We start from the raw sequence: 144179 nt of genomic DNA, 5'->3' as shown, positions 1-144179 counted from the left end.
AAAATCACTGCAAAAGTCCTTTGCTTGTCCCTTAATTCTCTTGCATGTATTACTATACATGCATTATTATAATTATTGTTCAGCTGAGAAGGCATGGCAGTTGTTTCCTCATAGCAAAGATTACAATAATCTTTTGACGTACACAATTTGCCTTAGGCAGTATACACTGTTGTCAGGTCTGGTGTTTGATATTGATATTTTACCTAGAACTTTAAAGATCATAGAACTAGAGGTCTACCTTCTTTAAAAATGTATCATAATTACTTAGAAACAAACTATGCATATGCCCAATATGGCAAAAAGTTTATGGAATCCTGACCATCACACTTGTATGATTTTTAACCATCCCATTTATCCCAAACATCCAGATTCATTCAATTCATTTTTTTTTTATAGCAATTTTAACAATTGACATTCTGTCAAAGCAGCTTTACAAAGATAAAAAGGTTATAAAGTTGTATAGAAGAGTCTATATGTTTAGTTCCTATAAGTTTGTTCCTTATCATTTCAAGTTTATACCTAATGAGAAAGCCAGTTGCAACTGTGGCAATAAAAAAAACTCAATGAGATGGCATGAGGTAGAAATCTTGACAGGAAACAGACTCAAAAGGAAACCAATCCTTATATGAGTTGCACCAAATGTCCATTCATTGCAGTTGAGCTGTGCACTGTTGAGGCTTGGGGTGCAGCTGGCATCCTAACTCATGCTAAAGGTGTTCATTTGGGTTGGGGTCCAGGTTTTAGCAGGCCACCCCAAGCTTAGCAAACTATGTCTTCAGTGAACTCTCATTTCTAAACAGGGGCACTGTGTTATTAGTTCAGAGATCTGGTTTCTCCAGCCAGACTGAGGGGAGACTGAGACAATCAGAGGAGAAGGGTCTTAGTGAGAGAGGTACTAAGAACCCGATGGTCACTCTGACAACCATCACTGCAGTCCTCCACCGATCTAGGCATGGATCTGATTCTTTTAATGTCAGAGTGGCTAGACAGAAGTCTCTCCTCAGAACTAAACTATCCCAAAAGTGAAGCATAATGTCCTAGAGTGGCCCAACTAGAGCAATGACTTGACCCCATTTCTGGAGAGATCTGAAAGTGGCTGCCTACTGACAGTTCCCATCCAACCTGACCCAAAATTCCAAACGGGCAATGATTGTTGCATCATACTCAAGGCTGTTATTGCTGCCAAAGGTATTGAGAAAAGCGTCTGATTACTTATGTAAATATTGTGCCATCTATTAATATATAAACCTATTTGGAACATAACAAATAAAAATATAGCCCCTTTAGAATACCAGAAATGTTATCCATTCAAACAACCCTTGAGCAGTCTATTTCCATTTGAATATGTTAGGTGTTAATTTTAACGATTATGTCAACTGCATTGGCAGTAAATGACAGCTGAGTGTACATGTAATGGTTCTTTTGTGTAAAGTGTTTTCTTAATAAGCAATGGTTGTTTGCCTCGTGAAGAGGATTGTCTTGTATCTTCTGGTTTTAAAACATTTATTATGAGTTCAAATAGAACCTTTAATACTCTCTAAAAACATTTAGACAAGAACTCTTAAGACTATTTTGGTGGCTCCACAGGGGAAATTATTAAAAGATAAAGATAATTAAAAGTCTATTTAGGAAAATATAATGCAGTTGCCATTAATAAAAAAAAATTCTGGAATTTAGAACTACTCAAATATTATTGATGATATATTTCAACTGTTCAGTAGATGTTTTTTGACTTTATAAACAACATATTCAATTTTAATCACCACATTATCTGTGTAAAGCTGCTTTGAGAGAATGTTCATTGTTAAAAGCACTATACAAATAAAAATGAATTGAATTGAATTGAATTGAATTGAATTGAATTGAATTGAATTGAGAAAGGCATTTCACATATTAAGGGTGAATACCATTTTTACTAAAGCAAGAAACCCAGTTTTCCACAACCAAGACAACTACAAACCTCTACACTTCCATAGCAACTGTGCCACGTACATCATCTGGAGCAGTTCAGAATCAATATTTGTCTAATAAGATGACAAAAACATAAAAAATACTAAATGAAATATATCATACTCACCAGAGATGCATATTCATAATGCATACTCACATAATTTGCACCGCTCCTCATAGGCTGTAAGCCAGTGGAACCACTCGTGTTCACTGGTCTGGAGGTGGCAAAAAAAAACCTTTTCCGGGCTGAAACAAGCTAGCTAGCATCGGAGTTGGCCGAACTCTCCTCACAATGTCTAGCTTTTCTGGAAAAGTCTGCCTTGAAAATGGATTTAACCAAATCAATTTCTCTTCCTCCATCAGCCATGGTGGGTGTAAAAAAAGTTTAACTCAGATGTATTAATGTGTGCAGAGCTCTACAGACATGTTTTGCTAATCAAACTTGGTTGTAACAGTTTTGCACTGACCAACTAATCAGAGGATGGAAAAATGCTGAGGCTATTCTGGGACAGCTAGCTGGCCCTATGAGGCGAATTTGAAATCTGATTGGTCAAAGAAACAAACACATTGCTGATATAGTTTAAGGTACATCGGCCAGCAGTAGCATCTGATTGGACAAAAATATTTAACATACAGGGAGGCAGTGCAGCCAATTGAAACGCTATGAAATGAAGAGAATAAACTGTTGGGAAAAATTTATACAATTTCATGGAACAAATATTAGAATTTAGGTTGTAAACGTAGGTCAGTGCTTCTGATAGTGTTTAGGCCAGCAGAGAAGGCCTTGCTGGCCCTGATGGCCCACCACTGTTTGGATGATGTTTACACTGAATATCAGCATTTTCTCACAAACACATTAACACCTAACATATTTTAATTTAAATATTAGTTTTTGCAGGGCACAATCTGGAACAAAATAAGCACATCTTAAATATTTCCTATGCTATTTGAATAAATACTATGAAATAAATACTGTAGAATCCCAGTGTGCATGTATGATTGTGTGGAGGACAACAAGCTACATTTTTTATTGAGCTCTTGGCTAGTGTTTTTTCAGTCCATACTTTTTGCACTTTTACATTTCAAAACAAAACACTGAAAAAAAAACAGCCAGTTTGACCTGCCTCCTGATGTGGTGGAAATAAAGAAAGGAGAAAAGAAAATGGAAGAGTAAACAGGGTGTGCACCTCTTCTCATTATTGTTGGTGATTTGACCTAACACGTAGTATCATCTACAAGTTTGACAATGACAATAGACCTTTATGTTCTACACAGTAATAGGTGTATAGGAAGTACAAAAATGGCTCAGAACACAGACATGTGGGACTCCAGTGATAAAATTCAGAGCAAACCTTATCAATGGAGCATTTGTCTCCATAAGCAAACTCCAGTGGGTAAAGTGAGGCAGACAGCATAGAGCAGATGTAGCTTCTGATAAACCTTAAATGCATTTGCTGGCATTGGGTGTCACAGCAAAAGGAAATCAGATCTTCAGGCATATTTCAAAAGATTTAATTGAAAGCATACAGTTTTCTATAAGGCAGATAATACAGCTTTCCCTCGTATCCCAATTAAAGAAGGTCTGCACTCTCAGCTTGAATGTTTGCCAGTAAAATGCGGGTAGTGGAGAGTATTTTACATGGTGTCTTAGTCTGACAAGAATGCCAGCTTGCCTTCCCCTTTACCAACTGCATTTCAGAGGTTGCGTCTGAGCAGCCTAGATAAATTAGTTGAATTTTAGACTAGAATTTTGTTGTGGTGTGCATTTGAAGAACCAACATCTTAAAGCATCTATAATGTCTGAATGTATCTACTACTACTTTCAACATGAACATGAGACAAGAAGAAAAAAACTGCTAAAATGGTCAGACCTCACAGCATGGCAACTATACTCAGTATCATTTTGGAGTCACATTTAAGACTGACGGTCCAAACACCAAAGTGTCATCTACATGCTAGCATCATTCATGCAGTACTGGGATGATCTTAAAAGCAATGTAAATAGTTTTGCTATAGAAAGGTCCTTAATTCCAATTTTGCTTAAAGATGATTAATATGCCACAAGACTGACGCAGCTACAATAAATTAATGAGGAAAATCCAGTGGAATCCATATAAGACCTAAAACTGCAAACAACAGGGTCTTAACCCACTTCCAATTGCTCAATTTTGTGAATCATTGTGAATGAACATGCAAATTATTTTTTTAAGGATTTAATTAAAGAATTTCACCAACTCACCATTATTCCCCAGTAATTATGTAAGTTTGTAAAATAACATTTACAAACTGTTCCAATGAAAACCTAATTTGTCCCAAGAATTATTGAACTTATTAGGGGATGACTAATCGACCACCCCCACTTCCCTTTTCCCCTAGAGCAAGAGTATGTTAGAGAGAGAGAGAGAGAGAGAGAGAGAGAGAGAGAGAGAAAGAAATAAAGAAAGGATCCAATGGTAGAATCTAAGAAACATTAACTAAGCCCTGCACTTATTCAGGCATAAAAAATATTTGTCAGAAGGTTTTCAAGTTAAGACTGTCTGTTTGTCGCACAAACTCTGCCCCTCTTTTGTCAGTTACAGGAGTTGCTAAAAGTATAAACAGACCTAAATAAGCAGACTGTAAGTAAATTAAGTAAAGACACAGGTGAAAATCATCACACATTACCTGCCAGTTTAACCCGCCTCCCTTCGTTCACAGTTGATGCTAAACACACCCGTGCTACACAAACACATCAAAGGATCATGAAAACAGCTTAAGTTGTCCTTTTGCAGGCTGTGTTTAAAGCTATTCAGGCTTAATCTAGTCACATGGCAATCATGTACATAAGACGTTTATTTTTCTTCAAATTTTTGTTGCTTTTTCATCTACACCTAACCGTGCAGCTTGACATACTTTCTGGTGTTGTTCCTAATTTCCACTGCAATCTACACAGAAATAGCACTGCAATCAATGCAATGGTTGCCATACAACTGACAGATAAAGTTACACACTAAATGTTGGAAGTAATTTTTTTTATATTTACTCTGTTTAGATGGACAGTGTGTTTATTTTGTTTTAGATTCAGGCAGAAACTTTACAAGGCTTTCGTCTAGAGTCTAAGCCAAGTTCAAGGTCAAATTTCAAGCTAACTTGTGAGGCAGTCATTAGGCAACATTGGTTAGGTGACACTAAGTTCCATTTCTGATTTAGAGACTACACAGATATACTGTATCATACATTTGCTATTACAAGAAATTACTTTGAACTGGCAGTTTTTAGGGATGGGGATGTAAAATGTCACATTTGTTCAAAATAAAAAAAAAAAAAACATTGATAACCCAAACCTATAATGTGACTGTAGAATCTTCAATAAATTGAAGAAGAATGAATTCTGCTGAGAAAATTACTATGAAGCACAAGTTCAGTCACCAGTGTGTGAAGCTCAAATCTAGTTATCTATCCATGATCCAATGCTCTAGCAAAATTGAGTTATGCAGCAAAATCATGCAGTTATTATGCTGCTTATGCTTCTGAAAGGATCCCAGATACACTCAGAGTGCTGAAAGTTCACACTACTTATAGACAGAGGTGGAAAGAGTAACAAAATATTCTACTTAAGTAAAAGTAATGTAACTTCAATAAAATTTTACTTAAGCACAAGTCAAGTTACGGGTATAAAAATCTACTGTTTCCTGTTTGGAAGAGCATAGAGATACACTGAGCAAATATACAGCAACAAAAACATTTTATCTCCCTTAAAGAAGTTTTTTTGCTGTGTTGCTGTCCCTATGCTTGGCACTGTCGCTCTCCGTACCTCCATACAACCCTGCTTCAAAACAACTAAATTATCATCTACATTTAATGTAACAGTATATGACCTCATATCCATACTTACATTCAAACAGGTGGTCATTTTATTGGGATTATTGGCATTATAAACTGGGTAAAAAAAAAAAATCATATTTTGGCTACAGACAAAACAAACATAGAACCATTTACAGTATGAATTTGTTTACTGGTTTTTACAGATTAGAAATTAAGAACTTTTAATAGCAAAGAAAGTAAGCAAAAAAAAACACTACAGTCCATAACTTGTGTCTAATGTAAGTTATGCAATTTGGCAGCGATATAAAAATGTTGTTTATGATAATAAGAGAAATTGCAAATGCAGATTCAGAATTCAGAAAACAACATTAGCAATGTCATGCAGTGATGCAATGCTACAGTACAACAATTATGTAATCTAAATATATAAGTATTATTAGCTTATCTCAGCATGCTTGCGCTGGTTTGATGGTTTGAATTTTTACAAGCTGCCAATTCAGTTGCCTTCAGCAAACACAGCTTACACTCCATAATAAAGCAGTTTCCTTTTTTTGCACACTTCAAAGTGGTCGATTAAATATGGCTAGGTGTTTGTTTAATAAGAATTCAACAGCATTTTGCTTTCAGCTGGGTCTGCATCACTGGTGTCCAAGGACACAGCATGGCTTTCTGGACCCCCTGGCTAAATGGTACTCTGGACCCAAAGGCCCCATCCCACAATTATCTGATCTTTTTGCTACATGTAACAACAAGCATTATCAATAAGCATAACGATTATTGTGTATACAGTAAGAGACAATAAAGAACTAAATTTGAACAGTTTGTCAAATAACTGAAATTATGCATACTGTATACAGTAAAGCAAATGACACCATTGTATGGTCTCTCACATGCACAGATAACTGACACACTGTCATCATTATTATAATCAGACTGATAATACGAGTTAATAATAAGTTTTACATAACAGCAGCTTCAGAAAGAAATGCGGATGCTTAAAGTGCAACAGGATTATTGAATCAGGCTTTGCAAACCTTTATACAGCACTAGTTTTATTGTCATTTGGTGATTTACCATCTTTTCTAAAGCTCAGTGCTGTTCCATTACTGTTGCTTAATTGCATTGAAAAGAGAGAGATTTTCGGAAATACTGAAAGTGGATAAACATTGAGGTGAGTAACTGATAGAATTTCTATTTTAAGTGTTTTAAATATCTATTTTAAAGTAAATGTAATTTGTTACTTTCCACTGCACTTATAGTTTGTCCAGTGAACTCTACCTGCTAAGTTGCAATAATATACAGTACTAGAAATCCTATTTTAATATACTAGGAATTTTTGTTGCTGTTTTGTAAAAAGTGCCCAAAATACAAAAATAAATTTAAATCAAAGATGACAGTGATGATGATTGTAATTATTGTTATTATTGTGGCTGTTTTATTTTAAAATCTAAATAATGTTGATTAAAAATGTTCACCCTCTCAGATTTGCTAATCTAATGGATAATAGTGCACCTTCCTTTTGCAGCAATTTGGGTTGCTTTGTCGCTGAAGTGTATGTATATGCCTCACACATATTGATTTTTGCATTATGCAAAAATATCTCTAATTCTTCCAAATTAGAATAATACATTTTTTAGACAACAATTTTAGATTCAGCTAAGCACAATTTTTTTTTTCTTCAAGCCATTCCTTTGTAGTTTCTGCCCTGTACTTTGGCTCATTTTCTTGTGTGGACATATCTTTTGCTTTAATTTAGGTCCATCTATGTTGCCCTTGATGGCAACAAGGTTTTCATTTTCTCCTGCAGAGAAACAACTGCAGACCATGATGCTATTGCCACTGTTCTTGATGATAGAAATGGTTTAATGTGGTTTGGGCTGTATTTGACCTATTACAAAACATAATGCTTTGCTTTTAGACCAAACTTTAGCCTCATCAGACCAGAAAATCTTTTTCCAATTCAGCTTTTTGTCACAAACTCCAGGTGTGTTTTATTATAGTCTTTCTCTGGAATGGCTCCCTTTTTTCCATTCTCCCAAAGAACCCAGATCTATGAAGAGCTGAACTTGTTATCTGCACAAGTTCACCTATTTCAGTCAGTGAGGTGTGTAACACCTTCAGTGTTGTAGCTAGAGTTTTGAAAGTATTGCCTGGTATTGGTATTGTCTAAGTTATGCCTTTCCCCCCAATTTGTCATAATGGATTTCACTTTGCACCTAGGAAGGTTTAAGGCTTTGTGGATCTTTCTATAACCTTGGAGCTTCACTTGCGGCTTCCTGGTTTTTATGTCAGCAATACTGATCTTATCTGCTGTTTTGACTCTGAGTCAATTATTTATTGGGCAACCATACACTTGGACAGAGATGCATTTAAAATTGATTCAGGAAGTCACAAAAATGCCTCAGGAGCTTAAGCCATTAGAAAGAGACTGGAAAAAAAAATTTTCTAGTCTATGCTAACATGCTAACATTTGCTTTTATGTATATGCAGTTGATGAACAATCAGAGGGAAGTGAGTGTTAGAAAGTCAGAAAGACATGAGAGAGGGAAAGAGAGAGATCTGTCCGACACATTATTTAGTACAGTAGTGTGTGGTTTTTAAAGCAGCCGATGAGATTGGCCCACACACTGTAACAAATACAACAATGATATACAGATATAAACAGCAGTGATTCACCCTGAATCGGACAGAGTTGAGCAAGATGATTGCTTGCATAATAAGCAGCAAGGTTCTGAAACTGTAACACACACACAGAGAGAGAGAGAGAGAGAGAGAGAGAGAGAGAGAGAGAGAGATGTTTATTTCTTTGCTTTCATCTTAGAGCTGAATTATCAAAGGTGCCAATTGGCTAAGCTGTTCAGCCAGTATGTGGTGACATAGATCTTGACATTTTCATCGAAAAAGAATATGCTTTATATTTGTCACATGTACATTACAACACAGTAAAATATTTTCTTTGCATATCCCAGTGATGTTAGAAAGCTGGGGTCAGAGCACAGGGTCAACCATAATGCAGCACCCCTGGAGCACAGAGGGTTAAAGGCCTTGCTCAAGGGCTTCAAATGTGGGAGCTTGGAAATACAAGGGCTTGAACCTCCAACCTTCTGATCAGTAGCCCAGAGCCTTAACCAAAAAACTACCACCTACCATGAAGAACAACTCAAGGTTTTAGGATTATTTTGGTGTGAACCTAAAGAATAGCATGTATAGCATATGCATAACATGTATGTTGTATCCAGAGGATAGTAGGGGAACTTCTTCTCATGTTAAAATGCAAACTAGGCAATGGACATTAAATAATAAATAAGCAATTGGGACTTTTACTATGCACAGTTACAGTTTATAGCATTTTTTTTCACATCTTACAGTTGTACAATTACTATTAATTTAACTGTACCCAGACACTGTGAGGAGGAGGCCTCACAGAGCCTAAAATGAATCAACTTTCTGTTTTTAGCTGATAACGCCAAAGAGTTGTCCAAATTCTTGTTGATAATGAATGCTCCATTTTAACATTGACAGTCTTGTTTACAAAGGCAGAGGCTTCTCAACATATCTTAAAGTTAACTGCACTCAGGCCCTATGCTATTAAAAGACACAAAGTGTGTATGGTCATGTCAGCCATGCAGGAACCATCACTTGGGGCTGCTTTCTTGCATAAGGCCCCAGACAGCCTGCAATTAATGAGATAACAATGCATTACTTCAAGCCTAATGAAAGTTGAGTGATGCAATAAGAAAGTGACCCTAAACATACTCCATCCTTTAAACATACAGCACATACATATAGTTTATTATGTGCACCTGCTTGTTAAGACACATAACATACCCTCTAAACATTTGAAGTTTAGTTTTTTTGGCACAAACATGACAGACAAGATGTGTGATCTAACCATGATTCGTGGTGCCAGTTTGATGGATTTTGAAGCATAAACAGCTGCTTGCCTGGGAATTTTATGTATCTATAGTCGCTAAAGTTCACAGAGAGTGGTGCAAGAAAAAGAAAAACATAAAGACACTGGAGGTTCTGTGGTCAAAGCATTTTGTTAATGAGAAAGGTCAGGGCAGAATGACCAGATGAATTCAGACTAACAGATATACTCATATAATAACAAAGTGGTGTATTTAAGCTGCAATGCACTGAATACTGAAGTAAATTGGCTGCAGTAATAAAATAGTAGGCCAGGTTCCACTCTTGTAAACTAAGAGGAGGATGAGTTGGCAACGACTATGTATTCATTAAAACTGGAAAGTCAATACAATTAATTAGATTTTTAATAACATTATAGAACTCTGTACACCTGATGAACATCCCTTCATGGCCACAATCTACATTTTTCAAAGGATACTTCAAGTAATGTGTCTGATCACAAGCCACTTCAATTAGCATGACAATAAATCAAAGTTACTTGTGAACTAAACTAAAGAAGCAAAAAAAATTAAGCCAAGACTTCAGATAAATAACTTGGTATAAACAGGATAAAATTTTGTTTGCTGAAGTATAGCAGAAATGTCTTCACATAACCTGATTATACTTTTGTGGAAGTATAATATATAAACCATACTGGTTTATAGCGGTTGCATTCTTTTTCCTGAGCCTCTCCTGTGAACATTGTTTGTGGTACATGCTCTGAATCGTCGAATGCAGCGTACCATGCACATGCACACACACACACACACACACACACACACACACACACACACACACACACACACACACACACATCTAGCCTTAAATCTAGGGGCAATTTAGTCTGCTTACTGGCAAGTTTTTAGATAGTGAGAAGAAGCAATAAAGAAAACTACCATAAATGCTGAGAGAACATGGAAAACTCCACATGGACTGTTACCTGAGCTCAGCATTTAAATTAGAGAGCTACCTGTTGCAAATATGATATAGGTTTTAGGTTAATGGGTTTTGCACATTGCCTTGTATAATTGTCTGCATCTGTCTCTCTATCAGTACTCTCTAGTGGATTTTTGGCGGTAGGGAGATGTATTTTCTGCTACTTACAACAGTGACATAATGATACTATTGTTTGTAACACTAATGCGCAATGGAGGGGTTGAAACATTCTCAGTGTCAAGTCTAATTTATAAGGCTCATCCAACTGAGCTGAACTGTGCAAGCAGCAGGCACTGGCAGACACCACAGAGTGTCTGCTCCAAAAGGTCAACAAATAATTGCTATGAAATAGAAAGATATGTGCTTTCCCTGCATGGGAATTACAAGACACAGAGTGACGGATTATCTAACTGCAGGGCTTTTTTATGAATCTATTAAATATGCATTGAAAAAGAATCAACACCTTGTTGATATTGCATCATGTTTACACAAATTGGAAAGTCTATATTGTCCCAAGGGGTATGTAACAAAAGTATAATTCTGGTGCATTTTGGCTCAACAAAGAACGTACAAGGGATAGGTGCAACACTACTCAATATGTAACACTTATTTACTTGAAAACACCTCTCTTAAACAGGATTCATTTTGGATATTATTTTAAACAAAGTGCCAATATGGAACATCAGTATTTTATTAAATAAAAGATCTGGAGGGTTTGGTTTAAAGTGTTCATTTTAACCAAATGGTTATTTTATCATTCACTATATTTCAACTGATCCTTTTTTGATGAGGCTGCTAGATCTTCACTGGACAAGCTTGTTTGCAGTGTAGCGAACAACAAATAAATCAGTCTTGACATTCTTTCTATGGTTCTAGCTATAAGATGACAGGGTTCAAGCTTCTATCCTCAATATTAACTACAGCATATCACTCTACTGTTTCATCTGCTAAGCAGCAGTAGCAAAACTTTTACCATGTTCATGTGTTTAGGACATGAAGTACTGGATGTATCTTGTCAGGAACTGCAGTGAAAGGCTCAAGTATTGGTCATAAATATCAGTTATTAAAGAGAGTTAAAGGCCTGGTTGCTAAGTCTATGAGATCATTATTTTTAGTTAAAAATAATTGAAGGACAACATATATTAAACATTTTGGTTAGACATATACCTGACCCTTTTTTGAAAAATAATGCTCATCTAGCACCCTATATGGTTCTACAGTTGTCTTTTGGGAAATCCCTTGAAGGTTATTTGTAGACCCCAATAACAAAGTGGTTCATTTTCACCAAAGGACACAAGAAACTATTTAGGAAGCTAGAACCCATAATCATCTAATGCCCCATGTTGGCAATGTCACAAGAGAATATTTTAATTTAATACGGTGGAAAGAGGTTTCATGAAGAAGTTCTTGAAGCGGGTACATGAAGAGGTTTGGGTAACTGTCTGTGCAATGTTTCTGTGTATATTCTCTCTGTGTCTATGCAGATTACCCCCAGGCTCAAGTTTACATACAACTTTGACGACTATAACAAGGTCAGGTATATGAGTGACTGAGTACATAAACTAGCAGTGTTAGGATTAAATAATTGCAAACTTGAAGTGTCAGTTATTAAGGATAAATTAATGAATGCTGTTGCATGTTAATGAACATGGTCTTTCTAGGTAGTATTTTCTTTATTTGAATGGAACACCATTGGGACATAGATTTTCAGAGACCCTTTTTAGAGACTACTTTTTATAATAGCATGTGTACAAACAACTGTATTTCACAAAATATATTATTTGGCCAAAGGTTTTCATACACCTGAATAGCACACCCTTGAATGTGGGCCTTCTAAAAAGTGTTACCGCGGTCAATTAAATTTGCAGTGGGGTGTTCAAAAGTATATATGTAAATAAAATAAATAGAATTGCAGTGAAAGTTATCCATAGAATTTAAAGCACTTATTAATGGCATTCAAGCCCACATTCAGTATAACAAAAGTAACAGAGACCTGTAATAGCATTCTGTGTCTGGCAACATTAGAAAGATTTAGGGAAGGGGAAAGAAAGAAAACTGACACTCACATTTCTGAAAACAAGTTTAACCAGGTCTCTGTTCAAATTATTTAGCAAACATAAGCACTGCTAAAGTGCCACATAAAATCTGAAAGGATGCACAGTTATTTTTAGTGCAAAATATTTTGAGAAACCATAACAGAATGAGACAGAAATGTGTCTGTAATGGAAAAATTTTGCTTTGGCTATACAGTGTTGTACATCCCAGGATTTAATTTACATCATCCTCAATTGGCCAACGTGCAGATAAATATGTATGTGAAATAAACTAGATCTTCAGAGGGACTAGTTGCTTTAGGGTCTTTGGCAAATCTTTGAGTCTTGGGCAAAGTTTCAAAGTTAGTTTTGAGTTGTATTAAGTGTACGTTATGTAGCGCTCTTTTTTTGTTTGTTTGTTTTCTAAACTCCAACTAAAGAATCAGTTGCACAGTTTTAAGTTTTATTAGCATTTGATGCAAAGCATGCACGTCAGTGCTTAAAATTAGCACACTTAATTTTTTTTGCACAAAATGCTCAGTGAGACATATACTTTGTTATCATAGCAGTATATTATTAAACGTTCTAGCTGTAGCAGCAGATATGGCTTTTGTTCCCTGGTGTTTTGTATTGCTTTAAGATTTATAATAATTCTCTTGATATCACCTAAATAAGGATGGGTTCCCCTTTTCAGTCTGGTTCCTCTCAAGGTTTCTTTTTCATAACATCTAAGGGAGTTTTTCCTTGTCTCATTCGCCCCACAGGCTGCTTATCAGGGATAAATACACATCATTCTTAATTCTTAAATCTTAATTCATAAATTCTGTAAAGCTGCTTTGAGACAATGTCCATTGTGAAAAGCACTATAGAAATAAACTTGACTTGACTTGCTAGTTTTTCCCATAGAAGGTAATGATATTTGGATTTTTCAGCACAAGGTTATTAAGCGTTACAATGTAGAAATGTGTAAATTAGTGAAAGTGATGCAGTAATATGCTAAGGCCCCTTACAGCGGTTTATGGTTGTTAAACTGCTGGATGTCTTGGTAATGCTCTGAAAACAGTGCTTTATAGATCATTGGAGTATATTTGAGGTCAGGACTGACCTCTTCAAGCCAGACAGTATCCATCCCACTTGGAAAGGTGCTATTCTCATATCTTGCAGCATAGCCTACATTCTCAAAACTGAACAAGTTTTAACTTGTTCTGAACTTGACTTTAACTTACTTTCCAACCAGGTTAGACTTCCTCTCTTTCCTTAAAGGTGTCCATGTTACAATGTAACTTTAGAACAACTTTTATTCTAAAGACTTTTAAGAATCTCCCTTGCTACCAAATTATACAGAATTATATTGAATATAGAGTAACTAGGACATAAAAATATGTTGTAAAAACTAGAATGATGTGTGTATCATGGAGGGTTTTCATACCTTTTCCACTTAAGCCTGCTTAAGGCTGACAGGTCCAAAGACTATTATGTAATTCATTAAAAAAAATAGCCATAACCTTTTCACTCAAGCAGAAAAAAGACATAATTCAAACAGAAGCTCTATGTTTTCTTTAACACTTTGAAAGTGCAGAATGACTCTTTAAGGTTAATTATATGTTCATCCTCTTCAAAGCAGTAATCAAGCAGTAACCTCATAGGCTGGAACTGCTTAAGCTGCTGGTGCATTTGGGTGTACGTTGTGGTTTTTTCAATGTGGGAGGTGTTTTTGCCAGTTTGCAGTTTAGGCACTCTAACTGATATACATTTTGGGAACTTTTTGCTAATAAGTAAACACAAAGTTCCTGCAGTACACAGTACAAATGTACAGTTAAATGTAAGTGTTGCAAAAAAAAAAAAAAAAAAAAGACTGTATTAATCTAGGTTTTGCTGATGTCTATTTTTTTTATCAGGTGACAAGAGACAAAGTAGTTATAACTGCCTCTAACTTCTTTGCATATTTTTTGTTCTTATTATACCAGATCAGTTTTTTATTCTTTGTTTATTTTTCTTGGCATATCTGATAAAAAATAGTTTTCAGGGTTGACTTTTAATTTATTGCCTTTATGCCCACACAACTTGAAATTTCTAATTATCTACTTTGGATAGTCTTTTAGCTTACCAGTTCCTTTCTTGTTCATTAGAGCAAATCAGCAAAACAGTAGAACAGTATCAGTAAAATTGCTGTAATGTACCTTCTTTAACTTGAAATGAAATTATTTTACCTTGTAAAATACCACTTATAAGACACCTTAAATCAGCTTAAAATGGTAAGTAATAATCAACAATAATGCCAAAACTCTGAAAAGGAAGGAAAGGGTTAACCAGAGCAAAAGTGTGTGCTGATTGGCTTTCCAGACATAAACAAGAGTCTTACTTGCTGGTGACCCTCAGTCCTGACCCCAGAGATAGAGAGTGGGGCTAATGGGTGTCTCTTTCAAACACAGAGAAGCCCAGAAACAGAGGGTCTATTGTTTGTCAGCCAGAGGCTGCCAAGTCTCTCGCTTCTCTGAGAAAAGTGCTGAGCCAAGCAAGGTTGTGGAGCTAGGACTGGCTCTGAGTTCCAGCTCTTCCCCCTCCTTCCCATGCTCTCCCTTGCCTGGATTCAGCTAGAGCACCACATCAGCATTGCCCCAGGGATTTAACCGTGATCATCTCAGCTTTTTATTGCTTGACTTGGTTGCGAGTATGCTCTTATTTCCTAGAGTTCTCTAAACCTCCAGCTGGTGTGCTTGAGTTTATGTGATACACTAACTTTGTACATTGATTTACATTTCTCAACTGTAGTTTTATTAATCGCTCCTATTATACAGTATGTTTTGAACACCTTAATTTTACATTACATTTGCCTGCACATGCAAAAAATGTATTAAGAAATGTGCAGTCTCAAACTAACGGGCATTACACATCACTATGGGAACTAAAAACAACATGAAACTAGCCCAGGCTTTCTAACTTACTTCTTTAACGATATATCCTTCAGGTAAGCATGGCCTTATTTAAACATTTACTAAACCACCCTGCAATACTGAGAATTATTCTTCCAACATGAAAAATGAGCTAAGCTATTTAAAGACCTGTTTACTTAAGCTAAACCATTTATACTTGAGACTAACAAAGTTAAATAAATATTTTCACAACAGGATTCAATCTGTAATTTGATTAATATAATTTATCTTGTAAACAATATAGATGCTAGTGATGTTGGATATTTTAAATGAAGTATATTACCAGGATCATGGCACATGAATTGCTTAGCAGAAAAGGTAAATAATATCCATACAGCAGTAATGGTAGCGGGGGAAGGGAGCCTGTTGAAACATCTGAAAGTGATTTCTGTTCTTATAAATAGCTAAAAAAAAGCCAAGTTCACTGTCCTACAACACAGGGCTTTGTGTTTATAGCTTGAACTGGGTGTACATCTAATGCTTCAGGCTAAAGAAGTTCTCAGCCTAAAAGTGGCAAAACAGGTCAGTCAGGGAAAATGGAGGAGGGAAAGCGTAGCTGACAGCAGGGATAAGATGCCTGCTGTGCACACGTGTTTCTGTGTGGGATAGATATAGGATGTGTCACAGAACACAATGGGAAAGATATATTATGTCCTTCATAACAAAAAAAAAAAAAAAAAACATCCCTGAAATCCCAGAAGAGAGCTTGCTTAATTTCCAGGCTTGCTTGAACATGTACTTTTGATCATGCCTTGGCTGTTATTTTGCCTGTTGCCTATACCTTGTACATGCTACTCAACCAGGCCCATTACAGCCAATGTGCAAAATTATCAAAATATTTTGGATGTAATAATATATATTTTTGTAATATATTAGTTGGAAACATTGACAGCACATAGCAGACACCCTTATCTAAAGTGCCCTAAAGTTATCAATATACAACTGAGCATTTGAGGATTTAGAGCCTTGCTCAAGGACCCAACAATGGTAGTTTGGTGGGGCTGGGATATGAACTTGCAACCTTGTGATCAGAAGTTTAGCGCCTTAATAGATGAGCTACTCCTTTTTATTGAACAATATCCAGAATATTAAAATAAATCCAAAGTTCTTTGAAACATTATTGTTAAATAATTGTTAAATTATTAATTAATATTAATTAATAATTGTTAAATACTGGGAAAAACAGTTAAAAGTCATAACCTTAACATTCCTGTCAACAGAATTGGCTAGATATTATGCAGGTGAAAAGTTCATGTAACCGCAACTATTTGCCCCCAGACTGGTGTGTCATTTAAGATTTCACCTCACACTCTCAGAATAAGAATAAGGAAAGTAACATAGTAGCCAATATTGAAAGGAGTTGCAGGACAACCTGGATGCAGCTGGAACAACTTTTAAACTGAGCACAATAAGAAATAAACTGCAGCAATATCAACTCTTAACATCTGGTCATTGAGCTGTTCAATGTTGCTGCATTTAAGTACTAATGTTAATTTGTGATGTCTGAACTTGATGTCTATTTTATTTGTTGTTTTTTTTGTACATATTTATGACATTATGTCTGAAATTTTAAGTGCATATACAGAGTAATAATCTTTTTTTAAAGTACTGAATACTCTTTTTGCCTAACTGTGGGTGAATATGTGAAGCGCATCCAGGGTATATTCTAGGCTCCTTATTCATGACAACCCGAACTTGGATGTAGGAAATGACTAAATTAAGTGACTGAGTGAGTGTATACTATTAAAGGTAACTCAGTGTTCATAACATAAAGCTAGGGTTTTCTCTGCATTTCTGTTTCTCTGTCTATTAACAAAAAGCATTATTTTGATTCTAGTCAAACTTTTCCTGCATGGTCTATACTGGTGCATTAGCCGAGAACATTTATAGTTGTGTGTGTGTGGATAGGCAGTCATTAGGGAGAGCAGGAAGTATAGCATGGCCCACTGAATTAATGACCTCACAGTAGGAGAGCAAAGCAGCTGGATGGACCTTGACTCGTCGATTCAAGTGGATATGAGAGAGAGAGAGAGAGAGAGAGAGAGAGAGAGAGAGAGATTAGGAACAATACATTCTGCTTGAGCACAGCTTGACTCCAATAAACACCCTCAAGTTATTTTACTCAAAAGTTTAACCAGTGTGCATTTAATAATAAACACATCCCAGAGCATTCCAGGCTTTAATACAATTTTAATGAAAAAATGTACCAATGAAAAAAAGAGTCAGAAATAATTTTTTGTAGAGCCAAGCTCTTATATACAGCATATTGCACTATATAACATTGTCTAAAACCTCTACACTGTAACAAAACATAAGAAAAGAACAATTTCCAGAGTGCACAGTACAGTCTCGAAGACACACAGTTCAATGTTTACAACAAATGCTACATTTTCGCTGGGTCTTATTTCTTGGTATACAGAGAATTGTGGGCCTCAAGACTTTTTTCATTTTTTTTTTTTTTTTTTTTTGAACTAAAAGGCTTTTAGGCATCTCCATAATTGTAAAACATTACAATAACTGCATTTAATAACAGGTTTCTGACAATAAAAAACCCATACAAAAAAAATGTGTAGTTCATTACAATTGCCAATTGATAAAACTCATTTATTTTGTGGTTTCCTTGCAAATGATCAAAATAAAACTGGATTTGTCCAAACACATAAGCAAAGTATTATACCTTCAGTACACCTACTTTTGGAAATTGGAAACTACTTTTAGAGACCAAAATACTTTTTATTATACTGTTGGTGTCTAACAATGACGGGCCTGCTCAAGATCTTTCTTAAACCTTGAAAGTCTTTGAACATCTGAAATTGGTAGGGAGACCTCAGCTCCTCATTTCTGCTCTGTACAAACCACTTCATCAAGCTAATACTGGATACCATGATGTGCTTTTGAATAAAAAGTAAAAACTAATGTGCCTGTCACCTGAAGTAGATTATGAGAATTTCAGGAGCGACTGCTTAGCAAAACACTGGAACAGTTATTAAAAAAAAAAAAAAAAGAAAAGAAAGAAAAACAAACAACCCCAACAAATCAAGGATTAGATTGGACGAAAATATTAAATATTTTCCAGTGCATGTAAATCAAGAAAATAGTGAATACAGTGGAGATGGAGAGCTAACTCATTAACATGGCCCAGTGTCTTGATCAATCTTTCCTACCCTGTTTTCGTCATTGAGAAATATTTACAGATGTACTATTATATTATATAAACTTTGAGCAAGACCTGGTAGGAGACAGTGAGCATCATGAAAATGAGGTCATTGAGAATGGTGGCCAAATATTTTCATTCACTGTTCAATCATGGGCAAAGACTTTCCTCTGGGACTTTTTTGTCCAATAATCCTGTTAATATATATGTACACTGTTTCAATGGCATTTGAAAAAGAAAAAAAAGTTTAATATAAAAAGGTAGACAGGTGACAAATTAAATGGTTAGCAAAATCCCCCAGAATGTATAACAGCCTCTATTTCCTTTACCTTTAATTTGTCGCCCATCTGAAAGTGGTTGTCCTTCACTGATTTTGGATTCCTTCAGTCTGGAAAATAGATTCAGTACTGTTACCTTTTTTCCCATTTTTTCCATGATCATTCATGTTCTTCAGAGAAAACCAAGGACAACGGACCTTCGAAACAATGACTCCCTCTCCCTTCATAGTTCATAACATAATACAGTCCTGTGGGACTACAATGATTATAGTTGGCCATATTTAAAAAGTAATGTTAAAAAAAATTCAGAAAATGACCATCATGAAACAAGCTCCAAAAAAGGCTAACCTTTCACCTCCTTAATCCACAGGGTGAGGAAGAAGACAAAACATAGACACATCCAGGATTAAAACAAAAGTGGCAAGAAACACAAAAGAAATTGCACACAACCTATACAGTAGCAATGAATCAATATACAAAGAAATAAATAAAAAGGACAAAAAACCCCCCAACAATTTAAATTACAAATAAAAGAAGCAAACGCAAAAGGTTAAGGAGTGAATGTATATATGGATGGAGACTAGATGAAGTGAGAAAGGTAGCTACAGAGTTGTGAGGGCTACAGTCACTGGCTCAGCGTTCACGATCTGCAGGAAACAACGGTTAGCATTTCTTTGGACATTCACCATGCTTGAAGTAGCCTGTGCCCCACACTTACTCATTTGCTCACTTCCACAGCTGGCAAAACTGTTGATGAGAACTAGAGGTGTTTTTTGTACTGTGTACCATTTCTGTGTACCTGTGTAATCGTAGGACTACTGTTAATATAATTAAAGCCATTTCTTGTGAAACTAGCACACTCTAACATGCTATCAGTTCTAAATTATCCTAGGTCCTTCATATCACATTTAATGATATTCTGCATCTGATGTTAATGTATCCATATGTAACTACAGTTTTATATGTAACAACAAAAAAAAGCTACTTTACAGTTGGAAATTAAAAACCAAATTTCACAAAATATACAATCACTCCTTTAAAATAAAATTAAAATAAAATAACATGTAAAAAGAAAAGCTCTACAAGCAAAAAACAGCATTAAAAATCCATCAGTGTCTTCAAACAAGGCAATTACAGTTTTACGAACAATTTACAGAGGAGCATCCTTATCTAAAACAAGCAAAAAGTAGTGGTTATAAAAAAAATAAACAAAAAACCCCATTTAACCCATTTAAACTGAACGGTATAAAAAGCACAATCACAACTTGAAATTCTGTAAGATAAAAACACCAGAGTATCCTGAGAGGAAAAATGCAGTCACTTCACACAGACACAGTATTGCTCTGTGGCTGAGAAAAACAAGTGGCTACAAGGATGTTCAACAGCCAACCACGAGGACCAGTGGTAAATAAAACGTTCAGTAGAAATTCAGTGAATTTTTTTTTCTTTTATATCAACCTGAATGCATGTGGTGAGAATCAGAACTGAGGTTTTTTTTGGTGTTAAACTTGTGTACTAATACCCACAGTGAATTTCCTTGTAAAACACCAGGAGGGAAAAAACAGGCCTCTAAGCAATCATGGTTACTGAAACCTTCACTCAAGATTTGTGGAAGGTGGTTTGAGTAAAAAAAAAAAAACAACAACAACAAAATTTTTTTTACAATTCTAGGCACTGTAATCTTGTTCTTCAGTCTTAAATGGAGATGACACATTGCCTCCATGCATCAAATTATTTGGTGATCTCCCTTGCTGATTATTGACAATCAATGAGAAAAACTAACTTCAAGTATTAGAGGCCTGTCTACTTCCTATTAATAGCTATGGGGAAAAATAGCAAAAACAAAGTTAAAAAAATGATAATTATAATGAATCTCTACAGAGATATACTGAGGTGCAAAACTCTTTGAAGATAAGTCGGGCTGATTGATGTCCTGGAAGAAATTTAGGGAAGAAAAAAAACAAAACAAAACAAAACAAAACACCCTTCCAAACCACCGCCTTCTCTTCTATAGTCCACATTCAGTATTCAGTTTTTATGCAGTGGCTGGAGATGATAAGGCATTCCCAGGGCGGAAGTTGTTCAAAATGTAGACATGAGGAAGTGCAAGCGAAATTCGAAAAGACAGAAAATATTGTACAAAACATCTCAACAAGTCTTATATGAAAATAATCTTATGAACACCATGGCATCTTATTGAGGTGGGAAAAAGGAGGTCCCCGTCCCGCAGAGATTGCCCTCCTTCTCATTTTCTCCCCTAAAAACCCGTGTTGAAAGTCGAACAGTGCCATTAAGCGGAGGTGGCGGATCTTGTCACGGCATCCTTCTCACCTGCGATCCTCCGGTCTCCTCCTGTGCACCGCTGGCTCGCCTTCAAAAAGTATAGCGTACAGCGCTGAGGCTAAACGCAACCAAAATGGCCACTGGTTCCTTTGGTTTCGGTGTTGCTGAAAATAAACAAAAAGAGACAGGAAGTCAGGGCTGGATCCAATCTGGATTACACACGTTACATTATTTGGGTCATATCATGCAGGCAGGGTGAGATGGGGGCAGCAGGCAAAGCGTGTGAGTACAAAACCAGACGCCGGAACCCTACTGATGTTTCCACAACAGAGGCAGTCTGTCTGACTGTCTATATGACACAAAAACGTGGCATGATCCAGACACGCGTGACTATCAGAAGTGAACACATCTTAAGTGGTGGCACAAGATTTTTCTTCAAAAATAACTATTCGGCATATTATAATGATACAGGATTATAATAATCCTGTACTGTAAACATAATATTTATTCCGTATCAGAAACTCCTTTCGTCTTCTTTGCTAAAGCGTAAATTACAGTAATTTACACAGATAACACTTGATCAGGGTCTTAACACAGTATACGTGATACTGCAGTCACCTGAAACGGTGGCATAGTTAAATATCACAGTTAAGCTGTAAATCATGCATGGCTTAATCTCACTCAAGACTCTCTGTGGAACTGAGTCCAGTCGATCTGAAGAGATTTAGAGGATAACACAATCAGGGTTTAGGCACAATACAAAAATTGCAGTGAATGGGATTAAAGTGCTCTGGACATACGCATATTTAGATACACACAAACACTTTGCTCCACTCAGCATGACAGGCCTGGCTGCTTGTGAAATGTGTGCAATATTAAGCCACAGTTCTGGCAAAACAGAAAGACCAGCAACAGTTAATTTGATCCTATATAAAAGAGGTACCTAAAATTAATCCCTACTCAACCACATTTATTAAAAAAAAGACATGGCCATGTAAGTACAATATAAAATTTTACACAAAGCTAATACTTTAAAATGCAGTAACGTGTATATATTTTACAATGAAGTGTACGTACGCTCATATAGAGAAAAACACAGACAGTACACACCCACAAGTGACAGCAATAGCGGTTGCTATAGAAGACCACAAACAACATGGGCAAATTATCAGTGCTGGTGTGAATGCAGGGTTAGACGGAGTTTAAAAAGTCAAGTTCTAGTTATCAAATGTTTTATACATATAGAAGCCATGTGACATTTCAATTGCAGTTAAACTACATGTAATAAATTATGAGAATCCTGGTTTGGGGGTTTCACTGAAAATAGAGGTGGATACCATGGAATCCCTATTTTGTGTATAATAATTTTGTACAAATTTTTTTGTGTATATTCACAACATGGATTTGCTTTACATTGACATTTAAATCCAATAATTATAAATACTTTATCATGGACATTGAAGGATTTGACTAGAACAAATAAACACAGACTTCAGCCTGTGTAGGAGAACTCTTATCGGCCTTTTTGTTATGAGATAACGACTAGCAGTGACTCACACAGATCGCAGCAGGAATTGCATTATGTTGTGCAAGTGCCACTCTTCCTTTGTCCTTGTAGATCAGTTTACATGCTCGAACCGTAACAGGAAGTAACATCAGGCTCTGTTCAGCTTCATAACATGCTTCAAATCACCTCAAGCAGTATCTGCTTTGACCAAGATTCAGATTTTACTCATTTATGGAGCTCCAAGGTCCAGGATTAAAATCCCTAAATTCAAGTTATTTTCTGTCCATGTTTTCCCTGCATCTGCCTGGTGTCTCCTCTGGGTTTCCCGGTTTCCTCATACATCCCAAAAAACATACTTGTAGGTGTATTGTCTGTATGAATCACCCCAAGACCTGAATAAATGTTATCCAATGACCTGGCAGTCAATTTGTTGATTTTGAATCCACAGTGACCCTGACCAGGATAAAGCTGCTATTATGAATAAAGAAATACATTTTCATTCACGTAGTAAATCCCCTAACTTCGGTCACTAACAGCTAAGCCCCCCCAAACATTATAAAATAAAAGAAAAAACATGATCTCAGTCTGCACTTTTACAAAAGATTTTGGTTTAGAAGCACTCAACTGTGACCAAAAAAAACCTTTCACTGACAACTGAATGGGGAAAATAAGTGTGAAAGCACCCTTACACCTAGTCATCGTGCAATCATAAGCACAACACACCCTGACTTCATCCAAGTCTTAGAATGATTTTAGAGAACAGCTTTGCAAGTAAAAGTGTTTAACAGGCTACATCAGCCAAAACTGCATTACAGCAGACTCATGCTTTATGCCTCAGAACTGACAACACAATGTTACTGAGAAAGCAAAAAGTCTTTAAGAATGACCTTTCAAAGCAGACACACAATTTCCCACCCAAAACATAGTGGCACGCAATGTCTGTGTGTGTGGGTGTGTTTGTGTGTGTGTGTGTGTGTGTGTGTGTGTGTGTGTGTGTGTGTGTGTGTGTGTGTGTGTGTGTGAGTGTAAGAGACTCTGTACCACATGACTAACTGTCAAAATGAGTCAAAGGCTAAATTTAACCAGAGATAAGCAATAGAGTTGAGGCAGACGTCACCCGTCACTTCTGCGGGCTTCCTATCAGCCGTGCGTGCAGGCTCACCATCAGCTGCAGAGCTCCCAAGAGTCTCTGCTTATCAAAACAGCAGCAATAAACACATACATGTACATTACACACAGTAAATGTCACCAGACCCACTGGAGACCTTGTCTGCACTTTATAAATCACGGAGCTATCCATAACAGAATCTGACAGTTGGACACCTGGTGCTGAAAAAAATACAAAATAAAAATAATAATAATATTGATGTGCAGATCCCCTACAACTATCTACAGCTCACCCCAAACACTACACATACACAATATGGACAAAACTACTAGGACACAGTAATTTTACTGTGTAAAATAGTAATTTTTTTAATGTGGTAGCATTCAATTTTCCCTTCACTTGAAGTAGGAGACTCAAACCTGTTCCAGCATGACAATGCCCCTGTGCACAATGTCGACTCCAGAAAGATGTGCTTTACATGGGTTGGACTTGATGACCGTAAGTGGCCTGCTACAGAGCTCTGAACTTAACCCTAGAGAACACCTTTTTAGGATGAACTGAAATGCTGACTGCACCCCAGGCCACTTCACCCTACATCAATACCTGTCTGGCTGGCAAATGAATGGCTGGCAAATTACATTTCTCTTTACATTTTTGGTAAACTGGTTGCAGCAGCCTTGTTATTGTTTTTTCCCCCCAAACTGTTTTCCCCCAACTGTTGCTTTTGGTCCCTTCAGAAGTGCTGCACAGCTTTTAAACAAACTGGCAGACAGGAAGCCTGTCTCTTAAAAAACATCCCCTTTTCTCTGGAGTGCTAGTAAACAGAAGTACCTGCTTTCTCTCTCTCTCTCTCTCTCTCTCTCTCTCTCTCTCTCTCTCACACACACACACACACACACACACACACACACACACACACACACACACACACACACACACACACACACACACACACAGGAAGTAGTTTCTGAAACCTAACGCACATGCACGTATCTTCTCTATGGAACTCTAGGTATTAAAATCCTGACAAAGAGCCCTCGAAAAAATAACACAAATAATAATGGAAAAAACATAATAACGGCCCACAAGGAAAGCTCCTGGAAACATTGCCCTGCACAGATAATCCCTCCAACTGCCTCGGGGTTCCATCGCAAACCTGTCAAGAGCAGCAATTTATCTGTCAGCAGCGACCGTTCCTATCTGACTCTCTACAGCCGCTTCGTTTTAGGCTGAGCAGCCCGCCGGCGCTGCACTAACTGCTCATCAGGGGGCTCGTGGGAATAACAGACTACTCTTTGTCATGTCTGACTCATTAGAAACTGAAGTGTCACTGCTGGCGTCAAATCTCAAGACGAGGGGCTGATAAGCGAACGCTCCTGGTGATAAATGAGCACGGTCGAGACTTTAGGGTATGAAATGTAAAGTCTCTGTCCCCTATGGATTCCCATCATGCCATATGGCAGTACAGAGAAGTCCATTTGCACTTATTTTCTTTTCTCTCTCTGCAGGTCGACCAAAGGGAATACTTGAGAAGAAAAATATCAAGTTTGGTCTATTTGTAAAAAAAAAAAAAAAAAAGTTTCCAGAACCTTCAAGTGGAAAAAGTTAAGAAGGAACTCTTAACAAAGGTCACAAAGCAGGTTTCCCGAAATCTGAATGAAGATTGAGACCCTTAATGAACAATCCAGAACTGGCAACTAGGGCTGCAACAACTAATCGATAATAATCGATAATGAAATTCGTTGTCAACGAATGCCGTTATCGATTTATTGGACTGCTCAAGCTACGGGTTAGCGTGGCGGTAAGATAACACAGCCACCCGTGAAAAGTACAGCAGGACCAAGTGTGCATTCCGAGTCATCCAAGGCATGGGAGCATTTAAAATTAACAGCAACAAGGAAAACTGTACCTGGAAGTTATGCAAAGCGAGTGAATAGAAAACACACTTGTGTCACGATGAAGGCGAAGCATGGTAAGCAAAAACTGTATAATCCTTATCATGTGAAAATATAGTATATATAAATATAGTTTAAATAAGGTGCTATTGTATCGTGTTCTTCCAATTAATCGTTTATCAAAATAATCATTAGTTGCAACCCTACTGACAACAGAGTGAAAAAAATGCTCCGAGAGGACAAAAGGAAGAAACCTTGACTAAAAAAAAAAAAAGACAAACTGAATCTTTTAACCATGTAAGGAATGGCACATGACCAACAGAATCTGTGGTTATAAAAAATAATAACACACTCAGATAAGGGGGGTGTTATGCTGCATAACCGACCGAGTTCTCATTGCTAGAAAGAATCTTAAAATGATCAAATAGCAGGTACTCAAAAGAAAACATACAGCTCCTGACTGTTGCACAGTGAACATGAAGCAGAAGGCATAAGAAATAATAACAAAGTTAAAAATATACTAATAAATATTTGAAGTTAGCCCTGGGGATGTTTTAAAAGACCAATATATCAACATGAATTGAAAACTGAAAAACTTCGATTGTGTCAAAATGTTATGTCTGCATTTTATATATTTACTTGACAGCTTAAGAGATGACGTGTAGACGAGGCACAAATAAGGTCAGCGGTGCAGAACGGAAAAGCAAACAAGAAAGAAAAAATAGATAAAGACTACAACCTGAGGCAGTCTCCGTACTTTCACATTAAGGAGTAAATTACACAATTGAGTATAAGAGTAGGAAGTGGAGGGGGGGAGAAAAGCATGCGCACATGTGCGCACACACACACACACACACACATTTACTCACTCACTAAATGCAGGCTAATAGATTTGGGTTCAGGTTTCTTTGGGATCAGTCATCAACTTGGTGTAAAGCGGTGTAAAGTGGCCCGAGAGAGCGCGGCTCATAATCTCTGGGCTCCTGCATGGCCTCTCAAGTCAATTAGGTGAGCCGAGGCTCAGTTACAACTACATTTTAACTCTCTACTTCATGCCCTCTATATATTTACCCTCATATGGGCTTGTACACATCTACTGTTCCCGTACAAAAAAAAATTTTGGCAATACAACCCCAAAAAAGTGCTTGTCCCAGTTTTAGATATAAATGCAAGCGTAAAATCATCGCTCTTTGGAGAGATGAGACCGAGCACAGTGTCTTCTACACAACAGAGAGCAGAGCATCCTGAAAAACAGGCTTAAAACATCAACATCAAGCAACGTGGTGAGCTGAAGTTAAAATAGTAGCTTATCATCACTAAGAACACACACTTGGCACCAAGCCGCAGTATCACTGACTCATGGCTCCTCATTTCTAAAAAGGTGTGTGTTAGTATGTACGCAAGTGTGAGCGTGGCACATTTAGCTAACTCGTGAGCTTTCAATGCCAAGCAAGACTCTGCTGGAGTCTCAGCAATCACATATTCTCAAACCAGGCCCTGGCACACCATTCTGTCTACCTCACATTCTCACCTCTTCCCTATTCATTTGTGTGTGTGTGTGTGTGTGTGTGTGTGTGTGTGTGTGTGTGTGTGTGAAAGAGAGAGAGAGACAGAGAGTGAGTGACTGAGGAAAGAGAGAGAGAGAGAGAGAGAGAGAGAGAGAGAGAGAGAGAGAGAGAGAGAGAGAGAGAGAAAGAAAGAAAGAAAGAAAGAAAAAGTGAGAGAGTGGGAGGTTTATGAAGTTTAAGACCTTAATCATGTAATAGAATGGGCGTAATAGAAAACAAATTAAAAACTGCCAGCTGACGGTTTCGTGATATTCTGCACATTTCCTAACATACTTCCACACCGCCAGTGAGTGTAAACACACTCTTTATGTAGTATGCGGGACACTGATCCAACAATGTAGCATTAATCTGAACAAAGAGACATTATTCATGGCCAGATTGTGCACATCCACAGTTACACAAACCGACCAGAGTTGACTGATTCAGCTTCGCTGTCACAAAGAATGGTTTAGAAAATCATTCCTACTGTATACCATTGCACTGTACAATGACTCACCTTTATGTAATAGATGTTAATTGGAACTTATCAACTTTATATGTTTTTTCTGTCTTTCTTTTCAAATTGATTGTTGCACTCTGTTTTTTATGTAGCAACATCTGTCAATATTGTATTTATTTATATAAGTTACAGTTATTTAATTACATCCCACGACCCCCACCAACTCCCACGACTGTTTGTGTAACCTGCTGCTGCTGTAACACAATAATTTCCCTCACAGGATCAATAAAGTATGTCTAAGTCTAAGAGTCTGAGCTGATCCTAACAAACCCACCACACAATGACTGACAGACACGCACACAGTGAGTTACAGGCATACACACAGAAATGAAGACACACACACACACACACATACATACACACACACACACACACACACACACACGCAAGGAAAAGAGAACTATAAACAGGAAGCTAGAAGGATAGTGTGAGCTGAGCTTTACCATGGTAAGAAATATTAATAAATAAGAGACAAAGAGAGATAGCTCCTGAGAGAGAGAGAATGCTTGACAGGATATTCCACTGTGCAAACTGCACTGAAGCTTTAGTGTTAGACTTTAGTCACGACTGAACTGTCATGAATCTACACAATATAACCTGTAATACAAGTACTCATCCCCATCTTATTACTGTTAAACCCCTGAATTTGTTCTGGTGTAAACAGTAACCAGCAGAAGTAACATAATTAGCTGGAAGGAATTCACCTGGAAGGAAGACACATACAATATTAAAGTCTCCTGAAAAGTAAGAAGTCCATGACAAAGTTTAGGAAAAGTATCAATCAGGATTTAATTCTGAAAAATATATCAAACATTAAAGATAAAAAGTTACTTAGTCGTGCAACGAACTCTTTATATAAAAGGTTATGACATTCTGATTATCCACTACACTGTGAGTGTGTGTGTGTGTGTGTGTGTGTGTGTGTGACATGACATTAAGTGGTTTTAGCTGTTCAAAGCTACTGATATCATCACCACTAACCTTTTGAGCTGGAATAAAGATAAGATGTGTGATGCTCTGCTTATCTATGCACATGTAGGAATGATCATTATCACTAACATGATATTTTATGATCCTAAAAGGGGTCAGGAGGTGGGTGCTTTACTATAACCATTCAACTAGTTAGCTGCAGTATTTGATATAGCAATAATATAGCAGTATTTTTATTTTGAAAATATTATCCACATGCACTGAGAACAGTTGTGATGTATTGCTATGCCATAAACAGGGAGTGTGATGTTAACTCACCAGCATGTGCTCTTGATAGAATTGATCGCCAATCATCTGGAGTTTCTGGCCAATCTGAACCTCCACGCTGTGCGCTTGCCGTCGGCGAGGTTGATTCTCAGGAAGCATGGCGTTCTCGATGTGGTCAGAACGGGCAGACGACGTCAGCAATAGTAATCCTGCACTACCTAGTGAGAGGGCAAAACCACAAGGGTTAAATTCACACCAAAAGCTGCACCCCTCACCTAAGAGCAGACCACATAATACTGACAAACAGACCTGCTACTGCTATAACAGCATCACAAGAGATCTGACATCTAGTGTCTATCTAACCTCAGAAACTAAACAACTAGGCCTATGTACAAGAAAGTTGCAAGAATTAAAAAAACTGCACTGACCAGATTGTTATCTTTGCAGTAGTGTGTGCTTAAGGCACCAATAAATCAGACTCCAGAAATCAAATTTCCTGTTTGTTGTGGTTTCTACTCTTCAGGCTCTTCGGTTTTAAAGATAAACTATAAAATGACAAATTGTGAAAATGAAACATTTTTACATACACATAAAAGAACAGGAAATACAACACAAGAAAACATGAGTCATAATCGATTTGACGCTGACATCCAGAGAAGTCAAATAGAAGATGCTGTGGAAGCCAAAGCTGATTTATCAGTTCTGCATTTTAAATGGGAGACAGCTCAAGCTGTAATCTGATACATGAAGCTAGAAGAAATAATAAAGATAACAATAACAACAACAACAACAACAATAATAATAATAGTAAGAATGCAAATATAAATAAATGAAACAGTGCAGTGAGGTTGTAGCTCCCTTGGTGTCCACTACTGGGCCCACAGCCAGCAGAACAATCCTTGCGTGCACTCATTTGAATTGCAAAGCGACTAAGTACACACACACAAGTAATAAAAGCTGAAGAGGCCAAGACAATCAGACGCCACAGGGAAGGGAGCTGAGAGGACAAGAGACACATAGATTGCTCTCACAGGTGCTGGAATCTTTAGTTTAGTTTCGGCATACTTTATTTAGCATAAGAGAAACTGGTACATGACCAATCGCCTCAAGGCTAAAATAGGGAATTTAATAGTTACCTGTAATGTTAAATAAACTATAAATGTTTTGTCAGTGTGAGGACAAACTGTAATAAACCACTTTTTTCAAAGTTCGTTTAATAAAACAATTTTTAATTCTTGCCAGACAGTTCTAGATTTTGCCCTTCTCCCTTTGTCTCTACCATCATCTCTTACTTTGCCTCCATCTAATTTTTATGAGCCTATGGTTTTACCGTAGAAGAGGCGTCTGGGCTCCTCATCCACACCACAGGGCAGCATGCCATTTATACGTGCCACTTGGCTCCCTGGGGTCTGCGTGCTTTGGTCCTCCTGCTTTATCCCTGTGCTGGAGGAAGGCCAGCAGTGTGAGACAGCCCCAAACACATCATCATCATCTTCATCCATGAGCAGGGTTTTGCACACTCTCCACCTGCAATCCAGAAAAATTATTATAGAGAAAATCTGAATTATTATAGTGTCAGTGTAAAGACGTGTATATTTGCATTTAGCCTCAATGAAGAATAGCAGCAAGTGACTTAAATATAAAGAAGTACATGTACAGTCCTACTTTAATCAGTAATACCCTGTGAGGAATGAACTTCTGCACGTTTTCTTCAGTATTAAATACACTACAGGAGGCCCTTGCTACAGGTTGCACCAGCCCACAACCAAACCAAACCAAGTACAAAAAGTGTTCAAATTGCAAAACCATTAAACTGACAACATTAAAACAAACTTGCTGCCAGGGATCTTAAGTAAGCTGCTGAGCTCCTAGCACTCGTATTTCTATATACATCATATGGTCATGTGACTTCTGCAGCTAATCAGGCAAAAATGTTACAAGCCACTACAACAATCATTATGATAAACTTCGAAACAATCCTAGGTAAACCATGCGAACATGTTGAAGACAAGACTGTCTCTTTGATTCATACTGATCATAATGACATTATTATTCATCATTATCCAGTGCACATCATTAGCAAACACTGCACACTTTATCTGTCGATTTGGTATGAAGCTAATTAATTATTGGACTTATCTCCTAAACAGTAATTCGGCAGGTCAGAATGGCATTATTTTGACCTTGTGCATTTGACATGGAAGACAAGTGGAAAGCAAACAGGGTCATCAATTGAGAAGCTACACCCAATGAACTAGTAGGAATTTCAAGGTGAGAGTGTGGTTTCAGTGTGGCAACACAGAGCATATGACTTAAGGCCTGCTGATGACAGAACCTGATGGCATTGCCTCTGTTGTTTATATTGGCATTCCACCATACATTTCATAGTCATTCTAAAGATCCTAATATTTACAAGATATTATGATCTTCAATAACTTTATTTAATAATAATTAATAATTTAATAACATTAAATGTTAGCATTCATAACCTAATGATCATTTAGTTAACCTAATAACCTAATGATCATTATTCATTTATTATCAATTGCATATGAGCAATGGATTTTGGATGGCCCAGGCTTATTTCAAGGTTGGCGTCTCTGCCACCCTGTACCATATTTTTGGCCACACCCCTGGACAGGGAACCTACTATAAAATGTGCAACCACATTTTAAAGCCTGTGTTTGTAATGCACACATGACAATAACAAATCAGTGCCTCTGTTTCTAACAGCAGGTCTGGAGAGAAACTACATGCAGTCCAGATCCTGAGCAACAGTTATAGCAGTAATGACAGTAAAGATTAGCTTAGCTTGCGGTACTCATTTAGATAAATAGTGGCCATGAAACCACAATACGAGGCTGAGGTTAGACAACTGGCTTGCTATATATAACCTTACAGGGACTTTGACTTCTCCATGTTCTGTGGCAGAGCCCATGTGGGTTTTTGTGGATCATAACAATTCTGGGTGATTATTTGTTCATGAAAGGCTTCAATGTCAACGACTGGATTATGCAGGCTGCAGCTTAATAGGCATGTATAAATTCAGAAACTGTTAAGTCTGTGAGAAAAAAATCAAGACATCCGCTGTCTCTCCACACACATAACTGCAATAATAAAAAATAATAATGATGTCATGAAGAATGGAGACAAAAGCAACTCCACACTGCAACAGAAAAGAATACAAAAAGCATGTGCTGCTTTTATAAAAATGAGTCAATGCATTCCCACAACCAGTTTCTAAACTGAAAGTAAAGGTTGGTGTGTTTTGTGTGAAAGCTGAAAGCATATACACACTTTCACAAGTGCAAAATGTGCCTTGTGTACATGTGCAGCATGAATAGTGAGTGTATCTAAGTGAAGCACCAGTTCTCTTTGTTCAGATCCCATAACAAATGTGAAGGACTCCACACTGTAGCAAGCGATATAGAGCTCCCTCTGCTGCCCTGCACTCTGTGGGTGTGGGTCTGTGTGTGTGCGCACACTCAGAAGGCAAAAATACTGCAAAAACTGATGATGCACATTTTATACAGGTGTAATCATGTATCTTATGCTGCAAATCACTTGGCAACAGAAGTTTAAAAGAATTAGCATGCTTACCGTGACATTCTTAGTATTGTATTGGAAATGAAAAATGTCACATAGGGTCACTGTATTCACTTAAATGATGCAGAGTATTTGTCGTTTTGTCATCACTAATTTTACAAGTCAAAAATAAAGACTAAAACCTCTGGATAAAAAAACAACAAAAAACAAAAGAGAAATGATGTGAAGTCTTCAAATGTGCACACTGATACCTAGAAGTTTCATTGCTGTTGTGACTAATAAACGACACGACCAGTGTTTCAGATTCTGCATTAAACCCCACATGGGCCATAATCAACCAATGATTAGATTACTTTTCTAAACTTCACTATATTATTTTTGTTACCTGTATGGTCTCCGTTATGCCAAGTATTAAATTATTTAACAACTTTGACAAGCCTGGTGACAAAATCTTCTGACTTTTTAATCCCACACTGTTGTCAGTCCTGCACTGACAACGATGCTCCAGCTCTCAACACAGCTGCTTGTTACACCAGTTGTATGAGAGAGTAGGTTCAGTCAATTCATCGCCAGTGTAGTCAGTCAGTTGTCCTTGTACCAGCCTTTGTTCCCAATGACCAATCACTAAACACCACTGTTCCCAATCACTCATTTGTTATTTTTACCTGACAACACTATCCTATTCAGTATATCTCTAACTTCTTCATGTGAAAGTTTTTGACATGCAGTTGATTCGAATTATATGCAGTTTATCTAACACATCATCTGCCAATTATTGCAGCACCTTTCCCATTAAAATATTTGGTGACACTGGAATTGATAGGAGAACGTCACACTATTCCAAAACCACTAACTGAGGTCACAAACGCACAACACACACATACCTATATATACACAATCAAACTCACAAAACACCCCTCAGACATGCATCTGGGTCACAGCACAGTGTTCGGGTTAGACGGAGAAAATGCTAAACTAACATTGCGAAAAGCTGCATGTCTCTCGTTTGTGTAAGTGCTTTGTTGTGGCACCTCAGGCCACAGCTTAGCATGTTACCTATCAATCATTATTATCAATGGCTTGTTAAAGTTAAAAGCACAGGTGGTTAACATTATACACACACAGCACACATTATACAGGAAATGGCAATGATTTGTGCTGTTAACTGCTCTAAGGTTGATGCTCATCCAAAGGTCTACAGGGTCATGATGTCATCCAAATATACTTAACAACTTTAAATGTCAAATGATCGCGTTCCTCGTGTGGTGTCATCGCATTTTATTGGCTACTAGTGGTTATACTGAGAAACGGGATTAACCAATCAGAATCAAGCACTTTCCCTCTTTATTTCCTGTATGAATGCTAGTAACCAGCAACTGCTGTTTTAATGTAGGAGGCGAAAACGTTTGAGTGGATATGATTTTATGACATTGTGCCAAGTTTGTCGTATTGTTAACACGTTATACTAATAAAAAACTTTCTTTCGGCTTCTCCCGTTAGGGGTCGCCACAGCGGATCCTCCGCACATGATTTGGCACGTTTTATTATTTTTTTTTTACGCTGGATGCCCTTCCTAACGCAACCCTCCCCAATTTATCCGGGCTTGGGACCGGCACTGTGTCTGGGGTTGGTTCCTGCAGCGGTGAGCGCGCCGCATCCTAACCACACGTTATACTAATAATATATTAATAATACTAATAAATGTTGATTTTTTTTTTACGGCAGCGTTATTGCATCATAAATCCGCGCCGTCGCCGCTGCTGCCTGCCATCCAACCCAACACAGGAGTGTATATAGGAACACACCGGCATTACAGTCAGTCCATTTCCTCAACTCTGCCTCTAATTCATTCCTGACCAGGCCACTGAGGAGATTGTATCCCCGCTCTTGATAGAGAGAGAAAAAAACTATTGGGGTTCAAACGCGTTGAGAATGTTATTGGGTTTATACTGCGCTTTAATATTACCTTAGTTCACCCGGAGACACTGCTCAATTAAGCACTGTGTTAAACCACCGAAATAGTATATTTGCCATTTTTTCACTATGTAGGCTCCTGAGAACTCATGTGCGGTCCTAAAAATGTGCGATTTTTCAAGAAATCAATGGAAGTACAATTAGAAGCCGTTTCTAAAAGCCCAAACATGGCATTTCGTGCATCTCGTGTATCGATTCACGTGTTCAAATAATTTTTTTTTTTGCGTTTCTACTTATCACTAGTAACAGAGATGAAGCTAATCTTCTGTGAAGTGTGGGGAAAAAAAAACAGACGTACAATGTCTTTGAGCTGTGATTTCGCGACATCGCACCACTTTCAGGCAGTTAGTCATGTGTTTACAGTGCGTACACATCTATTTACCTCGTAACCTAACAGCATGTCGGGACTCTGCCATGACAGCCGACATAACCGCGACCCAGATCAGTTTTTTAGTACAGAGCTGAAATCCATGATCCAAATCCAGCTGAAATCAGGAGGCTGTTAAAGAGATTGGTTAGATCATTTACTAAGAAGGCCGGTTAGCTCTACTTTCCTACCGAGTGTTCAACTACATCCGTGTTCTTTTCAGACCACATCTATCATACCACAGTCAAATAAGACGTACACCAACACAACTACTAATTACAGAACATCAGCTATCTCTAACTGTCTATCCAGTCCACTTGAATGGTTACAGAAAAATCAGACAAACTATATCCCTGCAGCCCAACCTGTCTACAGAACCTGCCTTTGTAGTGAGTGAGACTGACCTCTGCTCTGTGGTCTGTATTCAGATCCGTGCTGTTTCTGTGTCTGAAAGAGTCGTAAATTCGCCGATGGGCTCGGTTGAGAGTAAAGTCTGATCAGTATGCTCCTCTTTCCTTCTCGACAACTTTCATTCTGCAGTCCAGCCTCCAGCACGCTCGTTTCTTTACGATCAACGTCATCACTCCGCCCCAAACACGTCACGCCACACAAGACAACAATCCACCATTAAAGCAACACGACAGTTTTGTTCTGCAAACAAAAAGTGCGATCTTTTGATACTCTGACCCAGTACACCAATAGTAGTATTTATACTGTCGTGAAACTGTATTTGTCTTGAGCCTACTTTCCAAGCAATAATACTTTGATAAACCCGTTTCAGCTCCACTACCAGCATTTATTCAATGTTAGCGCTATTTGGGGCATTGCAATAAGTGTCCAGCTGTAGCACCAGGGTGTTTTTGTCTACAGCTTTAGGGAGTGCTATTGCACATACTGGCAATAACCTGGCTTTGTTTTTGTATTAAATTTGTACTGGTTTCTTTTAGTACCTGCTTAATCTTGATCAGGATATTGCAGATCTGGTGTTAATCAAGAACACTGTGCTTGAGATTGGAATACGCCTTGTATAGGACATTAAAACACTACACCACACAATTCACCACACAATTCACCCACCGGTGATTTAGAAAATTTAGACATGGAAGTTTAGACACACACACACACACACACACACACACAATATTTTTATATATATATATATATATATATATATATATATATATATATATATATATATATATATATAAACAATACAATAGGAACATTGTATATCAGTCGATCACATGATTATAGAGTCTGATTTCTCGAGTCAATTTATTTGACTATACCTTTAAGACACGTTGGTCAGTAACCAATCAGGTTGTTTGTTTTGATCCCGCCTCCTCTTTTTTTTTTTAGCGAGCAGGCACGTGGTAGGGAAATTCCCACAGTGCCAGTTCTGCTAGATGGTAGTGAGTTCTCATACATCACAGAATACATGAACATGCTATGCATTACATGTACATTTTGTCACGAATACCATTCATATGTATAATTAGCTGTGGAAAGCTTTCATTTGCATTGCGAATGTACTGTCATTTAGTTTTACTTAATTTATAAGAATATCCAGGGATGGTGGCCAAGATCGGTTGACACAAGACAGAAACACATCCAGGAAAGGATGCTAGTCTGTCACTCACAAAAAACACACATTTACACCTAGGGAACCTAGCGAGAACCTAGAGCATACTTTGCTGCAGCTCTATTCATGCCTCTATGAAGTTCTGTAACGAACTTCTGTAACAACCACTGCTCCACCAGAGAAGCAGGGCAGGTGTTGGATGTTAAGGTCTGGCCCTCTCCACCCACTGGGACTATGACAGATCAATAAACACTTGGACAGCTGGGGCTGAGTGTGACTCAAGATTTTCTCATAAACACTTAAGCATGTCCCTCCCCCACCCATTACTGCAACACAAGGGACTTCCTTAGAAATAAAGAAATATTTCAAGTTGACAAATTCATTTGATTGCTAAAGATTATACGCAGGCTATACTCAGCATGAACATTTTAAATATTTGTAACTACACATTGTCCATCATAACTGACACATTTGTACATCCAATCCAATAGTTCATTTGTAAACTGCACACTTGTAAATAACATCTGTACATTTATTTTACAACTGTTTTTACTCTGTATATATTGCATTATTTAACTGTCTGGTTTACTATTCTGTTACATTATGTCTGTACTACTCCTACACTGGAAGCTCCTAATGCCAAGTCAAATTCCTTGTGTGTGTAAGCATTACAAATGCAATAAAGTTATATCTGATTCTGATTCTGAATATCAACACATGACATAACTATAAGACAGTACAATTACAATAAACTATACCTTACCACAGATTACGAATTCAATACACAATGCACAAAAAAACACTGCTAATTGGGGAAAAAAGTGTGCAAATTATGCCATGGCTAATTGGTAAGTAAATAACAATTGAAAGAATTGAAAATAGTTTTTTTGTTATAGTATTGGTTTAATAATAATAACTTTCTTTCGGCTTCTCCCGTTAGGGGTCGCCACAGCGGATCCTCCGCACGTTTTGATTTGGCACATGTTTTACGCTGGATGCCCTTCCTAACGCAACCCTCCCCAATTTATCCGGGCTTGGGACCGGCACTGAGAGTGGCTGGGGATGGTTCCCTGACCGGGAATCGAACCCGGGTCGCAGCGGTGAGAGCGCTGCAGCTTAACCACTAAACCACCAGGGGACATAATAATAATAATAATAATAAGTGTTCTTTAGGCAGACTATTATCCTTAAAGTGTGAAACTGTGTTCCTTTGTCGATTGGCCATGCAGGTTACCGCCCCATTCACTCCTAACCCACAAATGGGACAGCAGCAGGGTTCACATGGAGTTTGCTGGAGCTTTGCCAATGTTTTGAACAAGTTCAGACGAAGGCCACTGACATATATCCAACCAGTCTCGGAAGTGTAAAGGTTTGACATGGGAAATAAGTCAAATATAGTGGCATAGAAATAATGCTGAGAAAGATCAGCAATTAAAATGAAATTGGAGCATTATATCTTTATTGGAGCATTTCTCTCAAAATGTCAATTCATTTTTATTTGCACAGCACTCACTACAATAGATCTTGTCACAGAGCAACTTTACAGAAAATTAGATGTAAATTTGTTTCTGAAATCATCAAGCCAATGGTGAAAATGGCAAAAAAATAAAAAAAAAATAAAAATAAACTGTTATGAAGGAGAAGCATGAGAGAAACCAGACCAAAAAGGGACCCCATTTATTTTTCTGGAGGACACCCAGTAGTGTGATGCTATGTACATGTACAGAGATATTGTGGGGATTGTTTAATGCAAGTTAGGCCTGTCATGAGATTAATGTGGTCAATTAGCTAAACTTGTTAACATCCATCCATCAAACTGGCATCTGATTTTTCAAATATTGTGTTCGTAGTAAATAGTCACCACTTGTATCCATGCAATGATGCCACCACTGGTAGAGAGGCAGTAAAATAAAGATGAATGATTGGTATGATTGGTGACGGCACACTTTCATGGGCTAGTGTGTTTCTATTGAAACGGGGTGGAGAAAAATACAAGGTGACCCAAGTATGTCCTGACGCTTGGTCCTGTTCAGATGGCAACAGTCACCACTGGCAACAGAGTAAGTTTGGCATTACTGTGTTTTTCCAGGTATAGAGAAGCTGAAATAAAGGCTGTGGCCTTATCTTTTAGTGTCAAAATAAAACGCATGATCAAATGCAAGAGCACATGCACAGAAACACGCACATAAGCACATGACTGAAAAATCACATGCTCTGTTTCCTGCAGTCAGAAGATCCCCCCTCCACCCACTCCCACATCACAGTATCTGTTCACCTTCCTCTATCTTAATATCATTTTTTCATACACATTCATCCCACATTTATGAACCTCCCATCAAAACATCCTTGAGTGCACGAATCCTGCCTGGAGACTCACAAAAAAAGGGTCTCACCGGTTCTGGCTGCGCAAGCTTCGTAGCAACCACAAGAGCTCACCCAGCCAGTCAGGTTGAAAGGAAGAGGCACTGACCCAATGGCAGTGAATGAAAAGGGACTGAAGCAGGCACACTAACCCAGTAACAGCCTGTTGGCCTTCCCTGCCCACCTTCTATTGGATAAGCGTTAATGATCCTTTTACACATTAATGCCTTGTGTAAAACTGCTGCATACTATGACATAAATGTGAGCTATTTCTTTAATAACAACTCAAACCTTGCTTCGTATTGTAGAACACATTTAATTTACATTTATTATCATTGCACACATTTCTCATCCATTCACAAGCAACACAGGATGACTAGTGGTCAGTCATGTAGTATTCCTCTCACATTTGAACAAAAATTGAACACAATGTAATTTGTAATTATTATATGATGATCAATGGTTTCTGCACTCCTAGCATATTACCTCACTCTCTTACACCAATATTGTATGATTTTCTATTTTTATTATACAGCAGTTTAACCCTTGCTACAGTGTAAATAAATAAGTCTGTTTACACGTTTCTTTACTAATAACATTCTTTGGTGAATAATTTCTTTCTCAAAACTATTTCACAGGAACTCTGGGTATAAATTGGCAGCAGTAACCTGGATGGAATGATAGTAAATAAATAAATAAACTAATTTGTTAAATGCTAATCAGTACCTGCTTTCTTTTGTTTGGAATCACAGTAAATCTGAAATCCTTACACACAGTAATAAACAAATAAATACTCATGCTTCTTCTACTACTACTAGTAATAATAATAAACAATAAATAAATAATGATCTACAATTAAAACAATTATTTGTTTTAAAATAGATATATAATTACTTTTATTATTTTATTATAATTATTATTTACACAATTATAAAAAAGAAGTGGTCTGCTCTTGCTAATTCTCTCTTTCTATCACACACACACACACACACACACACACACACACACACACACACACACACTTACAAAAGTTTTTTAGCATGTATATAAAGGTTTATTTTATCTTATCTTATCCTATCTTATTGTATCTTATCTTATCTTATCTTATCTTATCTTTTGTAATATTTAGGAAATTATATGTTGATATTTAAAGCCATGAATGTAAATTGAATTTGAATGCTAATGTTAACATGTAAATAGATGAAATATAATACAATAAAATAAACTAAGAAATATGACTAGAAATGTGACTATAGCCTCTGGACATTATATTGTCTTATAAATATCTGTTATTATTTCCTCACCTCATTTGTACTTTGAGTTTGCTCAATTGACTACGTGTTGATGTAATGGACATGTTAGTTTGTTAATTTATTTGGCATTCTTGCCCCATTTTCTTTTTTTTATTTAGATGAGATATGCATTTTGAGTTTCTACATGCACAAATTGCATGAGTGTCATACACTGCAGCACACCTCGTTACAGACCAAGAGAGAGCCTAACACACAGGTTGTCAGTCATCTCAGGTGAAGGAGGTGTGAATAATTGATCACGGCAAGTGGGGAGGGTCATTTAGGCCTGACCCTCCCTCTGACAGACTGAGAGATAGCTGAACTGGGTTGCCTCTGAGGAGGGGAGATGCCCTTGCTTATTAAACAAAGACACCCGATCCACACTGGTAAACAGAGAGTGCCAGACAGCAGCTCAGCTATAGTCTGGAAAATAGAAAGGGCTAGCATGAACAGTTGTTTTGGAGAATCTCACTTGAAAGATAAAGAGATTAAGGCTGTTTAAGGCCAAGTTGATGTTCATCAGTTCTTTGTAAACGTAGAGCTGTTTAAATCTGCACAATGTACCTATTGTGATTTAATGCAATTCTTTTTCAAATTTAACATGATTATAATCATTAGTTTTGTTTTGTTTAAGTAATCAAATATAAAAATGATTATGTAATAAGACAGAAAGTTATATTAAAAGTCTTGTGTAACAGCTATTCTTTTTTTTTATATCTAGGTCTTGCAAAATACTTGATTTTGTTAAATCAGAAGGTGTTGATTACTTTATATTATATAAAACAGCGCAACACTGACTAAATTACCAGCTCTGAGACGTGCATGGTGGGCGCTTTACATGAATATCCCCATTTTATAACACCAGGAAATTTTAAATAAGTGTCGTTTTTAACTATAAAAAAACATGTAGATGTTAATTTGGTCCTGTTACTTTTGGAGCTGTCTATTTAAGATATACATATGGTATAATATACAGTATATAAAGTGCAATCAAGTCCAGTGTGTCAATCCACATCACATATTCTATTAGTGAACATTTTCTTATAACACTGCATGTTTCATTAATTACTTGCATATGTGTGTTTTTGTGTGTATCCAAATATTTAGGTGCTTGACTATGGCTCTTGGAAACTGACAAATCTATTTAAATATGAATTTCACATATGCCTTATATAAGAATGTAAATATTTAATTAGTTTGTAACTATTTCATCAATAAATATTTATCCACTCTTAGATCTTGGCATGAAAGATATTCAGATGTTCTTCGGGGTGGGTGGGAGGGGTTCAGAGGGTTAACCTAGTTCATTTTGAGGAAGCAGTTGAATACAATTGTATATGGCCCTTCTATGTGAAAGCAATAATTAATATATAATAAATATATAAAAAATGTATCCCAAAAAAAGAAGATGATTGTTGAAAGCTGAATTTATTGTAACACATTCACTGATAATCCCAGATGCCTCACTTTTGCTTTAAAATGTGTATTTCATTTAGTTTAGTGGTCAAATTAATCAGAAAATAGTAATCCATAATTTATGGCAAAATAATACTCTTCAAGTTTAGAAATTAAAAGAAAACATTGGCCAAAATGGACATAGACACAAGAGGTGGAAAAACATTTTTTTGCTTTATATCTTCATTTTAATATAGTAGGCTGTCTATTTTTGCAAATTTTACACTAGGTCATTTCAATTCAATTTAGTTTATTTGTATAGCACTTTTAATAATGGACATTATCTCACAACAGCTTTACAAAGAAAAAGAGGTTATGAAGTTGGAATGAATAACTTTAGTGCCTATATTATCCAATTCCTAAAGAGCTAAAGGCAGTGGCAACTGTGGCAAGGAAAAACTCCCTGAGACGTTAACTCAAATGAGAATTCTTCACAGTTCAGCATTTTGAGGTGTGCTGTTCGTGATGGGTGCGTAAATGAAAAACTGTTAATGCAAACTGCAGGCCTAAGACATTGTAGCAAACTATTGATATTAATTACAGACCAAATCCATCCTCAGTTGATCAGTAACTCAGTCAGGGTGTAATAAATTGTTCTGATTTAAACCAGAATTAGGTGTGGTCTGTACCAGAAGTGGTTTTATATAATAACCTGTCCACTATGCCGTAGAGAAAACATAGAAAAACAGCGCTTCTGATGGGGAAAAGATTTTATGTAGATTTTCATAATGTAATTTTATTAAACTGCAATTAAATGTACCTTACCAGAAAGATGGCTAGACATGCTGTCAGATTATTTTATAAAGCTAAGACACACTGAATTTGAGCAGCCTGTGTCCTTTACACAGCATTTAATACTAATAGCTATATAATTCTTTTTTATTATTTTGCAGAACAGAACACATACAAACACACACAAACACAACAAAAGTACAAGTTTTTAAATACTTTATAATATTAATCGAATTATAATTTAACAGAGATATGCAGTTCAGTATTTTTGAGCTTGATGTGACAACTTTATAAAGTATAAAACTATACAGTATTTCATTTATTTGTACAATAAAAAGGAAGATGTATTGCAGATATACAGTAGTTTACTGTGAATCAGAAATGCATGACAATGTTGCCTTGTTTTCCCAAAAAATATATGAATACATTTATTTAAGTATTATTGTCTGTGATTGAATATTTTTAGATTTCAGTTTTTAGATAAGAAATGTTTCTGTATTTCGGGGTGGGATTTTTTTTTAAAGAAACCTGCCAACCTCTCCACTAAATTCTGCAGGCTGTGCTTTAAAAGTTCAAGATTACAGTACCCTTCCCCCTTAAGCTTTGCTGTCAAATGTTCAGCTTTCTAAAAAAATCTACTACTTTTTATTTCTTTAAATGTATTTATTCACAATGTATTATATTTTCAGTCTGACTAGTTTTCCTATATTTGGCTACAGAATGGTAATAGGAAAAGTATTTTAGATTGCCCAACTGTATTTAAGTGTATTAGTATTAGCACTGAAGCACACTGCTCATGTATCTTATCATGGTAAATAATTCCAGCTGCTTTGACTGAGAACAGAGTGAGGATTTATGCAGCCAACAAAGTGCCCTGAATGAAAGTCTATACATTTATGGGTGAAAGTTCAGAACATTGTCACTGCACCACATACATTATCTCACAGTCTCTTCCAATCACTCAGCTCAGCCACAAATCCCCAGCAGCTGGAAACACTTAATGCATTTGACTGTGCACCAGCTACAAGCTCTTTCTAAATGACTCTGTACTTTATCCATCTGCCATGCTGCTGACCAGACTTTCTTGTATATCCCGACTGACTTGTTTTGTAAAGGCTGGTCATTTTGTGTTTGAAAGAGATCTTGCATTGCTACCTGCTGTGCATTTGGCAGAAGCATGCAATGTCTTTGATCTATTTATGACCTTTGACCTTGTGCTGGACCTGGCAGGATAGGATTTGGAGGTTTCTGATGTTTTCAGCCACATTTGCATCTGAATAAATAAAACCTTAAGACTAAACTATGTAATGTTAGAGACAAATATTTTAGAAAAAAACATTTCTAAACTGCTGTTGCATGATGCAAATAAAACACTTGTTTAATAAACATAAGCAAATCAAAGATTCTTTTTAATTCATGTAGAATTATGCATCATACATACACACATTTCAGTCCAGTTTTACTGTAAATGATGTACATGTGAAGGTGAATATTCATATATATATATATATATATATATATATATATATATATATATATATATATATATATCATGACGCATTAAATATTTAGTGAAAGAAGATTATATGTGCATAAAAAAAGAATTAGACTGTGTTTATAGTAACCACGATCAATGTTCTTGGATTCCATATGATATACTGTATGTCAGAAAAATAATATCCCAGACAAGCACCCACTGGTATATCTGGTTATGTAAAAAAAAATCTTAAACATTCATAACTTAGTTCTGTTGGATTGTGAATGACCAAACATTTTTATTGTTTATTACTAGATGTATTATTTAAAAGTAGTGAAGCATTTCTCTTCCAAAGCCAAATGTAAATGTCCATGCTATTTAGTTCTCAACAGCATACACATTAAAGAAAGTCTGCTTTTACAATACTATATTTAAAATATTCAAATTTACACAATATTTATTTATATATTTAATTTATTTATATTTACATGCTTGAATCCTGCATACTGCTGACACTCCAGTATAAATATACCCTACAAAAGTAAAATATTTGATTTAAACAATATTAGTTATTTAAATAATTATACTGCTATACTGCTATAATAGCACTATGCACACACAGCTGGTATTAACAGTTAAGTGCATCTTCATGGTGCAGACTGAAAACAGTGAAAACTATCATTATAATAGTTAAACATGAGTAGTTTACAGATATTAAATATATCTGTTTAGCTGCTACAATGTATTATACTTTTTATTTCCATCTGCATCAGTATAAGCCACTCTTAAGTCAAATGAATTGCTTAGACATTAAAACTCACTTTATGTTGATTGGCCAATAAGAACAACAAACCTGTAAAAATGTTACGACACTCCGGTGAACATTAACCACTGAGCCACTACTGTACAGCATTCAATTGTAGCTGTGTTTATTTTAAACAGCATCATTGTCACATATTACAGTTGCCTGGCTAAGTTGTCTTTGAGTAAGCATAGCTGCTAAGGTTTATTCAGTAGATGTTGCTGAATGACTGGCGTAAACTGGGACTACATGAAAGAGGTGAGGGGCCTGGGTGAGTGAAGAGAGGCCCTGCTGAGCTCTGTCTCTCAACAGCTGCTAATTATTCTGAGCCAGTGTTGGCCTGCACTCTACCTACTAAACATTTATCTGCTGTCATCCATATTTTATGAAGCACCATTATCAGCCAACAATGAAGGAAGGAGCCAGACCCTTACCTGATACCAAACACAATGCAAACACTGGAGAATACAACAGCCACAAGCTCTCTTTCTCTTTCTCTCTCTCTCTCTCTCTCTCTCTCTCTCTCTCTCTCTCTCTCTCTATCTCACACACACACACACACACACACACACACACACACACACACACACACACACTCACTGATTGCATATTCAAAGCAATTCATCCATATTCATAGCAAACTGGATAACAATCTTACACTGACATTAGTAAATGCAATGTGTAATGGTGTCTGCACTCGCGCCTAAAACACACAGTTCAGTTCTTTGTGGACACTTAGATCATACCAAGATATTATCACAAATACACACAGCAGAAAAAGAGACACACACACACACACACACACAGAGAGAGAGAGAGAGAGAGAGAGAGAGAGAGAAGAGAGAGAGATAAACACACAATTAAAAAATCCAAGATCCAAGACTAGTGGGCTAGTGGTGCAGTAAACACAACAGACCAGCTGCATAGAGAGCTATGAAAACCAAATATATTCACTGCAGACTATGAAACAACATTTTCTTTGCCATTCAGCACTTTCTACTTTGGAATTATTCTTCAATAAAGCTACAAAAACTCTGGTGGGGGATGACAGCTAAAAACTGTTTTACCACCCAGATGAAAAATGTTCCTCATATAAATATAGACATTTTATGTTTGTATGCGCTCACCTGTCTCCTAAAGTTATGCTAGTTTTATACGTTTTTTGTTACGCAATGCTTATTTTCCCTAAATCATTATTTCTAAAAATTGTTCTGGTAAAAAAATGTATGGGTTATATAAAACCTGACGATCTGATATTAAATTAATTTTTTTTTTAATACAGTTGTACACACTGATTAAAATGTATTGTAAAGAACACTTTCTATGCCTATTTCTTTAGCATTCTATTCACTATCTAGGTTTTTTATTTACTACAGTAATGGATATTGACATTTTTATGATATAATACGATGAAACCATGTCAGGTTATATCTAATAAAAATTATATAATAAATAAATAAATAAATAAACATGAAGTATTTCAATATTTAGAAAATTCTTAATTCTTAATGTTTAAAAATATAAAAATTCACAGACAAACAACATAAAAATTATTTATATTTATTTATATATATATATATATATATATATATATATATATATATATATATATATATATATATATACACATTCACAGAATTTTCCCAATTTTGTTTTTTGCATTTTTCCTATACACACCCACCAGCTAGATGTGGTCTTTTGAAGTCAACACTGTTCATGCAATATCCCAAACAAGCTGCCCTCATCTGCATGCATTAGAACATGAATAAACTCTAACAGTAACAGTGCTTTTTGCTTGGGAGCCCTGACAATATAGCTGTGTGATCTGACTGGACTGTGGGATCAATGTCTTTATTACTTATTGCCTGGCTGTACTGTACACTAATCACACTGTAATAATTAAAGCATGCTGCTGGCTCTGGAGGCTGCAGTTGAGCAACAGAGCTTTAGTGCCATGCTTCAGCAGCCTCTTTCAGGAGCAGCTCTCGCCAATTTGTACTTACAGCCACGAGAATAATTATCCAGTGCTGTTTGCGCCAGACAGTTCAGGCCCTCCGCCAGCAGTAATCTACACCATCCTCCTGAAAAATTCAAGAGCTATTAAACACAAAAAAAACAGGCATACTCTAATATCCTCTTTCTACTTGTGAATCAACAAGTCTGCCTGTCTCAGAGGTGTTGAAATTGGAGGAATAAGTAACAACAAATTCACACTCAATAAAAAAACTTGTGTTTCATTCTTGAGACTATTATTAAAGTAGCTGTTAAATCATGAAACAAGCTGTGTTTAATGATTAATTAAGGCAGTTCTTAAATTTCCAGATTTGTGTAATTAACCGATATTAGCTGGCCAAATCTTTTGTAACAGGCAACCTGGTGTTATTTTCACACACACACACACACACACACACACACACACACACACACACACACACACACACACACACACTCTTTTGGCTCAGAAACACTTATTCACAAAAGTCATGACTAAATAAATATGTTTATAAATATATATAATATATATTATATACATATATATTATAAATATCCCAAAAGAAACCCCAGCCCACCTGCCTCAACGACTACCGCCCTGTAGCCCTGACCTCAATAGTGATGAAGTGCTTTGAAAGCCTGGTCAGAGATTTCCTCACTGCGACACTACCAGACATACTAGATCCACTACAGTTCGCCGTACCACCGAACCGCTCTACTGAGGATGCCATTACACATCTTCTCAACACAATGATGAGTCACCTGGACTGCATGAAAGGGACTTATGTGAAAATGCTGTTTATGGACCTGTGACAATGGTTCTCCAACTTCCTGACAGAGAGACCACAAGCCGTATGGGTGGGCAAACACACCTCATCCACCCTCATCCTCAGCATTGGTGCTTCTCATGGTTGTGTTTTGAGCCCCCAGCTGTACTAACTGTACACACATGACTGTGTGGCCACTTCCAACTCCACCACCATTATTAAAATTGCTGATAACACTGTTGTGGTGGGCTTTGACGAGACAATGACGAAAGGGGCCTACCTACAGGAGATTTAAAACATGGAGAGATGGTGACAGAAGGACAATCTTCTCCTAAATGTCAGCAAGACTAAGGAGTTGATAGTGGACTTTAGCACGAAGCAGGCGTGGTCATTCCAACCGCTAAACATCAACGGGACCCCAGTGGCAAGAAGGGACAGTTTTGATAGCTAGGTGTTCACATTACACAGGACCTGTGTTGGTCTTGTCACATTAACACCCTGGTGAAGAAGGTCCGGCAGCGTCTGTACCATCTATGACGCTTAAGGGACTTTGAACTACCCTCTCAGGTGATAAGGACTTTGTACACCTGCACCACTGAGAGCAGCTTGACGGGTAGCATCACTTCCTGGTTCAAGAACAGCACGATGCAGGACAGATGAGCCCTCCAGAGGGTGGTGCGTTCAGCGAAACGTACCATCCGCACCGAGAAAATAAGTTAAAACCAGGAAACAGCTAGCACTTAGTACTGGGACTGGGACTTTTTTCTCTCTCTTTCTGTCTCACTTTCCTTCGCTGCACAATCATTTATTTGCATTATTTGCACTGAAATGTCACTTTAACTCTGGACTGGCACAGCACAGTGTCACTTTACACTTTATTAATCTGTACTAATGTCAATATCTGTCATAGACATATCCATCCCTTTCTCTTAATTAATTTATGTCTGTGTGTGTGTGTGTGTGTGTGTGTGTGTGTGTGTGTGTGTGTGTGTGTGTGTATTATATTATATTATATTATATTATATTATATTATATTATATTACAATTATCCTTTTTTATACCTTACACTATACGTGTAATATATGTTTATATTTATTATATTTATTTTATATTGTTTATTTATTTATTTGTATTAATTTATTTTATGTTGTACTACTAGTTTTTTATGTTTGCTTGTTGAGCAGTCATGAAAAAGCATTTCACTACATGTCATACTCTGTGTGAATGTGTATGTGACAAATAAAATTTGAATTTGGATTTGAATTTGAATTTGTTTTCAACCTAAATACTGAGACTATTCCATAACTCTGGGACTATTTGAGATAACAATAGCCTGCACCTTCTGATTGAAATCAGCATAGCAGATCATAATAGACCAAAAATGAATAATATGACTAACATGATTTTCTAATAAAGTGGGCAGTTTCACTTAAAATAACATTTCTCTTTACATATATATAGAAGTCCTATGAAGCATGTTTATTAAAAAATTATAAATATTTTTTTAGAAAGATTTAAATATTAGAAAGATTTAGTGTATTATTACTGTAAAGGCAATCAAGTTTATTAAAAATCGCATTAAGGAAAATGTATTGATTACTATTTATACTAATTAATTTACTGATAATTAACTGATTTATTTAAGTCCACAACATGCAGTAGGTTTTTGGAATGGAATGTGTATTAAAAACAGATTTGCACTAAAGTCAGTTCCATGCTTTTTTCTTGCTTTTGCTCTCACTATCAATCAAAAGCTGAAAGTGTTTATTTTGGAAATACCAGTGAGGTGAACAATTTGCAGGGAACCAGATGCACTGGCTCATACATGTGGTTGAGATGATGTCACAAGTTTAACATCAATGATGTTGGAACCCAAGCTCATTATGTTTGCTAAGAAGTTGTAAATAGTTAAGTAGGATGAAAAACAGCTAACCAAGAAATTTCATATGAGGCATTCTGTTGATTTTTGTCATGGATTTTGCACATTATAGTATACATTTATTTTTATTTTTTAAATAAATAAATCAAGAATTTATTTACTTACTAAAAGTTTACAGAATTTGATGCCATTAACATTGTGTAATTGAGCAAAATATCAGCAGTATTTTGAGAGATCCTGTGCTGGACCTCACTGTGTATCTCTGTATGTGTATCTATTGTTTTTTCTCTTTGTATTATATGTTATAGCCATTCAGGACTCTTTGATATAATTTAATATATTTTATGAATGCTAAGTAATGGTGCAGTGCGAGGTGTGAGGTCTTAGGTAAGAGTGTGCTGGTCCATTTTTGGCCTTGTTGGCAAGCATCAGTGTTTTAAATCTGATACGTGCAGCTACTGGAAGCCAGTGAAGGGAGCAGCAGTGGGGTGGTGTTGGAGATCTTGGGTAGGTTGAACACAAGTCGTGCAGCTGCATATTAAATCATTTGCAGTGGACGAATAGTGTTCAGAGGAAGACCTGCCAGCAGAGGGTTGCAGTAGTCCAGTCTCAAAATGACAAGAGACTGAACAAACACCTGGGCAGAGAAGGTGTTGTAGAGAAGGAACCAACAAGAACAAGCCACATTAGCAACATGTGAGGAGAAGGACAGTTGATTGTCCATAGTTACCCCAAGGTGAAGAGCAGTGAGTGTAATGGTGAGCATAGAGTTATGAAGAGTTATTCTGAGATCCTGACTTGGAGATGTATCACCTATTTCTGTTGCAGGATTCTTCTATATATTATACATATTGTACACACATAGGTATTGTCAATGACATCAACAAAAACAACATTATTTTTGTTACAGTGTAGCTCTCTAAATGCTCTGCTGTATTTACAAACAAGTAGGTATAAATCAAATCATTTTGATTGCTACATTTGTTTTGTTGAAGAACTAAATACTGAAAGCCTCAACATCTATTCTAGCATTTTCTGACATCCAACAAAAACACTGACAGTGTGTTTGTGTTTAAGGCAGTGTGTACAACTTTATCTGTCAGCCTTTTGTCTTTTTGCGGTGGTGCTTCTTGATGAAAGAAGAGATATCTAAGGTCATTCTCTGATTATCCTTTCCCACCCAGAGTCAAGTAATTCTTAAATATGTTGCTTACACTTCTGTAGCCATCTCACCTTGGACCAAATATTCTTCATGACAATCACATGTTCTTAATTTTGCTCATTTTAAAAGGGTTGTATTTTATTTTTTTATTTTAGCTACACTAGTGTGTTTAGGTACTTTAAAAAAGCACTAATTGGCAAAACCAAGTAGGCAGCCATTTGTAGATTGAATTATACCTGTGTAATATGCAGCCTGCTTGTAACATCATGCAGAATGTTATATTCTGAATATATTCTTCAATGACAATATGCGAAATTAGAAATGTTGTTTATATGGGAATCTATTGGAACATAGATCAGTATACAGTATTGCATACAGATGGCTGTTGTCATATTAAAATGATTACATTTAAGCCTACAATAAAATGTAACTTAACTGCTAAATCTGGCCAAATGTATAAATCTAAGATATATTTACCATGTGGAAGTTCGCAGCAACATTGTGTCTTCAATTTACAAAACTCTAAAAGTATATAAAGAATAAAGAGTAAGTGATTAAAAAAGAATAACATTGCTGGGTAACACTTCTGACTCTTTCAATCAAATAAATAATGATATGAAATATTCCTAAATCAAGCAAAAAATTTTGTTTAAAGAATGTTTTTAACAGTCTGTCAGCCTGACTGAAGACTGAAACCAATATTTCCTTAATTTAAATATTGTATATTATGATTATATATTATATTCAAAGCTTTATTATGTTATATTATATTATATTATATTATATTATATTATATTATATTATATTATATTATATTCAAAGATTTATTGGAAAAGAAATCTAAAGAAAAAAGTAAAAAGATGGAGGGGGACCATATACCACATGTATATCTTTTTTTTATTTTATCAAAGAGTATTTAAGAATTATCTTTCCATACAACAGATGCAAAGAAAGAAAATGCAATATCCTTTCATTTCTGATGATCATATCATCAGGGGCTTCATGAAAGAATAACCTACTTTTATGAAACCCATCGGATATTGCTGTAGCTGAATTCTGCAAAACAGCCAAAAAAAAAAAAAAAAAAACAGTTGGACTGTGGAAATGGTTTTGCTTACTTTATAAACTTGCTCAGGTTATGTGCAAAGATAATGCTAAGTAGGTTGAACAAATGCAGAAGAGAAGCAGCCTATAGAGTAAGTCTAATAATTTCTGTTTGTAATCAGACATTATATGTCCTGCAATGCTCCTGCACCATCATATTGTGATCAAAACACAGAGGAAAAGTTGTAAAATTATTAAATGATCTTATAAAATGAAAACAATTTGGCCAACTGATTACCAGAAGTGTAAAGAAACAGCAAACATTTAATGTTTAAAAAGCATTTTCCAGTTCATATAGTATACAACATCGACATTTTACCAAATGAGGGGTTTTCTCAATGTCTATTATAAAACAATGTATAATGTAAAAACTGTTTTATCCTTAGACATATTGGTGCTGCATATGTTTTTGCATATAAACTTCATATAAGATATGTGAGGAAAAAAACAAACATGGCTGAACCTAATCGCACAAGGACAAAAAAATATAAATAGATTGTTGTTAGTCCAAGTTTGACACACAATACCCTGGATGCTACTGCAGCACTGAGCACATCTGACTGTAGAGGTAATCTGTTACGTGTCACTTTGGACAGTTTCAAACAATGGTTTTATTATCATGTGACAGTAATCAAATGTGACAACATGGTTCAGTTACAATAATGAATATGACAGCGGTATTGCGAGGTATCATTCAATTATTCATCGCTAAAATGGTCAACCAAAAAGAAAAGAAAAAGAAAGAAACAGCCTGCAGTCAATTTGTTTTGTTTTACTCATCCAGACTTAGTTGCAACTTTAGCTGCCTTGAGAACAGTGTATATCAACTCAGGAACTCTTCTTAATGTATATTTCATTAATTATTTACTGTGCATGCCAAGAAAGGAAGACAGCCCAAGGTCCCCAGACTGACTTGTGATATTGTATATACTGTCCCGTATATGTGTGTCTGGGTTTGATGAGTTAAAGTGGTTATTGAGGGAGAAAGTGGCAGGCAATTCTCTGCAAGCCAGCACACACCACAATGATGTGAAGTGTGGGTTCATTGCCGTGTTGGTTACATGAAGCCTTGTTGTGGCTGCAGAGGTGAAGTCAGATTGCCTAATATATGGGAAACAAAAGTGCTGTCAATCAGCTGGGGTCAGACAACTCATCAGCAACTCAGCAGGATGCCATTTAGCCTCTCCTTAGTTTATTCCCTTTAGTTCATATGATATTGATGAGTGAAATACATCATTATAGGGGGGTTTAACGCTTTAATAGCAGTTACAGCAGGATGTGCAGAGTTTTATGGCCAGATGTTTGTGATTGTTATTGACTGTACAGTTTATAATGGTCTCATAATTATAGTGTGTTACTGTTGAACTTGTAGGGGCACATCTGCTTCTAAGATGTAGGCATCTGCAAATAAGATTATACATTAATTTATATTATAGAAATCATTTTTAAAATCTGTTTGTTCTTAAATCAAAAGTACTAACACCCTGCTTAAATATTATGCTGGTAAAAGTATTCCTTATACACTTGTTCATGAATGAAAGTACAAAGATTATTGTTTCTGAATGAACTTAAAATAATCTAAAGTGAAAGTACAGATCTATAAGAAATATATTTCATTACCTGGGGCAAATCCATTCTCCTGCGCATCACACCTTTTTCAGGAGATTAATATTGTTGCATTTTTGCCACTTAGTGAGAGAAGACTTACTATACACATACCCTCACAACAACCGTGTGGTTATCTTCATATTTTTCTGAAATGTAGGGAAGTAAAAATATGATGTAATGCATTAAAATATAGTGAAGTAAAAGTTTCCCAAAATAAAAAGTATGAGAAAGTACAGATTGAGTTTGTGAATCTGTGTGTACAGTGTCAGATGCCCTGTAATGAACTGGCATTTAACCTCATGCTTAGTGTTCTTGTCATAGGCAGTAGATCTCCTGAGAACCTGAGTGAAAAAGTGAGGAAATTTTATAAGATAATAAGGAGAGAAACAAGCTCTGTGTGTGTGTGTGTGTGTGTGTGTGTGTGTGTGTGTGTGTGTGTGTGTGTGTGTGTGTGTGTGTGTGTGTTACGTGGAGGGTTTTAGGGCATTAAAGATTTGAATGCACCGCCATGTCTTAGGTCATCAGGTGGAGGAGTTAAACAAGCCTCATTGAAGTTAAAATGGCTTTGAAGTGGGGTATATTATCAGTCGACTGATCGATAGAACTGTAGTTGAAAAACAAATCTGTCATCAAAGGCACTTGTGTGTGAGCATTGCCTTCACTGCCTTCATATACTTCTTTCATTTTAAGTGAAAGAGGTTGTAAAAGGTGAAATATTTGATAATGACAAAAATAAAAGATATTCCAATAAATTATTTGAAAAATTTCTTTACATTCTTTAAAGCATTTAGGTTCTTCACATTTTTTTAACAATTTTAGCTGCAACTGTATGACAAGTATAATTTATTTTTGTTAAAAATATAGAGCAATAATGTTTTCCTTGATTTTCACCTGCTATATAAATAATCTTAATTAATACAATTAATGTACTGTGTATATATAAATACACAAATCTTTTTAGATCTTATACCACAATTCCACTATTGAAATCATTTGTTAAGGTTCCCATTAATGTATTGGCATAGCATAACATGTCAGCTATTTCAGACACCATTATCACAGTGTACTGTCATACTGAAATTTCACATTAACACCCAGCTATTAATCATGGTTGAAACTGCCAAACCAAATGTCATGCATTAACTGCATTGTTCCTCTCTTTATGTTTATGTGAACTGACATTTTTTTTCTTCAGCACAGCTTCACAATAGTTGGTTGTTCTAATGGATGAAACAGAATACACAGCTCCACACATGTGCATCTCCCTGTCTTTTCCAAAAAAGAAAAGAAAAACATGTGTGTGTCATCTCTGATCATTGCAGCTCCATGAGTCCTGAGGCTTTCGTCTATCTCGGCATGTGTTCCCTGCTGCAAATCCACCCAGCTGTCCTGCGCTCTTGGTCCCAATCGATAATGCACTCTCACAGTTGGATGGCACCTTTTTGTTTGATGTTTTTGTATCTGAACTGGGTTCTAGTGTTTGATTCCAGCATTGTAATGGCTTGCTCAGCTTCAAGAGAAATCAACGGCCCTTTTCTGCCCTTTTATTGTAAAAACTTTATGCAGCGCAATCAGGCAGGGAGCTCAGTAGCAACATCAGGATGCCTGGCTGCTTTAATATTAATAGGTAGAAACTAACGAATACATATCAATACTGTAGGTAGGGGGATGTAGATAATGGCCATAGTCTCCCAACAGATTGGCAGCATTCTCAGATTTCAGAACACAACTCTTGCTATGCACTTTGGCCGCAGGCTACACCTCATGCCTCCATCCACTGCACTAATGAATGTATGTGTGTGAAAGAGGGAAAGCATTCCAAGGAGGGACATGAAAGCGAAAGTATTGATTGAAGAACAGACAAATATGTTCTGAAAAATACAGCAATGGTGAAGCTTCACTTCAGAGTACACAAACACATCCCTTCCCCAGCACCTCTTTAAACACTTAATTCTTTCAAGTATTGTTCATGGCTTCGATACATTAAAGTGGTGGAAGTCCTGTGAATCAAAGACAGACTTTTCACATTTTTTTGCCCATCTCTTTGAACTATGCACTGTTTCTTTCTATAAACTAGTCGAGTGTGTGTATTTGTGGCCCACAAGGCCTGAGCCTTAATGAGTAGTGTCAACAACACAACATGAAAGGACTCTGACAAGTGTTAATGTCAACACTGATAGAGATTGTCTTAGTAACATAACAATCTTCTTGTCACTGCTGCCTTGAGGTGGTGGGTGGAGTGTTTCTAAAATGGCTCAAATATAAACACAGTAACTATGATAGAGATGGAGACGTATGGACAAAGGTAATAGAACTCAAAATTTTTATCTGGGTTGAAAAATCTTACAGCATATATGTCCAGTATTTACATTATTATCTGCTCTGACTAATGTTCACAGTCCATTAGTCAGATCTGATTTAGCATGTCATGTTAATACCACTTTTCTAGCCAAACAACGTGACCTTGGTAGTGCTGTGATTTAAAATCATGACCTTCTGATCAGAAGTAAAATGCCTTAAGCAATAAGTTACCAAATATGTTGAGGGTTGTTTCAGTTGTTGAATTTTTTTATCTGTTAAACATAATTGAATTTTCACTGTTCTAACATTATCCCAATCTTATATCAGTACGAATAGACAACTGCAAACTTTTCACTAGAATTACAAAGATATCACACATTTTCCACAGAAACAGTTTTATGTATCTAACTTTGAATAAGAATGACTACCTGTTCATCTTATTATAGGGAAGTTTAAGTCATGATGACTCCAAAGGCCACCCATGACCAAAGGTCTAATAGAATATAACCAGCCTTGCTCGTTTCCTCTGTAAATTAATGCAAATTTACCTAAACAAAAGAAAACAGTTAGGGCATGTTTTGATTACATCAGGAGGCAAAAGAAAAAATTACTTGGAAAAATTACTTTGGCTGTGGTCTTAATTCAATAACTCTTTTGTCATGCATAAAAACAACAAAACTGCAATACAAAAACAATTTCTTGCTCCATATCTGTCATCTGAAAAAATACATTACAAGCAGAGTGGAGACTATGAAATTAAAGCAATGTTAGCTAATATTTTCGGAACACTTTTATAGAGGAAATAATGTTCCCGAATGTGCTACAGCAAAATATACATATAAAGTGTTAGTTCTGAGATGATCTTTTACTTTCCACATCTGCATTAAATGTTGGTCCAGGAGTCTTTGAATCATAGCATGGGGGTCCATAATTTATTTAATATTTTTACAATCAACTATTTAATTAAAATAATTGTATAAATCGTATGTTATTATGCATAGTAATTTATTTGACTTGTCCCTTGAACTAAACATCATAAATTGAAATCTTAATAACTAAAAAAACTTCCATTTTAAATGGTCAACTTGGACATCATGTTCCAAAGAATTCTGGAAAAAATCCACTATCAAGTTTCCACAAAGTGCATAATTTTATAAAGGCCATTAATGCCATTATAACTTTCCATTTGGTGTCCATACCAAACACAAAAACAGAACTCAAAGCAAAGTATCAAACAAACGGAATATAAAAATAGAAATGCACACATGAGAACAAAGGCTTGGAATCATCAGTAAAACAGTGCAGGAGTAAAACTGCAGAAAAGAATACTTGGATGTCTGAGTCATTTATAGAGTAAAGGTGGTTGGTGGGTAACTTCAACATGTGATTGACGTATATGTGTCATGCTTTGTAGTGCATGATTCTGACAGGAAATTGAGTTGACTGTTCTGCTGTCAAGATTTATTCGCATTATTTAAGGTGAATTTCAAGTCAGAGGTTATGCTGGTCAAAGTGGTGATGTGTCTCAATTTGACACCTGTGCTTAAGCAAACACAGAGAAGAAGCTCAGGGTCTCTCACCTCTTGCGTCCCTTCTTAATCAGGTCTATTCAGACGCTAATGGTAACACACTGTCACTGGTCGGCTCGAGAGCCGGTGGCCACCTGCAGCTGGGCCCTGACCGCCTCAATGACATCATCTTCCTGGAATGCAGCGCCCCTTCATCCATTGTCGTTTTCCCCTCTTGATTTATTGCACCCTTCCACTCCTTTGTGGTTGTCAGCTGCAATTCGAACTATTGTCATGAAGATCTAAACAAAGTGACTAACCTAAATGAAAGGGTTTATTTAATGTAAATATCACTTGTGGTTTGATTTAATATTTGGCATGACTTCATTAAATGACAAAAAACTCTTACAGGTAAATTGCAATAATGAGACAGTAACTGAAAAATTTAAAATCAATTGATAAGTAGCAATGCAGCTAAACAATATAAAAATGAGTTGACTGATGAAAAGTCACAAGCTTCAAATATATTTTGTAAATGTGATTTCCACATGATATAATTATTTGTACCTGTGAATTATTGCATTTAGGTCAAATTTGATTTATTTCCCTTTAAGTTTCCTTATCATGTAAGGTTTACTTAAATTTGAAGAATATAGCATGGTGAGATGCGTCTTTACATGTTTACATAATACTCATATAATCACTTATAATAAAATGTGTTACTGTACTGTATTACTCGTTCTCTCTCAGGCTGTAGCATGGCTTTAATGAGTCCTTCTCATAGGATTTGAAGCTCTTAATCCTCTTTGAATTTGGGGGAATTAGGTCATTTGCTTTGCAGTGAATTAAAGAATATCTTTTTGTCTTAAAATGTTTTTAAACAGAGGCAAAGGTCTACCCCTGCCAATTAGGATTGTTTTAATTGCAAATGTAATGGATAAGCTGTTGTCCTTGAGTCTGTGCCAACATGTCATGTTTTTTGTTTTTTGTTTTTTTTTTTTTTTTGGGGGGTGTGAGTACAATTGCACTGCAATTATGGCTGCATTAATATAAACAGACAACTATGTGAAGTAAGGAATAAAACAGAAAACATTTGGCAGTTTTAGAAAAATTCTTTCACACTGATATTGTGTGATATATAAAACAGAGACATTTTCACCCCAAGCTGTAAACAATTAAATATACTTTTAATCACATTTTCTGTTTGTAGCCTTTTACAGCTACATTTATAGTAATAAATGTCTGTGTAAAAAATTAATTTCTGTTATAATGTATGCTACAGTATAACGACCCAGCCAATAGTGTTGCACAAGCCAGTGCACTCTTAGTGCCGGTCCCAAGCCCGGATAAATGGGGAGGGTTGCATTAGGAAGGGCATCCAGCATAAAGCATGCTCCAAATCAAATATGCGGATCACAAACCAGAATTTCATACCGGATCAGTCGAGGCCCTGGTTACCAATGACCGTCACAGGTATCGTTAGCCAACAGGGTACTGGTGGAATTTGGCTACTGTTGGCCAAAGGAGGAGAAGGAGAGGGAGAAAACGTCTACAGAGACAGAAGGTAAAGGAGAAGCAGAGAAGAGTGTAGGTTAGGTTGGGTACTTTAAACTTTGGCACTATGACTGGTAAAGGGAGAGAGGTAGCTGATATGATGGAGCGGAAAAGGGTAGATATGCTGTGTGTTCAGGAGATCAGGTGGAAAGGGAGTAAGGCCAGGAACACTGGAGGTGGGTTTAAACTGTTCTACCATGATGTTGATGGAAAGAGAAATGGTGTAGAGGTGATCCTGTAGGAAGAGTTTAGTAAGAGTGTAGTGGAGGTGAAGAGAGTTTCTGATAGAGTGATGAACATGAAGCTGGAAGTTGAACGATAAATGTCATCAGTGCCTATGCTCCTTAAGTTGTGAGATGGAGAAGAAAAAATTCTGGAGTGAGGGCAGATTGGGGCAAACTTTAATGGGCATGTTGGTGAAGGGAACAGAGGTGATGAGGAGGTGATGGGTAGGTATGGCCTGAAGGAGAGGAATGTGGAAGGGCAGATGGTGATAGATTTTGCTAAAAGGATGGAAATGGCAGTGGTAAATTCTTATTTTAAGAAGAAGGAGGATCATAGGGTGACAGAGAAAATGACAGAGAGAGAAGAGTTGATGATGTGGAGATGGTAAACTAGGAAGTGGACAGAAAAGAGGAAATTAAAGCAATGATTAAGAGGATGAAGAGTGGTAAGTCGATTGGACCAGATGACATACCAGTAGAAGCATAGAGATGTTTGAGGATAGAACCGGCAGAAAGGAGGAAAAGAGGAAGACCAAGGAGGAGGTTTATGGGTGTGCTGAGACATGCAGGTAGTTGGTTTGAATGAGGCACATGTAGAGGACCAAGTAGTATGGAGACAGATGGTCTGCTGTGGCAACCCCTAATGGGAGCAGCTGAAAGAAAAAAAAGATTTATGCTATAACAGCTTTCCATTTCCATGTCTCTTGAAATTATCAAGAAAAATAAATGCAGTTTATGCTACTGAGAAAGCATAAAGATCTGTCCACTCTCTTGATGACTCATGGTGGGAATATTTCAACAAAGCATGCATAGCTAAAATTACTTCATAAATGTTAAATGAACATGTCTTTACATTACAACTTCACCATATCAGTGATTACATGTTTTGTTTTTCTATCAACCCATTACAACAACAACAGTGTGATGTGGTGCATCTGATATACAAAAATGTATTAACACGAGAGCCTATTAGAAAGAATGCATTAACATAAACCTGTGATTTGGGCTAATGCCTGAACTGCTCTCATGGCTGTGTTGTTACAGAGAACTAATTGACACCTTCAGATCAATACAGTTTAGAATTCAACAGCTGTGAATTAAAAAAAAATTCATTTATTATTGTTCTAATGAATACAATACAATTGTTTGCTTGTTTGATGTAAAAATGAAAGCAACACATTTTATTTAAGAGAATAATCCAAAAATACATGAAGTCTACTATTTTCACTGTGGTTCATTTGAAAATGATGCTCATGGACCCATTACTCAAACAACTCATTGTATTACAGTGAGGTCAGAGAATAGAGAATTAATCTTGCGTGCAATCCCCCCTCTGTCATCAACAGAATATATCATGCATGGGGGGGGTCTAAAACAAGGAGCTCCTCCCTCTATGACTCATTAAGCATGCTGATGTGACCTTGCTTCTATTTTAATCCCATTACCAGAACGGATCATTCACACAGGATACACATAATTCCAGCACTGGTCATGATGTCATGGCAAAGTGTATTTCCAATCTCCATTCTTACCTGGTAAAGTCTATATCATATTTATTCCAGTCAGATAATGATTCATCGCTTCAAAGGGTGTAATTTTTACCAACATTCTTGCGGATCATTTTTCCACAGTAATGGAGCTGTACCATAAAGCTCAGAATAAAAGGCCTGACTGATCGAATGTGTGTTTAAAAAAACAGCCTATTTGTTTGCCGAGGCTATTACTTGATGAAGTCAGTAGAAATGATATACTTTGATTAAATGCAGGGAAAATTAATTCTTATTGGTTAATTCCTATTGGTTTCTATTGGTTTAATGGTTCCCTATTAATTCCTATTAAGAAATATAGGCTTTAAAGTATATCCCGAATTCCTGTAGTCTTTTGATAAAATCTTAATTTTATAAGAAATATTGTTTGTTATGTATTTTTATAGTTTTATAGTGAGAACGTTCTTTGCATGTATTTTGCATATAATAGAATACTTTTGATTTGAAGTGTAAAAAAGAGAAATAACTATTTTGCATTTTTACAATGTATTAGCACAACAATTATTATTATTATTATTATTATTATTATTGTTTTTATTATTATTAATAATAATATTGCTATTATAGTGAACTAATTAACTTTTACAACTGAAAAGGCATAAATAAGATTATAGCAAAACAAATTGTTATTTTCTTATAACCTTCAAATTTGCATTTAAACACGTGCATTCTTTGTCACAACTGTGGCTTCATAAACTCATTAAAGCAACTCTGAAACCCAATAAAGTCATTATTCTAAGTTCCCCCTGCTCATTATGTGGTTTCTTCACCACAATCATCCCTCTTTTCACACTCAGCTGCTCTCTCATTCCCATGTGTGTGTTCCCTTCTTCCCAGCCCTCTGCTTTTGTCTTTCTGTTTTCACAGCTTGCCCACTGTGCTTCTGTCCTCACTCACACCTCTATTGTAATGCAGGACAGCTCTTGGGGAACTGTAATCTTGGACTGCAGTGGAGCTCTTCACACCTGGGTGCAACCTCCCAAACACACACATGCGCACACATACACACATACTGCTGGACCCCCTGTGGATTCTGGAGCTGTCAGTGCTTCACTCAGATATCTGCAGTGACCTACTGTGGCGCCTTCCTGGGAGAACAAGAGAACTAGAAGGATGAGATGATTTCTTTAGGTGAACAGACACACACACACACACACACACACACACACACACACACACACACACACACTTACTCAGGGTGATGTCATTAGATGCAATGATAGCATGTCTGAGGAAATGGAGAGGTCTGTCTGTCCCCTGAAATCTGGTTACAGAACCGCACAAGGCAAATCATAGTCAAATTAAGAGGTTAATGTCTTATTTATATTTTAGCAAACACCCTTTATCCAGCCCATTGACTTATAGAAGCACTTTATATCCTCTTTCAAAATCATGCTCGTGCTGGCACAAATACTGAAAGTTAGGGTCTAAAAGATATAGGTACACAGCAACGAAATGTAGTTAATCATCACCCAGAAGGGCAAATAGTAGCAATTGTGCAAACTTACAAGAGATACATATGTAAATATATGTACAGCATATAATGTATATTTGTAAATATATGTTCAGCAAATAAATATAAAGGCTATGGCAGTGAAAATGTGCAGAAGCTGTTGAGTGATCATAGTGATAAGAGTAATTAGTACTTGTTTAACAATTACTGGAAAGATAAAGTCTATGAAGAGAAGTGACAGCTAAACACACAGAAAATACCCAGTGCCTGTTTTCCTTGTATCTTACAGGATCAAGGTCAACATGAGACTCAAAGAGAAGATCTTTTAAAACAAAGTTCGATGTAAAGTGACTTCAGCGGGAAAACCGATCAGTTTGATTCTGGCTTTGTTACCATGTATCAGTGTTTTAAATCTTATTGTCAGAAGTGCTGCTGTTTACTGAATGAAGAAATCAATGGTGCTGTGTGTAATACTTATTTAAACTTACTTTACAGTTGCATTTTTTTAATCTAATTTAAGAAGCTGGGGATTCCTTAAATGAAATATATATAATAAAAACATAAAACATAAAACATATATAATTGCATATACACTCTGATAGGTTCTGTAATATAAACAACCAGATTATAACAACGAATACAAATGAACAATGCACTGGTTTATTTTAAAAAATGTGTTGGTGTTTTACAAAGAACTTTTTATTGTGTGTGTTATTTCATACTGTGTGTGATATTGAAACATTTCTATATCTATCTATCTATTTATTTTTCTAATTTTTAGTACCTGAATCCTAAAATAAAGTGCACCCTGAGTTTTCAGTCATACTAAAAATATACAAGGTTTTTAAACCTTGTTATAAGGTCATAGTATTATAATTATAGTACAAGTGCAGCAACATTAGCTTACTACTACTTTTACAACTACTTGTTTTGTTAATAGTTATTTATTGAATAATCTTAAGCAGAACATTATACTGGGCTTTCCAGTGACAACACATCAATCACAAACTCTTCAAACATGAAACACTGTCATGGAGATATCTGTGCAACCTCGGATAACCATCAGTAAAGGCTATACACAGTCGTTCAGATCATGTGGAACGTGTCACTGTGTGCGGACGTGAAGAAGAGGAGGTTTAAACTCATGTGCCCTCAGGCCTCAAAAACCCTGTGTTTTTTTCCACTGGTCACTTAAGGCCATGTGTAAAGAAAAAACAATTGATTTATGCTCATGAGAGTTTAGTGGCTATGAACACACAACCTAAGAGCCATTTTCAGGACTTCTGTTGTAGACAAAGGTGTAGATGCTGTCTTTGTTATTTTTTTTTGTTCATTTGTTTATTTGTTTTTTTTTTTGTAGGGATGGACGGATAAGGCCTGTGTCCAGTGTAGGGTGCCACCCTGTGACCTTGTAAAAGAAAACCCATGCAAAATTAATGTGAGAAACATGAGCGTACTGTTTTGTTTTGGCCATTTGAAAGCTCTTGGGGTCATAAATTATGTTCACTCAATCCTCTCCTCCTCCTCCTCCTCCTCCTCCTCCTCCTCCTCCTTCTCCTCTTCCTCCATGAAGGCATGCGCTCAATTAAAGTTTAGTGCCATAGGCTCAGGTGACTGCATTCTGATTTATAACAGAGCATATTGTAAGATATGGAAGGTATGGAAGATATGGAAGGTAAGAACATTGCCAAGTAAGTTTTATACTGGGCACATAAGAATTCCATGACCTCATCACTCAACTACATCTATCACAACCACAGAGATCACCAGATGCAACAAAATAAGCTGAGGGGAGTTATCTAGAGGCATAAACTTCCATCTTTATTACTGGGAAAAAAAATTCTGAAAACATTTCTGCATTTGCTTCCAACAAGAGAGAATAATCTATTAGATGTTGACAAAAAAAATGCAAGACTTTAAAAAAAATTATATGTGTTTATAGAAAATACTTATTAATTAACAAATAAAGACAGAGACATGAGAGAGCCCTTTAAATCAAATAAAGCAACAAAAACCTGGAACCTACCCAAGAGGTAATTAATCATTTATTTATTGATTTATTGTGAGATTACATTTCACACAGATTTACATGGATGAAAATAGTATCAATCAATAAAGCAGTCAGTTAAATCCAAAATAAGAGCGCAGCTGAGGTAATATATTCCCAGAAACACTGAGGGTGAGGTAGGAATAAACTCTGAATGGAACACCATACACACACACATTCATAGTTAGGGGCAATCTGCTGAGCCAAGCCACCTACTAGCATGTCTTTGCAACATTGAGGGGAAGAAAAAGAAACAGACAGCTGTGATCGTTGAGATGGCTACTGTTCTACCATGCCCCTTAAATTGCCAACTTTAAATATACAGTGCATTCAGAAAGTATTCATAAGCCCTTCACATTTTTCAGTTTTTTTATGTTATGTTTTCCTCATTAATCAACACTCAGTACCCCATAGAAAATTATAGAAATGTCTGTTATTTTTCTTAATTAAAAAAAACTCAAATATCACATGTATATAAATATTCAGACCCTTGTAAATTACCTCTTTCTCTTGATCACTGCTGAGATGTTTCTACACCTTGATTAGAGTCCATCTGTTGAAAAGTGAAATTGCTTGGACATGGAAATTGCTTGGACATGATTTAGGAAGGCACACACCTCTCTGTAGAGAGCCTCACAGCTGACAATGCACATCAGAGCAAAAACCAAACCGGGTCAAAGAAAATGCCTGCAGAGCTCAGAGACTTAATAAAAAGCACAGATTTGGGGAAGGCTGCAAACAATTGCTGCTGCACTGATGATTCTGGGCTTTATGCCAGAGTGGCTAGATGGAAGCCTCTCCTCTGTGAATAATCAATGGAAGCCTGCTTGGAGTTTGCAAAAAGGCACCTGGAGGACTCTCAGACGGTGTGGAATAAGATTATCTCACACTTGCTACCAATTCAGCACTACTTTATAGTGGACAAACCGGCTACCCAAACACATCTCCACACGCATGCACTCACTAAGCTTTCCCCCGAGTTCACCAGTCACTGGGAGATAGCACACTGATCAGTCCCATCAGCCACACATGTGCTTCTCACTTGTTACTTCCAACTTCGCCCTCATTTCACTCTTGTCCAGCCGTCGCTGCTAGAGTTATGTCTAGAGAAAACCATTCACTGCTCATAACCTGCCCAAAACCATCCCAAAAGAGAAGCCTGGTGGTGGCAGCATCTTGGAAGGTGTGTTTTTCTACATCATAGACTTGGCAACTGGTCTGGTTAAGGGAATGCTGAATGAAGCAAAGATTTTGTTTATGATTATAATTTTTTAAATGACAGACATTTCTAGAATTCTGTGTTCAAATCTGTCATTATGGGGTGCTCAGTGTAGACTGATGAGAAAAAAAATTGAAGGATTGTAGTATCAGGCAGCAACATAACAAAATTAAAAAATAGGGTCATAATCCATTCTGAATGCATTGTAATATAGTGTGTGTGTGTGTGTGTGTGTGTGTGTGTGTGTGTGTGTGTGTGTGTGTGTGTGTGTGTGTGTGTGAATTTAAATTATTTTGGAAATGAACCATGCTTATTCAATGCCTGTAAAACATGGAAAACAATCGTTCCCACACAAGTCTCTGTTTTCCTGTCTCTTGAAGTTATTAAGACAAAACAATACAGTGTGTCACAGAGAAACCGCAAAACACCCCCTGTCCTGAACACATTCTTGTATTGAAAAACAGCTTTGACTTTAACTTTGAGAAATCATGACACTGGAGAGTCTTACCATAATCATCAGAAACATATGAACTTTTTTTTTATTGTTGAGAGCATCTGCCATTCAAACCCCTAATTCACTTCATGTTGCTGCTGAGAAATATAATATAATATAATATAATATAATATAATATAATATATATATATATATATATATATATATATATATATATATATATATATATATATATATATATATATACGTGTAATGGTTAACATATTCATAAAAGGAGAAATATTGAATACTGCATATTAAGGGATTGAGTAAATAAATGATGGAAGGAATGAAGACATTTGTTAAATTATGCTGAAATAAGTAAAACAGTTAAGTAGATTGTGGAAGAGCGAGTGGGAGGGAGGAAAAAGGACAGCCACAACAGTTCGGTTCACCGGCGTCACCGCCGTTCTTTATTGAATGCATTTAACTATATCACACTGGTGTCTGGTCGCTCAGTGCTCGTACGGCACTACTGGCGCGCGCACGCACACACACACACACGCCTCCGCTCCCTCGGCTTTTATGCACCTCCTGATCACTGAAAAGAAAGCACAGACATCAGGTTTTATTAGTTGCAGGTGAGGCAAATCCCCGCTTACCTGCGTCCTGCCTCGCCCCCCATTCACAAACCGACGCTCGGCCACGCCCCCGCTGCCACATAGATTATACTAAATTAAATATTAAATGGGAAACACACACACACACACACACACACACACACACACAATTATGAACACATATCTGTATATCAGCACAGATCTAACAATTATTTAATGTTGTGTAATCAATTTCATTTGTGCCTATTTAATCAATTGTGCAATTTAATCAATTTAGTGTATCGCATTACATCTATTTTATTTTTATATATTTTATTTTATGAAATATTATATAATATTATTTTATATATTATTTAACCTAGTTGGCATTTTAATTAAAATTGTTTTTTTAAATGTGAATTGTTGTTCACAAATGTTATAATAATAATAATAATAATTAAAATAGTTATTAATAATTCATTTTATTTAAACCAACATATATTAATATCAATAATGATAATATTAATAATAATGATTTAAAAACTGAGGTACGTGTATGTATAGATAGATAGATGATTTCATTTACTTAACAAAAGGTGCAGTAGAAGCAGCAATTACACAAGACCTGTTTTTTTTTAGCATTTTAAAAGGATCTGCTTGCACTGACAATGTGTGTATGTAAAGCAAAAAAAGCTAATACTGAATTTACCACAACTAAAAAAAATATTTATGGTTGTCATTAGCATTAGCATATTTTTCAATTATATTTTTGTCAATTAAAACTTGATGATTTGATGATTTCATACTTTAAATAACTATAGATGTAAAGTCAGGACACTTTCTGAATGTTTATAAATGTTCCTACAACATAGTTATCTGTGGGAACTATTAACACTACACTACCCATAAACGTTTTCTGTCAACCTAATAGTGACATTGTGCTTATTAATGTCTGATATATGTTAACGCCTTATTTCCTGAATGATTTATTCTTATTTTTGTGAGCCTTTGCCAAATTGTTAACCTGTATATTGTGCAAGAAGAGCCCAGTGCTTCTCTTTGATCTGAGCTTGCAATTTTAATGCATGTTGTTTAATTAATGTGTAATTAATGTTCTTATTAAGCGTAAGCTCATCCTGTCTGTGATAATGCGAGGTTGTTCACTGTGCCTTCTGCCTCTTTGTTCATTTGTGTTATAACTAAATTATTAGGTATCGATAATTAATCACTAGGAACGTTTACACAATATGAAACCATTGTTTGATTTATTAGCACATGATTGGCCCAAAATTAACCTCTTAACAAATTATATTAACCTGCTGATCTTTTGAGCTACCAGTCCAGGCCTGCATGGTTGGGCAAGCAGGGACTGGGATTAGGAGTAATGTAATTGAGCAGTGGTAAGGAATTTTGCTGTGTGTGTGTGTGTGTGTGTGTGTGTGTGTGTGTGTGTGTGTGTGTGTGTGTGTGTTTGTGAGGTAGGAAGCACCAGTTATCTGTGGCACTGGGTTATTTATTTATTTTTTTCTAGCAAAAGCAGCTTATTTTTGCCATTGTGTTACAAGCATTAAACATGCTGAACATTTTTTGATTTTTGTGCAATAACTATATGACCAAGCATGATTGCAATACCTGGTAATTGAAAAACTCAAGTGAAGTTAAAGATTCATTTCAAAAGTACGTTTTTCTCTAGGGTTTATTTCCTGTCAAGGTTTTATAAAGTGTCTGTGTAGAATTTAAATATAATTTAGCTGAATTGAAAACCGTCTTTTTGGCTCATTACATTCTGTCTAAGTGATTAATATCCGATAACTGACAGCAGTGTCATTAATATCAGCGAATGACATCACCCTTGTTTTGCCAGGATCAATTTGTCTTGCTTTGTGTGTAATTGGTCTTTGTCAATAAAAAGCTAAATCAATTCATGTTAGCATGCATGGCCACTCTTCCCATGAAACCCTTTTTAATGTTATACTGCACTGTCACCTTCTCAACCTTAAATGTGTTTACAAATACTAAATAGCAAGTGGATTTCCAGACCACATGTTTCATCAGTCATTCAATGCTTTATGGTATTGTGTAGATTTGATTTATTTGATGATCACATGGCCACACTATTACAGAGATTAAATAGGTTTATAGTGATGATTATTTTTAGCACTTTGAGGTTGGGAAGCGGGTGAAGGTTGACATTAAATCTTATATTTGTTTTAGGAGTGTGCAGCCTGGTCCTAACAACCACCATTTTTTATTTTATAACTGACAGCAATGCCCCCACTGTCCATTCAATACTTTCTTGTTACTAATTTGTATCCCTCCCCCTTTTTTAAATGCACTTCATACAGGAAGGAAATTAATGAAGAATATAAAAACAGTATTACATGTTTGTACTTGCTGAATGTTTGATCCTGTTTGAATCAGTTCTAAAGTGGAAACAGGGAATTTTTCTGATTATAATGATAATTCTGTAAATCCTACACAGCATTCATACACTTAAGAAAGAGAATAAGAGTGAGAAGTGTATTCTCACTAACACAAATCTTAAGCAGTCATAAGGATAAACCTCGAAACATAATACCATCAACACCTAGTGGCAGACACATTAAAACCCTCAAATTCTTGGGGATGTTGTGACAGATAATCCTCTGTTGCATACTTTCAATCTCAGACATCATATTATCTTATATTCATTAAAATATTCATATTTGTTTAAACATATCTTGTTGTTTTTTAACTAATAATATTTATTATTATATGAAAAAAATTTGTTTTCTTCCAATCTATCTTATATAAATGTGTTTTATGTTTTATAATTGGAACACAAGATTATTAAATCTAAGTAATATTTCTGACAATGAAAATTTTATTTACCGTTCATGAGCACTGATTCACATTTAGGGGTTATTTAGCTGTGTATTTAGGAGTTTGGAACCTGGAAACCAGAAAACCCAGACGAAATCCAGGTAATTTATAATTTAATTGTGAAGATGGTGGCACTTATTTTGAATCCTGCACTATACACCAAGTATCACACTTTACTTGAACTGAGGATATATACTTCGTGGAGCACAAATTATGTAAATGCAACTTAAAAAAAAGGTTTTCATGCATATAGAATGTTTCAAATGCATTTTAGATTAGATTAGATTAGATTAGATTAGATTAGATTAGATTAGATTAGATTAGATTAGAATTAGAATTAGGTACAAAGCCAATGAAACAGTTATAGTGACAGAATACAACATTTGATGCAATGTTAATATGCATTGTATTTAATTTATACTTCAATTGTTAAATGCTCTTAGGATAGATAGATAGATAGATAGATAGATAGATAGATAGATAGATAGATAGATAGATAGATAGATAGATAGATAGATAGATAGACAGACAGACAGACAGACAGACAGACAGACAGACAGACAGACAGACAGATAGATAGATAGATAGATAGACGTTAATGAACAGTTGCAATTAGTGATTAGTCATTAGAAACAGTTGCAATTATATGTTATTATGAATATTAATTAGTGTCATTAGAAATGGTGATTAGGGATTATTAATTAGGAACAGCAGTGATGGGGTCAGTCATTTGGAAGATGGGTAATCAGGGATTAGTTAATATGCATCATGTTTATTAGGGATATAGGAATTGGTTGTGGGAAATATAGACGTGTGCTATATATATATATATATATATATATATATATATGAGCAACACGATTTCGTGTGATTTTACTGCCCCCTATTGTGCAAAAGATTGTATTATACAACCTGAGTATGTAAAGAAGGATGTATTATGTATGTTGTTAACCTGGTTGTACTTCTTACATAATTTTTTTTTTTTGGAAACGTGTCTAAACATTTATTAAATGTAAAGCTTAGAGGAGTTACATGTGTATGTTTGGAATGTGTATGTTCATGTATGAGGAGTATCTTCTTCTTTCGGCTTCTCCCATTAGAAGTCGCCACAGCGGATTATCCGTCTCCATACCCCTCTGTCCTCTACATCTGCCTCTTTCAAACCAACCACCTGCATATCTTCCCTTACCACATCCATAAACCCCCTTCTTGGTCTTCCTCTTTTCCTCTTTCCTATTGGCTCCATCCTCAGCATTCTCCTACCGATATAACCCATGTCTATCATGTCCACCCCCCTATTCTCACCACAAATCACAATATCATCCACAAAAATCATAGTCCATGGGGACTCCTGTCTGACCTCGTCCGTCAACCTGTCCATCACCACTGCAAATAGGAAAGGGCCCAGAGCTGATCCTTGATGCAGACCAACCTCCACCTTAAACCAGTCTGTCATTCATACTGCACACTTTACTGCTGTCACACTGTCCTCATACATGTCCTGCACCACCCTCACATACGTCTCTGACACACCTGACTTTCTTATACAATACCACAACTCCTCTCTCGGTTGTACGCTTTCTCTAAATCTACAAACAATGTATGAGGAGTATAAGTTTTTTGAAAACAGGGTATGCTTTATATTCTGCTTAAATAGTTGTAAAACCAGACTTGATTCTGAGCCGAGTGTGAAACGACATTATTTTGCACTCTAAGTAGTGCATCAATGGATGCAGTAAAAAACTATTTGTACATCAGCCATACCACCTCTAGGTTATGTATAACCTAGTTCCCTGAGGGAACGAGACGCTGCGTCTGAACATTTCAGGAACGCAACATATTAAGCCGAAACCTCAGCTTCTTCATGTGAGCGGGAACGATAAACCAATCATCGATATAATTAAGGACACGGATGCCCTGAAGTCTCAGGGGAGCCAGAGCCACATCGACACTTTGTGAAGGTGCGGGGTGACAGGGCAAGGCCAAATAGAAGAACCCGATATTGGAATGCTTTGACCCCAAAAGCAAAACTCAGGAACTTCCTGTGAGAAGGGAGGATGGGTATGTGTATGCATCCTTCAGATCTATTGTGACAAACCAATCCTCAGATCTGATCTGAAACACGACCTGCTTAAGGGTGAGCCCCCTGAACCGGAGCCTCATTAAAGAGCGGTTCAGCTGATGTAGATCTCGGATAGGTCTAACCCACTGTCCTTTTTGGGAACTATGAAGTACAGGCTGTGGAACCTGGACTCTTTGTCTGACGGAGGGACCACCTCCATGGCCTCCTTCTTCAGGAGAATATCTTCTTCTTGTTCCAGGACCAGAGCCTGCTTGCTTCTCACCAGAGTGAGAGAGAGCCTGTTGAACCGTAGCGTAGCCTCACTCTACAGTAGGCAGGACCCACAGGAACACATCTGGCAAGGCCCTCCAGGCTGCCAGGTTCTCCCTTAAGGGTATCAGTCTCTCAATGACTGACCTTCGGGGTGTGCAGAGCCGGGGCAGTGCCCAAATGCCGCTCTGGAAACGAGACCTCCTGGTCCACAATGATGCCGGGCGGAACAGAAGGAGGGAGCTCGGTGGAGCTGGCCCTGCCCTGAAGCACATTTCGTGGCAGGGTTAACAAACAAGGGTCCCTGAAGGGGCTGGGAGGAAACGGGCATCGAGAAAAGCGATGCTACATGCCCCCCCCGGTCATCCCTCCACAGGTCAGGTCAGGACCTTTTTGGTCACGACGCTCTGTCTTTGCACTTGGCCATACGGTGGGTCTCAGAAAACTGTCCACCCAAAGAATGCAAACACCCAGCGGCCTGACCTGCTGAAGGCGTAAGCCTTACCCACCAGTGCCGAGGTAGTGCACAGGGGCTTGGTGGGTAATGTCGGGGGTTTTAGGTGAAGATGCCACACCCGGTAAGGGATAGCGTGTTAGCGTCTCTTCAGCCCATGGCATGACAGAGAGAAGCACACAGCCGAAACGTGTGCTTGGTTTTCTTAAATGCCTTTTTTTTGACAAACAGACAAACATTAAATTCACACAGAGCGCTTCATGAACAAAACAGAAGCTGATGCAGTCTTCTCTCCAGGTGCACTTTATACTCCCTGGTTGTGACAGCCTGTCTGCACATTTTGACTGATTAGACTCATTACTCAGAGCATGGACAACGCAGTCACGTTCCCAAATCGTTCCGACGCATCTCGAATTCTGAAAGGGACCGATGTTGAGGCTCGGCTGTAACTCCTTGACGGTAGGTGGCGATCTTGTTTTAATTTGCCTTTATTGAGTGAGGCAGGATAGAAGAAGTCGTTTGGCAACATCAACAAGAGGAGACATGTCTGTGATTTGTTCATGCCGTATGTCAAAACATTGCTGGCAGACTGAGAATTTAACCCCGATATTATCTGTAAATGTGGCGTGATTGTATCTCGGGTCAGACTCAGTGTAAGTAGTGTGTGGTTAAGGACAGATGCGGTGTGTAAGCGGTGGGCACTGACAGGCTAGTTTACTGACTCCAGCGCACAAACGCAGTGCTGTGAAAACGTTTGGCATTTAATCCGATTTTATTTTCTGATGTAATGATCGTGTGGACAAGCACAATTCTTCTTTCAGTGTGGAGGCTTTAAAAGTGTAACCAGTGTGACATGCTAGATATTAGTGGAACTAAATGGCCAAGGGATTGCTGCTGAACATTTTTAGCTAACTGTGAACATGAAATGATCTGACAGGTGGGAAATGAGATCGCTGTAACCGTGTTTGAAGGTTATAAAGATAATGCATTATCACAAAGTCTCTAGATGAAATTATGGACTTGAATTGCTCATTTATTTAATCCTCATGACCTTTTTCCCCCCTATATCCGTTCCATGAAGAAGGAGATACATGGAATCTCATGGCATACATGGCCTTTCTGAAAGAGGAATAGACAGAAAGCAGCGAGAAGAAATGAGCTGTGGGGAATATAGACATGTGCTGAGCAGCTCTGATTCTGTGCATGGGCCTTACACACTAATTGTTAGGTGAACAAACCCAAAACTCATGAGTGAGAGAACCACACTGAGTGCAGGATGTTTGCTCACATCTGCTAATGGTTTGTTTGATTCACCAGTAGTGATTAAAGCTCTACTGAGTTGTATTGCATACGCCTCTGACTACAGTGTCGCAATACCAGTTTGTCAACAGTTGTGTGGAATGTTTTTTTTTGTAATGAATGTAATGTAATGCATTATGTTTTGCAGTAGTTTATTACTGAAGAGAAGTTTTACACACACCCCTATTTACTGTAAATCACTGAATATAAGGGTACAACAAACAATTCCATTGATTTCAGCAAAGCACATTCGAGCAAAGCACATAGGGACTGTTGTAGCAGCAGTGTGCAGAAAATTTGTAAGAGGATGTAAGAAGTAATAAGATGCACGATGCTATAGTCTGAGCTTAAATCAGCTGTACTCATTTCTTATTGTCATTTTTGGTGCTCTTCTATGTGGTTCCACAAAAGTGCAAGGAAAGCTTAAAGTAGAACATTTGTTACAAGATGTTACCTTACTTACAATAAAATGAATTGTCACTGTTGTCATTTTTCAGTATGCAGAAGGATCTAATAACCATGGCATCTCAACCACCCTGTCCGCCTCTGAGGGAATTCTGCCCTCTTTACTACCTGCTCAACTCCATCCCTGCAAAAGTTCAGAAAGGCTTCCGCTCCATCCTCGTCTATCTCACAGCTCTGGACAGTAACAGTGACTACATCGCGGTGGGCAGCAGCATCGGCATGCTCTACCTTTACTGCAGGAGAGTAAACCAGATGAATAAGTACAACTTGGAGGTACGACCATTCGCTTATTCACACATTCATGTGTTACTGCTTTGGTTTCATGTTTTGAGTAAGCTTGTTTCTGTGTGTCTGACTTGAACAGGGGAAACGTGAGGCGATTACAGTAGTGAAGCTGCTGAGCTGCTTTGATGACCTAGTGGCTGTCGGTACGGCTTCAGGCCGAGTTGCTCTCTTTCAGCTGGTTTCGCAGCTTCCAGGCAGAAATAAACAGGTATTCAGGGTCTGCTGGAACATTTTGTAATTACTGAGTAATTAATAAATTTTTAATAATGCTTATAGTTGTGGTAATTCAGTAATGTACATTACTCTAGTATATAGTATATAAATAAGACTAGTTTATCAGACTATCAATTCCAAACCAGACCAAGTTTGCTATATCGATCCACACTGTGTTGGTGTGATGAGGATAACTCTGCCAAGTGAAATATTTCCATCAACAGCATGTCCAGAAGTATTTTCTTCCTTTTGCACAATGGCAATTGGACAACACTAAATGTATTTTGTATTAAATAGAAAACTGAATACTTTATTTGTATACAAGTGCAAAAAAAGTCATGAAGCATCCGTGAAACAATTTCAGTCACCACTGCTAGAACAATTTTCTTATACCAGTCTCTTTTCTCGTATGTCTTGTTGTAAAGTTGTAAAACGCAAATAATAATGCAGCTTGTCATGTTTAGTTTAGGACTTGATCAGAAGCTTGTAAATTTAAATCCCAAATCTATTAAGGTGCCACTGCTGGGCCCTTGAAACAAGGCCCTTAACCCTGAACTGCTCAGTTCTATAAAAGTCACACTGAGTAAGTGCGTCTGCCAAATGCCGTGAAGGTAAATTATAAAACGCTGATACTGGAGACTCCTGAAAAATATTACATAAACGTCTACTCAAAGTCAAATTTGATCTGTTCATACCGAGCATCTTCAAATATTTTACAATTATTATTTTTTTCTTTTCCATTTACTCATGTATTTATTTATTTATTTATTTATTATTTTTAACTCCCTTAAATATAGCATTTATAGCTTATATGGCATTAAAGAATAAAACACCATACATTCACCTGTGTGAGTATTTAATATAAAAACGACAACATGAAAATCTGAGCATTAACATTAACCTGTCCTAATTCTGCTACAAATAAGAGCTCAACAATCAGTTTTCTGTTTTTATAATTATTGTTAGGTTTCATGAATTTAATGGTTATAGTGTGTAAATCTTTTTTTTTTTTTTTTTTGCAGTTGAGACGCTTTGACGTAGTCGGCCTACACAAGAGCACAGTGACGACGTTAGCATGGAGTGCTAATGGCATGAAACTCTTCTCTGGTGATGATAAAGGGAAAGTGGTTTATTCTGCTGTGGATCTGGACCAGGTGAGAATCTGTCATTTTCTGGAAAAAGCCCAGGATTTCTCATAGATAGTAATATTTTACAAATAAATTACTGCATATAAATCATATTAATTTGCGAATATGTTTAGCAGGATGCAGTGATTTACAGACTATAATGATTTTTGCCAAAATTTTGTTTAATCTTTCAGTATTGATTATCTGAATTACACCATTCAATTTTGCTTTGTATCATATTGATGTTTGCTCATCTATTTTGGCAACACCATCATGCACGAGTGTACGGGAAAGAATAGTATACCAAAAAGAAATCTTCCCACAAACATTCCTTCAGAATGGTTCAGAAACATTACTGATTGATCGTAATCACTTTAACAGGATACAACTGATCAAATGAAATAATAACAGCATTTTTTCTGTTCTAAACAATTCATTAGTGAAATGACATCATAAAGCAAATTTACATTTATAATCTGTCAGTGTTGGAGGAAGTACAAAAAGCATGTAGTTGAGTAAAAGATACAGTAAAATATTATTACATTAAAAGTAAAAGTGCTCTCTTTAACTTTCACTTGAGTAAAAGTACAAAAGTATTTGCCTTCAAATGTACTCAAGTATCCAAAGTACTATGATTTATTATGGCTATAATGTTCTTTTTATCATTTTTGTCACAAGACTCTTCCTCAATCTTCCTCAACTGAAAAGGCTTTTGTTACTCTCAGCACATCATTCATTAATATAATCATATGAATGAGTCAAACTGATTGATATCTTATAATTTATCATGAACCCAAAACTTTGATTTCAGGGTGTTGTTAGAGGCAGGGGTTTGTCTCATCATCGTCTGAATTGCACTGTAGTGTTTGTTTAAATGCACTGATGCTTGAGCGTCTTCCATGTAGGTCTAAAAGAACTCCTAGGCTTATTCAAGTAATTTAAATGCAAAAAAAGCATTAAGGCAAATTAATATGTTTCCCCCACGGACCATTATTACTGAGACACCACCTGCTTAACCACTGCTTAAAATGGACCGCACTGGGTCTCATTTAAACACATGGTACCCACAAAAGGGGGCTGGAAAGGTGTGTACCTATTATTATTATTATTATTATTATTATTATTATTATTATTATTATTAAAGTAATTTTAAGTTTATTTTTATATATTTATTTATGCTTCTTTTGTTATATATTTGCTTTTTGATGTAATATGCCAATTAAATGCACTAAATCGGTTTAGTTTTCACAGATATTCTTGTTTGTAATTTCAGCAATAAAATGTAATTTAAAAAAAAAAAAGGAAACAAATCACTTGTTCATTTTAAGAGACCCATCTTATTTTCTCTTGCATATTTAGTATTGCTCTCCAATTTAAAGTAAAGTACTTCTTATCTAATTACTCGCTTAATCAGTGGACTAATAGGTAGAATACTTGATTACTAAAATAATCGATAACAGCAGCCCTGTCCCATGTGTTGAAGACCATGTGGGCAAAAAAGAATCAACACAGAATTTTTATTGATCACTGAGGGTTATGACAACTGATCAGTTATGTGAATATTTACACAAGAAATTTAATGGAAATGGAAAAAGGAACAACAGTGGCATTGTCAGGTTTGTGATATTAGACTTGAGCACCCAACTTATCAAGTTCAGCATTTCTTTTGCCTTTTAAGTAGAAAGATAATATTACGGAATGTGATCATTAAAAGACTTCTCTCTGCTCCACTTAAACAATAACACTAATCTCATTCCCACTCTGTCATGATGAAAATTGTTAGCATTTTTATTTTTATACTGTTTGAATTTTTTGCTAACCAAAAGTATAATTTCTGACTGTAATGTCTACTTATTAATCCCTAACTGTAACGCATGTGTCCCAGGGTGTGTGCAACCCAGTGGTGCTGTTAGAAGAGCCGTCAGCTATAGTTCAGCTGGAATACAATCAGAAAGTGCTTCTTATTTCTACCTGTCAGCGCTCTCTCGTGTTTAACACCCAAGAACAATCTCTCCAGCAGCTGGGCACCAAACCCAGAAAAAGGTAAGACTAGCTAAGTCTACCATGCTTCTTCATGTAGATGTTATTGCATAGTAAGGGGCCAATGCTTTATAGCATTAAAGGAACGTTGCTGTTTTGAAAGTATTTCTTTCAAACATATTTGCTCAGAATGTATTTAAACTTCTGAGCTTTGTAACACTTTATTGCCTTATAATTACATTGCACACACAAACACATACACGCGTCATTTTAATCTATTTGATTTATAACCTAATATATATATGAAAATCTGAAGTGTTCTGAATAATTTTAACATTAGTTCAATGCACTAGCTGTACAGTGGGGGAAATAATGATTTGATCCCCTGCTCATTTTGTGAGTTTACCCCTGAACAGTCTAACATTATATTGGTAGGTTTATTTTAACAGAGAGAGAAAGAATATTAAATAAATACAGAAAAAGAAACATTAAAAAAATAAATGTGTATTTGATCAAGTGAAATAAGTATTTGATCCCGTACCAAATTAGCAAGAATTCTGACTCCCACAGACTTAAATGAGTCCTGTACCTTTAAGAAAGAACTCCTAATATCAACTCATGACGTGTATAAAAGACAACAGTCGCAGAATCAACCTCTTCCATTCAAACCTCCTCACAATCATGGGAAAGACCAAAGAGCAGTCAGCAGATGTCAGGGACAAGATTGAGACCTGCACAAGGCTGGAATGGGCGACAAGACCGTCAGATTGTTGTCATGGTTGTATGTTTTGGGTTATTGTCATGCTGAAAGACCCATCCACCACCCATCTTTAGTGTTCTGGCTGAAACCAGGAGGTTCTCATCCAAAATTCTACAGTGCATGGCCCTGTTCATGTGGTGAAGTTTTCCTGTACCCTTAGCAAAGAAACAGCCCCAAAGCAGAATGTTTCCTTCTCCATGTTTGACAGCGGGGATGGTGTTCTTGGGGTCATATTCAGCATTTCTCTGCCTCCAAGCACGGCGAGTCGAGTTGACGCCAAAGAGCTCAATTTTAGTCTCATCTGGCCACATCACATTCTCCCAAGCCTTCTCTAAATCATTCAGGTGTTCATCAGCAAACTTCAGACGGGCATGTTCATGTGAATTCTTCAGCAGAGGGTCCTCAGTGTGTTACCAATGGTTTTCTTGGTGACTGTGGTCCCAGCTTCCCTGAGATCATTAACAAGCTTCTCCTGTGTAATTCTGGACTGATCCCTCATCTTTCTCAGAATCATCTTTACCTCGTGAGCTGAGATTTTGCATGGCGCTCCAGAGCAAGGGCGACTGACGTCTTGTATTTCTTCCATTTTTAAATCATTTCTCATAAATGTCTCTTTCTCTGCAAGCTTCTTGCTGATGGTCTTGTAGCCCATTCTAGTCTTGTGCAGGTCTACATTCTGGTCCCTGACATCCTTTGACGACCCTTTGAACTTGCCAATGGTGGTGGAGAGGTCTGAATGGAAGAGGTTGATTCTGTGACGGTTGATTTTTATACACATAATGAGTTGATATTAGGAGTTCTTTCTTAAAGGTACAGGAGTAATTTGGGTGTGTGGTGGTTAGGATTCTTGCTGGTTGGTAGGGGATCAAATACTTATTTCACTCAATCAAATACAAATTATTTTATTTATAATATAGATTTCATTTAATTTTTTATGTTTTTTTCTCTCTGTTAAAATAAACTTACCATAACAATTCTAGACTGTTTATTTCTTGGTAAGGGGGTACGTTTACAAAATTAGCAGGGGATCAAATAATTATTTCCCCCACTGTATATGACCTTGTATACTCCACGGGAATGTAATAAGGCTTGTGAAGCCAAAGAAGAAAACTGATCATGTTGCTGCACTGCTCTTTAAATAACAATCCATAACATTGAAAATGAAATTCTGTTTACAACTCAGTCATGGGATTTAAATATTGTCTTAATCTCCAACCAGATCCCTGGCACTGTATTCCTCATGAATAAGTTTGAATGCAATGAGAACACATTTGCACTTTAGTGGATTGCGCTTAGTGGATTACACTTTAAATTATTTTTATGTCAACCACCACCATCAGCGTTTCTCACTATAGCAGCTTGTAACAAATAATGTGGTTGGTGTGTGTGTGTGTGTGTGTGTGTGTGTGTGTATAAATATATATATATATATATATATATATTTATATATATATATTTATATTTATATATATATATATATATATATATATATATATATATATATATATATATATATATATATATATATATATATATATATATATATATATATATATATACACACACACACAGTGGAACCCACTTATCTCGACCTCGGTTAACTCGACAACCCTATTAAGTCGACGTTGTTGAAGTAGAACCGCCAAGTTCTCGCTTTGTCTAAGCATTTTTTAACGGTTATGTTGACTTTTCACCGAACCCTAATATCTCGAGCACAAGGGGGAAAAATTTGCCATTTAACGTCAGTTATCTCGATCGGCACTGTGCAGCCGCAGAAGAACTTCATGACGTGGCGGAAAAATCAAGCCTACGGATGCTACAGGTGTTGTATTGTATACTGGTGAATCTCTGCTGTTAGTTAGTGCACATATGCCTTTTGTTGTTAAATGTTATCTCGATGCTTTTTGGCGACCCCCTAGGACATCGACATAACGGGTTCCACTGTGTATATATATATATATATATATATATATATATATATATATATATATATATATATATATATATAATACATACATACGTACTTCTTACTCACTGACTTCCATGGCGGTGATGCTGCAAGTGACACCAACACAATAAAGTATGTAATTATTACTTGAAATTTTAAATCTCTAATGACTGCTACTTTTGATATTATTAATATATAATCTGATTATAGATCTGATTATAATATAGAGCAATTTCTTTGGTCAAATTACTTAAATGGTTAGTGTTTATTTATTTTATTAAATAATTCCTAAATTTTTTCCCTCATAGCAATGGCAAGTTTGGTGCCTGTTTTCAACCTGCTCTGTGCAAGCAGAGTGATCTTCTGGTGTACGCGGCACGGCCGGGCCTTCGTCTCTGGAGAACAGATGTGCGTGGACGCGTACAAGAGACGCATGTACTCAAGCCGCTTTTCAACCAGGATGTGCCTCAGTTCGAGCTCTTCCCTCGCTCAAGCCCCACCAGCGCATTCCGGCCCACTGACAGGCAGCTTGGGCTCGTCACCTGCTTCCTCAAAGAGGGCTGGGTGCTCAGCTGGAACGAGTACAGCGTGTATATAGTGGACTGTACAAACCAGGTACGCTGTCTTTTGTAGTTCACAAAATTAAAGTAAACTTTTGCAATAGCATTTCATTCATGGCCCAAATGTTATAGTCCAGTCATGTAACAATTGTAGATGCTCATTGTCCAGCTCAAAAAGCAGATCACCTCAAATTCCAACATCAACCAACCTAGAGTGCACACATGATCTCACCCTAAACAAAGACTAGCTTTATTATTTGTAGTAACAAGTTAATTAATTATTGTTTTTATTCATTTATTAAAATTAATTAATAACAAATATTACCTGTGGTAACGATGCCAAGGAAAAACCTCCTAAGATGGTAGAAGTAATGTTGAAAAGAACCAGATCTAACACTCTTTTGTGTACAGCATTATACAAATTTTAGTTGTGTGCAATTGTAATTATTATTTTTTACATTTTTGGAATGTAACAAATGCACAAACCAATAAATCTCATCAAATGTTATTAAATGGCTACTATATAGTTTTTATAGAAAGCAAGTTAGTTAATCTTGTATTCATTTGTAAAAGACTTGCACTAGACTGTGTTTAAGAAGAAAAAAAGTTATGGCAATGTGGGTTTAATGTTGTTTGTGCAGAGAATATTAGATGTGTATGGGTTCTTAACTAGAAAGCATTTATTTGTTCACTTTAAGGTCATTGTTGGTGGAATGGAAAGCTGTGGAGACATAGTGTCTGTGTCTTGCACAGAAAATGAGATCTTCATTTTGAAAGGAGACAGAGACATTATGCGGATCTCCAACTGCCCAGAGGGATTGGTCTCCAATAGTAAGACTTTTTCCTTATGTTACTGTATATGATTAAATCCATTATTCAAATTCAGCAGAAAGGTGATTTCCCCATGGCAGACTGGAACATTTCATTTGTAGCTCATAGCAAGTCTAATCTGAAGAACTGTCAGGACTTTTCTATACAGTGATTCTATACTATATCTATGACAGATGTGGACAAAATTGTTGGTACCTTCCATTAAAGAAAGAAAAACCCACATAGGTCGCTAAAATAAAATAAAACTGACAAAAGTAATAATAAATAAAAATGCTATGAAAATGAATTAATGAAAACGTTTGTATTTTGTTGTATTTCATTCCGTTTTCTTTATTATTTTTTTTTTCTAGTGTCAGATCTGTCCTATCGCCTAACCTCCCCTCTCTCCACCCCGACCGTTTTGCTCCCTGCAAATGGAGCAGTGGAAACAGCTCAGCCGATCAGGACCGTAGCTATCATTGCAGAACCAGAAGATCAGCCCAAAGCAGAAGAGTCTGAGGAAGCACAGGAGGAGTGCAAAGAGGCACAGGAAGAATTCAGCCAGGCGATGGAAGCGCTAGAGGTGGCAGAGGAGGTCGAGGGCCAGAAAAAGGCATCAGCAGACACACAAAGCCGCAGTAGCTCCATCACTTCATGGGAGAGCACACAAGGAACTTCAGAGATGTCGTCCAGCCGCTACAGCACTATTACACAAGAGGACTTTCAGCAGGAGCTAGTTGTCAAACCTGTCAAATTGAAGAGGAAAGGCAAGAGGATAAGAAATGGTGAGTGCAGGCTGTGTCTTTATTAGTATTAGCATTCAGATCTGGAATGGAATGTAAAAAATGCGTGTGTGTGTGTGTGTGTGTGTGTGTGTGTGTGTGTGTGTGTGTGTGTGTGTGGTCAGGTGACTACAACATATTTAATAAAGCATAAGTGTCTTAATACTGGCGCATTGTAAAGAATCTGAGCAGTTGTTGCTTAGCTAACTAATGATTAATCACATGATTGCAAAGAGTTAACTCACGGGTACTTTTTAAGTGTTTAATACTCTAATCAACATGGCCATAGACAAATATGGATGCTTTATGCAATTGTATGTTTATTATTAGTGAAACCTTTACTCAACATAGAGCATGAAAACAAAATATAATTGTGAATGTTTTAATGTAATTATGGTGTTTTAAATTACACAAATTATCAGGACATCAGGGCTGCAACTAACTATTATTTTAATAATTGATTAATTGGACGATTGTTTTTTTTTTTAATTGGTTAATTAATCGGATTAAACAAAATAGGTTTTGCTTATTATAACTATATTAAACCCTAATTCAGAGTATAATTTAAAAGCTAGATACTGAAATTAAATATTTTTAATTTAGACATTTTACAGCTTAAAGTGGCTGCTTGTTGAGGAGGGCATGGGGAATTTCTCCTTAAATATCTTTAAAAAAAAAAAAAAGAAAAATAATAATACTAACAGCTTTTGAGTGCGCAAGGTGGAGCAATTTGTGTAAATCAACAGTTGTATTGTTTTTAATGATAATTGCAGATGGAAAGTTAACAACCATGCTTAAAACATCTATGTTATATATAATACAGCATTGTTTTTACAATAAAAAAAGTTACAAACAAAAAGTTTACACAGTAGCATTTAATTAAACTGTACCATTTTCACATGATGAGGATTATACAGTTTATGCTCACTGTGCTGATTTCACCTTCATCCGTGAATTGGGATGCAAACATTTTCCTGCTACTGGTTGACTCTGTACTCGCCGCCATTTTCGCAGGCGGCTGTGTTATCTTGCCTTCACGCTAAACCGTAACTTGGTTAGAGCGAAATGCTTGCTGCATTAATCTGGCGTTAATAAAAAAAAATGTGTGCTGTTAAAATTAATTTGCATTAACACATTATTAATGCCTTACTTTTGACAGCACACATATATTTTATATACAGTGGAACCCGGTTATGTTGATGTCCTAGGGGATCGCCAAAAAGCATCGAGGTAACCGATGATCGAGATAAACAAAAATCAAAATGGCGGCAATATATTAACGTGCTTGAAATTTCTTTATGTACATGATGTGCGTTAATAAATGAGAATGTGCATGCACGTGTTTTTGGAGGTTTTTTTACACAACAGCGTTGCTGCGATTTGTTTGATGAAGGCATGCTATAAAAATGTACATACGTTTGTTAACAACAAAAGGCATAAGTGCACCTACTAACAGCAGAGATTTACCAGTATACAATACAAACCACCGTCCATTCTCCATACAAACCTTTATTATATTCTCCAACATTATAAACACACAGATCGCTCAAAAAAAAAAAAAAAACAGCGGCTGCACAGTGCCGTCTCACATTTAGTCCACATGTGGAAAAAAGAAAAATAAACAGTAACTAAGTTTCTGAAAACTTATGACCATCAGGCTGAAGTAATCCGCACAAACACACAAAGCAAAGTGTCCGAAAAAATTTACGAGAGAGAGAGAGAGAGAGAGAGAGAGAGAGAGAGAGAGTTTGTGAATGGAAAAATATGGAAATTAAAAAATACCGCGACCGGTGGCACGGCGCGAAGCCGGAAAAAAACCCCGGAAGATCCAAAACCGAACCCGAAACCAAAACGAGGGACAGAAAAGTCTCAAACATGAACGTGAAGGGGCGTGGCAGGTGCTTTCGGCCGCTTTCTCTGAAGCTCCGGCTTCAACTCCTTACCGAGAGCCGTGCTCCTTACCGAGAGCCGTGCTCCTTACCGAGAGCCGTGCTCCTTACCCTGCTCGCGCCGGTAAGGAGCACGGCTCTCGGTAAGGAGCGACGCCGTAAGGAGTTGAAGGCGGAGTGCCGCGCCCCGCTCATCGCATAACATTTAACAAAAAAATGCATATGTGCACTTACTAACAGCAGAGATTCACCAGTATACAATACAAACACCTGTAGTATCTGTAAGGTTTGATTTTTCCGCCACTTTCGCGAGTTCTTCTGCGGCTGCACAGTGCCGATCGACATAACTGACGTTCAAATTTCTAATTTTTCCCCCCTTGTGCTCGAGATATCAGGGTTCCGCGACATAAAAAAGTCGACATAACCGATAAAAAATGCTTAGAAAAAGCGAGAATTTGGCGGTTCCACTTCAAAAACGTCGACTTAATAGGGTTGTCGAGTTAACCGAGGGCGAGATAACCGGGTTCCACTGTATTAGTTCTCAATCTCAGCAGGTTATTCACAGAGAAACAACTAAGTTTAAAGGTCGAATTACACCCAGTGTTTGCTCAAGTGTTAGAAATACAAAAATCTTGATTATGATTGAAATACAATTCAGTATGCAGCTCTACGAATGCAATATTGCCATTAGACAGGAAACACGTTCATAGTGTAGAGAAAGAATTGCTACTTCTAATTCATATGCTTTTACAGAGAGTGGGAACTGTGTGAACGAGCACAGCAGCTGGTCAGAGAGCATGTACAGTCAGGATGGCCTAAACAGTGATGGCCTCCCAACGCCTGCCAGCGAACCCCCTTCAGATCACACAAGCCTCATGTGCAGCAGCCTGGACCTTCAGAGCAACGACTCGCCAGAACACGAGGGCTCTGTTTATATAGAGTCACTCAACACTGAAACATTTTTAATGCAGAACATTTCAGATAAACCCCAGATTCAGGATCAGGAGAGCAGTGTGTCTTTTCTGACCAAAGAAGCTCAGCTCTCATGTCCCACATCCCTCTGTCTTCAAGACACAAACTGCCAGGTTTACAGTGATGCTGCCAAAACTGGAGAACGCAAGGAGCAAACAACAAGCACGCCAGATGTAGACATGCTGTTGGAGTGCACTTTCTCCTACATGCATGCAGCTAATGAGAAGCCAGACATGGAGGAGCCATGTGAAATCCATGATCCAGAGCTTCAGTCCAAAGATGATTCAGAAAGGACCTTTGATTCGGATTTACCATACTATTCCATCAGGCCACTTCCCTATTCGCCAGAGCCGGAGCCGGAGCTGTCACCCTCCAGTGACGAGGAGGACATATATGCACATGGAATACTGTCAAGTGCCAGTCAGGGGGATGGCCTCGGTAATGCCGGCCTGCAGGTATCTACACTGAATCAGACAGAGCAGGAAGATATGCGACACAAGACAGACCAGGTAAAGTGCACCCAAATCGCATGTGCAATAAAGAAATTCCACCCAATGATTATGATTCCACTGGTTTCTTAGAAAACCATGTCACAAACCATAGTCACAAACTTGAGATTAGCGTGAGCACTTGTGTAAAAATGTAAAAAATGTCAAATGTAACTTTAAATCTGTCATATCAAACTCAAATTATTAACTGTTCAATAACTGACACGAGGATCACGAGGCGTCCACATCAGCAGTGTTATTTTTTGGTGACTGGGCCGCCATGCCAGTATGGGGAACAGAAAGGATCAGGCAAATCAGTAGGGCAGAAGGAGTGAGGGCCTCTGAGGAAACGTTTAATAAGAGAGAGTGAGAGAGAGAGAGAGAGAGAGAGATATTGGGCAGGAGAGAATGAAAACTTAAGAGAATGTATGTACACTGCTAAGAGTGTAATCAGGACAAGAATTGCTGTGTTTGCATAACTATATAAAAGAGCCAAAAGGCTGGCAAGGATATAAAGTTGCCAGCCACTAAACCATCATTTTTTTAAATAAGGCACAGTTGTCAGAGAATCTCTGCCCTTTCATTTTCTCGAAAGAGTTTGGAGAAAAATTTGGCCAATACAGACAATTCAGCATATCACATGTAAAATAAGAAATGAAGCTCAATGCCTACAATGGGCATGTGAGCACCAGAACTGGAAATGGTGCAATAGAAGGGTGTTTGGTCTTCCCAACAGGATGTGCTAATGATATGTAATTTTTATCAGAAAGCTAACTGAGGAGTTTTACAGAGAGTGTGAATAGTATATGATCACGTTTATGTCATTATTTATTCTTTCTTTTTTTTTTATTTGGTCTTTACTATTGCACATTTTAGTATTATTGGGTTTTTTTTTGTTTTTTTTAGTTACAATAAACAATGCATAATCATAAATTATATCCATTTTAGTTCAGGTTGTAACATTTGCAATAGAAGATATACATCTGGTCATCGAGAGACATTTTGCGGTCTTTAAAGCGCTGTCGGTTGTTTCATGTGGTTTCATCGTGTTGTTTATGTTTCATTGAGTGATACAGCTGAGGTCTTCTTGATGTTCTTGTTCTGTGCTGTGGGTGCAGTTTGCCGAGAGCTGGATGGGTTACAGTGGGCCAGGCTGTGGCATCCTCGGCCTGGTAGTGACTGAGCGACATATCTGGTGCCTGGACTTTAAAGGAGTCCTGTACTGCAGCAGCCTCACCAACGGCAGCCTGAACTGGCAGAAATATGAAGAGAATGTCCAGCAGGTGGCATTGTCTCCTTCCGGTAAGTAGGGATTCTCAGCTTTTCCTTTATGGCAGGGCTTTTATGTTACAAATTGTGTAGTCTTTTGAAAGACTGGAGTTTAAATGAGCTGTATATGGGGCACCTAGACAACTTAAGTTTTATGAGTTTTTGGTACCTCAAATAATAAAATGTAATAAAAGAAACATAAATGTTTATTAGAAAACAGTGGTAAATCAGGAAATTGTGATTCCAGGAACTGTAAAACAAAACGTTAGTAGTAAAGGGTTATAAAGTAGAAATGTGTTTGTCCTCTTAGGCTCATTGCTGTGGAAGGTGGAACAGAAGTCTATGACAGCCTATGCCTGTGGTAAAGTGACAATCAAGGGGAAACGGCACTGGTACAAAGCCCTGGACGAGACTTCGTTTGTAGCATTGAGTGATGACACAGCCTGGATCATACGCACCAGCGGAGATCTTTATCTTCAGACAGGTGAGATGATGTGGATGTTGTGTTTCACTCAAATAGGGTCTCCTGAATTAAGGCATGTGTGTTTCATGCATTTGTGTAAATTTGTGCTAGTCATCCATGCTATCAGCTGTTTTTCTTGTATCAATATAATAAATATTTAGGCTGTAGTAAGTGATTTGTGCTGTCTTATTTTTTAATTTGAACCAAACTGAGAGATTTTCAACCATTTTTGCACCAGAATTATAACATGTACACACAGGTTGGTCACTTGTTTGAGTGGGTTCTATCTGGCCACAGCATAATGTAATTTGTATAGAATACAAACCATCCTAGCACAAAGACACATTGTAATCTTTAACTTGATATTAGAGGTTTTTATTTGGGACTGGGCTTCTTTTAGGTCTCTAAATGCAGTGTGAAGAGGTGGTTGTGAGGGGTGGGTGTGCTCTGAGCATATGGTCCCAGGTCAGAATTGAGATCTAAATAATGACCAATGAACAGCTATGAAAAGTTTACACGTTTTTTAAGAACTTTCATTATTATGTCCAGAAAAGTTTTACCTTAGCCTTATCAGACTAAAACGCATTTTGCCAAATAGTTTAGGTGGGCTTGGATGTTTTTCCATGAGAAATAGCTTCCATTCCACCACTTAACCCAGACAATGAGGTGAACAATGAGAGATTGTTGTCACATACAGGGAGTGTGTAGTATTTGCCAGATACGTCTGCATTTCCTTTAATGTTGTTGTAGATCTCTGCAAACTCCCTGATAAGTTTTATTCATGTCCTTATATCTATTTTTGAGGGACATCCTGTTCTTGGTAATGTCACTGTGATGGCCTTTTTCTCTACTATTTTTGACAATTCAATTCCTTTTGACAGTGAGATCCTGCACATGCCTGGTAAGCGGACATTAGTTTCAGCACACAGATGAAACCAAGAAAATATCAAGAAACTGTTACAGAAACAGCTGGTCTTTATTTGAGGGTAATAATGATTGATGACAGCTGGATGGTAATTACATTTGAACAAGAGTTCGATTTGATTGGTTCATTCAAAGTACAGTCACATGCCCCTTTATAAAAGGGTGTGTTTGCTCATGCAGCCACTTTGTAAGTTCTATGGGTTTTTTTTTTGGGGGCAGATAGAGAAAAAAAGATCATTTATATCTTGGCTTGGTCCTTTTTTCAAATTTGAATGGCCTGTCGCTTTAACACGGGTGTAGACTTTTCATTATCTGTGTGCACATCGGATGTATTGTGTTTAATTAGTTGACCATTAGATGGCGGTGTATGACTTCTTTTAACACAAAATCCACTGCACTGAAAATTCCTTTAAAGACTTTTTGTCCCTAAATGTAAACACTTTAGGCATTTGGATCTTTGTAATTAGAGAAGTCATGATCTGAAAGAAAGAAGAAAGTCTTAGTTTCAGAGTGCTTTACATGCTGCTGTGTAGTTGATCAGGATCAGTGTGAGTGTTGTGGCAGTGCTTTACATAACTCTGCAGTGTGTAATCAAGCACAGCAGCTCTCAGCACAGTCGTGCCAGCTGTCTCGTAGCTCTCTTTATGGAAATCCCCAGCAGTAGATTTCTGTTCTGGCCTCCAGCTCCAACCACATTGTTCCTGTGAATATACTGACTAGCTGTCAGAATATCATCCTATTCTCATAATTCAACAGATAATACCTTTGTGCTTTCATTTGCAAAAAATCTTTTTTTTCACAGTTAATGTCATACTGACTATCATTTACATTGACATAAGGGAAAAAATAGTCACTTTTGGAACATAGAATTTGAAATCTTTGAAATTGAAAGCAAAAGCTCTCACTAACATGTTTTACAACACCTATGTATCATTATGTATGTATATGCAAGTATGCATAGTAATCAGCTGATCTTTTTCAGTGGGAAGGTCATTTAAAATTTATTGCTCTATATTTTCTTGAATTTTGCCATATGAAAAACCCATGGCAGAATAACATGTTAAAAGGATTCTGAAAAGTTTTAATGTGTGTGATCTTTTCACTGTGTATTTTACATAAGGTGTTAGGAGAAAATGAATGACATTCTATGGCTACCCTTTTCTTTGATAACTGCATTTTAACTGCATCATAATCCTTTCAAAATTGTAATAATTGCCCCACATTCTTCTGTGCACCTTCTTCAAATTAAGGCCTCCAGTCTATAAATTTGTTTCTTAAAATCTACTAGTGTTTTTATACAACTATATATTTTTCCTGCTAAACAGGACAACCTATAAAGGACCATCAAGTGGATCTAAAGCTTTTCTAGGTATTTGCCTGTAAGGGAACTTGAAAAAGAAGAATGTGTATGCTATGTAAGCTATTTCTACAGACAGGGCTTGGTATCACTACAAAACAGGGCTTGTCACTACATCACTACAAACAGGGCTTGGCATGTGCTGACATTACAGTAGTGTGACCAGTTATTGACCCTTTAATTAAAATTAATTCAATCCACTATCAGAAGCTAATATGTAATAAGATAGCATGGTGTATATATTTCTATTAAGTGTGGACTTTAAGGAAAGATTTTTAAATTGAAATATATTAGATACTGAACAGCATTTAACGTGTGTGTGTCAGGGCTGAGCATGGACCGGCCGTGTGCACGCTCGGTGAAGGTGGACTGCCCATGTCCCATGGCACAGATAGCAGCACGGGGCAGCATGGTATGGGCACTGAGTGAGCAGAGAGTTCTCTTCTACAGAGAGGGACTCAGCAGCTACTGTGCAGAGGGCGAACAGTGGAAATACGACAAAGTCAGGTATCCTCACCCCTCTCCAGACCTCTCCTATAACTACTTTGTCCTGAAATGCTAAAGTGGCTATAATACTATAGTAATTAGTGGGAGGTGGTAGCTTTGTGGTTAAGTCGGAAGGTCAGTAACCTAGGTATTGTCAAGCTATTACTCTTGAGGTCCTTGAGCAAGGCCCTTAACACTCTGTGCTTCAGAAGTGCTGTAACATGGCAGACCCTGAGCTTGACTCCATCACTGGGATATGCGAAGAAAGATTTGTCTGTGCTGTGAAGTACATGTGACAAGTATAAAGCACATTTCTTTCTTATCTTAAAGGGAGCAACAGACATAATCGAGTGCAAATAGTGCATAATTGCTGCTGTTTTAGATTATTGATTATATCTTCCTTGTAGTGAAATTGAATTATGTGCATTTTGTGTCTGTATTCTGAGTTTTTACAGTGGAACTGACAATCCGGAGAAAGCACTGTTATAACATTTGTATATGATGATGACGTGAGTCTGATTACACTGTTATCATGGTTCAGAATGTGGCCGATATATGCATCTCTTGTAGGTTTCCATAATAACTGTATATGTAACAGTAACAGCTGATTGGGGTTTGTTCACAAGTGTGCTTGTGTGGCTGGGCACTGATATTAAATGAGGAGGCCTGGTGCCTAGTGTTCCTATTCATTTCAGTGGGTTTGAGGCCCGAATTCTTCACAGGACACAAGTGTTTCACACAAGCCTTGCAAACCATGTCTTTTATGCACCTTACTTTGTGCATGAATCCTTCAGATCCAGTCAGTGAAAATATCTAACTTACAATGCTGTGAAAAGTGTTTGCCCCCTTCCTGATTTCTTGTTTTTTTGCATGTTTGTCAAACTTTAATGTTTCAGATTATTAAACTAATTTAAATATTAGTAAAAGATAACACAAGTGAACGCAACATGCAGTATTTAAATGAAGGTTTTTATTATTGAGGGAAAACAAAATCCAAAACTACATGGCCCTGTGTGAAAAAGTGTTTGCCCCCTGTTAAAACGGTGGATTATCACACCTGAGTTCAATTTCTCTATCCACACCCAGACCTGATTACTGCCACACCTGTTCACAATAAAGAAATCTCTTTAATAGGACCTGCCTGACAAAGTGAAGTAGACCAAAAGATTCTCAAAAGCTAGACCTCATGCCGAGATCCAAAGAAATTGGGAAACAAATTAGAAAGAATGTAATTGAGGTCTATCAGTCTGGAAAAGGTTATAAAGACATTTCTAAATCTTTGGGACTCCAGTGAACCACAATGAGAGCCATTATTCACGAATAGCAAAAACATGGAACAGTGGAGAACCTTCCCAGGAGTGACCAGCTGACCAAAATTACCCCAAGATCACAGTGACAACTCATCCAAGAGGTCACAAAAGACCCCACAACAACATCCAAAGAACTGCAGGCCTCACTTGCCTCAGTTAAGGTCAGTGTTCATGACTTCACCATAAGAAAGAGACTGGGCAAAAATTGTCATTGTCAAATTGTCATTTTTGCAGATTTCCAAAATGGAAACAACTTTTTGGAAGGTGATAAATGGAACCATGAATTCTGCTGTTTACCAAAAAATCCTGAAGAAGAATGTCTGGCCATCTGTTCGTGGCCTCAAACTAAAGCTAACTTGGGTTCTGCAGCAGGACAATGATCCGAAACACACCAGCAAGTCCACCTCTGAATGGCTGAAGAAAAACAAAATGATTTGGAGTGGCCTAGTCAGTGACCTGAATCCTATTGAGATGCTGTGGCATGACCATAAAAAGGTGGTTCATGCACGAAAACCCACCAATGTGGCTGAATTACAACAATTCTGCATATATGAGTGACCAATAGTCCTCCACATCGCTGTAACAGGCTGATTGCAAGGTATCGCAAATGCTTTATTGCAGTTGTTGCTGATAAGGGCGGCCCAACCAGTTATTAGGTTTAGGGGGCAAACACTTTTTTCACACAGGGCCATGTAGTTTTGGATTTTGTTTTCCCTCAATAATAAAAACCTTTATTTAAAAACTGCATGTTGTGTTCACTTCTGTTATCTTTTACTAATATTTAAATTAGTTTAATAATCTGAAACATTAAAGTGTGACAAACATGCAAAACACGAAAAAAAAAAAAAAAAAGGAATCAGGATCACACTTTTTCACACCACTGTAGTGGCAGCTGTTTGGTGTGTATGGAGGCAAAGGTCAGGTGTCCACATACATTTGGTCATTTGGTGTATAAAGAGCTTACATCTGTCCAGTGCAAAACATTAATCATTTCCTTTTGCTTGTAATCGGTGTGTGTGTGTGTGTGTGTGTGTGTGTGTGTGTGTGTGTGTGTGTGTGTGTGTGTGTGCGCAGTGAAATTCAGCGTCTAGAGCCTATATGCATTGCTCTGGGTGAGAACAACACACTGTGGGCTTTGGACACCAGTGGTAGCCTTTGGTTCAGAACTGGGATCACGGCAAAGAAACCCCAGGGTGAAGACGAGCACTGGTGGCAGGTACACGTGACATGATGTGTAATACAATCAAAACATCTGTGTCTATTTACCAACCACAATATTATTTATTTATTTGTTTGTTTTTGTTAAAAATGACAGTAAAGCTGACTTGACTTAGAATAGAATTGGCTTATGGCATGAATTGCACCATAGAAATTGTGCCATATGTTTGTTTATCTCTGAAAGCATTGGTAAATAAAGGGTATTCTGATTCTCAGTAAATGCTCATTTATAAATAAATTCTTTAAGACTACCCTGGAAATAGAACCGCTATTTTTTTGTTATAAGTTCTATATGTAATTATGGAATAACTCAGTAATATTTCTAACTGTAGTGTAGCTGTGTTCCTGCTTTAATACTTGGAATAAAAAGAAAAAGGAAAACACCTAAGACATTTTACACAGTTGCTGTTTTAATTGAGAAGTTACAAATAAATGAAAGACAACATGATTTATTGTTTACTAACTACAATGTTTACACACCTGATCTCCTGTATAGGTGAGCATCACAGATTATGTAGTGTTCGAGCAGGGTGGCCTCTTCCAGACATTGATTCAGGCCACGCAGAGTGTCGCCACAGCTACCAAGGCTCCTGTGGAGCGGGTTGCCGAGCGTTTGCGCGTGGCATTCCTCTGGCAGCAGTCTCAGTGTCACCCAAGTCTGGTCAGTGCCAATCGAAGTGGAGTGTGGATTGCCTCAGGTCGCAACGACTTCCACGTGGCCAAAGGCAGTCTTATTGGTGTGATTCTTTTTCCTAATTTCCCATTATGCAGTTAAGCATTTAACATTGATTGTCAAGATTGTCAAGGCTTTTAGCTTAATAGATTAGGGAACATAGAGAACACAGCAGGAAAGGACCAGCAGAAGTTCTGGCATGTCTTTCTTCTATAATTCAGCAAAAACACATGCAGATTATTAGTGGTAGACATTTTTAGCTTTTGATGTGTTTAATATTTCTTCTGTGTGTGTGTGTGTGTGTGTGTGTGTGTGTGTGTGTGTGTGTGTTTTTTTTTTTTTTCAAATCCTATTTCTTTTTCAATGTTCTTTCAGGGACATATTGGAGAACTGTTGCACCCAGAGGCCTCGCATCTGCAACTAAGTGGGCATTTGTATTTTCCTCAGCAGTTCCAGCCAAAGAGGGTATGTGCATATTTCCTTATTTTTCATTGCAAGCTGAATAATTTAGATTCTAATGAAGGCTGTAAAAACTGTTTTTTTTTCTATTTTCTAAAACTCCATTTACTTTAATTGTCATACAGTTCATGTGTTAAGTTTACATGTCTACTGTATATTTTCATGAAAGGTTATTTCAAAATAATATCTGTGTGTCTTTGTTATTATTTTGAAATAACCTTTAATGGAAATGTAATAGACTTATTCAGATTTTATTACTATATCATTACAGTGACATTTTTTAACCCCTTAGCAAACCCTTATAACTAACCTTACATTTTTTACTCTGTTATATTGCAGCCATTTGCTAAAATCATTGAAGTTAATTTAAGTTAATGAAAAACTGAAATATCACATGGTCCTAAGTATTCACACCCTTTGCTCAGTATTTAGTAGAAGCACGCTTTTGATCTAATACAGCCGTGAGTTTTTCTGGGAAGTTTTTCACACCTGGATTTGGGGATCCTCTGCCATTCCTCTTTGCAGATCCTCTTCAGTTCTGTCAGGTTGGATGGTAAATGTTGGTGGACAGCCATTTTTAGGTCTCTCCAGAGATGCTCAATTGGGTTTAAGTCAGGGCTCTGGCTGGGCCATTCAAAAACAGTCACGGAGTTGTTGTGAAGCCACTCCTTCTTATTTCAGCTTTGTGCTTAGGGTCAATGTCTTGTTGGAAGGTAAACCTTCGGCCCAGTCTGAGGTCCAGAGCACTCGGAAGAATGTTTTCGTCCAAGATATCTCTGTACTTGGCCGCATTAATTTTTCCCTCAATTGCAACCAGTTGTCCTGTCCCTGCAGCTGAAAAACACCCCCACAGCATGATGCTGCCACCACCATGCTCCATTGTTGGGACTGTATTGGACAGGTGATGAGCAGTGCCTGGTTTTCTCCACACATACTGCTTAGAATTAAGGCCAAAAAGTTCTATCTTGGTCTCATCAGACCAGAGAATCTTATTTCTTACCATCTTGGAGTCCTTCAGGTGTTTTTTTAGCAAACTCCATGAGGGCTTTCATGTGTCTTGCACTGAGGAGAGGCTTCCGTCGGTCCACTCTGCCATAAAGCCCCGACTGGTGGAGGGCTGCAGTGATGGTTGACTTTCTACAACTTTCTCTCATCTCCAACTGCATCTCTGAAGCTCAGCCACAGTGATCTTTGGGTTCTTCGGGCGGCCAGCTATAGGAAGGGTTCTGGTCGTCCCAAACGTCTTCCATTTAAGGATTATGGAGGCCACCGTGCTCTTAGGAACCTTTAGTGCAGCAGACATTTTTTTGTAACCTTGGCCAGATCTGTGCCTTGCCACAATCCTGTCTCTGAGCTCTCCAGGCAGTTCCTTTGACCTCATGATTCTCATATGATCTGACATGCATTGTGATCTGTAAGGTCTTATATAGACAAATGTGTGGCTTTCCTAATCAAGTCCAATCAGTATAATCAAACACAGCTGGACTCAAATAAGGGTGTAGAACCATCTCAAGGATGATCAGAAGAAATGGATAGTACCTGAGTTAAATATATGAGTGTCACAGCAAAGGGTCTGAATACTTAGGACCATGTGATAGTTCAGTTTTTCTTTTTTAATAAATCTGCAAAAATGTCAACAATTCTGTGTTTTTTTGTCAATATGGGGTGCTATGTACATTAATGAGGAAAATAAATTAACTTAAATGATTTTAGCTAATCGCTGCAAGATAACAAAGAGTAAAAATTTAAGGGGGTCTGAATACTTTCCGTACCCACTGTATGTGTGCGTGTGTGTGTGTGTGTGTGTGTGTGTGTATATATATATATATATATATATATATATATATATATATATATATATATATATATATATATATATATATATACAGTACAGACCAAAAGTTTGGAAACACCTGCTCATTCAAAGAGTTTTCTTTATTTTCATGACTATGAAAATTGTAGATTCACACTGAAGGCATCAAAACTATGAATTAACACATGTGGAATTATATACATAACAAAAAAGTGAACTGAAAATATGTCATATTGTAGGTTCTTCAAAGTAGGCATCAAAAGAATGCCAAGAGTGTGCAAAGCAGTAATCTAAGCAAAAGGTGGCTACTTTGAAGAACCTACAATATGACATATTTTCAGTTGTTTCACACTTTTTTGTTATGTATATAATTCGTCGCACGGAGCTCCTCGCAGTCATGCTGATCACACACACCTGACTCTCATTCACTCACTCATCCCATCTCCTATTTAAGCCCCTCACCTCCACACACTCGCGGTCCGTTATTGTTTGTGCATGATCGTATGTGTTGGTTCATGGCGGTCTGTGTAATCGCGTACACGTATCCCGCTACGTACCCTTCTTCTCGGACTCCGCATTCTCTCAACAGCACCCCGGATTACCTCGATCCTGCTGTTTTCCATGTTCACGCTGTCTGCACCATGTTTATCCGTTGCTACCCAGCGATGCGCTTTCCATAGCGCGGATCCGTGGATTCTCTATACGAACTGTCTCTGCTTTCACAGAACTTTGTGGACGGCGCTCCCGGAGTGCACCACTGGATATTACTGCTTCGCTACAAGTATTGGTGGATTATCTCCTGAGTATTCTCAATAAACTTTATTTGCAATTACTTCGGCTTCCACCTCCTTAACTCGCCATAGCAGAAAAATTACGTACCTTAATGTGGTTACTGTAGTGTGCTCTTAGTTCTGATGGGAATGGCCTTCACTCACTGCTTTCAAACCCTGAAATATGGCATAAAGCTCTCCAAAAGAAAAATAGAGAAGAACCTGAGCCAACGGAAAGTAGAGGATGCAGGAAATCAAAACAATATTTAGAAATTTTAAAGCGATGAGAGAGAGAGAGAAAAAAACGAACTGTAAAAGTTTAAACACAGATACAGACACAAAATTCCTGGCAAACAGTACACAACAGGAAGCCACGTCACAGGAAGATGTGTTTCAGCAGTGAAGTGTGCAGTAGGAACAACAGACTGGTTCAAGGTGGAGGTTGGACTGCGTCAAGGATCGCCTCTGAGCACTTTCCTGTTTGCTGTGGTGATGGACAGGTTGACAGACAGGCGTCTCCGTGTACTATGATGTTTGTGGATGATATTGTGATTTGTGGTGAGAGTAGGGAGCAGGTTGAGAAGAGCCTGGAGAGGTGTAGGTACATGCTGGAGAGAAGGGGAATGAAAGTCAGTAGGAGTAAGGCGGAGTACATGTGTGTGAATGAGAGGGAGGGCAGTGGAGTGGTGCGGTTGCAGGGAGAAGTGGTGGAGAAGTGGAGATCATGAAGTTCAGGTACCTGGGGTTAACAGTGCAAAGTAATGGAGAGTGTGTTAGAGAAGTAAAGAAAAGAGTGCAGGCAGGGTGGAGTGGGTGGAGAAGAGTGGCAGGAGTGATTTGTGATAGAACAGTATCTGCGAGAGTGAAAGTGAAAGTTTATAGGACTGTGGTGAGACCTGCAATGTTGTATGGTTTAGAGACAGTGGTATTGAGTAAAAGACAGGAGGTGGAGCTGGAGGTAGCAGAGCTGAAGATGTTGAGGTTTTCGTTGGGAGTGACGACGATGGACAGGATTAGAAATGAGTTATTAGATGGACAGCGCATGTGGGACGTTTTGGACACAAGGTGAGGGAGGCGAGATTGAGATGGTTTGGACATGTGCAGAGGAGGGACATTGGTTATATCTGTAGGAGAATGCTGATGATGGAGCCACCAGGAAGGAGGAAAAGAGGAAGACCAAGGAGGTGGTTTATTGATATGGTGAGGGAAGACATGCATGTTGTTGGGTTGAAAGAGGCAGAAGTAGAGGACAGTGGGGTATGGAGACGGATGATCCACTGTGGCGACCCCTAATGGGAGCAGCCGAAAGAAGAAGAAAAAGAAGAAGAAGAAGAAGAGGAAGAAGAAGAAGAAGAAGGCAGTGCAAGATAACAATGGTGCTCACACAAAATATTGACACTTTAAACACAGTTTTGACATGTTCACTTAGGGTCTATTTACTTTTTTTGAAAATGATTTTGACAATAATGCCTGTATGTTGAGTTATTTTTAGAGGACTAAAAAACAGTAAATCTGTACTGCTCTACAAGCTGCACATTGACTACTCTAAAATATATCCAAGTTTCATTTCTATAGTATTCTCCTTTGAGAAGATCTACTGAAATGGTTGCTGGAATGTGATTTATTTGTGAAATGTATATAATTACATATCATTTGGATGGATAGATAGATTTTTACATTTTAACTTTTTAGAATTTAATTTGATTTTCAGGAGGATCTGAACTTCTTTTTGTTTGAATTTTCTCATTTCCTAATTATGACAGTTGGCCAATCATACGCTTCTAACAGTTCTTACACCTGGTTGCTATAGAGTCCATAATTTGATTTATTCAATTTCATGCTCATTAAATGTTCAGTGAGTGTTCATGGTCTTTGGATCAGATATTGTTATCCTTCCAGAGACCATTCGCTTCAGAATAGAAATGTTTTGTCACAGGATAAATCAAACGTATTGTTTGCACTGATTATTTTCACTAACATGATAAGTGGACTCAAACCATGCCAGTCAAATGCCCACACAACACAACAGTGACTTTCTATTTAGCTAGACACCTAATTGTACATTGTTTTGAATTTCATATCTCCATAGGGAGTTTTCTTTGGCTGGGTCAGAGCAGGAAAGACTTGTTCTGCATTTGGGACCAGGATCTGCAGATGCGTCCACTTACTGTCCAGCTGCCTGCAGATGTGGAGATTGTGCAGCTGTCAGCCTGCAGAGATGCTCTGTGGGTCTGGATCAGCATGGGCGTGTCCACATTCGCACACTCACAGCCAACTGCCCCACTGGTCTCCACTGGACACCTCTTGACCTCAGCCAGCTTGGTATGCACTCACACACCCCGTGAGAGAGTTGCGTCAGTAGATCACGCACAGGGCTAAATTAGAATTGAGGAATGCAAAAACAGCCATGTCTTTGCAAAGGCCATCAAAGCATTGCAGATGTATTCAGTTTTTTGCTTGTTGTAAAGACAGCAACAGTTGGTTATGGTGTTGGCTTGGGGTGTGTTTGTGGCTTAATAGAAATCCTATAACTGCATCAGACTAAAAATAGCTTCATAGATTACATTAAAGATAGTTATTAGGTGAGTCAACAGTTTGACTGAAGTTAATGTACATAGACATTCATACATGTTGTTGAAATCATTTGCAGCCTTCTATATGCGGAGCTATCTGTTTATTTTAAAGAAGCAGCACATGCTATAAGCCTGTCCTTCACCTTTTGTAGTAAATTAATTGGTAACAGACTGGGAGTGGTCCATTAACACCCACTCCTAGCTAGGGCTGGGCGATATGGCCTAAAAAAAAATCCCAGATTTTTTCACCAAAAATCCGATTTGCGATTATTAAATAAAGTTTATTTACCCTTCTGGGATTATAACCCACTTTGGGTTAAAGTGCAATCAGAAACAACAAGCCAAAAATACAAGATGGCAGGCCCTGCCTTTGTAAATTGTGAAAATAGAACGTAACATAACATAAAATGAGCAAACCTACAAAGAAAAATGTTTTATGAGTGTTTAAATGTGGAACATGATTGAAAATGCACCTGAGGTTTTGAGTGATTTTGCCTTTACTTTTCGGAAAAAATCCACAGTAAAATGACTGTTTATGAGTGTTTGAATATGGTGATTTAAATGATCTGATTTTTCTGTTTCTTAACGGAAACGCCGTTCTGAAGCGCCTTTACATGTATTTTGGTCGCTTCCACCACCTGTACCGTAAGTGTATGATTGGACGCGCAACACTAAACAAAGTGCGGCTGCTTAACCGTGTATTTTCAACATGCGGCTGCTTAACTTTTCTTGGGAACAAGTTCTTCTCTGCTCGCTGCCATGTTGTTTGTGTATCTCTATAGCAAACGCGCGGGAGGAGGGGGGCGGGGTGGCTGAGTTCGTTCGAAACTATGGGAGCCCAGAGGGGAGCGTCGGCAGACATTAAAGAGAAAACCAATTTTTATTGAAACAGATCGATTTATCGCCAAGCCCTACTCCTCGCTATCCAGAATGTTTTAACACATTGTCTGGGATGGCCCTTTTGTGAAGTCCTTTAGGCTGGGTTGTTTGCAACAAGGTCACCCATATAGAACATTCCTTTCCACACAGACCTCCAGTTTCCATTACGTCTAAGGTCGTGGATAAACTGCAGTGTGCATCTAACCTGCTTTCCTGATGCTACCTTTAAAAATAACTCTTTGTGTACATATTACAGTATTAATGTTTCGTTGTCAAGTTTTAGCTTTAGAATGAGAACTTTTGTGTACTCTGTTTTTTTTCATGCACGTAGCGGTAGGTGGGAGTCTACGTCACTAAAATGCTCAGACAGCGAGGGCCAGTTTCATATATCAAGAGCACCTGCTGTTGAGAGATGTCTTTATTTTTATATGAGCAGGTGGTTCTTGCATAACACTAATACGTCATGCCAGCAAAGTGTCAGGGTAAAGGCTGAGAAAGAGCAAAGCAGTGTTGCTGGTGCTTAAATTGTGAATGCTGGATCAACAAACTAACTTCTACTAAACTAAAGAAATGCACCAGTGGACTTAATCAACATGGTTGTTAAAAGAAATACATTCAGGTTTCACACACAGTCCAGTGTGCTTCTGTACCTCAATCCAGGGGACTTTGGCCCTTTGCAGATAAGATTGGCGTGGCTACAGGTTTTTACTACAGACTTTGAGAGTTGATTTAGCGACTAAGGTGAACTGATCAAACTAGTCGAATCATGTGTTATGGTTGGAATGCCTGACAAACGCTGGCTCAGTTTTTTCCTGACTAAACAGATCTCACGGTTCAGTAGACTCACAGTGAAGTTCGAAAAAGATTTAAACTCCAGTTACCCCGAGAACACCCCATAGTATGTGCGGTGTTTGTTTACGTGCAGAGTGTTTCTGTGTGTCGCTCTGTGAAAATGGTGGGAGTGCAAATAGACGGAGTCATGTGATAGAGTCAGCCGTAGCCTTGCCTGTTTTGGTTGTGGACGTGTTGCAGGCTGAAAGATGAGCTCGGCAGGCACAATTTTAGAATGCAGAAACTGTTATGGTACACAGAGTTCCCTCTTTAATATACAGTACAGTCTTAAGAGCTGAGTACACTAGCAAGTCTAATTTTGTTGAATTAATAACTCCATTCCAAATTGTTTTACTCTGTTGTTAAAGAACATATTTGTTATGTTAAATTTTAATTATTATATTTAGTTATTTGCTTATACATATGGAAGTTAAATATATTTGAATGTAAAACATCTTTACTCAATAAACAAGTATTGTGTGCTAAGGAAAACTTTTAAAGGTCACTATGATCTTATGCATTTTGCTTATTCATGTAGTATTTGCAGCTGAACAGCATTACTGCTATTGATCCAGTAGTTAAGCATTTAAGTCAGGTTTACTAAGTCTGCTGTGGAGCGACAGATCAGAATGTATTGACATTGTAGGTTCAGGGACATAATCACAGTCTTAGGCACTTACACTGACTGTTTTCATCAAGGCATAACTCTGTTCTTACTGCATTGATTTGCTGGTACTAGAGCTACAAGTAAAGAATGAACAGAGAAGATCCTTGTGCTTTGGATGTAGTGACGCAGGCCTCTATATAATCATATCCCAGTCTGACGAGAGTCACTATCTTTTTCTGATTAAGACAAGCCAGGGCAATGCACTTCTTTCAATCTGACAGTTATACAGATCAGTTCTTTGAGATTAAACATACATCAGGCACCTACGTTTTATTATGTGTCACCCTGGTATTACAAAATACGCTTTGGACTGGCTGCTATTAATTAAAAGATTCAAGGGAACATCATGTGACTGTATTGCTCAATTCATTTTAACACACAATAACTCACAATGATAAAAGTTAAAAAGATGCTTGTGGATATTTTTCAAGTGCATTAATCATCAAAACCTCAAATATAAAAAAAATCAGTGATTTACATAAGCATTCAGACCCTTTATATTCACTAGTAGCACTGATGGAAGTAAGTATGGCTCCTTGGGAAAGTATCAACAAGCTTTGCACATCTGTATTTGACCAGTTTCTCTTATTCTTCCTGGAAGATCTTCTCAAGTTCATTGGTTGAGCATATTGTGTGAACTTTCATCTTCAGCTATCACCACAGATGTTCTGTGTGGTTGTGGGCTCTTGTTGGGCCACTCAAGGACATTTAGAGGCATTCTCAAATTCCACTCCTATATTGTCCTTCTTAAATGTTTCAGATGGTCTGAATGAAAAGTGAACCTTCGCAATCGTAGCCTGAAGCTGTTTCTACTTTCGTTAAGGAGCTCTATGTATTTGACATTAATACTTTTTTATCAATTTTTCTTCTTTTCTCACCTGCTGAAAACCATGCGCAAGCCATTTTTTTAAACATAAATATGTTGTAAGTTAATTAGCACATCTTGCTTTTCAGAAGATGAGGCGCTTTACGTTACGTTTTGTCTTTGTAGTGGTTCAAAACTTTATTTTACACTTTGCTCTGGAGAGGACTGAAACTTTTAGAAATGGTGTTTTACTTAATCATGTGTAATTAGTTGGATTTGCATTAGGTGGTTAATTAAAGCAAACAGGATTCACCTGAGCTTGACTGGAGTGCCAGAGCCAATATGTGAATTATTAATTTTTATTTTTAATAAATGTGCAATAATTTATTTTTATTGCAACTGAATTTGTCCTTGCAGCTCATTTGCTGTGGGCTCTGGACAGCCACTGTAACGTACATGTGTGCACTGGCATCACCAAGTCTCGACAGCCTGGGAGCACGTTACTGGTATACCATCATTATGAATTAGTTTTTGCTTTGTTAAGTAAGGATTTCTTTGTGTAGATTAAAGACAAAAAAAAACATTAAATCCATTTTAATTACATTTCGCACACAAGAAAATGTGCAAAAACTAAAGGAGTGCATTTTGATGCAAAAACCAGGCGCTAATTTTCAGCCCTGTAATGCACACTGGTGGTATGGACACTAACCCATTTTTGTGCAAAAAGGTTATAATTGGATTATCACAAATTGCTTTTCATTGTTGAAATTTCTGAGACTGTATATAGAATCAGTTAAAGGTCTGTTGCAATGTGCACAAAAATTGTGGGTATGAGATCCTGAAGATACTATTCTTACTTACAGGACATGTGAGGCTTCTGAGTTTTTCCTGTGGAAGTCAGAATGTGTGGGCATGCGACGCCAATGGTATGGTGTATTTCAGAGTGGGAACACAACCGCTAAACCCCAGCATGATGCTTCCAGCCTGGATCTGCATCGATCCACCTGAGCAGGTAAACCGGCCAGTCTGAAGTTAAAACACTAAAACACAAGTGATGTTTGTTTTATCCTATGATTTATTGAGCTGTCCAAATAAGAACAAGGCTAAAATTACATTACAGCCTAACAGTTTCTTGTGTGTTGTTTTGTTGCCTGGAGCAGCCTATGGGTGTGCACTTAGTACGCGTTCAGACCAATCCAAACGACCGCATGCTGTGGGCTCTGGACAGCCGCTGTAACGTACATGTGCGCATTGGCATCACAGAGGAGATGCCAGTGGGGACGGCCTGGGAGCACATTCCTGGTATGCAATCATTATGCTTTTTTTCCCCCTCCTAGGTATTGAACCTGAACACATCTGATTTCCTGGAAGCCTGGGCTACTGATTGGTCCAGCTCTGGGTATAGAGAGTTACTGAAATGTTTTACAAACAGACCAGTGTTCATTAGATCTACTGTACATCTCTCTTTAGAACATATATCAAATATTATTAAAGAGGATAAAATGATTCAATTCACTTTAATTTTATTTGTGTAGCACTTTAAACAATGAAAATTGTTTCAAAGCAGCTTTACACAGTTAATGTGGTGATAAAAATTAACAAGATGTTCTTTATAAGTAAGTTTGTTCCTGATGAGTGAGCCGGTGGGGACTGTGGTAAGAAAAAAAAAACCTGAGATGGCATAAGGAAGAAACCTGAGAGGAACCAGACTCAAGAGGGAACCCATCCTCATCTGGGTTGCACAAATGTCCATTAACTACAGCTAAATGCTTTTGAGGTGTGTAGTGATGTTGATCAAATGCAAACTGTAGTCCTGAGTCAGCAGACTGTTGACATTAACTACAGTCCAAATTCATCCTTAAAGCTCCTGTGTTACTCCGTAATTTCATGGATCCCCAGGGCGTTAATGAGAAACCGTCCTCTGCTGCACAGAGTCGCCTCCAATTGAAGAGAACACTATCCAGAGGCAGGCCAGGACAAAGTGGGCAGATCCAAGGAGAAGATAGGGGCAGGAACAGTGGTCACTGGAACCTTAGGAGCATGTTTAACTTGACTGAGAGAGAGAGAGAGAGAGAGAGAGAGAGAGAGAGAAGATGGGCGACAGGGAGAGAAGGATATGAATAATAAAGAATCCTTATTGTTGTATAAAAGTTAAGGATACTGTGCAGTTGGGGATTCCAGCAAGAGTCGCTATGTCAGCATAACTAAAAGGGAGAGCCAGAAGGTAACACAAACATGAGGGATCTCTGGGATAAGAGAGGCTCACCACACCACCATGTGAGAGTAAGGAGATGACAGCATACAAATATCCTAGTTGACCAAACACTCGATGATCCCTCTAGATCTGCTCCTTTACCTAAGAAAAATCTGCTAAAATACTCGACTAAATAAACATGTTTTTAGCCTTGAACACTGAGACTGAGACTGTGTCTGTGTCCCCATACACTAATTGGAAGGCTGTTCCATAACTGTGGTGCTTTATAAGAGAAAGTTCTGCCCCCTGCTGTAGTCTTTGTTATTGAAGGTACCAACAAATAGCCTGCACCTTCTGATCTAATTAGGTGTGGGGGATCATATTGGTACAGAAGTTCACTCAGATACTGCGGCGCGAAAACTTTTAAGTGCTTCATACATCAGCAGTAGTATTTTATAATCAATGCAAGATTAATTGGGACTCAGTGTTGACCGTGTTTTTCTGCATCCTGTAACAACATCATATTTCTAATTTAGCAATATTTCTAAGGTGAAGGCCATCCTGGTAATGTTAATCACACAGACCTCAAAGTCTATAGTTAATAATCACACTAGGGTCTTTGTCTTTTTACTTCTAGCTGCATGTGGTCCTAGTTAAAGTTCTTCCATCTTATCCGAGTTGAGCAAAAGGAAGGTATCAAGCATTCACTGTCTAATGTCCACATTCCTCAACATTGTTAAGCCGATCTCTCTCATCTGGCTTTGCTGAAATATACAACTGTGTATCATCAGCATAGCAATGGAAGCTAATACCATGTTTATGTATAATTTCACCCAGAGGCTGCATTCATACAGTATATAAAGAGAAATGCAATGGGCCTAAAACGGATCCTTGCAGAACACCAAACTTTACTTTAGAGAGTGTGGAGAACTCACCATTTACATAAACAAACTGATAGCAATCAGTCAGATAAGACTTTACTACTTCTGAATTATGCCAGAAGAGAGCTGTTCCCTTTATTCCAACAACATTTTCTAGTCTAGCAAGGAGGGTAGTATGATCAATGGTTTTAAAAGCTGCACTAAGGTCGAGCAAAGCAAGTAGGGAGACACAACCCTGATTAGAAGCTAATAACAGGTCATTTACCACTTTAACTAGCGCTGTCTCTGTGCTATGATGAGGCTTAAATTTTTTTTTTAAATACATTTTAAAAATGTTATTCCTAAGTAGATGAGCAGTGAGCAGAACTGCTGTGCTACAACATTTTCTAAAATCTTGGAGATAAAGGGGAGATTTGATATTGTCCTGTAGTTGGACAGCTGACAATTGTCACGGTCAGGTTTCTTAATTAGGGGGTTGATAACTGTCAGTTTGAATGATTTAGGTACATAACCAGTGCTTTAGGTTCAATTACATCTGGAATTATCTGAAACTTGTAGGCAAGGAATCGAGAAAAGTTGATTTTGATGAGGAAATTAAATTATCTTGAATAGGAGTAAAGCTTTGTAATTGATTGTTATAATTACAGTGCTGTCTACTGGGTAAAATAGTTTAAATTTATAATAATCGTTTGGATTTTTTTGCCTGATGTTTTCAACTTTATAATTAAAAAAGTTCATTCAATCATTACTACCTATTGACGGTGTGCATGTAAGTGCAGTGCTTTTATTTCCTGTTCATTTTGCTACAGAACTGAATAAAAATCTAGGATTATGCTTGTTATTTTCTATGAGGGTGGAGAAATATGCTGATCAGCAGCACTAAGGGCTTTTCTATAATTTAGAAGGCTCTCCATGCTATTTTAAATACTGTCAATTTGGTTTGACGTTATTTCCGTTCTCATTTCCGAGTGGTTTGTTTTAAGGTGTGCATATGATCATTATACCACAGTGCTAATATTTTCCCTCTGATCATTTTGCTTTAAGGGGAGTTACATCATCTAGAGTGTAACAGAACGTTGATTCGAGACATTCAGTGACCCAGTCGAGCTCTGTGGGGTCAGAGGGAGATCTAATTTATGTTGACAGTTCCAGAGGATTATTGATAAAACTCCCTGCTGTAGTTGAAGTGAATGTACGCTTAGGTATACGCGAGGTATTAATGCTATGACTGAGGCATATTTTAAAGAAAATAAGGTCATTAGATCATTAATTAGATACTGGATTATTACAGATCATTATCTGAAATAGGTTCAGACTTTGGAGATTATGACTATATTTTTTTCTTATTAAGCCAAGAGTGTGTCTACCACTATGAGTTGGTCCTATACTTTTTGATTAATTCCTACTAAATCTAGAATGCTGTTGTTCTTAAGGAGTCTTCCTGATCATCAAAATTAATATTAAAGTCACCAACAATTAATGTTTTGACTCAAGACGTAGCAAGATCTGTGATGAAATCAGAGTGGGGCCCTGGGGGTCTATAAATACAGTCGTCTCCCATTTATCGCGTTTCTTTTTTACTGTTTAAGCCATAAATTATCCTCCCACACTCTTTAAACACACAAAGACATCAATTGCAAGAATATAGCGAGATGTATTTTGTGTAAATTTGTAAAATATCACATTTATAGTGAGTACTGTACAGTACTGTAGCGTAGCCTATGCATAGTTTCTCTGTTTGTTTATTGGTGGAAGAGTCCTATGAAGTCAAAAAAGGGGCTGAGTTAAAGATACACGTCATGGCATTCCTTATTTTCATTGTATAAATCTGGTGACGTATGTCTTCAACTCTGGTCTTTTTTTTTTTTTTTTTAACGTCAGAGCCAGTCACAACCCAGATTAAATGAATGGGCCATTCCGATTGGCCAGACTTGTTCCTCCAGCCGTAAATTGTAGATTTTCAGCATTCCAGCACCGCAATTTCGTACACAACGCTACACGTTCTTTGTCTCGTATAAATGTATGATTACACACTGTACGGTATTTTATGTATACTTTTATTAATAAAAATAGAATTATTAATTATAAAATTAAATTAATTATCTAATTTCAACAAAAACTCAATAAGAACAATTTACTATAAGTATATTTTAGGTAAAAATCTCATCTAATCGTTTGTTAATGTTACTTTGTTAATGTTACAACATTTGTTAATGTTACAACATTGTTTTATTTTGTGTCATGTACTCAACTTTCATCCACATAACATCCACATGCAGTAGAATATCAAGTTTTTTACAGTAGAAAACAAAAGAAACTCAAACATACACTGTAACCAATGGTATGGTATATTAACCATGATTCATATTTGAAGGAATGCAGGTTGGGGCAGGTCACTCCAGAAAATGTTCAGGATTGAGGACATAATTAGAAAACTCTAATCATAAAATATGTTGAGTGTCACATTTGTAACATGGCCTCTCTGTGCTGCAGGACTCCAGGCTAGTCAGTTAGTTCTCAGCACAAGAACTGCATGGGTGCGCTGTCCCAATGGTGAGATGGCTCGGCGATATGGGATTTCAGAAAAGAACCCAGCTGGAGACTACTGGAAGAAGGTGCCAGGTGTGATCAACTGGCTAACGGGTGAGTGGTTAAAGGGCTACTGGGGTGAAAACTCTGTAAAAGCTTACAAAATAATGCGGCTTGGATTTTAGTAGCTTTAATAGGAACTTTAGCACGGCAGCTTTTTTAATGCTTCGCGGTTTGAAGGTTTTCCAGCATTATAAAATTTGATTTTGCCTGGGAGGACCGTTTTTGTTTGCCACTTCGTTTTTGTTCAGTACTAGCCTAGCAACTTTGCTCATCTGGATAGGATTTCATACTGCTTTTATTAAAAAGGGCTTCTTGTCACTGTACTTTGTGAATTAGATGTTTTTTAATAGTAAGATGGGTGAATATGTGTACATTCACAACCTCTATGAAGTTTATTCATTTGTAATAATAATACATAATATTTATTCTGAGTTATTTTGATATATCACTATAACATATACTATTAAAGATTATGTATGTTTTACTGTATGAACTATTAAAGACATCAGATGCAGACTATGCAGGCACATTGGTTATAAAGCTTACTTTTCTCTTACAGTAAGCTTTTACCTGAAGTTCTGAGTAGTAAACTTTGTTTCTTTGTTGCAGTGACTCCCATGGATGAGGTCTGGGCCGTTACCCCAAATGGTGCCCTGACCCAGCGGCTCACCAAGACCCTGCCGCACAGCGCCGGAAGAAATCGCGCCAACACAGGCTCTCTCAGTGGTGAAGAACTCGAAGAGGAGTGGGAGGTGATTTAGACAGCTGTGTTGTGTGTTCTTGTAAAAAATTGTTCTGTTGTTTTTGCTAGTCTGCACTTTTTGGTTGTTCTTAACCTGTGTACAGAAGAGATTGTCTTTAAAGAGTGTACAGAATTTTTGCTGGTTAAGTTTTGGATAGGAGCTTCAACAAAAATATTAGTTAATTTAACTTATTTTAACCATGTATTACTCACATTTTTAACCAAAATGTCAGAATCCCGTTACACTTTTTTCTAATATGCCGAAATGTCAGTACCATCATGAGGTATGTCTGCCAGAAGAAGAGGAGAGAGAGAGAGAGAGAGAGAGAGAGAGAGAGAGACAGAGAGAGAGAGAGACAGACTGATCATGAAGTAAAATAAAATATGTCAAGCGACTGGTAGTAAAGAGTATTAATTCATGGTCTCTTCATCTGTGATCACCAAGTTAGTGACACATGATAGAACTTTAAACAGAAATTTAAAGAGATCAAGAAATGTTGTATAAGTGTAATCTTAACTTATCAAATGTAAAAACATGTTTACTAGTTTATTTACATGTGTGGTGTATAACACCATCTAATATTAACAGTCCGTAGCTCTTTGCTTTGTGAAGGAACACGGGTTTATTCCAGAAAAAGCATTCTGAATTTAGTGTATTGATGATTGCTGTATCGGTGGCTGTGAGTAAAATGGGCAATATGCCTAATCAATTCAGTTTATAATCAGTTACTGACTGTCAAAATATCCACAACGCTGTTGTGCCGCAGTCAAAATGAACTGCAAAGATTGTCTGCAGAAAGAAAGTCTGTAGTTTTCAGAACTATAACAGGACAAAGTAAAGATTTTTCCATTTAGGGGTTTTCCCAGGCCACCACACACACTGCGAAGCAACTAGAGACATATCTCTACTGCTTAATGAACCGAAAGTCTAGCTGAAGCAGCATACTGTTACAATAACAGCATGTTGAGCTTAACGTTAATTAAAGTCTTTAATTAAAATGTAAAGCCAAAAACTTTGTGGATAAACAAGAAGTGTGAAACAGAAACCCCACTGACCCTTGAGTCAAATTACTGGGACCAAAATTGCTTAGTATTGGATTTCAAATCTGTTCAATAGTTCAATTCTGATTATCTAGGGCATGTTTTCCTAAGCTTTAACACCTCTAAATGACTGATACTGCACTTTTCGGTCCATCACACCATAACCACCATAAAAATATAACACTCTTTAAGACTGAATGTAGGAAGAACTTTTTGCTAATATATACTAAAGTCTACGCTTTAACCCCAGACTCACCCAGGAATGTATGTAATATTACTCTACATTGGTAATACTTACTGTGAGCTATTACCAGTGTTAGATCCATTAAATAGGGCATAAAGCATGTTAAACATAGTTATTCACATACCTGCTGTTTATCAGTTCAGAACAACTGTGTGCATGAGTGATCAGAAGCTGGAAAATGGGATGAAGAGGTGTTTATTTTTATTTTTATTACTGTAACTTTGTTTATTTAATTATTAGTAAACTGGTTGGTGTCATTGTGACGGTACAGCACTCTTATAAGCCACCTAGGTACATAGTCCACTCTGAGTGAACTGTAATGCTGTTTAGGCAATTTTCATGTTTCATGCCTTTTTTTTGTTGTTGTTTTTTTTAAAGGGAATGCACTTTAATAATGAATAAATACATGTTTGAGGTGCATCATCATTTAATAAGAGTCATATATAGTGCTAGTGTCTTTTTATTTTTTCACTTGTGACTTGTCTGTAATTCTGTTTGGACCACAGACACCTCTGAAATATTATGCAAATGAAATATGGTAAGTATATCAACGTTGCATTCATTTGGCATCGATTTGTGGTTGTTTTATTTTTTTTTTTTATCTGTGATATTTTGCCTAGTTCTGAGGCCATCTGTGACCCTCATATCTTCTTTTCTTCTCTTCTCCTCCAAGCACAATGCTGTCGGTGAAAAATGAAATGGGAACACTAGCACTCATTATAGAGCACTGATGTTATGCTGTATGGTATATTATCACTAATCACACGCTTAATACATTGATGTCATTGCTTTATGGTGTCTATATCAACTTCCAGGATTAAAAAGATGTTTACCAAAATTTGTTACTTTTTCTCTATTTTAAAAATGGAGGGTATGTGCAGGGGTTTAAGAAATGCACTGATAGTTTTCCCAAATGTATATATTATATTTAAAAAATATATTTTAACAGTAACTAAGCATTACTTGGAATCATATTTTACAAACATCACATATTTACAGTGCAGTCAGCATAGCAGTCCTAAACCCATTCAATCAACTTTATACACACTTTTTAGATCCGTTTCTGTCCAAGTAAGGCAGAGTGCGTCCTTTAACACTGGTGCAGTCTAAAATCAGGTGGTTTGAGGAAATCGGGCAGAGACTCGAGCTGTTCGTCAGGAACACAGCGCATCACATTGCGCATGCATTGCACGAAGAGGGACGGTGGACATTGACCGATGAGCCACTGGAGCCCCTGTTCCCCGATGATGCGGCTCCACAGTGCGGGGTTCTCACGCAGATCATTGCGCATGCGGAAGTGTGGCGTGGGCATGAACAGCACCAGATATCCGAGGCACACGCGCTTCGTTCTCATGTCTCTGCCGCTTTGGCTGATTTGCTGAAGCAGCCAGTCCAGAGGCGTGTCTCCTGAGCGGTCTGTGACGTACGGGCACGCGCCGTTGGCTAGCAACAGTAGCAAGCACTCTGGGCGCGCGAGGTCGCACGCCAGGTGCAGCGCCGTTTTGCCGCTCTCTGTGTGCGCGCACCCGCGCTCATTCAAGAGCGCCTTTTTCTCGCTTTCGTCGCCTGACTCCTTCAGGGTGCTCATGATCATCTTGAGAATGCTCACGCGGTTGTAGCGCACGGCCACGGCCACGTGCGGCGCGGCGGAGTGCACGCAGCAGCGGAAGCTCGCGCTCGGCATGGCCAGCGCGCGCACGGAGAAGCGCTGGAGCAGGTGGCGCGCGTACTGCTGGTGGTCGTGAACGAGCGCGTAGAGGAGCGCCTCGGAGGGCGTGAAGGCGCATGCGCGGCCTTCGTCCTCCCAGTGGAACGCCTCGGTGGCGCGTATGTCCTCCAGCAGCCACACCGGCAGCAGATCCCGCACAGCCTGGTAGAAAGCCAGCGAAGTTCTCTGGCACTGTTTTTCAGATTTGTAATCTGCACGGCGCTCGTATATTCCAAAATCCAGAGGCATCGTTACCCACTTACTCTGTTCTCCCCACCCACCTTTTTGCACTCTGTTGTGATTGAAGTTACGATTATTGGGCTGGTTGGTTTGACTTTGAGGTCAGGGAACACCTGAAACATCTGCACACTTACTAGAGGTAGTTTATAGCATTTCTTTTTGTCTTTTTTTTGCAAAGCCTGAGCAGTTATCAGTATAATGTGTTATCACGCATCAGCAGGCAAAATGACAGATCACTAACGTCAATAATCCATGAGGGTATTAACCGGGAAAACAAGAGCAGCTTGAATGAAGCTATTGCTACTGTCCTCCGCCGTCAAAGCCCGCTGCAGTCCCATTCAGTTACTTTTATACTACAGTGCAGAAACACGCCCCACCTACTGCTCTCCTCCTCCCATCCCCTACCCAACCCACTCAACACACACCGAGCTCTTGTGCATGTGTTTCATTGGCCATGAATGTAAGCATGCAGATGTGACGTCAAAAAGGTCTGAATGAACTCTATAAGTTTCCATATAGAGAAGAGCAGCAGTGCGAGATATCTTTCATTACCAGTAGACGTACGTGAGCTGTTAAACGGAAGGGGCAGGGTGTGTCAGATAGCCTGGGCTTCTCACATTCAGAGAAACGAAACCTTCTCTGCCCTTGATTTAATAGATATGACCTAAAGAATTCATGTTTTCTATATTCATATTGTGATCACATCACCAACAACTTTCTAACAGTCTAACACAGGTACAAAATACCCAATTACATATTCAAGCCATTTCATACATAAATTAATTAATTTTTTTTAAGTTCCTAGAAACATAAAAATGGCGGGGGATGATTCCTGAAATAAGAACCAAAAAACTCCCCAAGTCATTATTAGGAAGAAACACTGAGAGGAACAGAATCAAAAGGGGACATATCCTCATCTGTGTGTCACAGCAAGATGCTAAATTCTTCTTCTTCTATACATTTATATTATAGAGGTGCTAAGTGTGTCTGGTTTTTTATTTTTTGGTTTAAAAAATACTCACACATTGTGTAATAAATTAGACTTGTGCATAGTTTTTTCACAAATGCAATTCTTCTTCTGTGCAAATGAGAACATCCACAACCACAAAAAGAGTCTATGTGTCCATCATTTGTAGCATTTAGGTCTATATATGGCCAATAGCCTTTATATATAAAAATGACAAAATCCATAAATATTCTTTACATGTATTCTGCACTGGTTTCAGAGCAAAAAAAAATCTATCTTGAATTTAACAAATGGAATCTGGCACAAATATACCACAGGCATGAATGAATGGTAATAGAGAGTGATTTGGTAGATTGTATGTGATCCACTAGATTTTGGAGCACAGCTGTGTTCATTTGTGATCATTTCCACAAGAAGATCGTTAGTATGTTCAGGGGTGCGGTCGGTATTACGGTTCAACCCAAATGTTGTTTGTTCTGGTTCATGCACAGGGACATTGTCATGCTAGAACACGTTTGGTCCTTTTAGTTCCAGTGAAGGAAAATCTTTGAGCTACAGCATAAAGACAACTGTACAACTGTATGCTTCCAACTGTGTGGTAACGGCTTGGGAAAGAACTGCATATGGGTGAGTTGTGCATGTGTCTATACGTTTTACACGTAGTCTATCACATTCTGCCGAATGTATGAAATAAGGGGTTACCCCCAGGATAGTTTAACAAATTCTGGAATACCAAACTGTGACTAATACACTGAAGGTTCAGCGGGAACTTGTTTTACATGCCAAAGCCGAATGTGCCACGTTTTCCAGCATAGGTTTGATTTGCATATTCAAACTCTTTTGACAAATTATTGAAGGTGCATTGTTTGTTGACATCCTAACAGGAACACACTGTTGTTTTGCTACTAGTAGCTAAAAAAATATAGATATTTAATATTAAAATTAGGACTTAAAGTTGCATAACCGAGATATGGCATGGAGATTTGCAAACAAGCACATTTTAAATGTATTTAAAGCCTAAATTCACAGTTTATTCATGCTGGTCCCTGTCCTGTTTACACTAACCATTATGGTGAAATGGTTATGGACATGAGACAATGAGTCTTGTATCTGAGAATCTGTCAATCTGTTGTCACTAAGTTGGAAGCTCAGAATTGTAACTATCTTAGTTTGTTGTAGCATTACAATTTTCTTTCACTGGAAGTATAATCACCAAATATACAAGTGCATATAAAAAAAATTTATATCATGAAAAAGCTATATTGAAAAGTTGTCATGAGAATATTTTTGTAGGAAAATTTAAAAATATAGATATTGTAGAGTTTGTAAGAAGAGTGGAGAGGCACATAATCCAAGTTGCTTTACGTCCAGTATGAAGTTTTCACAGTCGGTCATGGGGTGCCATGTCATCTGCTTGTGTTGGTTTACTGTGTTTTATTAAGTCTAGAGTTAACACAGCTATTTACCTGGGGATTTTAGAGTAATTCATTTTCTGTCTGCTGACAAGCTTTATGGAGATGCTGATTTCCTTTTCCAGCAGTATTTGACACCTGCCCATTGTGCCAAAATTACTACTAACTGGTTTGCTGACCATGATGTTGCTGTGCTTGATTGGCCAGCCAACTCACCTGACATGAACAAAATAGTGAATATATGGGGAATTGTTAAGAGGAAGATGAGGATACACAACACAAAACCTAGCAATACAGATCAGCTGAAGGCTGCTATCAAAGCAACTAGGGTTTCAAAAACACATCAGCAGTGCCACAGGCTGATCACCTCTGTCGTGCTGCATAGATGCAGTAATTAATGTATTAATTACATGAATTACTGTATAATTCATGTAGTAATTTAAAGCATGAACATTTCTGTATTGTAAATCCTTTTTTGTTTGATCTTAGAAAATATTAAAAAAGTTAAAAGTTAAAGCTATAGTATTAGCTTTAATCATCATTGGAACAGAAAAAGGCTTGTAATTATATATAAATATTTTGTTATGTATCTAGAATATATGAACGTTTCTCTTTTTGAAATAAATTGCAAAAAATAAAAAATGTAAATTTCCACAGTATTAAATGTTTTTTAGATGTAAATGTATGTCAGCATGACAAACTCACCGTGCAAGTGAGGTCCTTAAAAGATGGTTTGTATAAGACTGAACACTGGAACACTGACTGCACCCGAGGGCTCTTGGGGCAGAGTCTAGGCGGAGAATCTGATCTTACTAATGCTCTAGGGGCTCTATAAGCAAATTCCCATAACCACACTCTTAATATCTAGTGTTAAACTAGCCAAGCACATTGAGTGTGATGGACAGTTCATTATTTTTCATAAATTATTATGTATAATTTATTTTCCACCATGCACTCATTATGCAAATCTTTGCATGAAAAGTGTCTGACATAATTTCTGGATGTTTCATTATCTGCACTTTCTCCTTAGATTATGCCTGCTGGAGGTCACAAATGACTGATGACCTTCTAGTGATATTTTGTTATAGATAGTAATATGTACGTACACTCACGGTGCTGTGACGTCACATGATCACATCCCATTGGGCTTGATGGGTAATGCTGTGTGTTATCAAGTGACACGTGCATACAGAACATTCAGCACCCGCAGCTCACCTTGTACAACATCCCTCAATGCAAACACCAAGCTTAGAGCTGGGGTCATTTAACAGACCAACTTGTTTTTAGGTATTATAGATGTATTTCAACATCTATGCATCCGTTTCACATGTAAAACTTCCCACTTATCCATTATAATTTATATCTTTAACATACACTTTTACCCAAAGGTATGCAGCTGAGCTATTCTCAGCTTTCTCAGTGACACAAAAAGAAGTCTGATCCTGGGATTTAATCTAAGAACCTTCCAGACATTAGCACAGAATCCTAAATATGCAGCTATCTATTTATCTATCTAACGATTCAGTTGTTAAAATAATAATGGGATCATCTTAAACAAAACAACAGATAAGCATTAGATAAGCATTTAAGCTTGGGTTACACACACAATGAAACTTAAAATCTGATTTAATGTGAAACCTAATCAAGCTTGAAACTTGAACTATTAGTCAGCCATTCTAACTGTTTAGTTATCCAGCTACCCATCAATCAGTTCTTAATGTGTGAGAACTTAATCAAGCCTGAACAGCAGCAATCAAAACAAGGCCTGGGAAAAGTAGGAGATCGCCCTGAAGAAATACTAACCACAACAACCACACCACCTAGTGGATGAACATGTAATGCAAATTTCAAACAGGCTCCTTTTTATACTTCACGTTGTTATTCAAGACTTCTCCAGGAAGTATTTAATCCATGCATTTTTTTTACCTGTGGGCAGAGAATGGTATTTACCTACTTTGTATAGAACGTAAAAATGAAAAGAAAAAAAAATTAAAACTTTGGTGCAAGTGAAATGTACTTTATACTACTCTCACTAAATTAATCAGTGGTTATTTCATTATCCAGAGATAATGTCAAGTAAAGAGATAATGTTCAATAGATTTTTTTTCAGGTGATAGGACTAGACAGACAAGTGTGTGTGCTGATCAAAGTTTTGTGGCTGATGTTATTTAAAAAACATCCCAACTTAATCAAACTAAAATGTTTAATTGTAATATAAATTATAATAGTCTATAAATGTTTAGTGGATTTTTTTTCAAACAAATATTAATGATATAAAACAAATAATGTCTGCTTGGGAATTGCATGCCTGCCTGTGGAGGTGGCTATAAAGACAGACATAGTTTTTACTGCCATATTTAAAATGTAGATATTTTATTTATGAACTGAAATGATATCTTTAAATCTAATATTCTCCCTTTTCACATCTGAGACTTTGAAATGCTAGAACATTACTGGTTGTGCGAGATGCAAAAAAAAAATAAAATAAAACATTTCATTTTCACTTTCAAAATTTCTCATAGCAGAAGTTAAAGTTTCACCATGGGAAGGTTGTTCCCAGAATGCTTTATGTATGTATCAGTTCAGACAAAGTTACACCACTGTGCATTTTCTTCACTGAATAATGAATACTGTATATTTTGAAAGCTGTATATTTTAGTTCAATTATAAATCCTTTGTTGAAATGATATGTATTTGACAATAATGGGAATGCTATTTTGTCTTACACAGTAGTTTAATGATAATGTCTGTCAGTTTTAGACCATAAACCATATTTTAAATAAATGGCACATACTGTAAATACGGCAACCCAATTGCAGTCATTTTCATACAAAGCAAAGTTAAGCAATAACAAAGTAGTCTTGGAATTAAAGTAACCCAATCATGTCACATGAGTGCAATGTATAAAGTAAAAAGCTTTAGTTAATGTTCAAATCAGATATCAATATGAGGTAAAGATGTGATCTAACTGATTCTGTCTAACTGTGGTATGTTTGCTGGTGCCAGATTGTTGTTCTACCTAACTCTGAAACTGCTGATCTTCTGGGATTTTCACATACAACAGTCTCTAGACTTATTACAGAATAGTGTGAAAAGCAAAAAACCTACAGTATGCCACAGTTCTGTGGGTGAAACCTCTTTATTTTTTGAAAAAGGAGAATTAACTGACTTGTTACAAATGACAGGAAGGTTTCAGCAATCAAATAATTACTGTCTACAACCATTTTGAAGAGAAGCGCATTATCTGAAGCTCTTGACCTTTATCTGTGCGATTTTATGTATTGTGCCACTGTGATATGATTGGCAAAGAGTTACATACATAATGTCTTTAAACAGTCTGCAAGATTACGGAAATTGGTATAATGACTGTTATAAGCTTCTGATTGGTCAATTGTCATAATAAGAAGTTAATGGTAGGAGATCTTTGGCTGTGAAAGAGCCTTGTTTTAGAAACAACTCAGCCAAGACCACTACAAGTCTGGTTCTTCCTTATAAGAAATTTTCACTGAAAGCACCATGAGCAATTACAAAAATCATGTGACTAAACAGAAATTTCATCATTTTGGAACAAGGCACAAATGAACTCCCAGGGTTATTTTGGTCAGAGAGAAAAAAAGAAAAAGAAAAGGCAAAGGAGTAGCAAATATTTGTTCATCTTTAAGCCACTGCCATAACTTAAATGGATGTAGACACCACTACTGTCTAGAAAAGACAAAGTGTGGGATTTTAGAGGAGTGTTTTCTGATCTTAAGAACAAAAATAGAACTGGTTGTTCATAATAATCTGCAGTGTGTATGGAAGAAAAAGAGGCTTTGGATCCAAAGATTTCTTTTCCATCTGTAAAGCATAGAGCGTCAAGCTCAAAAAAAATGTTAGCTTGGTTAAAAGTTCATCTTACAACAGGACAATGATCCTAAGCATAGGAGAATCTCAGTAACAAATTAAAGTCAACAAAGTGAACATACCGAGGAAACTGTCACAAACTTCTCACAAAAATCCTATAGAAAATGTGTGGAATGAACTTCAGGTTCTGTAAATCAGTGTGTTGTAATGAGCATCCCAAACTTAACATTGTACCAGTTCTGTTAGGAGCAAAGTGCAAACATTCCTACATAATATTGCTAGGACCAAGTACTATAAAAGTGACTTTTTGACTGGGTAAAAACATTTGACATGTAAATAAATCTGCCTCTTAGCCATTACTGTTTAAATGATTTCTTATGGAAATAAAGTAGATACAATAACACATTCAATACAGGACATACCATGTAACATAAAGTGTGTGTAATTGTATAAAACTTTCAATTTTGTAAAATATGTACATTTATCATTAGAACAAACATTTACACTATAACCAAAATATAATTACATAATCAAGCAAGTCTGCATGGTCCCTGGTGGTCTAGTGGTTAGGATGCGGCGCTCTCACCAACCCCAGCCACTCTTAGTGCCGGTCCCAAGCCCAGATAAATGGGAAGGTTGCGTTAGGAAGGGCATCCAGCATAAAAACATGCCAAATCAAACATGCGAATGATCCGCTGTGGCGACCCCTAATGGTAGAAGTCGAAAGAAAGTTAATCAAGCAAGACTGCAGCCACCCTGATAAAACCTACATGTGGTATTTTTTATCTGTAGTGTTCGAGTTGTGATCATGAAGTCTTTATCTCTTATTATTTTGAATCCTGTTTGAGTCATTCTGACACCCTACCTCTGGATGGAGTTATTTTCATTTGGAGACCACTCCCTTCTACTGAAGATGATTCCACATCCGCATCCACATGAGGCAAATGATCCATGTAGTTACTTAGCATGGTATACTTAAGACCCATAATGATGGTTTTGCACTGTAATGAATATAAACATTCTGCTACAGTGGCTTAGAACTACAGCTGCCATGAATGTTTTTGCATTCAATCATCCAGGTGAACATTTGATAACATCAACGATGATAAATCTATTATGAATGGACATTCTGTGTCACCCAGATGAGGTTGGGTTCCCTTCTGAGTCTGGTTCCTTTCAAGGTTTCTTTCTCATACCATCTCAGGGAGATTTTCCATGCCACTGGCTTACTCATTATTACTCTCTATACACCTAAAATGGAATGGAATGGAATTAGACTACATATAATACAGGCTTCTGTCATGAAATGAACAACTCATGGACATGGACATGGAAACAAAAGAAACTATTTTAGTAAATTCAAGTCTTAAAAATAAAAGTGACATCTGTGGTGCCACAGGTCAAATTTGACCCACCAAGAGTATTGACTGTTATATGCATCCATGCATCATAGAAAAGTTATGTGCTGCCCTGAAAATTCAATTTGGCTTAACTGCCCACATCAAAGACACATCTTAACCCCTCCCCCACCTACCCTGTCTTCTATAGGGACACATGACCCAAACGTTTCTTGTGGAACATTGATACTCATAATTTTGGCGGGTTTGGTGTGAACAATATGAATTGTGAAATGAATATGAATTGTCTGAACATTGTTATCTACAAATACGGCTCATGTGTGTTATCAGCTTCATTTTGCATCATCAGTCTATTTCAACATGAGCAAGAGATTCAGTGTCTTTGGGCTGCCCACCTCTTCAGATGTGTCTTCTTGTTCAGGATCATACTCCACATGACCAAAGGAACCTCTCCTTTCATGACCAAAGATATGGTCAATAGATTCAGTGTATGTGAGGTTGATGACCATATCTTTGGTCATGAAAGTAATATTAAGGACAGAGAGCAAAGTAACAGTGATGATGATTTGTCTGAGGATGGGGATGATGTGAAGTTTGATCCAGAACAAGAAGACACATCTGATGAAGAGGACAGCCCAAATGGCAAAGATGATTAAAAAGAACTCTTCAAATAAAAAAAGTGACATTTCATGGTCATCAATCCTTTATGACAACCAAGGCAGAGCACCAATTGAGAACATCATCAGAATGGCCCCGGGGCCTACTAGATATGTATGCTTTGTCACATTTTCAAATTATTGGGACAGCATTTGAGTTGTTCAAAACACCATCTAGTTAGAACATCCTGCTTGAGATGACAAACACTGAAGGGAAAATGGTGTTTGGCAACAGCTGGGTGGAGATCGACAAAACACACCTGGATGCTTACATAGGGCTGTTGGTTCTTGCTGGTATGTACAGATCCTGTAATGAGGCCACAGGCAGCTTATGGGATGGTGAGTCACCCCAGGGTACTTCTCGAGCTACCATCTCACTTCAAATCTTTCATGTGTTGTCAAGAGTTATCCTCTTTGACAATCGAGAGACAAAAGCTTGCTCTCATTAGGGATGTCTGGGCCATATGGGTGGAGCACTTGCCACACATGTGGGAAACATTTATGCAAGGAACACACTAAAAAATCACATAATTTAATTCATGCATATGAACACACACACCTTGTCAATGTTCAGTATTCAAAACATTAATTTTAACACACATGCCCAAACAGACACAAATTATGTTGTCATTGTTCAATGTTCAATTTGACAGCGAAAAAAAACATACTGTAACATATTTGAATTTGCAATTTTAAGCAAAATTCCGTTTGATTATGTGAAAAAGTATGACCTTTTACCTCTTTCCTAACATAAAACTGTGTGGGTCAATTTTGACCCATAACCCAACAGATGTCACTATGGCTAATAACATTAAGTAAAAAAAAAAGGTATGTTCTAATATTAATCTATTATAGTCAGAAAACAAATACCCATTGGCTTTACTATAACAAATATGAGTAAATGTAAACATTTTTATGAGTGGTATATTCTTAAATAAATAGTCCATGTGGACAAAAAAATACATTTAAAACTATGTTTATATGGTTATTTTTCATCTCATCTCGAAGTAAATATTATGTAAATACTTTTGGTATTATGATGACCATATAATATAAAAAGAAAAATGGCTACTCAAATGCCCCCCCAAGTGTGATTAAATTTGTGAATATTTTTTTGTATCATGACCATTAAATTACTGACTCAGAGCCTAAAACTAATACCCCAGTGGTTTTTTGAATTAAGACTGATGGCAGGCTGAAGTGCTTGACTGACTTTGTTTTCATATGTATCTTACATATCAGTAAACAGTATATTAACAAATTAGCTAAACAGAATTTAACAAGTACAAAAAGATCATGTGTGCTTTTGAAGTTATTTCTATGTTTGACCCAAGGTGCATCAGTGGTCATAGTAAGCAAGAGAGTCCACACAGGAAGGTATCTGACACATTTAAATGGTAGATAAAATTACATTACACATTTTAACTAATGGATAAGTCCAACCAGTATAGGTTCATGTTCTAAGTCTAACTTAGGTAGCATTAAATTCTGGCAGTGAACGCCCCAAAAGTGGTAAATTCTGTATGGAAAGTTTTGCTCACATAACTATACACCCCTGGGAAAAAAAGGCAAAATATTAAGCAAAATGACTTTGTGGGGAAAAGTTGGAAACAGGGAAAATTTGACATGAAATTAAATTTATATCTGGGTTCACAAAATATTTCAACTATGTATCAACTATATATATATATATATATATATATATATATATATATATATATATATATATATATATATATATATATATAGTTGATACATAGTTGAAATATTTTGTGCAAAGTGTGCAAAGTGTGCAAAGCAGTAATCAAAGCAAAAGGTGGCTACTTTGAAGAACCTAGAATATGAAATATTTCAGTAGTTTCACACTTGTTATGTATATAATTTCATATATAATTCCGTGTTAATTCATAGTTTTGATGTCTTCAGTGTGAATCTACAATTTTCATAGTCATGAAAATAAAGAAAACTCTTTGAATGAGAAGGTGTGTCCAAACTTTTGGTCTGTACTGTATATATATATATATATATATATATATATATATATATATATATATATATATATATATATATACTTGATTGTTTTCTGACATCTTTTACATTTACTGTCTCCATGAAATGCCCTAAGGGCTGTAATTTGATCAGATTTTTTGTTGTTGTTTGTTTACTTTTAAACCAGGAAATCAACCTTAAAATCTGTAAAAAAAAAAAAAAAAAAAGCTAGCTAAAAAGGTGGATTAAACTTTTGGGGATACACTACCCCATACTTAGATCACCCTAAACTATTCAACTTAATAGTTAGAGGTGAAACAAATAACATAATTTTTATATGAACTTTTGAAATTGTCATTTTTTTCAAACTAGGAGATGGCTAATATGTTTACTGTAGAGCAAGACTCGAGCTTTGAAGTGGGACTTAAAAGGTGCAGGGAGATTTTCATTAGAAGAACACACGAGCTGAATTATCATAAGTGTTCGCTGTTTTCCAGGAAGTGAAGAACTTTAAAATTCAAGTATTTTTAATGGTAGAGTGTTGTATTGGTTCCCCTAAAGGCAACAAGGAATGGGGAAAGCTCAGAGCACCAAACACCTTGAATTTGATTTCAGGGGCACTTTGAACAGGACCAGGGGCTTTGAATGGATGCTGGTGAATCGAATCTTTTTTTTTTTTTTATGTGGTGTATTTTTTTTTGCACCTGATGTGCACCAACTGCACTTTTAAGTGACCTTATACAGATGAATTAATAAACTAAGTGATGAATCTCCTTGACTTGGCTATCCTTGTGTCTAGTTTTCCTCTCCCTCCCCCTTGTTTTCTCCCCCGTCAGCAGTTTGACTGAGTGTGTTTCTCTCTCACACATCTCAGTAGGGCTCTTCACTGTGGAACTAGTGTGGAAGTGCAGAAGTGAAGTTCACTACTCTCTCCGTATGAACAGGCTCATACTTTATTCAAACACAGTTGCGTTTCATATCAAAGCGACGTTTTTTTTGTATCCACACCGGACCTCGACGCGTGTCCTGGAGAAAAGCCAGTTTATATCGAGGCGTGTTTTGAAGTGTTTCGAATCTCATTCCGGGGCCGAAATGATCCAATTAAATTAGCGTTAGCCGATGCTATTTCGCTAGCACGCTACCAGTGCCACACAGGAGTTAGCCTGCTAGCTAATGCAATAGACTTAATATTGTTCTCGGGGAACTTAGCTGGCTTGGTATTGCTAACTTCATAGAGCGAGGTAGTTATAAAAAAAGAGATCGATGCAGTTTGGAGACTCGATGGTTGGTGTTTTCGATGTTTGGACTCGTGTTTGAGGGGATTTTGCAAGTATTCACACTTCAGGGTTTTTTTTTTGACAGCGAGGCCGCGAATTAGCCAACATCTCAGTCTCGGCTTAGCTTAGCCTGTTAGCTAGCTAGTCTTGTGTGTGTTTGAGTGAGAGAGAGGGGGGAGAGGGAGGCAGGGAGGCAGTCAGGAAAAGAGAGAGGTAAAGTTCGTCGCTGTTGCCTCGAGATGCCCGCGATGTTGGAAAAGGGGACGACGGAGATTTCAGGGAAGAGAAGAGGCAGAAACTCGGTGAGCAATCCGACCAAAAGTTTCACGTCGAATGGCAACAGTAACAACTCTTGGGAGGAAGGAAGTTCGCCTTCCTCCAGCGATGACGAGCACGGTAAGTCAGTCACACTTTGGTAGCCTCGATCACTCGGCACAAGTTCGGACACTTTTCCAACCTTCTTCCTATCTGATTTGTCGCCTTCTTTTTCTCCGCTAAGGTGCAGGAGGGATGCGAGTCGGCCCACAGTTTCAGGCTGTAGTTCCAGACTACGACCCCGGTAAATTGTGCGGCAGTTTTCTGAGCTGTAGTGAAGGAGCAGGTTCCAGCGCGGACGAGCCTCGAACACTGCCCGTTGTTTCACTCGTGTTTAGTTGCATCAGATCTGCAGCGCACTGCACCACGGATCGCTTTCATTATTCAATACTAATGATTTACTTCATTTTGCTGTATTTATTATAGTTATTACTATTATTATTATATTATTGGGGTGAAATCTAATTATTGCCATAAACAACAGAGCCGTTTGCTTCCCTACATCGGAGTGCTTCATACTTAGTGTTCAAGTCAAGCAGGATTTTATTGGCTTCCTTTTAAAAGTTCATATACACCAGAAACAAATGCCATTTCTAAACACCCGAATGAGTTAAATAAAATGGCCTATTACTTACTCGGGAAACCTGCCCATTCTCTCATCTATCTGATCAGCGAACCATGTCAAGTTTATTTCTATAGCGCTTTTCACAACGGATATTGTCTCAAAGCAGCTTTACAGAAATGAAGAATGAAGGTGAATGATGTGTATTTATCCCTGATGAGCAGCCCTGGGGCCACTGTGGAAAACAAAAACTCCACTACTTTAACCATGTGGCAGCAGCACAAAAAATGCATATACAGGTCAGGGGCTTTGGTTAATGTTCACATTAAACATCAGATTTTGGAAAAGTGTGATCTCTGTGTTGATTCAGGAAGTCTGTAATAAACACCAGCACACTACAGTCACAGAAGTCCCGGTTCTAATGGTTATTGTGAGCATTAACCACAGACCTTGAATTTCATTTGCAGTGTATTTATTTATTTTTGTGCTGCTGCCACATGATTTAGATAAGCGAGTAAATGTACAGAATTTTTGCTTTGGTTTATGGGAGTATATATACACAGACAAATGCATTTTTCATCTATCCTCCTACACAAAAATGCAGTTTGTTTTAGCCACGTGTTGAGCTAAGTAGTCAGACTTTTAGATAGAACCAGTTTTTAATGAAGTTATTAGGATACTGGAAAATAACAATAAAAGATATAAAGATCTGGTCTACCAGCTTGACTAGTTGAACCTGTAATCTGGCAGCTGATAGTCTGTCAGACTACACTTGATTTTTCAGTTGGGCTATTATATTGTTTTATTTTCATGTGTGAATAGTATTATTTACATGTTGCCTTTCTTATCTTTATACAACAACACACAGAAAGAGCACTGCACTTTAAGGCTGTTGCTATCGATCATTTTAGGAATCAAATATTTTACCGATTATTACATCGATTAATCAAGTAATTGGATAATAAGTTATTTTTCCTTATTGAAGAGCAATACTAAATATACATGAGAAAACAAGATGGCTTTCTTAAAATGAGCAAGTGATTTGTTTTTTTTTTTTTAGAAATATGTACATTTTATTGCTGAAATTACATACAAGAATATCTGTAAAAAAAAAAAAAAACTAAACCCATTTAGTGCATTTAATTGGCATATTACAACAAAATAGAAATATATGAATAAAATACCACATGAGTAGCCTGCGGGCCTTTTCTAAAAAATAGCTGTTTCCTACTTTGTTAAATAATTGTTGATAATTATTATGATAAATCATTAAAATGATTAGTGTCTTCACATAGATGAATACCATTAATTATTAATAATAACATATAAAAAAAGTTAGATTGTGCAAATGTGTTATTTCAGATCAAACTGAAAACTGTGTGTATCAAACTGGTAGCCCTTCACATTAATCGGTACCCAAGAAGTAGCTCTCAGTTTCAAAAAGCTTGGTGACCCCTGGTTTAGCAGGTGGTACATCAGTAATAATGGTCCGTGGGGTAACACATTGCTCTGTGTGTAGTTAAATGAAACAAAAAAAAAAGTAATCGAATTACTTGACTTACTCGTGGAATTGTGTCAGCCCTACTGCACTTTGCACTGTACAAAATTCAAGCAAATGTATTTAAACACAAGAGGATTTCATTTTGTTAGCTGACACGGAGAGCATCTTATCACAGAATGTTAGCATTTAGTATAGTATAGATTTTATTATTATTATTTTTTTTTTATCTGTCCCTGCAGCATAAAACAGGTTTAAGTAAAAATAAATGTATATTAAATCACATGCTTTTTTTTTTTTTTTTGCTTTGTTATGTGTGACGCTTGTGTATTTTCTTTATTCCAGAAGTGGCCAAGGCGAGCCAGGAGAGGGAAAACTTGGGAATGCTGGTGTGGATTCCTAACCAAAATCTGTCTGAGTCTAAATGTGAGTCATTTGTTATGGTGTTAACATCTGGGAGGAAAAAAACATAACATGACAAGTTTTCCCCAAGAGTTATTGTCAAAAGCGAAATCTTAATGCACACAATCCTCCTGTTTTTGATTCAATAAATGAAATCATGTTACATAAACAGTGTCTTCATAGCATAAACAATTATCCAAAAACATTTGTTTATTAAAAAGTCAAAACTAATAAAACACGACTTATTAAATGGTTAAGATTGTACTAAGAAGCCTAAAATTAACTGTGTGGCATCTTTTCATGTATTTAGAGATGCTTTACAGTCTTTATTAAAGTGAAATTTAGTTGATTGGACATGGTACATTTCATAGGAATAGATCCCATAGATCTGATACAGCATTACTAGCTGACTGGTTGCTCTGAATATTTGTGTGAATGTAATATTTAATCATTTCAATCAGTTTAATACAAAAATAATGCATAGTAAATTTCATAATCTTATAAAACTTTGGGAAACTGTTTGACTTGTGACCAGAATTACAGGATAATAAATAATCTACACTGTGCCTTTTTTTTGTTTGATTCAGTGGATGAATATATTGCTATTGCCAAAGAGAAACATGGGTACAACATGGAGCAGGTAAATAAAAAAGATGTTTTTTATTTTAGTGCATTTATGTGTTTCTCAATATTTTTCTGCAGATAACAATGTTACTTTATATTTACTACAATGATGGTTAGTTATTTACAAAATACATTTACCTATGTATATACTTAATTGTGTATGTGTACAGACATGAAAAGGATACTTTGATTTCTATGGTTTTATGTATCAGGACATCATCATCATAATAATAATTGGGTCCCTAACAGGTTTTAGTATTAGTTAATACAACTTTAGATGAACAACACCACAACATTACACTGTCATTATTGATTTTTTTACCGAACATAAGCTGAAATGGAGAAGCCATGTGCAGGGTTTTAAAAAGCCTAACATTTAAAAAATCAAGATTTTAGGCCTTAAAAAGTCTTAAACTCACTGTTCAAGGTCTTAAATAATTTTAAACAGGTCTTAATTTTACAAGGTCCATAAAACTACCTCTAATGCTCATTTTATTTTTTGTTTTGTTGCAGTGTTGTAGTTTTTTCTTTTGCTAGTCCAAATATAATGGACTGTGTTACGACTACAATCAGCTTTCAGTTATTGGCACAAATCTTTCTTGGATTGTACCACAGAGGTGAAACTGATTTTAATTTTCAGCCATGGGAATGGGAAAGTTTAGCGATGGCTAGAAATGAATCAATTTAAATTGCATTCTGAATGGTCTTTAAAAGGTCTTAAAAAGTCTTGCATTTGACTTGGTAACGCCTGTAGAAACCCTGCATGTGTGAAAACTAGGACTGCAAATAAAGATTTTTTTTTGATAATCGATTATTCTGATTTTTTTTTTAATTAATTAGTTCATTGGATAAAATTGGATTGGTTCTTTTGCTTATTATAATATATAAAACCCTAATTCAGGGTATTTATTATTAACATTTTACTTAAAAAAATAATGCAAAAGCCACATTTTGAGTTTAACTATATTTAATTTTGACATTTTATAAAGCTTATAGTGGCTGCTTGTTGAAGATTGCATGAGTATGAAAGGTGAAATAATTTGAGTAAATCAGCATTTGTATTGTTTTTAATGATAATTGCAAACGGCAAGTTGACAACTATGCTTAAAAAAATCTATATAAAAACGGATACATTTTGTTTAAACAATTAACAATTGGTAAACAATTTTTGTTTAAAAAAATAGACATTTTGTTCAGTTCTGAAGATATAAGCATCGAGAATATATAATTTAATATACAAACAGTTGAACGTATATAGTAAAGCTGCAGTAAATCATTTGTGAAAACAGAAGTTACTGTTGTATTAGACAGATGCTATAAAAAGAGAATGGATTGGAGAAACGCAGCAAGCTAACAAGCTGGATTTTTAAAAAGAAAAAAATGCATTGGTGTACAAATACATCATTTGCTGAAAACCACAAAAGTGACAAAAAAAATGTTATTGTTTACTGCTGCTGTTATTTGCTGCTTTTGATTTCGCGTTTGTTCGCACTGCTTTAATTGAATCCATCATGTCGCGATCGAGCTGATTTTGCAACCTGATGCCCGCGAGTCACGACAGAACAGATCTAGTGCGACTTTTACACAATAGCACTTCATTAAATGATACCATTTTTACATGCTGAGGAAATAGTTTTTGCTCACCGTGCTGATGTTTCGCCCTCATACGTGATACCAGTGTGTTTTCTTTTCCTGCTGCCGGTAGAGTTCCGGTTGACTCTGAATCTGAAAGTTTTCCACTTGTAAAGTGCTCTCGGTAGAATGATGGTTAAAATGGCCTTATAACCCTTCCCAGATTGATAGAAAATCCAGAGGGTGTACGTTTATATATTTATACAAACACACAATGATACCTTTATCTTTTAACAGGCATTAGGAATGCTTTTCTGGCACAAACACAACATAGAGAAGTCTTTAGCAGACCTTCCTAACTTCACCCCATTCCCTGACGAATGGACAGTGGAAGACAAAGTGCTGTTTGAACAGGGTTTCAGCTTTCACGGCAAAACTTTCCACCGCATCCAACAAATGGTGAGCCACTACAAGCAATTTCTACACTGCACTTATTAAGAAAAAACTTAAATGTACCCGAATTGTGTCTTGAGGAATTTAAATGTTAATTTAGCCCTCCACAGAAAGTCTGTAGTTGCCAATTATCCTGCCAATCAAGAGTAATAATGGTGATTAGCATACTTCTATTTGCTGTTATCCAGGTTAATGACTGTATATTCGTGGCATGTTCAGCACTTATATTTGGGTGTATTCTTTTCAGCTTCCAGACAAGTCTATTGCAAGCCTTGTTCGATTCTATTACTCCTGGAAGAAAACACGCAGCAAAACCAGTGTCATGGACCGCCATGCTCGCAAACAGAAGAGAGATCGTGAGGAGAGGTCAGCTATTCATATATGTACAGTCATTACCATAAACATTTGGACACCAACTGTTATTATTTTAGCTGCTGCAAAAATGTTAGTGTCCAAATGTTTATGGACATTTTACTATTTCATTATATTGTTGCAATTTAAGTAAGGTGTCAATTTCTTTCTTAATTTTAAGGATATAGATCTTTAAAAAAAAATGTAATGAATAGTGTAGGAATCACACGACTCTTTATATTTGATGCCCCACCCTGCACTCTGTATTAAAGATACACAAAGCAAATGACCTTTATTTCAGATTAATTTTAAAATCATGGTTGTAAATGTCTGAAGTTTAAAACCTATACACACCACTTGACACGGGGGGCTTTTCCCTTAATGTTCTGCTAGGGCTTAACTTCAGCTGTTTTCAGTTCCTGTTTGTTCTTCAGGCATTTTGCCTTCTTCAGGTAAAATGCATGCTCAGTCAGATTCAGGTTAAGTGATTGATCTGGCCAGTGCAGAACACTTTGCATTGTCTTCACATAGTTCTGGTACATTCCAGATGTTTTTGTCTAACTCTAATTGCTTCTTCCTGTTTTTGAGGCTTATTATTTATTAACAATGTGTGTATATTGTGAAGTCTTTTCTTCATTGTTGACATTTACACAGATATGTCTCTCTTAGAGAGTGTTCTTGAACTAGCCAGCAGTTTTGAAGCATTTTTCTAGAGAGAAAAATCCCCCTGCCATCCATTACACTTTCTTTCATTGGTCATTCAAATCAAACATTAGTATTAGAGAAATAATGTTTCTTACTGACCTTGACTGTGGTATGATTTTCAGTGCCAAAGATGCTGCTTTGTGTATTTAAAAAATGAATGCACAATAGCTTCATGTTTTCCTCCTATTCTATTTTGTGACGTGAACATGTAGTTGAGCTCTTGACTTGTATGTGATTACCTGATTGGATAATTGCATGCATGTGTTCTTATTAAAATGATTGTGTATATAATGGTGGTTGGCACTTTATTTATGGCTAAGTGCAGGCTAGCATCTAGATGTAAAGATGATTTTTTTTAATATAGTTTTTAATTTCTATAAAAATAATAAAAGCCAGTTAAACTCTTGGGTTCCACTGTCCCATTTCTTTGTTTCACATTATCCCTAAAGAGTGAATAAATGATGCTGTCGGTTGCAGCTCTCACTTAGTATTAAGTATTAAACAGATACACTGTGTGAGCTGTGAGTTTGTTGTATTGCTCAAATAATTTCATTCTGTTTGAATTTCTCCTCGTTTTGTTTTTAAGCGATGACGAGGCTGATGAGACACACTGCAACTCTCCAGGTGACAACGAATTAGAGTCAAACAAGGAGGAGAAAAAAGAGGTAACATTTTTTTTTTTACTTAGGGTAAAGTTGTCTGCATAGGAAGTAAGCATTAAATGATCTCACTTTTAAAATGTTTTAAATTATTATTATTATTTTTTTTTACATTATTTATTTTACAATGTATTTTGTTTTTTTCTTTTAAAGAGTGTGCAGTATTTCTCTTAGTAAATCCTCTCTTTTTCCTCAGGGTGCATCTGCTCTTGAAAAACAGGATACAAAACCTGCACTTGTCCAGAAGGTACCAGTGCAAATTGAAATAAATCCATAGCCTGTCTACCATGACACTCCAATAGTAACATTCACTTTATACAGTCTTGCCTTTTTACATATACGTTAGTAGCAGTTACACGGCATGCTTTTTAGCATAATGTCCATTTTTATCCTGGTGGGGAAAAGTTTCAGAACAGTTATTGGTTTCCTGTTTCTCCTAACTGAGTAAACCCCCTCAATTCTGCTCTTTTTTTAATTACAAACTATTAAATCTATTTTTTTAGCAAGCACCTCACACAGAAAAGCCAGCTCATGTTAAAAAGGAAGCACAAGGTCCAAGGAACCACCACCGTGCCAAGAGAAAGCCTCCCAAAGGCATGCACCTAAACCAGAGTGATGTGACAGCCATGTCAAGCAGTGGCCCTGCCGCAGCCAGCGTTCTCAGGCAGCTGGACATGGAGCTCATTGCAATTAAACGACAGGTTTGTTCTATCCGATCTATATCAACTTGGCATAATGAGCATAGGCTCGGCGCACTTTTAAACGAGTGATTGTGAAACCTGTCTGCAGATTCAGAGCATCAAACAGAACAACAGCGCCTTAAGAGAAGCGCTTGATACAGGGGTAGAGGAGTTTCGGCCAGCTGAGGTAATCACGCTGTTTAGATGTAGAATCATGTTTCAAAATGTCAGATTTTCCGCTTGCTTGTTGGACTTTTTAAAAGTGGAAGTTGAGTCACAGCTGTGGCATATGCATGGAGTCAGTGTTCTGTGGTGTTAGGCTTCTGATTGTCACGAAATTCTTTTTCCGCCTATTATTTCTGTCTTTCTGAAAGTCTAATTTAAGTGCATTGTTTTCAAAGGTGAATCAGAAATTTAACACACGCTGGACTACAGAGGAGCAGCTTCTTGCAGTACAAGGTAAAATTATAGTGCTTTTTGTTTTTTACTTTTGTTTACATTTAGCTTTTTTTTTTATGTATGGAATTCTGAGAAGAATGGTGATCGATAAATACATAATCTATTTCCCTCCAATCCTTTAGCCATTAGGAAATATGGAAGGGACTTTCAGGCAATTTCCGACGTCATCGGCAACAAGTCAGTGGTTCAGGTGAAGAACTTCTTCGTAAACTACCGTCGACGCTTTAATTTGGACGAGGTGCTGCAAGAGTGGGAGGCAGAACATGGTGTAGAAGCCTCCAAGAGCTCGGAGGAAGAAAAAATGGAGGTGTCCTCTGAGGAAGGAACCACAACACCTGTACCACCAGAGGACCAGAAAGAGGTCTGAAAATCTTTTTGACAGGTGTTAAAAACAGTCCTGCTGTCTAAAGTTGAATAGCATTTTTTAGTGTTTATTTTGTTTACATTTCAACAATGCCAGGCACTACTTAGTTGTGCAGGAAAAATATTGAGGAGAAGGAGGCAAGTGCTGTATGTAATAAAACAAAAAAAAACAGAGCCTTTCTGATTTTGGTGTCTCCAAATTTTTACAGGAGTCACTGTGTCCTGCACTAAAACAAAGAATAAAGAAAGTAATCTTAGGAACTCACTTTGAATAACAGCTTGTTTCTTTGTCCAGGAACCGATGCCTACAGAAGCACAGACCCCTTCTGCCTCTTGAGTGCACATATCTGATAGATCAGACACTTCTGATCTATATGCGATCTGCAATACTCTTGAAGGCATGTTGCGCTGAAGAGGCACCGACTCGTATCCACCATTCCCACCAGTCTCCTTGCTGCTCTGCTGAAATCTATGATTTTTATATGTCCTACAAAGTGGAATCTCAAACTAGCTCAACCCAGGGGTACTTTTGTATTGTCACTGCCAACAGGAATTAGTCTCTCTGTCGGATCAGTGTTGTGCCTGGTGTTATAAGCACCGTATTCACTGAACCTTCAGCAACATTGAGGGCGCTGGATGGATTTTGTGACAGAGGAAGGCTTGACTTCTGTTGAAGGTTTAATAAAAATTGTTTTGTTCTCCCTCATAACTTGCAAGTTACTTTAGTGTAGCATCCAGCTCCTGCATACATTTTTCCTTTATAATTTTGTACAGTAATCATATTTAGTATGTTTGATTTTAGATAGATTATCATTATTGCTATTATGACTTAAGCTATTCATCTATTTATTTACTTAAGTTGTTTTAAAGAAATAATAGTTTTTCCAATTACTAAAGAGCCTGTATTGAAGTGATCTCAATACCTGAATCTGAAAGTCATATGAACTTGTGTGTTTTCAAAGAGCCATCCTGTGATTCTGTTAATCAGTAGGACAGCCAGCTTTTGGCAATGCAAGTAAACAATATTATTAGCTGCCTTTATTAAAGATATGACAGTAAAGTCGTTTAGCAAAATTAGTTTTAGTACTTTTATTTATTCAGCCATGTAAGGCATGTTTAACATGTAATTAAGTGGTTTTCCTCAAGTGAACCAACCAAATGTAGAGAAGTGAAATCATTTACTGCCTTTTTTCTCCCTAATACTCTTTCCCCAGTCCCTCAGTAACGTACTACAGAATACAGTCGTCACTGTGGAACTCTGAGCAACTTGGCTTTGTTAAAGCTTTAAATGCAGATGCAAGTTTCACTTCAGCTTTATTTTAAATTCTGGACAGTTGGATGGATAAAGGCTTTTAAATGACCAGAAATTATCTATTGAATTTATGGATAAATGATTTACACAGGTGCATGTTAAGTGTCAAAATATAGAACTTCCCCATTAAGATATTCAAATAATTGAATTCAGTAGGCAAATTTATTTTGCAATTTTTTTTTTTTTTTTAAACATAACGTTTCAGTATATCAGGTTCTCACTTAAATAGATTTTAAGTAAGTTGCTTTTGTAATTCATTAAGGAAGAGCCTTAATAATGGGCAATTAAAAATTGTTGAGGGATCTATGTGAATATTGCAGAATAAATGTCCTTAAAGGCAATGGAACTAGGGCTTTTAAATACAAATTTCCTGTAATAGTATGCCGGATTTCTATTATATATATATATATATATATTTTTTTTTTTTTTTTTTTCTTTAATTATTTTGGTATCTGCTTTTCTGTTGGGTATCTTTTTGCATGCATGGGCAAATATTTGGTGAACTTGGTCCAAGTTTGAAGGTGTATTTTTCCCAGTATGAGGTCACATGTTACGAGTTGTTTCAATTATTAAAAGCACTACACCTGTCATAGATGCAGACTACTGATTTTTTTTTTTTTAAGGAAAAAATCAAGTCTGTCCCGAGGTTATTTTTTCCCCCATTCATGCTCATTTTCTTACTGTGCCAGAACCACAAATGGGAAGACTGATTTATATTTTTGTGTGTGTGTTTGCGTGCGTACATGCTTCAGTGTGTCTCAACAATAAAAACATATAACCGGTTTGTCACATTAGCCACTGAATAAACAAATGGGATTTAACCAAATAATGAAGTATGTGTGGTTTATTATTCTAATTCAAACACCACATTCTCAATACTCAACATGTTGAGTTTAATACATTACAATACTTTATTCAGAAAATCTTGTAATAAGCAAAATTGCCCAGTTAATCCTCAGAAGTAAAAGGGATCATGTGTATATTAATCATTTTCAAGTTTTGTGGTTCTCAAGTAACTGATGTTTTAAGTCACTAAAAGGGTTGTAACTCTAGATTAGGGTATTGTTTTGTTCTGAGCAGAAACTACCACATTTCATTGACATTACTTGTCATAATAAAGAAGAATTATCTCTGCAAAAATGTTTATCAATAAAATAGAATGTGAAAGTGAAAACAGATCCATATCTGAAGTATTGTGTAAAATCTATTGTTTTCAAATTCATATATAAACCCGAGAGTAACTTCTTTTTCAGTCACCCAGAACCGTGGTCAGAGTAACAGTGAAGAACAGGGTGTGTTCACTCCCAAATCTAGCTCATGGTGATGTAAATCATTATTCCATCGTATTTAAAGGACATGTAGGTAGTGTAAAGCTACAGAGATGCTATATAATGTCATTATGCGGCTATTCCTTTCATAATAAGAAACAACCAGGCATTATTATTGCATTATATTGTTTTGTGCATAATCAGGTACACCCTTCATAGGAAAAATCAACCATGAATGACTTGTATGCCATTTTTTTCATAACTGTGATGTACAAACCCGATTCCAAAAATGCTCAGACACTGTACAAATTGTGAATAAAAACAGAATGCAATAATGTGGAAGTTTAAAATGTCAATATTTTATTCAGAATACATAGATGACATATCAAATGTTTAAACTGAGAAAATGCATCATTTTATAGGGACAAATAATTTGAATTTAAATTTCATAACATCAACACATCTCAAAAAAGTTGGGACAAGGCCATGTTTACCACTGTGTGGCATCTCCTCTTCTTCTTATAACAGTCTGCAAACGTCTGGGGACTGAGGAGACAAGTTGCTCAACTTTAGGAATAGGAATGTTGTCCCATTCTTGTCTAATACAGGCTTTTAGTTGCTCATCTGACTTAGGTCTTCTTTGTCGCATCTTCCTCTTTATGATGCGCCAAATGTTTTCTATTGCTGAAAGATCTGGACTGCAGGATGGCCATTTCAGTACCCGGATCCTTCTTCTACGCAGCCATGATGTTGTAATTGATACAGTATGTGGTCTGGCATGGTCATGTTGGAAAATGCAAGGTCTTCCCTGAAAGAGATGACATCTGGATGGGAGCATTGATGGTGCCTTTCCAGATGTGTAAGCTGCCCATGCCACACGCACTCTTGCAACCCCATACCATCAGAGATACAGGCTTCTGAACTGAGCGCTGATAACAACTTGGGTTGTCCTTATCCTCTTTAGTCCGGATGACATGGCGTCCCAGTTTTCCAAAAAAACCTTTTGATTCGTCTGACCACAGAACAGTTTTCCACTTTACCACAGTACATTTTAAATGAGCCTTGGCCCAGAGAAAACGCCTGCGCTTCTGGATCATGTTTAGATATGGCTTATTTTTTGACCTATAGAGTTTTAGCCGGCAACGGCGAATGGCACGGTGGATTTTGTTCACCGACAATGTTTTCTGGAAGCATCCCTGAGCCCATGTTGTGGTTTCCATTATAGCATCATTCCTGTATGGGATGCAGTGCCATTTAAAGGACCGAAGATCACAGGCACCCAATATATTTTTCCAGCCTTGACCCTTACACACAGAGATTGTTCATGATTCTCTGAATCTTTGGATGAATTTATGCACTGTAGATAATGATAACTTCAAACTCTTTGCAATTTTTCTCTGAGAAACTCCTTTCTGATATTGCTCCACTATTTTTTGCTGCAGCATTGGGGGAATTGGTGATCTATATTAAGTTTGTAATCTTGCATACCAGTGTAGATTTATTCATTGCTAGAGACTCAAAGCACTTTTGTATGTCACTCTGGATAAGGGCGTCTGCTAAATGCTGCAAATGTAAATGTAAATGGTCCTCTGCCCATCTTGACTTTTGAGAGACACTGACACATTTAGAGGCTCTTTTTATATCTAATCATGTTGCCAACTGATCTAATAAGTAGCAAATTGGTCCTTCAGCTGTTCCTTACATGTACATTTAACTTTTCTGGCCTCTTATTGCTACTTGTCCCAACTTTTTTGAAATGTGTAGCTAATATGAAATCCAAAATTAGCCAATATTTGGCATGACATTTAAAAATGTCTCACTTTCAACATTTGATATTTTATCAATATTCTATTGTGAATTAAATATAAGTTTGAGATTTGTAAATTATTGCATTCCTTTTTTATTCACAATTTGTACAGTGTACTTTTTTGGAATCGGGTTTGTACAATGAGATTTATTTTGTTCTATTTTTAAGTTGATTAAAAAACTGTACACTTCAGTTTTTTTAACCCACACCCCACCACACTATACTAAATCACACCACACTACAAAACTATTTTACAGTACTGTACACTACACTATACTATATAATGCTACACCACCCACACTACACTGACCCACACTACACCACATTCTACTACAGTACTGTACACTACACTATATTACTGTACTGTACACTACACATACCAACCCACACTACACTATACCAACCCACATTACACTACACTAACCAACACCACACTACACAGCACAGTACTCTAGTATAGTACTGTACACTACACTATACACAGTACTGTACACATGGGCATAAATCCTGGGGGACGGAGGGCACATGCCGCCCCAAAAAAAATTAAAAATATCGCACTCTCTATTGTGAAAAATATATGTATGTATACCTAAATAATTGTGTAAGTAGGAAAAACCCCGCAAAAAATGCATTTAGAAACAGTTAAGTTCCCCCTCTACTTCCTCACAGTGGTTTGACCCACTGCCTGCGTTCCCAGTTCATCTCACCTACTGTACACACACGAGTCAGGTGTGTGACTGCTGCTCAATTAATGTTCAACTCCATTAATTAGAGGATTTTATTCACTTTAAATAAAGCGATTCTCTTTAATGTAGTTGATGCAGACTCATTCATAAATTAGTTGCGGCAAAAATGCTGATTAGCGATGTAATTTTCCATGAATCTGCTCTATTATTGAATAAAAATATCACTTATCTAGTGAACGTTAGCTTGTTTACAATAGCTTGTAGCATAGTGCACTGACACTAACACGCCAAAGCCATTTCCCATGCAGTGTTTTATTTGGGACGACTTGGCATAATGTTAATTTAACATTAACACACAATTAGCATATTGTTTATCTGTGCATTTACTAAATGAGCACTGTGCTACGTCCGAACTGACCCCACTGTATTTTTATAATCAATTTCTTTTCTGTTCTTAAGTGTCTTAATTAATTTTAAATACAATTTTAAACCTTTTTTTTAATTCATAGTTTTTATTGTTGTGATTATTTTTTTATGATAGTTTTACTTTCTTTATGTAAAGCACTTTGAATTACTATTGTGTTTGAAATGTGCTACAGTATAAATAAACTTGCCTTGCAGTGTCATAGACTAGATAAAATGACGGAGAAAAGGAAAATGGACATAAGATCATTTTTCAGTGCACCTAAACCATATCTTTTTAAGTACAATTTGACTATTATTTGTGTCCCCTTCAAAAATTGCTCATGAGAAATTTTTAGATTTATTGTCCCCCCCCTACTGTTAAATTTAATTTACACCCATGGCTGTACAGTACACTATATTATACCAACCCAAACTACACTAACCAACACCACCACACTACACTATACTACAGTACTGTACACTATACCAACCCATATTACACTACACTAACCCACACCACCACACTACACTATACTACAGTACAGTACTGTACACTATACTATACTAACCCACATTACACGACACTAACCCACATCACACCACCACACTACACTATACTACAGTACAGTACTGTACACTATACTATACCAAACCACATTACACCACCACACTACATTATAGTATACTACTGTACGTAAGGTTACTCTTAGCACACCAATCTATTAATGGAATTATATTAATGAGTCAAACACTGATTGATTATTATATGCCCAAAACCTTCTTTTTAATTACTTACAAAAAAATCACTACACAGAATATTTCTCTCAAAATGTGAATTTTCGTGCTAAATAGATAAAACCAAGTGGCACTCATAACCCTAATTGGTGGCTTGCTGTGTGCTTGACCAGTTAATTTTGTGTCCACTCATAAATAAAAAGGAATGACTGATTTCACAAAATGTAGTTGAGTAAAAAGTAAGATATTTAACTTTGAAATGAAGTGAAGGTGAAGTAAACGTCTCCCCAAATGGAAATACTTCAGTAAAGTACAGATAAGCAAAAAAATACTTAATTACAGTAACTAATTACATTTACTTACCCTATATAACACTACACTACACTATCCAACATTAAACTACACCACACCACACTATGCTTACCCACACTAAACTACACCACACTTACACTACACTACCCTATATTTCACTACACTAACCCACACTGAACTATACCACACAACACTATGCTAACCCACACTAAACTACACCACACTACACTATGCTTACCCACAGTAAACTACACCACACTTACACTACACTACCCGATATTTCACTACACTAACCCACACTGAACTATACCACACAACACTATGCTAACCCACACTAAACTACACAATACTTACACTACACTACCCTATATTTCACTACACCACACTAACCCACACAACACTATGCTAACCCACACTAAACTACACAATACTTACACTACACTACTCTATATTTCACTACACCACACTAACCCACACTAAACTACAACATACTTACACTACCCTATGTTTCACTACACTACACTAACCCACACTGAACTATCCCACACCACACTATGCTAACCCACACTAAACTACACAATACTTACACCACACCACCCTATATTTCACTACACTACACTAATCCACACTTAACTACACTACACTACACCACACCACGCTAACCCACACTAAACTACACCACACTTACACCACACTACCCTATATTTCACTACACTACACTAATCCACACTTAACTACACCACACCACACCACACCACACTATTCTAACCCATACTAAACTACACCACACTTACTCTACACTACCCTATATTTCACTACACCACACTAACCCACACTGAACTACACCACACTATGCTAACCCACACTAAACTACAACACACCACACTATGCTAAAAACACTAATTTACACCACATCACACTTACACTACACTACCCTATATTAAACGTAACTAAACTATCCCACACTTACACTACACTATCCCACACTAAACTACACTACACTATCCCACACTTACACTACACTATCCCACACTAAACTACACCACACTATGCTAACCCATACTAAACTACACCACACTTACACTACCCTATATTACACTACACTACACCACACTTACACTATACTCTTTACCCACTTCATTGGTCAAGTCATATTCTCACATGGGTTTTCTTACGACTGCTATGCAGATAACACTCAACTCATTTTTTCTTCCCCCCCCTCAGATACCACAGCTTCTGCTTGAATATCGGCATGCTTGACAGACATATCTTCATGGATGAATGCTCATCAATTAAAACTCAACCACAGCAAAACAGAACTGCTGGTCATCCAGGTCAAGATCTACGAATAACTCTACTCTCTGCTCCCGCCTTTAGCCACTACTCGCAACCTTGGGGTAACTAAAGACAATCAACCGTCCTTCTCCTCTCATGTTGCTAATGTGTCTCTTACTTGTCGATTTCTTCTCTACAACATCCAAAGGATTCAACCATTTCTGTCCATACAGGCTGCCCAGGTGCTTGTTCAGCTTGTCATTTCGAGACTGAACTACTGCAACTCTCTGCTGCCAGGTCTTAATCTGAACACTATTCTTCCACTGCAAATGATTCAAAACGCAGCTGCACGACTTGTGTTTAATCTGCCCAAGTTCTCCCACACCACCCCACTGCTGCTCCCTCCACTGGCTTCCAGTAGCTGCACGTATCAGATTCAAAACACTGATGTTTGCCTAAAAGGCCAAAAATGGGCCAGAATCATCCTACCTCAGAGACCTCATCACACCTCGCACTGCAGCACGCTGTCTGAGATCCTCCAGCACTCCCACACTCCCCTACACTAAACTAACCCACACTCCCCTACACTAAACTAACCCACACTCCCCTACACTACACTAAACCACACTCCCCTACACTACACTAAACCACACTCCCATACACTACACTAAACTAACCCACACTACACCACACTACACTTCCCTACACTACACTAACCCACACTACACTAAACTACACTCCCCTACACTACACTAAACTAACGCACACTACACTACACTTCACTACACTAAACCAACCCACACTCCCCACACTACACTCCCCTACACTAAACTAAACCACACCACACTACACTTCCCTACACTACACTCCCTAACACTACACTAAACACACCCACACTCCCCACACCACACTACACCAACCCACACTACACCACACCACACTCCCCACACTACACTGCACTAACCCACACTCCCCTACACCACACTAAACTAACCCACACTACACTAGACTACACTCCTACACTAAACTAACCCACACTACACTAAACTACTCTCCCCACACTACACTAAACTAACCCACACTACACTACACTTTACTACACTAAAGTAAAACACACTCCCCTACAATACACTTCACTAAACTAACACACACCCCTGCACCACACTACACTCCCCTACACTACACTAAACTAACCCACACTTCCCTACACTACACTCCCTAACTACACTAAACACACCCACACTCCCCTACACTACACTAACCCACACCACACTACACTTCCCTACACTACACTGCACCAACCCACACTCCCCACACTACACTACACTCCCCTACACTAAACTAAACCACACCACACTACACTTCCCTACACTACACTCCCTAACACTACACTAAACACACCCACACTCCCCTACACTACACCACACTAACCCACACCACACTACACTACACCCCTACACTACACTGCACTAACCCACACCCCCACACTACACCAAACCAACCCACACCACACCACACTACACTCCCCTACACTAAACTAACCCACACTACACTAAACTACTCTCCCCACACTACACTAAACTAACCCACACTACACTACACTTTACTACACTAAAGTAAAACACACTCCCCTACACTACACTACACTTCACTACACTAACCCACACCCCCACACCACACCACACCCCTACACTATACTAAACTAACCTACACTTCCCTACACTACACTCCCTAACTACACTAAACACACCCACACTCCCCACACTACACCAACCCACACCACACTACACTACACTTCCCTACACTACACTGCACTAACCCACACTCCCCTACACACTACACTACACTGAACTAACCCACACTTCCATACACTACACTAAACTAACCCACATGTTACAACCCTAGGTAGCCCATGTCCACATTGGGGTTCTGTATATGTGCCTTGTGTGCAGGTCCGATCCACTCCAGAGTTTGAGACCTGCCCTAGCCTGGCTGATCCCACCTCCTTCACGAGGACATCGTCCACCAGTTCCTATTTAAGGAGGAAGGAGCGAAGCAATCGAGAAGAGTTGTTGTAGTGGCGTTTTGACTGTTTGTTTTGGTGTTCGGGACATAGCTTTGTTGTTGTTGACCTCTGCCTGTTTACTGACCTTGAGCTTGTTTAGCCCTTGGACTACTGTTGGTTGTATATATTTCTTTTGTATTATATTGTAAAATCTTTGTTCACTGTACATATTTATGTCACTGGCATTAGGGTGTGGCTGCCATTTACTTTGGGTGAGGATTGTTTTGTCTTTGTTTTTGAAGCAGGAGTTAGGGAAGCTGGTTGTATTTTCCTTTTCTTTGTTTTAAGGAAAGGTAGCTTCCCCAAAATAGTCCTTTTTGTTTATTATTTTGGCCTTGGCCCACCCTGAAGACAAGCCTGTAAAGTCTGTGTACATATGTGTTAATATATTAACACCTGTGTAGCAAACCCTTTTGTGTGTGTTTGTGGTCAATTTATAAGATCCATTCTTTTGAATCCCGAGCTAAATACTCTGTCCGGCCTAACCCTAGACTGGGTCGTAACAGATTTGGGGGCTCATCCGGGATATCTTATATTTCGTGTGTCTTCGTGTATCGGATTGCGGTATAATGGCATTTGATTTGATCACATTCACTTTGTGTCCTTCATTAGAGGTATTTGATGAGTGTAGAAAGGATGATCTCCTCTTGATTGCTGACTTTTTTAATGTGTCCCTTTGTCGGACTGCTAGCAAGAAGGTAGTCAAAGCGGCACTATATGAGGCACTCGTGGCTCAACAGGTCTTACCTGAAAGGGATGCACCTCCAGGAGGCGCTGCGCAGATTACCCAACCCACCCAGGCTCCTGGCAGAGCGGAAGCTATGACTGAGCCGGAGGAGGTTGAGTTAAGTCGTGAGCAGCCCCATGCTCGTACAGTGGATCCCGGTTGGCAGCTTGCGCTCAAAGAGCTTGAAGTGGAGATTAAGCGGCAGGAGTACCAAACGCAGTTCTTGCGAGTCCGAGAACGGGAGTTGGAAATTGAGGGGAAAAAGCTTGACCTGGCAGATCAGTGGCGGAAGCCGGTGCCTCTGCCACGGACATTTAGGTCCTCAACCGTTGCCTCCCCGTCTCCTGTTGCCGCTGAGCACTCCAGGCCACCGTCCACCCCAGCCGAGTCCTCAACGGTAAGCCCGCTTGCCTTTGATGTTAGCCGACACATTGGGTTAGTGCCAATATTTCGGGAAAACGAGGTTGATGCTTACTTTGCTGTATTCGAGAGGATTGCTACAACTTTAAACTGGCCAAAAGGTTTGTGGACTCTGTTATTACAGTGTAAACTGTCGGGTAAGGCACAGGAAGCATGTTCTGCACTTACTCTAGAGCAGAGTTTGGATTATGAGACCGTGAAAGCTACAGTGCTCCGTGCATATGAGCGTGTGCCGGAAGCATATCGGCAAAACTTCAGGAACACTGTGAAGTCTGTTAGCCAGACTTATGTGGAGTTTGCTCGTGAGAAAGCCACGCTGTTGGATAAATGGTGTTCAGCTAGTGGGGTTAGTGATTTCAACCAGCTTAAAGAACTTATTTTGCTGGAAGAGTTTAAGTCATGTCTACCTGAGCAGCTGGTGGTTCATTTAAATGAGCAAACGATCGACACGCTGGCCAAGGCGGCTATATTTTCAGATGAGTTTGTATTAACTCATAAAGTTGTATTCAGTCCTCCGTCATCTCGGAAGGTTGTGTCTGCCCCTAGTCCTGCCAGTAAAGTTCGTACTGTCCCTAGCTCTTCAGACGGTTCCTGCCGCTGTTTTTATTGTCATGAGGCAGGGCATGTTATCGCAAACTGTCCGGTCTTAAGGCGGAAGCAATTGAAACAGCAGACAGAGATCAAAAAGGTGAACGCAGTAGTGGTTCCCCAAAGCACCCCTGATGAAATAGAGCCAGTGTTTAAATCATTTGTGTTTTCAGGTTATGTATCTTTTGGTGTTGGCCAGGATAAACAGCCTGTAAGTATATTGAGAGATACAGGCTCAGTGCAGACGTTTGTGCTGGAAAACACACTACCATTTTCTGAAGCTTCATATGCTGGTAGTGATGTACTGATTCAAGGTATTGGTATGGAGGTAATTCGTGTACCATTGCACATAGTATATTTAGAAATGGAGAATATTTCCAGGCTAGTGAAGGTAGCTGTGCGCTCTGAGCTACCAGTTGCAGGTGTTTCAGTCATTCTAGGGAATGACGTAGCTGGAACTAGGGTCTTCTCCTTACCTGAAGTAGTTTCAGAACCTGTGAGTATTTCCCCTTCACCTAATGACATGCACTCCTCTGTGTTCCCTGTTTGTGTGTTGACACGGGCCCAGCAAAGAAAATTGGGTGATGTGGTTGATCTTTCTGTGTCTTTTCTGTCTCAAGAGGAGCCTGTTGAAGAGTCTAGTGAACCGCTTGATGTGTTGCATGAGGGATGTGCTGATGACGGCTTTGAGATAGACCAACCAGTGACACGTGACCAGTTAGTGGCTGCTCAGAAATCTGACCCTTCATTAACACAGTGTTTTGAGTTGGCAGCTAATCAATCTAGTTCCGAGAGGTACCAGTCAATGTATCGTATTGAAGATGGGGTGCTGATGAGGAAATGGTCCCCCGTCAGTCCTGATGATTGTTGGTTGGAAACATTCCAGCTGGTGGTTCCTTGTTTATTTCGGAAGCATGTTCTTAGTTTGGCTCATGATCATCCTTGTTCAGGACATGCAGGGATTCGCAAGACCTATCAGCGTATCCTGCGTTATTTCTTCTGGCCTGGTATTAAGAGTGATGTTATAAGG

The 144179-nt window shown here is 37.4% G+C and overlaps 4 protein-coding genes across 8 annotated transcripts; 2 read left to right on the top strand and 2 right to left on the bottom strand.

The window, feature by feature from the left end:
- Positions 1-18553: 18553 nt before the first annotated feature.
- On the bottom strand, positions 18554-35776 carry bmf1 (BCL2 modifying factor 1). 3 transcript variants are annotated; one of them, XM_046856189.1, is made up of 6 exons: positions 35346-35776; positions 34957-35073; positions 30385-30581; positions 29106-29272; positions 21329-21444; positions 18554-19107 (listed from the first exon to the last, which is right to left on the bottom strand). In XM_046856189.1, exons 3-6 carry the CDS (start codon positions 30554-30556, stop codon positions 18996-18998), a joined length of 567 nt encoding a protein of 188 aa, XP_046712145.1. In that variant the 5' UTR covers positions 30557-30581; positions 34957-35073; positions 35346-35776; the 3' UTR covers positions 18554-18995. The 3 variants fall into 3 exon arrangements, with proteins under 3 accessions (XP_046712145.1, XP_046712144.1, XP_046712146.1); XM_046856188.1 differs by lacking the exon at positions 34957-35073 and having other exon boundaries at positions 35346-35770; XM_046856190.1 differs by lacking the exon at positions 34957-35073 and having other exon boundaries at positions 18554-21444; positions 35346-35760.
- Positions 35777-72182: 36406 nt separating this feature from the next.
- tecpr2 (tectonin beta-propeller repeat containing 2) lies at positions 72183-110294 on the top strand. Its single transcript, XM_046855381.1, is given in 23 exon segments — positions 72183-72252; positions 73484-73724; positions 73816-73944; positions 74972-75103; positions 76962-77119; positions 80073-80379; positions 81023-81155; positions 81506-81919; positions 84559-85286; positions 86384-86567; positions 86845-87018; positions 89605-89785; positions 92149-92290; positions 92789-93029; positions 93341-93430; positions 98097-98234; positions 98237-98329; positions 102626-102774; positions 102923-103064; positions 107331-107480; positions 108039-108181; positions 109963-109994; positions 110130-110294. Coding segments are annotated over 23 exon segments (4164 nt in total). The 5' UTR covers positions 72183-72247; the 3' UTR covers positions 110188-110294.
- ankrd9 (ankyrin repeat domain 9) lies at positions 108247-112188 on the bottom strand. Of its 2 annotated transcripts, none has more exons than XM_046855383.1 (2): positions 110505-112188; positions 108247-108265 (listed from the first exon to the last, which is right to left on the bottom strand). In XM_046855383.1, the coding sequence occupies exon 1, from the start codon at positions 111411-111413 to the stop codon at positions 110547-110549; it is 867 nt and encodes a 288-aa protein (XP_046711339.1). In that variant the 5' UTR covers positions 111414-112188; the 3' UTR covers positions 108247-108265; positions 110505-110546. The 2 variants fall into 2 exon arrangements, with proteins under 2 accessions (XP_046711339.1, XP_046711338.1); XM_046855382.1 differs by lacking the exon at positions 108247-108265 and adding an exon at positions 109901-110136.
- Positions 112189-122438: 10250 nt separating this feature from the next.
- On the top strand, positions 122439-132258 carry rcor1 (REST corepressor 1). Of its 2 annotated transcripts, none has more exons than XM_046856183.1 (13): positions 122439-123302; positions 123412-123465; positions 125627-125707; positions 126271-126323; positions 128177-128338; positions 128580-128698; positions 129975-130053; positions 130244-130294; positions 130551-130748; positions 130837-130914; positions 131129-131186; positions 131309-131547; positions 131845-132258. In XM_046856183.1, exons 1-13 carry the CDS (start codon positions 123146-123148, stop codon positions 131884-131886), a joined length of 1371 nt encoding a protein of 456 aa, XP_046712139.1. In that variant the 5' UTR covers positions 122439-123145; the 3' UTR covers positions 131887-132258. The 2 variants fall into 2 exon arrangements, with proteins under 2 accessions (XP_046712139.1, XP_046712138.1); XM_046856182.1 differs by having other exon boundaries at positions 122449-123302; positions 123406-123465.
- The last annotated feature ends 11921 nt before the right edge of the window (positions 132259-144179 follow it).

Source organism: Silurus meridionalis, chromosome 8 (genome assembly GCF_014805685.1).
Source record: "Silurus meridionalis isolate SWU-2019-XX chromosome 8, ASM1480568v1, whole genome shotgun sequence".
Lineage (NCBI taxonomy): Eukaryota > Metazoa > Chordata > Actinopteri > Siluriformes > Siluridae > Silurus > Silurus meridionalis.
The sequence above is the reverse complement of the archived record's forward strand: the minus strand, read 5'-3'. Positions and strand labels throughout refer to the sequence as shown.

Bases quoted from the DNA above. Each gene is read 5' to 3' on its own strand.
- bmf1 (XM_046856189.1), bottom strand. From the start codon at position 30,556: ATGGATGAAGATGATGATGATGTGTTTGGGGCTGTCTCACACTGCTGG. The intron at 21,445-29,105 runs GTGAGTTAACAT...GTTTATTTTCAG, and splicing joins TCTATCAAGAGCACATGCTG to CAACACCGAAACCAAAGGAA. The intron at 19,108-21,328 runs GTGAGAAGGATG...TCTATTTTCCAG, and splicing joins AGGAGACCGGAGGATCGCAG to ACTGAAGGAATCCAAAATCA.
- ankrd9 (XM_046855383.1), bottom strand. From the start codon at position 111,413: ATGCCTCTGGATTTTGGAATATACGAGCGCCGTGCAGATTACAAATCT.
- rcor1 (XM_046856182.1), top strand. From the start codon at position 123,146: ATGCCCGCGATGTTGGAAAAGGGGACGACGGAGATTTCAGGGAAGAGA. The intron at 123,303-123,405 runs GTAAGTCAGTCA...TTCTCCGCTAAG, and splicing joins CTCCAGCGATGACGAGCACG to GTGCAGGAGGGATGCGAGTC. The intron at 131,548-131,844 runs GTCTGAAAATCT...TTCTTTGTCCAG, and splicing joins CACCAGAGGACCAGAAAGAG to GAACCGATGCCTACAGAAGC.